The 142214-nt window shown below is 33.7% G+C and overlaps 7 protein-coding genes across 25 annotated transcripts; 1 reads left to right on the top strand and 6 right to left on the bottom strand.

Moving 5' to 3' along the window:
• Window positions 1–6: 6 nt before the first annotated feature.
• On the bottom strand, window positions 7–2324 carry LOC132740270 (uncharacterized). The gene is made up of 2 exons (XM_060728132.1): window positions 1950–2324; window positions 7–1069 (listed from the first exon to the last, which is right to left on the bottom strand). The coding sequence occupies exons 1-2, from the start codon at window positions 2303–2305 to the stop codon at window positions 28–30; spliced, it is 1398 nt and encodes a 465-aa protein (XP_060584115.1). The 5' UTR covers window positions 2306–2324; the 3' UTR covers window positions 7–27.
• A 26476-nt stretch (window positions 2325–28800) lies between these two features.
• LOC132740269 (uncharacterized) lies at window positions 28801–32938 on the bottom strand. The gene is made up of 2 exons (XM_060728131.1): window positions 32576–32938; window positions 28801–30469 (listed from the first exon to the last, which is right to left on the bottom strand). Exons 1-2 carry the CDS (start codon window positions 32929–32931, stop codon window positions 29122–29124), a joined length of 1704 nt encoding a protein of 567 aa, XP_060584114.1. The 5' UTR covers window positions 32932–32938; the 3' UTR covers window positions 28801–29121.
• Window positions 32939–35653: 2715 nt separating this feature from the next.
• Window positions 35654–39207, bottom strand: LOC132740275 (uncharacterized). The gene is made up of 2 exons (XM_060728154.1): window positions 38784–39207; window positions 35654–38090 (listed from the first exon to the last, which is right to left on the bottom strand). Exons 1-2 carry the CDS (start codon window positions 39155–39157, stop codon window positions 37256–37258), a joined length of 1209 nt encoding a protein of 402 aa, XP_060584137.1. The 5' UTR covers window positions 39158–39207; the 3' UTR covers window positions 35654–37255.
• Window positions 39208–40137: 930 nt separating this feature from the next.
• LOC132740276 (uncharacterized) lies at window positions 40138–44148 on the bottom strand. Its single transcript, XM_060728155.1, has 3 exons — window positions 44129–44148; window positions 43128–43484; window positions 40138–42314 (listed from the first exon to the last, which is right to left on the bottom strand). The coding sequence occupies exons 2-3, from the start codon at window positions 43436–43438 to the stop codon at window positions 41471–41473; spliced, it is 1155 nt and encodes a 384-aa protein (XP_060584138.1). The 5' UTR covers window positions 43439–43484; window positions 44129–44148; the 3' UTR covers window positions 40138–41470.
• LOC132740277 (uncharacterized protein RP689-like) lies at window positions 43967–45339 on the top strand. Its single transcript, XM_060728156.1, has one exon. It carries the CDS (start codon window positions 44175–44177, stop codon window positions 45087–45089), a length of 915 nt encoding a protein of 304 aa, XP_060584139.1. The 5' UTR covers window positions 43967–44174; the 3' UTR covers window positions 45090–45339.
• Window positions 45340–51786: 6447 nt separating this feature from the next.
• Window positions 51787–131895, bottom strand: LOC132740274 (inner centromere protein A-like). Of its 19 annotated transcripts, none has more exons than XM_060728138.1 (20): window positions 131781–131895; window positions 109519–110031; window positions 109089–109133; window positions 92466–92707; window positions 91422–91713; window positions 88378–88485; window positions 86340–86489; window positions 82860–83090; window positions 82369–82424; window positions 80210–80476; window positions 79841–79888; window positions 77730–77762; window positions 75004–75193; window positions 73287–73614; window positions 72455–72635; window positions 71960–72064; window positions 71168–71233; window positions 69660–70393; window positions 57295–57617; window positions 51787–56738 (listed from the first exon to the last, which is right to left on the bottom strand). In XM_060728138.1, the coding sequence occupies exons 1-20, from the start codon at window positions 131818–131820 to the stop codon at window positions 56725–56727; spliced, it is 3966 nt and encodes a 1321-aa protein (XP_060584121.1). In that variant the 5' UTR covers window positions 131821–131895; the 3' UTR covers window positions 51787–56724. The 19 variants fall into 19 exon arrangements, with proteins under 19 accessions (XP_060584121.1, XP_060584127.1, XP_060584130.1 ...); XM_060728144.1 differs by lacking the exon at window positions 131781–131895 and adding an exon at window positions 123296–123317; XM_060728147.1 differs by lacking the exon at window positions 131781–131895 and adding an exon at window positions 121911–122047.
• Window positions 131896–134138: 2243 nt separating this feature from the next.
• LOC132740278 (phospholipid scramblase-like) lies at window positions 134139–134945 on the bottom strand. Its single transcript, XM_060728157.1, has one exon. It carries the CDS (start codon window positions 134943–134945, stop codon window positions 134139–134141), a length of 807 nt encoding a protein of 268 aa, XP_060584140.1.
• Between the last annotated feature and the right edge of the window lie 7269 nt (window positions 134946–142214).

Genomic DNA, 142214 nt, shown 5'->3' with positions numbered 1-142214 from the left:
CAGTCCATTGTCACAGTCAGTGACATATTAAGACTTCCCGTCGTAACTGCCAGCTAAAAATCGATTCCATGAAAAGATTTTATTACCAGATATTGTTTTCAAAAGTTTTCCGTTTAAGTCGTACTTAAATATATTTCTATTTCTGCCGTCAGTGACATATAAACAAGACGAAATCATACAAACGCCCAAACACATATGATTCATTCTTAATTTTTGAGCAAGTACAATAAGGTTCTCTTTAGTAGAAACAAATTGTATAACTTGACTGTTTAAACAAACTACTGCCTCATCAATCCGACCTTTACATACTCCTGACGGTTGATCTTGAACCTTTAGCGCGTCTTTCAAGTTATACGATTCACCATCTATCAGTTTTAATGCTTTGTTCTTAAAGTCTGTTACTAGAATATCACCAGAATCAAGTATACACATTGATCGAATCTCACATGATCCCTCGTCTGTTGATAGTTTTATATCAAATGTGTCTGAACTTTTTAATTCATACAATGTTTTCTTTGGCTTGATTTGCTGAGCAGTTTGTTGCACACTCTGATCTAGGGAATGAAATGTATTTATGTCATCGAAAAGTTCTGTGTTTCCATTAAATGGTATAAACATTGACTCATGGATCGTAGATCGTTCTAGAAGACTTTCCGAATTTACAATATCGCCTTTGCATTTTTTATCAACTACAAACTGCTGCGATACATTCGTCACAGATGATTCTAACGACGTTTTACTTCTTTTCAATACATCAAGCATTCTTTGAATATCTGCCATTTCATTTTCGCACGTTAGATCTAAATCTTTATACTGCTTGTTAATATTCTGAATTGATGCTTGCTCTAATCGATCTAAAGTTTTGTTGATTTTTTTTCTGAATTCTTGGATATCTTTCAAGGAAGAAACTCTTTTCGTGTCAAATTCACCCCTTGTATAATTGTACCGTTTCATGAGACCTTCAAGCTTTACAATAGTGGCGTTTACTTGACTTTTTAAACTCGACGTCTGCAAAGATGGCTTCAGTTCCTGGACAAATGTAGGTACGTAATGTACATCTTGACAAATCCTGGAGGAATAAACGACAACACTTATTTTAAATAAAAACGAAAATACTTAGTTCGATGTTTTTATGTTGTTTTCTTTTCTTCTCAAAAGTACAAACTAGAGAAAAATAGTTATATCTGTCTCGTAAATATAGATGTTTTAAACTGTCTGCGCCGCCTTGGTCAAATGAAAGGGACTTTGAGAAACTATTTTGAATTTGTCAGGAGTATAAAATATATTTTGGCCCTAATTTCTAAACAATTGCCAGTTTAATTCGTACATACTTTTCTTAGAATTGCCAAATTTAAAACATCAGTTGTAAGATGTGAATTTACAAAATGGTTAAGGACATAATAAATTATGTTGTTCAAACAAATTGTCAGTAAAGGTGTACGTACAACAGACAAATTATTTTTACCAGAAGCTCACCATGAAATGTTTAGAAACACGCGAATCGAGTTTCAATAACATGTATACAAATTTTAATGTAAGCGGACAACTTTCACATAGCGGTGAATTTATTGGTATTATAAATGGCGACACCAGACGTTAAAATATTTAGCTAGTTTGTCGTGTATCAAGCTGCCCTACTTGCTATATACATGTTAACGGGTTTGATATAATAGGGGTGTTTATATATCCGTGTTAAGTGAAAAATTTCAACCGTTAGGTGGTCACAGTTATCTCATGGAAATTGCAAGTTTTATTTCTAACTATAAAAAAATATGTTGATATTTTTAGACCCATTATAGATAAAAATAGGACAATAAAGTTAGTATCAAGGCATAGAATTATATAAGCATATAAATAAGAAATTCATTGTTACGAACGGGTGGGTGTTGCAAAATACACACTAGTAACAAGTTTACTGGGCCGCTATAAAAACGTTAATTTAAACATACCTGTGGTCGATATTTAAACATATAGAACAGCCAACAGCGTCGTGGTTTGCGCAGTACATGTCCACTAATTTCGTTAAATGCACACTGCATCTCTCTGTCGGCAACGGAGGTGCGTTCGGTGCAGCTGATCCCCCCAGAGATCCAAACTGTGATTTATCTAGTAAGGAGTGTCCTTCTAAAACAGAAAAACTGTTGTGGTTATCCACACATAGAGGACAAAAGAACTCCTGACATTCCACACAAAATTTAACAGCTTCGTTTGTTTTATTTCTCTTCGTACATGGAGAACAAGCGTAGTCAATAACTTCATCGGAAGCATTAATCTTTGAACGGGTTAAACGTCCTCCAGTCGCCATTTTCTTTTCTGTCCTACTTTAGAGATGTACTATTCTCCGGTCTCCTATCGGTAAATCCCGGTCTCTCCCGGTCTATTTTGCCGGGTTTTACTAGAGACCGGCAATTAGTATCACACGTTTATTGTCCGGTCTCTCCTGGTTTAGGAGTAGATATTTTATTTGATATCGTAACAAATAAATAAGTTTTTTTTCTCTCCAAAATTGAATGTTTGTCACTAAGTTTGGTTACAAAAATTGATTAACACAGATCATTTCTCATAAATTTATTTATTAGATCTATTATTATTATAACTATACATAATGATAAACGTTCAATTCTAAAAATAATAATAACATTTTCATTTGATTTATGTATGATACAAACAATAAATACATACAATCATTGAATAAAAAGGTACATTTTTATGGTATTGATGAATCATTTTATTTAATTTGCTATTCGCGTTTAGTTAAGAGATTCTAAGTTAAATTTAAAGTAGATTTTATGAATTATTTAATTGATTGATAGTTTTTTAAAATAATAATAAATAAATGGTTTAAGAATAATGAATAAAATGTATTGAAAGATTAATCATAATTTACTTACTTTTTCCAGTTAATTTTAGACTTCGCTAATAGCGATCACATAATAAGGGACAATAAACAAGTGTGGTGTTGATCATGTGTTACACAAGTAGACTATAAATGATTGTATATGTCCGTTGCCATTGATAATTATACGATATTACATTGATGAACATAGAAAAAACTAACAATTATAAGTATAAATTAAAATGTTATAATTTAAAAGAGAAGACTGTTGCACATATTTTTCTGGCAAAATCGGCATGAAATATCGTCAATCATTTATCATTTTTAAAACAACACAGAATACATCAACATTATGAACAAAAAACAATTGTAAATAATGACATACATATATTATACACATATAACATTATAAATGTATTTTATCATTTACGAAATGTAAAAAAACGCAATGTAACATAAATGATAATGTTTTATTAATATAACGAAATATTTAATTACAAAACAATACAATGCAAAACAACAACAAAAACCAAGAGCATCAAAGTCAATTAATTAATATATAACCATTTAATTGTTTAATTCTTTTATTTGAAATTTTAATCTTTTAAGATATTGCCATCATTTGCTATATACTTTCTATTTACAGGTCGGATTATTTTTTTCTTTGATCTATATTAGTCGTTATAATATTAATGCTGCACTTATTAATTAAATAATGAAAAAAAATACAAACCGCTTTAAAATTTACCAATTAACAGACGCCCCCGTAATAAATATGCCTTTTCATTTATAACATTTATGCTCACATGAAATAATCAATATATTTTCTCGTAATTAATACGCTTTTACATTTACTGATACTATTCGCCGGTCTCTCGTAAATTCCGGTCAAAATAGACCGGGAGAGACCGGAGACCGGAAGCGACCGGACCGGAGAATAGTACATCCCCCTGCTGAAGTGACTTCTCTTTGATAACGTCATACTTCTATAAACACAGCGTATCAAATATCAAGTACATGAAAAGGTAAATGATAATAGATTAAAAACAACTAGTCTATTGGTTGATTTCTACACGAAGATATAATACTATAGTGTGCGTTTTAATGTAAGCAAATACCTTTAAAATAGCGGTGAATATATATGTATATAGCAGCGCTCCTTAGCTTTCCTTCACATGTACATGTATGTCTTGTGTATTGTACGTATGTCTTGATGTTCGTGAAGTTAGCCGGACAGCCGGAACAGCCGGAGCAGCCGGAACTCATTTCGTCTACTCGGGCTACTCCGGCTAGCCGGAATCCGGTTCCGGCTATACAGGCTGGCCGGAAATTATACGGTAAAAACTGTGCAAAAGACCATTGGCTAATTCCATAATGAAATGTCAAATTACTTATCACAACAATCTCCGGCTATTACGGCTAGCCAGAAAAAAAAAACAGAAATCAAGGCTACATAAGATGAAAAAAATTTATCTGACAGCAGATTGAACAATATAATTATGTGTCGTGCATTGTGTGTCCGGGTGTCCGCGGGTATAGGTGTGTCCGTCGGGAATACTCTGGTATTTTGCCGACGGTGAGCCGAAAATCGTTCTAGACAGCTCGTATCTGGCCAATTCCGGCTGGCCCCTGTGGGGACCAGACTCAATTACGCAGAACCGCACATGGTGGGATGGTTAGGGGGTCTGACCGGGTGTCCGCGGGTATAGATGTGTCCGTCGGGAATACTCTGGTATTTTGCCGACGGTGAGCCGAAAATCGTTCTAGACAGCTCGTATCTGGCCAATTCCGGCTGGCCCCTGTGGGGACCAGACTCAATTACGCAGAACCGCACATGGTGGGATGGTTAGGTGGTCTGACCTGGTGTCCGCGGATATAGGTGTGTCCGTCGGGAATACTCTGGTATTTTGCCGACGGTGAGCCGAAAATCGTTCTAGACAGCTCGTATCTGGCCAATTCCGGCTGGCCCCTGTGGGGACCAGACTCAATTACGCAGAACCGCACATGGTGGGATGGTTAGGTGGTCTGACCGGGTGTCCGCGGGTATAGGTGTGTCCGTCGGGAATACTCTGGTATTTTGCCGACGGTGAGCCGAAAATCGTTCTAGACAGCTCGTATCTGGCCAATTCCGGCTGGCCCCTGTGGGACCAGACTCAATTACGCAGAACCGCACATGGTGGGATGGTTAGGTGGTCTGACCGGGTGTCCGCGGGTATAGGTGTGTCCGTCGGGAATACTCTGGTATTTTTGCCGACGGTGAGCCGAAAATCGTTCTAGACAGCTCGTATCTGGCCAATTCCGGCTGGCCCCTGTGGGGACCAGACTCAATTACGCAGAACCGCACATGGTGGGATGGTTAGGTGGTTGACCGGGTGTCCGCGGGTATAGGTGTGTCCGTCGGGAATACTCTGGTATTTTGCCGACGGTGAGCCGAAAATCGTTCTAGACAGCTCGTATCTGGCCAATTCCGGCTGGCCCCTGTGGGGACCAGACTCAATTACGCAGGTCCGCACATGGTGGGATGGTTAGGTGGTCTGACCGGGTGTCCGCGGGTATAGGTGTGTCCGTCGGGAATACTCTGGTATTTTGCCGACGGTGAGCCGAAAATCGTTCTAGACAGCTCGTATCTGGCCAATTCCGGCTGGCCCCTGTGGGGACCAGACTCAATTACGCAGAACCGCACATGGTGGGATGGTTAGGTGGTCTGACCGGGTGTCCGCGGGTATAGGTGTGTCCGTCGGGAATACTCTGGTATTTTGCCGACGGTGAGCCGAAAATCGTTCTAGACCGCTCTTATCGAACTCTTACCCATATTACTGCAAATCGGCTCTTAAAACTTGATATCAGATAAAAATATAGAAAGTGTCACCTCTTTAATTAAGCATAACATTGTTTTTCCCCAGCAGTCACGTACAAACAAGGATGAGATCCAATTACTTAATCTGGCAATTAAAAAAAAGTTCAACAATACCTAGGATTGTGAATGCAATTCATTCCTGTCATATGAAACAAAATAATGTTTTGCTTACTTTTTCTAGAAAATATAAACAGTCAGCAATTAATAATTGACATTTTTCTTAGATAAAAGGATATCAAAAAGTTACTCTGTACTCATTTGTCTCTGCGAGCTGAGCTCCATGTTTATTAGCTATGTAATTAATTGAATGTATCCTCACATTGCTACAGTGTTATCCGCCTTTTTAGAAACACCTGACCTGACTTATTAAGATATGCCAATCACAATTTTCACTATCAGCACTGGCCTCATGGAAAAAGCGGTTACACAGTCCTACGCATAAACCCAAGATTTCCAGTTTTCCCCAAAAATTTCCTATCTCTGACCAGTGATGAGCATTTAATTATAATTACATGGCTTGTCACTGTATTACTGATAGCAGCACCCTTGAATGTTTTATGACCCTATCATGTTTCAAGAATGTAGGGGGATATAGAGAATATTTTAGAAATAAGGAAAACTATTTTCATAGGCTACAATTTTTTATAAGAGTTAAAGACAAAAAAAGATTAGATTACATTTAAAAAAGTTTTTAATCACTTACAACTCGCAATGAAAATACTTGTGTAAATTAATTTCATATTAAAGGCATATCATGCCTCAGTGATTTATATTATTTTCCTTTTTTGAGAGGAGGCAAAATAATGTTTAGAAATACTATTAAATGGATTCAAAGCATTGTTTATGCTTATCATTCAGTTTGTAACAAAGAAAGAAATGTAAAAAAAGGTCGAAAAATATATACAAAGAAGTATTTTAAATTTCAATACAAAATCACTTTAACTATATACCAATTGCCAAAGAACAGAAAAGAAAGATAAATTTGATGACCTTTAAGTTATTTTAAGGAAACCATAACTGGACAAACAACATGCTGGACTATTTAAATGCTGGACACAGGAAAGGAAAAAAAACTGTGACAAAAATCAGTTATGATAAGATACAGATATATTTCTGTATCGGTTAATATAGAATTGTTTGAAATCTGAATTAAATAAGAAAAATTCTGAGTATAAAGGGATGATTCTGAAGATACTGATGCTAGAGTTATGAAGCTTGTTATGTTATTGTTTAAAGTTAGAAGTAAATTCTTTCATAAATAGAGAAGTTAGAGCAAAAAATATCAGTTTTTGTAAACAAAATCAAGTTCAAGGGGAAATAATTCTGGAAATATTCATGCTAGAGTTATGAATCTTGTCACACATGATAAGGAGTTAGAGGTAGATACCTTAAGAAATAAAGAAGTAAGTAAACAAAAATAATTTTTGAGGAAAAAAATGTATGTTCATTCGATTATTCTGGAAAAATTGGTGCTAGATTTATAAACATTGTCACATATGATGTAGTTGATGATGAGAAACACATGTTTGAAGTCCTTAATTTGAAATAAAGACGTTAGAGTAAAAAATATTATTTTAAGCAAAATTATAGGTTCAAGGGGATATTATTCTGGAAATACTAGTTTAAGATTTTGCACCTTATCACATGATGTGGATGATGATAAGGAATATATGTTTGAAATTGATACCTTAAGAAATAAAAAAATACAGATTAAATAGTAACTGCATATAAACATTCATTCAAAGTATGGATGCTGACGCTGACTTAGAAACCGAGGTGAGTAGGACAGCTCTCCATATACTTTATATAGGCGAGCTAATAATGAAAATATCACTTACCTGGTCATTTAATTAAGACTTTACGGTAAAAACATATATCTGTAAAGTTAACAGTAACAATGGTAGGATACTACGTCATCGCGCACCTGCTGAATGCTCCCACTTGGACCATTTTTTCGTCGACTCAAAGGTAAAATACAATTTTATTATAAGAAAACGTAAGAGTATTAAAAAATCATGTAGCGCACCAAAGAATGGCTATAGTACTTGAGATAATTGTAAAAAAAGTTTATAGATTTATTGCCTGGTTTAGGCCTGAAAACGGGATAAGTGTTTTTCTCTGAATGCTCCCACTCGGACTTCTCCCGAAGCATATATGAAATAAGGTTGAAAACCTTCTTTAAAATTATTTTTAACGTATCGGAACATAAACCGAGTCATGTATACTCATTATTCTTTATTAGTTTCAAATATTTCTATTCAAAAGTCAGTCTTTTAAAGGTTTTTTTTATAAAAAAGGAAAATGCTCCCACTCGGACTCAACTTCAGAGATGCTCCCACTCGGACCTAAATATATACAAATTTTGAAAGCACATTGCTGTCTCAAGATATTATTATTTTTTTCAAAATATCTTTATATTCACATTCATATATTCATATAATCAGTAAGAATTCAATGAAACGGCATTTTTAAAATACGATACTAATATTTAAATTGCTAAAAAGTCTCGTAAATATGTCTTCTTAGAGGATTAGTATAAGGGAAAAAAGTTGTGTTGAAACAATTCCTCGTTTAGAAGAGTCGCTTAAATAAGAAACAATTTTTTTATACATTTTAAAAATATAATAACGTTTTGTTTTGCAGAAAGTATTTGTATTTGTGACCAGTATGGGAAAAGGTATAAACCACATTGCGACGTAAGGAAGCACATGGCAGGACATCTTGGCGCGGTCAAGCTGGAGCAAATATTTTAGATACCAACTGTGGATATATATCATTGAGGAGGAATACTCTAGAAAATACAAGAATAATAGTTCTTTGAAGTAATTGTCTTTTGTTCAGTTTTTTGCGTTAAGTTTTGGACAATGTGTCATAAAGGATCAATTGATCTGAAATTTCACCACTGGAGGATAGATTTCAATAAAGTAAAATACCGCAAACAAGAATGACAACTCTCCAGTTTTGGAGTTATTGCTCTTTGTATTCACTATCATTAGTTTGCAAGGACCATACCTCTAAAGGTATTTGAGATATAAACTTAAAACTTTATAATGAACATGTTTAATAGAAGTGAATAGCAGAGCATAAGGACCAGAAGTGTTCACTTAATGCTTCTTTGTTGTTTTACTTTTGTTTTTTTCATGGGAGTGTTATTTTTGTCATGATTTATTATGTCTAGGCTATAACTTTTCATTAATTTTCACGAGTATCATTACTTAGATTTTTTACACGTATGTAAAGGTTACTTCCCCCTTTGAAATGTACTTCCTCCTTATGGCGGGGGATTTTGCTGTCTGTGATTCCTTCTTGTATTATAGTTATAATTATTTTAACGTCATTCAAATATCCTGAAATCATTTTTCTATGATTTTATTCATAAATATAATGCTTAAATGAAGATTTATCAATAGTGTATGTCCCGAAAAGCATTATTTGTAAATATAATACCGAATTTACATTTCATAAAGGGAGGTAATTAGAAATATATTTTCCATTAAGTGTAAGTTGAATCTTTCAAAAGGAAACGAACGCATTATGCATGCATGTATATTTTAATGATTACATATATTTTGGACAAGCATTTGCAGTACGTATTTTACATATTCCTTTATGTTTGAAAATTGTTTAAGTACCATAAATATTAATACATTTAATTTATAGACAATTTCAATTGGTAACAGCCTGAAATATAACTTTCATGATCTTTGATTACCAAAATATGGTAAAGACTGTGATAAAGAAATAACTATGAACTTTGTTTTCTTATTTTTTTTATCTTTTTATTTAGGTAAAAATACGAACACATGATAACTTTCATACTTAAAATTGTCAAAGTTGTTAATAATTGTGACGCCGAAGTATTGCAGTACATTGACTTTTTAACCAGTTCATGACAAAAATGATTTACATGTTGTTCTTTAATAAACTATTCAAATCAACCGATAGATATTGACTTCTTTATGTTCATAAACGTACCATTATGCTGTTTTAAAACCTAAATCACAAGTTTAACAAACACGCAAACCAATGGGTTTTAAGTTATTAACAAGATATTAAAGTCAGCAATTATTGAATAAATGCTGGCCTCTAAAATGTGCACGAGTCCAGCAGAATCTTAATCCGGTATGGTACTAAACAATGAAAAATGACTTCTTTTTAAAACACCACAATTTTTTAACATCTAAACAAAACTTATTCTTGAGATCCAAACTGCCCATTTAAAGTCTTATAGTCCTAGCTTGTTGTTGGCAATAATTTTGAATTATCCCTTCGGATGCAACACAAGCCAAGTGCACCTTTTTGTATAGTGATCCTGTCAGTTGAAACTTTGCCATGGCACCTTGTTCCTGCCCAACGACGTCATTCTACAGAATCAAAGAAGTGATCTCTGTAAAAAAAAGAAAAGTTAATGTTGCCAAACACAGAAGTTATTGACAAAATGGTGTTAAAATTGTGAGAATAATCCATAAAAGCTAACAAAGCAATGTGCTTTCAAAATGTATAAAATTTGGGTCCGAGTGGAGCATCTCTGAAATCGAGTCCGAGTGGGAGCATTTTCCATTTTCATAAAAAAAACCTTTAAAAGACTGACTTTTGAATAGAAATATTTGAAACTAATAATGAATAATGGGTATACATGACTCGGTTTATGTTCCGATACGTTAAAATAATTTTAAAGAAGGTTTTCAACCTTATTTCATATATGCTTCGGGAGAAGTCCGAGTGGGAGCATTCAGAGAAAAAACACTTATCCCGTTTTCAGGCCTAAACCAGGCAATAAATCTATAAACTTTTTTACAATATTATCTCAAGTACTATAGCCATTCTTTGGTGCGCTACATGATTTTTTAATACTCTTACGTTTTCTTATAATAAAATTGTATTTTACCTTCGAGTCGACGAAAAAATGGTCCAAGTGGGAGCATTTAGCAGGTGCGCGATGACGTAGTATCCTACCATTGAGTAAACAGTGTTGTTTTTTTTTTGGGGGGGGGGGAGGAGGGGGGTGGGGGTTGGTGGTTGTATTCAGTAACGTGAGTAACAGTGACACTTAACTATGGAACTTTATTAAATTTTATTAATAAGATGATTTTATTACTTATAAAGTAAAATTCATTTAATAGCTAACAGTGTTATCTTGTGATGTAAAGTATATTTATAAATAATTGCTAAATTTCACAATTCAATTGGGCTGCAGACCAATTCAGAAAAAAACATGGATAAAAATGTGAGTGTATCTTGTGAAAAACTACATCTAAAGAAATTTGATCCTTCAACGTTAGGGCCATTAGATAAGAATACAGAGGACCAATTAATGATGACAAGACTCTTAACTCAGTGGACGTGTTAATGGGAGATATACAGTTAATAGTGATTTACTAGCTGATAAGCCCTTACTGAGATTCAGCAGGCTGGAAGGGTTTATGCGTAGGACTGTACACAAAGTTGTTACTTTTTGGTTACAAAAAGGTGAATTACAAAACATCTGATAGATATTTATATCATAAATGTCATTGATATTGTTTATATGTTATAAAAGATGCAAGATTTTTTTTAAGTTCATGAATTACAAAATTACAGGCCGAATCCGGTAATCATTCCCCGATTCCCCGATTCCGGCAGTAGGACAATAACGCGCTGATCTTAAATCTGTTGCTTAATTAATCGTTTTTTATTTTATTTATAAAAATATTTTTACATCTCATTGATTGTTTATATTTGATAAAAGATGCAAGATTTTTTTTAAAAAGTTCAGGGTTAACAAAATTACAGGCCGATTCCGGTAATGATTCACCGATATCGGCAGTATGGCAGTTACTCGCTGATCTTAGATCTCTTGTTTAATTAATTTATTAACTAACTCGATTCTATTAACCATTGTTTTTTTTACATTTCTTCTATATTGTTCATATTTCATAAAAATGCAAGAACGTTTTTTAATCTTCATTTATAACCAAAAGACAGGCCGATTTCGGTAATCCTTCGCCGATTCCGACAGTATGCCGATTCTTGCCGATATTAAATATCTTGTTTAATAAATTATTAATCAATGTGATTTTATTTACAAAAATCTGATTACATATTATTGATATTGTTTATATTTAACTAAAGATGCAAGAAATATGTTAACAGTTCATAAATAAGCAAATTACAGGCCGATTTCAGTAATTCTTCGCCGATTCCGGAAGTCAGCCCGTTTTCGCTAATCCAGTCCTACGCATAAACCCAAGATTTCCAGTTTTCCCCAAAAATTTCCTATCTCTGACCAGTGATGAGCATTTAATTATAATTACATGGCTTGTCACTGTATTACTGATAGCAGCACCCTTGAATGTTTTATGACCCTATCATGTTTCAAGAATGTAGGGGGATATAGAGAATATTTTTAGAAATAAGGAAAACTATTTCATAGGCTACAATTTTTTATAAGAGTTAAAGACAAAAAAGATTAGATTACATTTAAAAAAGTTTTTAATCACTTACAACTCGCAATGAAAATACTTGTGTAAATTAATTTCATATTAAAGGCATATCATGCCTCAGTGATTTATATTATTTTCCTTTTTGAGAGGAGGCAAAATAATGTTTAGAAATACTATTAATGGATTCAAAGCATTGTTTATGCTTATCATTCAGTTTGTAACAAAGAAAGAAAATGTAAAAAAGGTCTCGAAAAATATATACAAAGAAGTATTTTAATTTCAATACAAAATCACTTTAACTATATACCAATTGCCAAAGAACAGAAAAGAAAGATAAATTTGATGACCTTTAAGTTATTTTAAGGAAACCATAACTGGACAAACAACATGCTGGACTATTTAAATGCTGGACACAGGAAAGGAAAAACAAACTGTGACAAAAATCAGTTATGATAAGATACAGATATATTTCTGTATCGGTTAATATAGAATTGTTTGAAATCTGAATTAAATAAGAAAAATTCTGAGTATAAAGGGATGATTCTGAAGATACTGATGCTAGAGTTATGAAGCTTGTTATGTTATTGTTTAAAGTTAGAAGTAAATTCTTTCATAAATAGAGAAGTTAGAGCAAAAAAATATCAGTTTTTGTAAACAAAATCAAGTTCAAGGGGGAAATAATTCTGGAAATATTCATGCTAGAGTTATGAATCTTGTCACACATGATAAGGAGTTAGAGGTAGATACCTTAAGAAATAAAGAAGTAAGTAAACAAAAATAATTTTTTGAGGAAAAAAATGTATGTTCATTCGATTATTCTGGAAAAAATTGGTGCTAGATTTATAAACATTGTCACATATGATGTAGTTGATGATGAGAAACACATGTTTTGAAGTCCTTAATTTGAAATAAAGACGTTAGAGTAAAAAATATTATTTTAAGCAAAATTATAGGGTTCAAGGGGATATTATTCTGGAAATACTAGTTTAAGATTTTGCACCTTATCACATGATGTGGATGATGATAAGGAATATATGTTTGAAATTGATACCTTAAGAAATAAAAAAATACAGATTAAATAGTAACTGCATATAAACATTCATTCAAAGTATGGATGCTGACGCTGACTTAGAAACCGAGGTGAGTAGGACAGCTCTCCATATACTTTATATAGGCGAGCTAATAATGAAAATATCACTTACCTGGTCATTTAATTAAGACTTTACGGTAAAAACATATATCTGTAAAGTTAACAGTAACAATGGTAGGATACTACGTCATCGCGCACCTGCTGAATGCTCCCACTTGGACCATTTTTTCGTCGACTCAAAGGTAAAATACAATTTTATTATAAGAAAACGTAAGAGTATTAAAAAATCATGTAGCGCACCAAAGAATGGCTATAGTACTTGAGATAATTGTAAAAAAAGTTTTATAGATTTATTGCCTGGTTTAGGCCTGAAAACGGGATAAGTGTTTTTCTCTGAATGCTCCCACTCGGACTTCTCCCGAAGCATATATGAAATAAGGTTGAAAACCTTCTTTAAAATTATTTTTAACGTATCGGAACATAAACCGAGTCATGTATACTCATTATTCTTTATTAGTTTCAAATATTTCTATTCAAAAGTCAGTCTTTTAAAGGTTTTTTTTATAAAAAAGGAAAATGCTCCCACTCGGACTCAACTTCAGAGATGCTCCCACTCGGACCTAAATATATACAAATTTTGAAAGCACATTGCTGTCTCAAGATATTATTATTTTTTTCAAAATATTCTTTATATTCACATTCATAATATTCATATAATCAGTAAGAATTCAATGAAACGGCATTTTTTAAAATACGATACTAATATTTAAATTGCTAAAAAGTCTCGTAAATATGTCTTCTTAGAGGATTAGTATAAGGGAAAAAAGTTGTGTTGAAACAATTCCTCGTTTAGAAGAGTCGCTTAAATAAGAAACAATTTTTTTATACATTTTTTAAAAATTAATAACGTTTTGTTTTGCAGAAAGTATTTGTATTTGTGACCAGTATGGGAAAAGGTATAAACCACATTGCGACGTAAGGAAGCACATGGCAGGACATCTTGGCGCGGTCAAGCTGGAGCAAATATTTTTAGATACCAACTGTGTGATATATATCATTGAGGAGGAATACTCTAGAAAATACAAAGAATAATAGTTCTTTGAAGTAATTGTCTTTTGTTCAGTTTTTTGCGAATTAAGTTTTTGGACAATGTGTCATAAAGGATCAATTGATCTGAAATTTCACCACTGGAGGATAGATTTCAATAAAGTAAAAATACCGCAAACAAGAATGGACAACTCTCCAGTTTTGGAGTTATTGCTCTTTGTATTCACTATCATTAGTTTGCAAGGACCATACCTCTAAAGGTATTTGAGATATAAACTTAAAACTTTATAGATGAACATGTTTAATAGAAGTGAATAGCAGAGCATAAGGACCAGAAGTGTTCACTTAATGCTTCTTTGTTGTTTTTACTTTTGTTTTTTTCATGGGAGTGTTATTTTTGTCATGATTTATTATGTCTAGGCTATAACTTTTCATTTAATTTTCACGAGTATCATTACTTAGATTTTTTACACGTATGTAAAGGTTACTTTCCCCCTTTTTGAAATGTACTTCCTCCTTATGGCGGGGGATTTTGCTGTCTGTGATTCCTTTCTTGTATTATAGTTATAATTATTTTAACGTCATTTCAAATATCCTGAAATCATTTTTCTATGATTTTATTCATAAATATAATGCTTAAATGAAGATTTATCAATAGTGTATGTCCCGAAAAGCATTATTTGTAAATATAATACCGAATTTACATTTCATAAAGGGAGGTAATTAGAAATATATTTTCATTAAGTGTAAGTTGAATCTTTCAAAAGGAAACGAACGGCATTATGCATGCATGTATATTTTAATGATTACATATATTTTGACAAGCATTTGCAGTACGTATTTTACCATATTCCTTTATGTTTGGAAAATTGTTTAAGTACCATAAATATTAATACATTTAATTTATAGACAATTTCAATTGGTAACAGCCTGAAATATAACTTTCATGATCTTTGATTACCAAAATATTTCTAAAGACTGTGATAAAGAAATAACTATTGAACTTTGTTTTTCTTATTTTTTTTATCTTTTTTTATTTTAGGTAAAAATACGAACACATGATTCTTAAAATTTAAAATTGTCAAAGTTGTTAAAATAATTGTTGACGCCGAAGTATTGCAGTAACATTGACTTTTTAACCAGTTCATGACAAAATGATTTACATGTTTGTTCTTTAATAAACTATTTCAAATCAACCGATAGATATTGACTTCTTTATGTTCATAAACGTACCATTTATGCTGTTTTAAAAAACCTAAATCCACAAGTTTAACAAACACGCAAACCCCAATGGGTTTTAAGTTTATTAACAGATATTAAAAGTCAGCAATTATTGAATAAATGCTGGCCTCTAAAATGTGCCACGAGGTCCAGCCCAGAATCTTAATCCGGTATGGTACTAAACAATGAAAAATGACTTCTTTTTAAAACAAACCCCAATTTTTTTTAAAAACTAAAAAAAAATTTATTTTTTTGAGATCCCAAAATGCCCATTTAAGTCCCTTTAGTCCAGCTTTTGTTTGGCTTTAAATTTTTAAAATTTTTCCTTTGGATGAAAAACAAGCCAAATGACCTTTTTTGGTTTTTTAGTGATTTCCCTTTAGTTTTAAACTTTGCCCCTGGCCCCCGTTCCTGGCCCCCCGACGTCATTCACAAATCAAAGAATTTATCTTTTGGGAAAAAGAAGGAAAAGTTAAATTTTTCCCCAAAAACCAAAGTTATTGAACCAAATTGGGGGTTAAAATTGTGAGAAATAATAAAAAGCTAACAAAACAATGTGCTTTCAAAAGATAATTTTGGGGGGTTTCCCCAGTGGGAAGCAAATCTCCTAAAATCAAGTCCTGAAAGTGGGAAAAGCATTTCCATTTTCATTAAAAAAAACCTTTTAAAATGGATCTGACTTTTTGAATAGAAAATTTGAAATTTTGGAACTAATAAATGAATAATGGGTATTCATGGACTCGGTTTAGTTCCCGATACTGTTAAAAATAATTTATAAAAAGGTTTTTCAACCTTATTTCATTTATATGCTTCGGGAAAGTTCCCGAAGTGGGGAAGCATTCAGGAGAAAAACCATCTTATCCCGTTTCAGGCCTTAAAACCAGGCAATAAATCTTATAAACTTTTTTACAATTTATCTCAAGTCTATAGCCATTCTTTTTGGTTGCGCTCATTGATTTTTTTTAAACTCTTACGTTTTTTTCTTATAATTAAAAATTGTATTTTTACCTTCGAGTCGACGAAAAAATTGGTCCAAAGTGGGGCATTTTAAGCAGTGTGCGCGATGAACGTAAGTAATTTCCTACCATTGAGTAAAAAACAGTGTTGTTGTTTTTTAAATTTTTGGGGGGGGGGCGAGGAGGACGGGGGGGGGTTGGTGGTTGTATTCAGTTTAACGTGGCAGAAAAACAAGTGACACTTAACTATGGAACTTTATTAAAATTTTAAATTAATAAGATGATTTTTAATCTATTACTCTAAAAGTAAAATTCAAATTTAATAAGCAAACCAAGTTTTTTTTGTTATCTTGTTGATGTTTAAAGTTAGTTATTTTTAATAAAATAATATTGCTTATAATTTTCACCCAATTTCAATTGGCGTTAAGTGCAGGACCAATTCAGAAAAAAAACATGAGATAAAAAATGTGAGTATATCTTTGGTTGAAAAATACATCTAAAGAAATTTGATCATTTCAATGTTAGGGCCTTAGATTTAAGAATACAGAGGACCAATTAATGATGACAAGACTTCTTAAACTCAGGGACGTGTTTTAATGGGAGATATACAGTTTAATAGTGATTTACTACTGATAAGCCCTTACTGAAGATTTCAGCAGGCTGGAAGGGTTTATGCGTAAAGGACTGAATCTAAAATATCTTTTTTATCATTTAAAAAGCGATTTTTTCAACAATTTTTCCTTGGAGAAAATGAAATTATTTTAAGTAAAAAATACATGCAAAAAGTAAACACTTTTAAAGTTAATAACAGGCCGATTCCGGTTCAATCCCTACGGGCCGGATTCCGGCAAGTATGGCAGTTTGCTCGCATATATCATTTTACAAACAAACAAAATTCATCCAATTATTGATATTGTTTATATTCTATAAAAAATGCCCAAGAAAAACTAAAAAGTTTATCAATAACAAAGGGTTACAGGTTAGATTCGGGTAATTCGCCATCGATTCCGCGTAATTTCGGCCGATACCGGTAAGTCGTGTTGTAACCCTAAAAAAAATAACGTTTACAACAATTTCTATTTCTGCAACTACTGTTAGATCAAATGATATGAATATAGAAGCTAAATACATATACTATAATAAAATATACTTTAAATGTAGTGCGTATGTTTCTATTCCTTATTTATAAGATACCGCTGACTTTGATGAATGATTGTGATAACAAATAACAGTTTATATTGTTCAGTTTATCTATTAGATTATATTATAATCATCAAAGTTCGTCGTTATTTACATTATTTTTTTCGAAGGTTAAAGTATTCAAGTACATTATGGAAAAAGGCGTCGAAATGTCCAGTCAATTTAAAGGATGTATTTGTCTTAGGGCTCTAATTGTCATGAGATCGAGATGTCTTAGGGGTCGAGATGTCAAGGGTTCGAGTCTGTGTCAAGGGGTTCGAGATGTCATAGACTCAAATTTATTTCAAATATTTCTATGACCCAGGAGTCTATACATCTGTACACAGGAAGGCGATAAATAGTCAATGCGATAACGGCGATGGCGATAATACGATAGTGCGATAACGACAGTACAGATGATGTGACAGTGCAATAGTTGCGATAACGACAATGCGATAGTCATGATGGGGACAACGCGAAGATAGTATTATAGCACTATCGTAATTGTCGCCATCGCATTTATCGCCACTGTCGTCCTTCGCCGTTATCGCACTGTCGCCCATGCGCATTCATCTTGCGTCGGATTGTCCACCATCGTCAGTTGACAATATAATCACTGTCGCATCTATCGTAGATGTCGTCATCGCATTAATCAGCACTGTCGCGAACATCGCACTATCAACATTGTAGTCATACTGGGCTTTGTTCCCTCTGGATAATAAAGGAATAAACACGGACGACCCGAAACGCTATTCCTTATTCTTCTGCACTGGATAATTTCGAGACTGTTGCCTCGACAATGAGCAATAGTAGATGTAACAATATACCTACAAAAAGTGTGTGTGATGAAATATTTGTACATCAGTTTAATACGTTATTGTCAACGTACCTAATTTATTTCCGAATCTAACGATATATAATACAATGGGGACCAGTAAATTCTCAATTATATTAGGCAAATCAGAGTTATGCCGCTAATATATGTATATACAAAATAAGACTTCTGCATCCTACATTGACCACCCGCAGTAACTCCGAAAAGTAGGCGCACGGTCAAATGAAAAATTTTTACGTGTCAAAATTACAGTTTGTGTTCACCTAAAGATCACCTCTTTCCCATAAATGTAATATAAATTTATGTGAATCTATCTACCATAGTGCGGTTTCTGCGTATTATTGAGTTCATGTTTGACCTTCTCAGGGGCCAGTCCGGAATTATGACTTGATTTGATATGAGCTGGAGTGACAGTATGATTTCGGACTCGTCAACGTCGGCCAAACCCATTACAAGAATTATTCCCGAGCGGACACACCTTTATACCCGCGGACTTATCTCCGGTTAACAAGAACGCTCCCTAACCATAACACCAGCCCCATCTGTGCTGGCTTCACGGTCAAAAGCCCGTACTTCAGTGCTGGCAAGGAGAACGACTGAATTATTCTTCGTCACCACATCAAATGGAAGACCAACCGGAAATGGTGCCGAGAAAGAAAATGAGCATGTATTAGAACGATTTTCGCTCAACGTTTTGAAAAATCATCAGAGTGACTTCTCGACGGACACACCTATACCCGCGACACCCGGTAAGACCCCCTCACCATCCCGACCATGTGCAGTTCTGCGTAATTGAGTCTGGTCCCCAACAGGGGCCGCCGGAATTGGCCAGAATATGAGCCTGTTAATAGAACGATTTTTCGGCTCAACGTTTGCAAAAATAACCAGAGTATCCCGACGGACACACCAGGTATTACTTCTGCGGACACCCGGTCAGACTCTTACTCCGACATCGCACACATGTAAGCTCGGTTCATGATCGCTAATTGTAGTGCTGGTCACCCACACGAGAAGGCGCAGCGCGGAATCTCCAGGCCGGAGATAATGAGCCTGCTCCTAGAGATGATTTGATCTGGCTCAACCGTCCGGCAAAGCTATACCAAGAATGATTTCCCAAGGACGGAATAGCGACCATGATACCCGGCAGGATCAGACCGCCCAGAAGACGGGATCAAGACCAACCAACTTACACTGTCCCTACCCATGATGCGCGTATCTGTGTTAATTGAGTCTGGCTCCCCACAAGAGGCCAGCCGGATTAAGGACACAGATAATGAGAACATGAAATACCATAGAACGATATTTTCGGATGCCCAGCCATGGTGCGGTGACCAGTCAGGCAAAAAAATAAGCAGCAAAGGATGATTCCGCGACGGAACACAACCCCTCTGAGACCTCCAGGACCACCAAACAGAGTGCAGGCCCCACCTAACAACATCCTCTGACCATGCCTGCAGCAGATATCTGCGTAAGTTTGGAGGTCTGTTCCCACAAAGGGCCAGACCAGAGAGAGGAATTTGGACAGAGATATGGAGACATGTAACAGAAAATATAGCCAAGTTTGTTTGGGGATAAGCTCACTGTCACCGCCGCGAATAAAAGTACCCCACAGAGTAGTTACCCGACAGAGCATCAGCGCGTAGGTACCCTTCTGGAAACTATGCACCGGTCTAAGATTCTTGCCTCACCTTCATCAACCCACCAGTTAGCCGTTCTGCGTTTAATTGATGGCATTGAGGTGTCAGAGACCAGCTAGGGACCCAAGCACTGGAATTGCCAGAGCATCGAGCTGAATCACTCAGATCGATTTCGGCTCGATCTCCTGTCATAGGTGCATAGGAATACACGTCAAGCGTATTCCCGAAACGAGACTGACACCTAGATTATAACCGCAGCGGACGACTCGTCCTGCGATAAACAGAACCGTCACTGACGCGCATCCCAAGCGAACTGCTGACGGTGTCTGTCGAGAGTGAGATATGGTACCCACACGAGGGGCCATGCAATGGCTGAATTGGACAGATATGAGCTGATCTACCATTACAAATAAATTTTTGCAGGAAAAAGCTACACTACAACAATCGTTTCGCAAAATACACAGTTAAAAGTCATTTCAACTGAGCACGTACGAAGGGATTTGTATACCTAGCGGACACGCCGCGGGTCAGGACACCGCCAGCTTAGACCATGTCACCGATGAATGTGCCCGGCTTTTCTGCGACGTAATATTGAGTCTGACCCCACAGGGGCCAGCCGGGAATTGGCAGATATGAGCTGATCTAGAACGATTTTTTGCTCACCGTCGGCAAATACCGCAGTTGCCGATACGACACACCAATACCAACCAGCGGACATTGTGGTTGTTAGACTCCCCCCTAACTCATACCCCACAAGTGCTGCGGTATCCCTCCCGTAAATTGAGTCTTGGTCCCCACGTACGCAACAGCCGAAGAATTTTGAGGAGCCAGATAATGAGCTTGACTCTAGCCCATGCCGAGTAATTCCGCTCAACACGAACCGGTCGAGACCAAATAATCCAGGCGTTATATGCCCGGACAAGACACAGGCCTATACCCGCGGACAACCCGCAGTAACAGACCTGTGCTATAGCCAATTACCCACCAGTAGACATGGGATTACGCGTGCAATTGAGATGGTCCCCACAGGGGACCAGCAGCTAGCATATGGAATCATGACTATCGGCTGTCTACATACGATTGATTGCGGTGGACATCAACCGATAGCGTGCAAGAGTATCAGCCCAGAACCCGAAGTACTTTCAAGAGCGGAGACAACCAACGGGAAGACCATGCGGACACCCGAGACCCACGCTAACCATCCCCACCATAGTGCGGTTCTGCCCGTAAGATTGAGTCATGGACCCCACATGGCCGAACCGAATTGGCCATAATAATGTGCTGTCATAGAACGATTTACGGCTCACCCGTCGGCAAAAAATACCAGAATATTATTCCCGACGGACACACCTATACCCGCGAGTCTGGTCCCCACAGGGGCCAGCCGGAATTGGCCAGATATGAGCTGTCTAGAACGATTTTCGGCTCACCGTTTGCAAAATACCAGAGTATTCCCGACGGACACACCTATACCCGCGGACACCTGGTCAGACCCCTAACCATCCCACCATGTGCAGTTCTGCGTAATTGAGTCTGCGTCCTACCAGGGGCCAGCCGGAATTGGCCAGATATGATCTGTCTAGAACGATTTTCGGCTCACCGTCGGCAAAATACCAGAGTATTCCCGACGTACATACCTATACCCGCGGACAGCCGGTCAGACCCCTAACCATCCCACCATGTGTGCGGTTCTGCGTAATTGAGTCTGGTCCCCACAGGGGCCAGCCGGAATTGGCCAGATATGAGCTGTCTAGAACGATTTTCGGCTCACCGTCGGCAAAATACCAGAGTATTCCCGACGGACACACCTATACCTGCGGACACCCAGTCAGACCCCCTAACCATCCCACCATGTGCAGTTCTGCGTAATTGAGTCTGGTCCCCTACAGGGCCAGCCGGAATTGGCCAGATATGAGCTGTCTAGAACGATTTTCGGCTCACCGTCGGCAAAAATACCAGAGTATTCCCGAAGGACACACCTATACCCGTGGACACCCGGTCAGACCCCCTAACCATCCCACCATGTGCGGTTCTGCGTAATTGAGTCTGGACCCCACAGGGGCCAGCCGGAATTGGCGAGATATGAGCTGTCTAGAACGATTTTTTGCTCACCGTCGGCAAAATACCAGAGTTTTCCCGACGGACACACCAATACCCACGGACATCTGGTTAGACCCCCTAACCATCCCACCATGTGCGGTTCTGCGTAATTGAGTCTGGTCCCCACAGGGGCCAGCCGGAATTGGCCAGATATGAGCTGTCTAGAACGATTTTCGGCTCACCGTTTGCAAAATACCAGAGTATTCCCGACGGACACACCTATACCCGCGGACACCTGGTCAGACCCCCTAACCATCCCACCATGTGCAGTTCTGCGTAATTGAGTCTGGTCCTACCAGGGGCCAGCCGGAATTGGCCAGATATGATCTGTCTAGAACGATTTTCGGCTCACCGTCGGCAAAATACCAGAGTATTCCCGACGGACACACCTATACCCGCGGACAGCCGGTCAGACCCCCTAACCATCCCACCATGTCCGGTTCTGCGTAATTGAGTCTGGTCCCCACAGGGGCCAGCCGGAATTGGCCAAATATGAGCTGTCTAGAACGATTTTTGGCACACCGTCGGCAAAAATACCAGAGTATTCCCGACGGACACACCTATACCGCGGACATCCGGTCAGACCCCTTAACCATCCCACCATGTGCGGTTCTGCGTAATTGAGTCTGGTCCCCACAGGGGCCAGCCGGAATTGGCCAGATATGAGCTGTCTAGAACGATTTTCGGCTCACCGTCGGCAAAATACCAGAGTATTCCCGACGGACACACCTATACCCGCGGACACCCGGTCAGACCCCCTAACCATCCCACCATGTGCAGTTCTGCGTAATTGAGTCTGGTCCCCACAGGGGCCAGCCGGAATTGGCGAGATATGAGCTGTCTAGAACGATTTTTTGGCTCACCGTCGGCAAAATACCAGAGTATTCCCGACAGACACACCTATACCCACGGACACCCGGTCAGACCCCCTAACCATCCCTACATGTGCAGTTCTGCGTAATTGAGTCTGGTCCCCACAGGGACCAGCCGGAATTGGCCAGATATGAGCTGTCTAGAACGATTTTCCGCTCACCGTCGGCAAAATACCAGAGTATTCCCGACGGACACACCTATACCCGCGGACACCCGGTCAGACCCCCTAACCATCCCACCATGTGCGGTTCTGCGCAATTGAGTATGGTCCCCACAGGGGCCAGCCGGAATTGGACAGATATGAGCTGTCTACAACGATTTTCGGCTCACCGTCGGCAAAATACCAGAGTATTTCCAACGGACACACCTATACCTGCGGACACCCGGTCAGACCCCCTAACCATCCCACCATTGTGCGGTTCTGCGTAATTGAGTCTGGACCCCACATGTCCAACCGGAATGGCCATATATGTGCTGTCTAGAACGATTTTCGGCTCACCGTCGGCAAAAATACCAGAGTATTCCCGACGGACACACCTATACCGCGGACATCTGGTTAGACCCCCTAACCATCCCACCATGTGCGGTTCTGCGTAATTGAGTCTGGTCCCCACAGGGGCCAGCCGGAATTGGCCAGATATGAGCTGTCTAGAACGATTTTCGGCTCACCGTTTGCAAAATACCAGAGTATTCCCGACGGACACACCTATACCCGCGGACACCTGGTCAGACCCCCTAACCATCCCACCATGTGCAGTTCTGCGTAATTGAGTCTGGTCCTACCAGGGGCCAGCCGGAATTGGCCAGATATGATCTGTCTAGAACGATTTTTCGGCTCACCGTCGGCAAAATACCAGAGTATTCCCGACGGACACACCTATACCCGCGGACAGCCGGTCAGACCCCTAACCATCCCACCATGTGCGGTTCTGCGTAATTGAGTCTGATCCCCACAGGGGCCAGCCGGAATTGGCCAAATATGAGCTGTCTAGAACGATTTTTTGGCACACCGTCGGCAAAATACCAGAGTATTCCCGACGGACACACCTATACCTGCGGACACCCAGTCAGACCCCCTAACCATCCCACCATGTGCAGTTCTGCGTAATTGAGTCTGGTCCCTACAGGGGCCAGCCGGAATTGGCCAGATATGAGCTGTCTAGAACGATTTTCGGCTCACCGTCGGCAAAATACCAGAGTATTCCCGAAGGACACACCTATACCCGCGGACACCCGGTCAGACCCCCTAACCATCCCACCATGTGCGGTTCTGCGCAATTGAGTATGGTCCCCACAGGGGCCAGCCTGAATTGGACAGATATGAGCTGTCTAGAACGATTTTCGGCTCACCGTCGGCAAAATACCAGAGTATTTCCGACGGACACACCTATACCTGCGGACACCCGGTCAGACCCCCTAACCCATCCCACCATGTGCGGTTCTGCGTAATTGAGTCCTGGACCCCACAGGGGCCAGCCGGAATTGGCCAGATATGAGCTGTCTAAAACGATTTTCGGCTCACCGTCGGCAAAATACCAGATTATTCCCGACGGACACACCTATACCTGCGGACACCCGGTCAGACCCCCTAACCATCCCACCATGTGTGGTTCTGCGTAATTGAGTCTGTTCCCCACAGGGGCCAGCCGGAATTCGCCAGATATGAGCTGTCTAGAACGATTTTCGGCTCACCGTCGGCAAAATACCCGTGTATTCCCGACGGACACACCTATACCCGCGGACACCCGGCCACACAATGCTTGGCATATAATTATATTCATCAATCTGCTGTCGGAATTTTTTTTTTCATCTTATGTAGCCTTGATTTCTGTTTTTCTGGCTAGCCGTAATAGCCGGAGATCGTTGTGATAAGTAATTAGAAGTTACATTATGGAATTAGCCAATGGTCTTTTGCACAGGTTTTACCGTATAATCTCTGGCCAGCCTGTATAGCCGGAACCGGATTCCGGCTAGCCGGAGTAGCCAGAACAGCCGGAGTAGACGAAAATGAGTTCCGGCTGCTCCGGCTGTTCCGGCTGTCCGGCTAACTTCACGCACATTATGTCTTGTGTATTGTTACATGTTTTGAATGTCTGTACGTTTTGTGATGTCCTATCTTGTTAAATTGTCGATAACGGTAAGTATTTTGTCAAGTTCTGTGTCCTGCACCCCACCTGTTTTCCTTACATCCCTGGTCTCATTTCTCTTATTACATGTCGACATGTCACACCCCTCCGTCTTGCCTTGTTGGTCTTTGCTCTAATTTTTTTAATTTACTACAAGGGAGTAATTAAACGTTAAAAATTAATAATAGTGGTCAATCAACATTAACCCAACTAGAGGAAGAGAAAGAAAATGAGTGATCTACTAAATTAATAATAGAATAGCAGAATGCTTAAACAGTTTTGATGAAAAAATATAAAAATTTCTAGAATTGACCAGAAAAGCATCAAATATGAGGTAATTCCATGTGATATACATGTAATAGCTCTTGAAAGAAATAATGTGGAACGGTCAAAATGCTTATTTGTTTTGATTGTAAAAGTTTAGATTGAGCATAACTCTTACGAAATTCACAGATAAATGTAATGACGATTTTTTTGCTACCCTTTGAATTGTTGTACAGTTACGAATGTGTACAAATACTGTAAATTTTCTAGTGAAAACAATTTCAATATGAAAATAAAAAATGCATTTTTTATTTTTATTCTTTTTTTATATTTTTGTTTATCTACTTCTTTCTTTATTTTTTTTTAGAAAATAATGTATGTTCATGTTTAAGGCTGAAGATTTAGTCAATGTCTATTAACAGATAGTATATAAACAGCTACTTCATGTATGAAACGGCTAAAACGGTATGAGCCAAATCAAATTGATATGTAAACAAACAAACTATCTCACTGAAAGTATGACAGGAAATAGACCACAACGTGGCGAACAAAGTGAAATTGAAAACTCAGATAGAAATGTTCCGATCAAAACTGAGTCGAAGAGGCACCAGAAATTAAACGGTTTTCCCTTTTTTTAACTACTTGGAATCTATAAAAGAAGAAAGACAATTTGTTCTTAAATGAAGAATGTATGTAATATCAGAATGGACCATTTATGTGAAATTCTTTTAAATGATTTATGCAATATCCTAATAGACATCGACACATTTGTATATCATATCATCACTCATATCATAAAAGACTAGCTAGATACAAATCAGCTGCTTATATTAAACTAACATATATATTGTTACGAGCCAGGCGTAACTAGAAAGAAAAGCCAGCAACAAACTTGTAACAATATAACAAATTTATTACAGAAAAATTATTAAAGAAAAATAAAATAACAAATTACGTTTACAAATACCTGAAGTCCAAATAAAAGTGAAAATCTTAAATGTCTAGTCTGATCCTGGAATGATCCTTTTTGAATAACACAGTTAAATCCAAGTTAAATCCAAGAACACTTTAGAATAAATTCCCACAATAAAATCCACAAGAATAATTTATTTTAAAATCCAAGCTCCAATAATTCACTTAATATCCAATTTGAATAATACTCCAAATATATTGATGACTTAAAAAGTAACTGATGACTTAAAACATCACTGATGACTTAAAAGGTAAAGGTAATGAAAAATGTCAATTTATATATATTAACTAAGAAAATTCCAGAAAGGTCTATTATGTTCTCAAGTAATCATAATCTAGCAACTTCAACAATAAAGAACATTCCAGAAGTTTCTATCTAAATATAATGCATGAGTTTTCTACAACAGTTAAGAAAGTTCTAGTACATACATGTAGTTAATGTTCTAAAAATAGAACAATGATAATATTGGAAATACCAACTGGTCATATATAAATTATATACATGTAATAAGTTGCATACATAACAATATTGTTGTGGTATTTTACAAAGAATGTTTTTTGTAATAAATTAGAAAATGAAAATCAATCCAATTTATAATTATTTTTATAAATTGTAAAATTGTAAAGTATTAAAATGACTTAAAGGCTAATTAGGTCTTAAAAAACAACTTTTTTTACTTTTAAAATGCTATTTTTGCAAAGAATTACTCATTGACCATAAAGCTTACCCATCAGTTATTTCTTCTGCATTTTGGCATTAAGTACAGTAATTGTTAGTAAGTAATTGCTTTCATTTTACTACTATAAATTATTTCATATTTAGCGTTGTTTTCTTTCTTCAGATGATAAGCAATCTTACATATTCTTATTGTATTTGTCAAACATTATAAAACACATGTTTGCCCCCTTTCAACGGAATGTTGTTTTTTATCATTTCTGAAGGCTTATGTGCCTTAAGACATGATCGTTTATATCATATTTCTCATAAATGCACTCCAACATATTCTAAACTCTGTGGACATACGTAGTTAGCCGGTTTTTGTATAAACAGACTATACATCTTGATGTCAATCAAACCGAGTCAACAACATTTTCAAATTTACAGTTTTCGACTTTCTTTAAGGTTTCCATTTTTGATCATTCTTTCAAATGGTAACCCTGTATGACTCTTCCTCGTCTTGGTGCATTCATGTATGCTTATTTCATATGTTATATACGTGGAATAACGTATTAACGGATGGATTGTTTATTACAGATAATGACTTTAATGGAGGTGTTTGTAAGTTCATAACTTTGGCTTATCTGTTTCGTTATATATTCGCATATGATGTCACCAAATATCAATAACTCGTATGCTCTTTATAAACACTGAAAGCGTTTTCACTTTAAAGACTTATATAGGAACTTGTATGTTTCTACTGCGCATAATCATATTTTGATTCTATATCCTAAACAATTTGGCCACAATTGCATATAATAATTCACCCAGAGACAACACAATACCTTTATAACTTGGTCATTTGGTCTGACAGGCTATTTATGGTGATAAGGTTGATGTGCTTGTTCAGATATTCATACCCATGTATGAAGCAAATCTATTTAAGAGTAAAAAAGTCGTGGCTTAATCTTCTTAATATTGAACCTGTGACACTCAAGAGTGATGCGTTATGTGACTGACCGAGCCGTTAATCGTATGTAAAAAGAAAACGTTGTAGCCATTGAGACCCGAAATAGCTCATCTGTGTTCCATGATCCAATGAAAGTCACAGAATAAAAGGAGTTAGATCAAATTGAGTTTCTCATTTTTCACAGCAGCTGCACGATTTATGAAATATTTCTAAAGGTCTGCTAGAGCTTGGGCAATTTTGGCCGAAAGTGCACGAATTACCTAGCATTTTAAAGAACCTGATGATGATACATTACTAAAATTTGGTTATCGTAGATTTGGAGAAGAAATTACATTTAATATGTTTATCTTTAGTTCAGTTACCAACTAAAGTATCAAACAATTTTTATAACTTTTGTAAAGGGTCTAGATCTCTTGTGACAATTTCTGTAGAATTTGTCAAAATCCACCTTGTGATCTAGGAGGCGACATCGTGGACAATGGCGAAAGACAGACATATTGCCATAGCAAAAGTTTCCTTCGGATTTTGTGCTCAGGTGGGCTAAAATTAATACTTGTTGGCTCAAATTAATACTTTGACACAAAACTTAAAAACAGTATCTATAATAAGTGACAATTTTCACGTATCATCATCCAAATACTATCTCACAAATTTACTTATACGAATAGTTTCTTTTGCATTAAGCATAAAACAATGCGTATAACAAATATATATTGTATTATACAATGTTTGGAGATTAAACATGGATTTTCAAAGTAGACAAAAGATAATTTATAAAATATTATGTTCAATATTATATACCGGTATTTTGCGCCTGCATATATAAGTTTCAAATAGGCACCAACCTGTAATATTCTTAAACTTAAGTTAAATGGATAGTCCTTTACCTTGATAAAAGTATTGATTGAGCAAACGCCTCAGGGAGGCAAAACACTTTTAAGGTTTTTATTTCGACTGTTTCAATTACTCTACAACGTTAATTTAAAAATCCAATTAAACTTAAGATATTTTCACTTGGTCAATAAATTCTAAAAGACATTTGCTTAACACACAAACGTTTTAAGTGTTTCTACTTATTTCATTCTAAAGAGTAGACGTGAATTATTCCTGTATCTTCCCCTGCAACAATAAGCTTTGACTTCAGTCGGTCAAAACAAACTGCCGATGCGTGAATGACACACCTGTTTTTTGAAATCACCTCTCCAAGACACGTACCATCAGAAGCAACTTGAACAACATTATTTGAATTATAGCCAGTAACAAAAACAACATCAAGTCCGTCAGTACATACACCATATGCTGATTCAAAAATATTTGCCGGCTGTTTCCAAATAACATTGCCTTCAAGATCAAGTTTTAACAGTCCATTGTCACGGTCAGTGACATATAGAGACTTCCCATCGTAACTGTCAGCTAAATATCGATTCCATGAAAAGATTGTATCACCAGATATCTTTTTCAAAAGTTTTCCGTTAAAGTCGTACTTAAATATATTTCTATTTTGGCCGTCAGTGACATATAAACAAGACGAAATCATACAAACGCCCAAACAAATATGATTCATACTTAATGTCTGGGTAAGTACAAGTTTCTCTTTAGTAGATACGAATTGTATTCCTGTACGTTCTAAACACACTACTGCCTCATGAATCCGACCTTTACATACTCCTGACGGTCCATTTGGAACCTTAATTGAGTCTTTAACGTTATACGATTCACCATCTATCAGTTTTAATGCTTTGTTACTATTGTCTGTTACTAGAATATCACCAGAATCAAGTATACACATTGATCGAATCTCACATGGTCCCTCATTTGTTGGTAGTCTTATATCAAATGTGTCTGCACTTTTTAATTCATACAATGTTTTCTTTGGCTTGATTTTCTGAGCAGTTTGTTGCACACTCTGATCTAGGGAATGAAATGTATTTATATAAACGAAAAAATCTGTGTTTCCTTTAAATGGAATAAACTTTGATCTATGAATCATGGATCGTTCTAGAAGACTTCCCGAATCTACAACATCACATTTGCATTTTCTATCAACTACAAACTGCTGCGATACATTCGTCACAGATGATTCTAGCGACATTTTACTTCTTTTCAATTCACCAAGCATTCTTTGAATATCTGCCATTTCATTTTCGCACGTTAGATCTAAATCTTTATACTGCTTGTTAATATTCTGTATTGATGCTTGCTCTAATCGATCTAATGTTTTGTTGATTTCTTTTCTGAATTCTTGGATATCTTTCAGGGAAGAAACTCGCTTCGTGTCAAATTCACCCCTGGTATCCTTGTACCGTTTCAGGAGACTTTCCAACTTCACAATAGTGGCATTAACTTGACTTTTTAAACTCGACGTCTGGAAAGATGGCTTCAGTCCCTGTACATATGTAGGTACGTAGTGTACATCTTGACAACTCCTGAAAGAATAGATGACAACACTTATTTTTCATTAAAATAAAAATACTTAATTCAATGTCATTTTCACAAAAGTACAAACTAGAAAAAATAGTCATATCAGTCTCATAAATATAGATAGTTACTGTCTGCGTCACCTTGGTCAAATGAAAGAAACTATTCTAAATTTGGCATGCGTATTATATTTTTGGCCCTAATTTCTTAACAATTGCCAGTATAATTCCTTAGAATTGCCAAATTTAAAGTATCGATGTGAATTCACAAAATGGTTTCGGAACATATGTCGTTCAAACAAATTGTTAGTAGAGGTGTACAACAGACAACATATTTTCACCAGAAGCTCGCCAGAAAATGTTGTTAAGAAACACGCGAATCAAGTTTCAATAATGACTTATATTGTAAGCGGACACCTTTAACATTGCGGTGAATATATTGTTTATATAAATGGCTACATCCGACGTTTAATATTTAGCTAGTTTATCCTTTTTATAGAAAGATAACAGTATAATTTTTTATCATTGTCTGATTTGTAAATGCTTTAGCTAACTTGAATTGGATATTTCTATCGTTTTGAAGCTAACAAAAGACCTGCATATTGATTTAGTACACAGGTGCTAGTATCAGTCTTTATACTAAAAAAAATAAAAGTGAAATATATTTTTTAAAAATCCACTTAACATTGGTTTTTTATGACCAAATTGACGTTTTTGACCAATCTGATACAAGTATCTGTGATTAAGATATTGACATTCAAAACAAACAGGAGAAGTTTGACAAAAGAAATAATTTGATAAATAATCATTCAACAATTTTTTGAAAAAAAGCACAAGCTCATACATTTATATGGAATTAGATGATTGATACATGTCTTGTCCCACGAAAGAACATTTAAGTCAAGTACAGTAGAATCCCTACTTAGACCACCACGGAATTAAGACCGCACCGCTATTAAGACCATTTTTTAAAAGTACGGAATTTTCTTTCTGTACTTTATTTCAATGGTTACATGATCCAGAATTAAGACCACCTCGCTTATCCACTTTTAAGACCACCAGATTCAGTCCCAATTCTTTGTTTTGTTCTTTATTTGACCCCACTATTAAAACCACTGATTTAAAGTCAACACCTACCTAGATCTGCTTGATTGCTATAAGGCATGACACTTGATTTCACAAGGTGTCAAAAAACGCCTTATATCATTGGGATATTGTATGAAATAAGGTAAGAAAGTAACATTTAGAGTGGTTGAATAATGCATTAAGCACATTGATTAGGTGAATAATTGTTTTTTTATTTGATGGATCATATAATAATTAATATTGAAATCAGACCAAATAAAATTTGATTTTAAATTTCTTCCTTCCCATCAAATGTTAAATTATAACATACTTTTTTATTGTATTTGTAGGTTAAGATACATATTGTCTGTTGAAACAAAATGACTAAAAAAGACCATGGTCAAAAGGTGTGTAAGCAATGATAAGAACATTCACAATAAAGACCACCCCGCAATTTATAGACCACTTTGGTCCTGTCCCGATGGTGGCCTTAATTGAGAGTTTTTACTGTATTTGCAATGTTAATTCTGCTGTTATTTTAAACCGCAGCAACGTTTTATTTTGTAAATATTTACTTAAATTTTAAGCACATCCGTTAAATTGTTGCGGGTTATCAATTCCTCTGCCCTTGGTGATATTTTTTATCCTGAAATCCATTGCTGCACAATAGATTATAAAATATTATTTACATGAAAAGAGACAAAAAAGAACATAATCTAGTTTATAACTGAAATTGCTATTCTTCTGGCTATAAACATGTGAACAGGAGTGATAATATGGGTGTTTATATCTGTGTCAAGTGAAACATTAAACCGTTAGGTCACAGTTATCTCATGGAAACTGCAAATTTTATTTCTCACTGTAAACAAATATTTTGATATTTTTAGAATCATTAAAGTTAAAAATAGAGCAATAAAGTTAGAATCAAGGCATATGTAGCATATTAATAACAAATTCATAGTTACGAACGGGTAGATGTATCATTTCGGTGTTGCAAAATGCACATTGATAACAGAGTATTGGGGTATAAAAACTTAAATTTTAACATACCTGTGGTCGATATTTAAACATATAGAACAGCCAACAGCGTCGTGGTTTGCGCAGTACATGTCCACTAATTTCGTTAAATGAACCTTACATCTCTCTGTCGGCAACGGAAGAACGTTCGGTGCAGTTGATCCCCCCAGAGATCCAAACTGTGATTTATCTAGTAAGATGTGTCCTGTAAGAGCAGAAAAACTGTTATGGTTATCCACACATAGAGAACACAAGAATTCCTGGCATTCCACACAAAATCTAACAGCATCATTCGTCTTGTTTCTCTTCGTACATGGAGAACAAGCATAGTCAATAACTTCATCTGAATCATTAATCTTTGAATGGGTTAAACGTCCTCCAGTCGCCATTTTCTTTTCTTTCCTACTTTAGTGACTTCCCTTTAATAACTTCATACTTCCCATTATAAACACGGCGTATCAAGTACACGGTAACTTGGACTAGTTTATTCACTAGTATGCGTTTTAATGTAGGCGGATACCTTCGAAATAGCCATGAATATATACATTTAAATTAATTTATGTCCTTCCCCTCTTTTCACCGCCCTTTTGTTCTCTCGGTGCCTTCTGGGTGCTCTGCTGGTGTGACTGGATTGTGTCGGGGGCTGCGTTCTATGAACGTCGCATTGACTTTTTGGTCTTTGCTCTGATTTCTTAAATTTTCTAAAACGGAGTAAACGTTAAAATTATATAAAGTGGTCAATCAACATCAACCCAACTACAGGGAGAGAAGCAAAATAAATGATCTGCTAAATAAATAGTAGAACACCAAATGCTTAAACAGTTTCGATGAAAAAATATCATACTTTCTATACTAAAAATACTAGAATAGTATCGAATTGGAGGTAATTCCATGTGATATACATATGTAATAGCTCTTGAAAAAAATAATGTGGAACGGTCAAAATGCTTATTTGTTTTCATTCTAAAAATTTAGATTGAGCATAACTCTTACGAAATTTACAGATTAAATGTTATGACGATTTTTGCTACCCTTTGAATTGTTGTACAGTTACGTATGTGTACAAATAATGTAAAATTTCTAGTGAAAACAATTTCAATATAAAAATAAGAAATGCATTTTTTTTATTCTTTTGTTCTTTTTTCATATTTTGTTTATCTACTTCTTTCTTTATTATTTGAGAACTAAACGTATGTTCAAGGCTGAAGATTCAGTCAATGTCTATTTACAGATAGTTGTATTATATAACCAGCTACTTAAATTCATGTTTGAAAACGGCTAAAACGGTATGAGCCCAAACAAACAAAAACTATCTCGACAGGAAATAGACCACAACGTGGCGAACAAGGTGAAATTGAAAACTCAGACAGAAATGTTCCCATCATAACTGAGTCGAAGAGGCACCAGAAATTAAACGTTATTGTAACTACTTAGAATCAATAAATAGAAGAAATACAATTTGTTCTCAAATGTAGACTGTATGTAATATCAGAATGGACCATTTAAGTCAAATTCTTTTAAATGATAAATGTTTGATTGATGCAATATCCTGACATTGACAATTTTGTATATCCTATTTTCACTCATTAAAGACTAGCAAGATACAGATCATCTGCTTAAATAAAACTAACAGATAAACGAGTATTGTTGTGGTGTTGAACAAAAACTGTGATTTCTTTTGTAATAAATTAGAAAATGAAAATCAGTCAAATTTATACTTATTTTTATAAATTGTAAAATTGTCAAGTATTAAAATGTCTTAAAGGCTAATTAGGTCTTAAAATACAACTATTTTTAATTTCTGAAATGCTATTTTTAATTTTTGTGTGTGCGTTCGTGCGTGTGCGCGCACGCGCGCACCTTTATGTGTTTTTGTGTGTGTTACAGTTTCAAAAAGTCACTCATTGATCATAAGTTTAACCCATCAGTTTATTCATCTGTGTTTTTGGCAATTAATTAGTACAACTATTGAAAGTATATTGCTTTCTTTTTACTACTTATAAGTTATTTCATATTAAGCGCTTTTGCCTTCAGATGATAAGCATTAAACATGTTTTCAACCAATTTGCTAAACATTATAAAACAACATATTTGCCCCCTTTCTCCAGAATGATTTTTTAGGTAAATGTGCCTTTAAAAGATGATCGTTTGTATCATATTTCTTCTACACTTCTCTCATAAATGCACATCAAATTATTCTGATTTTTCGTTTTAGAATCTAAGCACATACGTAGTAGATAGCCGGTTTTATAATACAGATTTACATCTTAATGTTCATGGTCAGGCTCAATCAAACCGAGTCTACAACATTTTTCAAATTTTTAGTTTCATTAAGGTTTCCAATATTTACCATTCTATCAAATGATTACCCTGTATGACTTTTCTTTCACTTATACTCCTTGTGTATATTATTGTACATTCCTGTATGCTTACATCTAATTTTTTATTTCATATGTTATATATGTGGAATTAAAGTGATTTTCTCCTTAATATTGAACATCTGACCCTCAAGAGTGATGCCATTTGTGGTCACTGTAAACTGACTGACCGAGTCGTTAATCTTAGGTAAGAAGAAAACGTTGTAGCCATTGAGACCCGAAATTGCTTAGCTGTGATCCATCGCAATAAAAGTCACAATTTTTCGATGCAGGATAAAAGTTAGATCAAATTGAGTGTCTCATTTTTCACAGCAGTTGCATGATTTATGAAATATTTCTGGAGGTCTGCTAAAGCTGGGCCATTTTTTACCCAATGTGCACGATTTACCAAGCTTTTTTTAAAGAACCACAAGGTGGTGATGCTACATAACAAATGTCTAAAATTTGGGTATTGTAGATTTTGAGAAGAAAATACATTTTATATGTTTATCTTAAGTTACCAACTAAGGTATCAAACTATTATATAACTTTTGTATAGGGGCTCTTGTGACCATTCCTGTAGAATTTGTCAAAATCCATCTTGTGATTAGGAGGAGATATGGTTCAAAGAAATCGTGGACAATGACGAAAGACAGACATATTGCCATAGCAAAAGTTTCCTTCGGAGCATTTTATGCTCTGACAGGTGAGCTAAAATTAAACTTTCACACAAAACTTAAAAAACAATATTTATTATTAGTACAAATTTTTCATGTATTAACATCCAAATATTAACTCACAAATTAACTAATACTAATAGCTTATTTTGCATTAAGCATAATACAATGCTGAAAATAAATATAATTAATCGTGGATTTTTACAGCAGACAAAAGATGATTTATGTAATATTCGATGTTCAATACTTTTAGCCTGAATGCCTTAGTTTCAAATAATTAGGCACCAGCCTACAATAATTTAAAAATTGATTCTATCATTTTTTAAATGTAATACAAATACGTAAACAAAATCCTTAAACATTCATCATCTAATATCATCCATTAAGTTACAATTAAGTCACATAACCATTCATGTGTTGTGACTTATATTTGGTAGAGTTACAGTAACGTGTTAACATATATTTCTGCCATTGGTGTTTAAAACTTTAAAACATTCATAACGTATTGTTGCCATTCGTTATGATTTATGAAAGATTATGTCACAAGGTGAGAAAATTGTGCATCAGCCCTAAATAGTGAACAGTTCTGAACCGTGACATACTCCCCTGCTATACCTCGAATTTCACAGAGTTACAGAGTAATGTAAATTAAACTCTGAACTATATCCAGTCATGGCCCCACGTTGTTGGTTGAGAAAATTGTGCAGCCTGACCGGGACTCGAACCCGGGACCCTCGGAACAACGTTCCGCGGCTCTACCGACTGAGCTATCCGGCCGCTTACACATTTTCTCCCCTAAATAGTGAACAGTTCTGAACCGTGACAATTATGAAATTCTAATTACTTACAACAAAATAATACATCTCATATTAAACTTTGGAAAATGAATGATCCCTCGAAAGCAAATAAAACAACGGAAGTATATGAAAGTTAAGACTTGGTTTAATTGAGTCTGTTGATGATGACAATGGAAATTGCAACATCTCTCTCATCCCCAAGGACCGGTTTCACGGTATTCAATCTTCAACACAAACATAGCAATATTCATGTGACTGTCTGTACATATTTGTGCAGGGAATAAGCAAATTTTAGTTTTGCCTAAAAAGAACGTTGGTTTAATTGACGCTTGAATTTTCGAAAACACATTTAAAAATGTTTGATAAGTACCTTTCGCATACCACTTTTATACTGCAATGTTTAAAATGCCAAATTATATATGTTTTCTGGTTGTTTCAAGTTGACATTAAGCGTATCCGTACAAGCAAAAACATATACATGTACACAAAAAATGTAGGAAATAAATCTTATCATCAAATATTGTTTAGATGTTTCATATAAATTTAATCTTCTTTTTTATTCTATCTAGAAAACTGTTAATTTAAATCGACAGAATCTGTCTCGGTGTCAGAAAGATTTTCATTTACTTGTTCAGCTATGATTGTAGAATCAAATCATAATCAATTATTAATAGGACAGTGAAGAAGTGCTTTTTATCTGCCAATGGAAACAGAGACGTTCCTCGAGAGGGTGACAATAATAACATTATTACTCTAGTACAATAGGTGCAATACCACTTCTGAACTGTGCTAATGCACGTTTGTATTTCTTACCAAATTTTGTTAATTTTATATTATTTAACCAAACACGAGCTGTGAAGTTCTTCTACGATTGTCATTTTCCTACCTCACCGAATAAACATGTATCCTGCTCCCATCCATTTCTCCAACAACAAGTTTCGATGTATTTCTGTCGAAACAAATCCCCGTGGCATCAGTCCTAAACTTGTCTTTCACCACCCTTCCTAGACACTCTCCATCATATGTTACTTGAACTACATTACAAGAATCATTACAAGCAACGAAAATATTTTCAAATCCGTCTGTGCATAAGTTGAATGCTTCTCCAAAAGCATTTTCTGGTAGTTTCCAGATGACATTGCCTTCAAGATCCATTTTTACCAATCCTTCGTCCCTATCAGTTACAAACAGAGCTTTTCCATCGTCACTGGCTACTAAAAATTGGTTCCACCCAAATATTGTTTCTCCAGAAATTGTCTTTAGTAGCTTTCCTTCCAAGTCATACTTAAAAATATTTCTGTTTTTACCGTCAGTGACATATATATTCGAAGAAATCATACAAACACCCAAGCAAATATGATCCATCCTTAATATATTGGTAAGAACAAGATTCTTCTTCGTAGATACGAATTGTATGCCTTCATTTTCTAAAGCGACTATTGCCTCATGTGTCCGACCTTTACAAACAGAATTAGGTGTATCAGAAAGCTCAACTTTTTCTTTAATTCGGTATGTTTTGCCATCTAGAAGTTTCAAATTATTGTTATAACGGTCAGCAATAAGTATGTCACAAGAATCAAGTATGCATAATGACCATACCTGACTGATTTCTTTCTTTTTAGGTAGAAATATGTTGTATGTGCCTACATGTTCAAATGTATATAACTTGGTTCTTGGTTCTACTGGCTTATCCCTTTGGCGCTTGTCTGAACGTCTCCTAATTAAAAAGTATATAAAAATCTAATCTACATGCATTATTATTATAAAGAATATTTTATATGTGATATGAACTTAATATTAATATAACTCCTAAAAAGAATAGAATATGACTGTTATTTTGGGACATTTGTGTCTTCATTGCCATAAGTTTTAGAATTTCCCTACTATTTACAGCATCACAGATCTTTAACAATTAATTCAATGAATGGTTTGGTTTAGTTTGGTTTTATGGTGCACCAACACAATGTAGGTCATATGGCGCCGAAACAGGGATGATGATTTGGCTAATATACAAACTTAAAGCAACACCTTGGATCAAAACCACCTCACGTGCTTGGCTAGGACATGCATCTATAGAGTCGAGAAATTTGAACCCATTTAGTCGTCTCTTACGAGCACGCAAGGATAAACAGTGGCATGCGAATATCCTTAGTGGAAGGCTAATATAGACATGATAAATTGTAGTGTTGTACCAACGCCGCCGTCTGTCATTTCATCCTTTTCGTGACCTATTATACTAAAAAGTTGACATTATTTTATATAAATATTGCGTTACTTTTTTTTGTACGATTCTTGAAAAGTACAGGCTTTTTACACCAACAGAAAATGTACGTTTAAATCATCACCAGATACATCTTAAGGAGTGCATATCTTCGTAAATTAATGAACAATAATAGGAACTTAAACATACTTTTGATCTCCGTCCAATACCTTCGTTGAATGTAAATTGTGTCTCTTTGTTCGCAAAGACGCAGTGTGTTCGTCTTTTGATCCGCCTAATGTTCTAAATTTTGACCTATCAAGTAAAGAATGTCCAGCGAAAACAGAAACACTGTTGTGTTTATTCACGCATACAGTACACAAAAACTCTTGGCAGTCCATACAATATTTAACACCTCTATTCGTCTTTCCCCTCTTTATCCTACTCCTACACGGAACACAAGCAATATTTATGTCTGATAAATATTGTTTTGAACGAGTTAATCGCCCATCTGTCGCCATTTTCTCTGACACAGTTACTGTGTTAAAGCAAGATAAAATAAACGATACTGGTTGTTCAGCCATCCGTATTTAAAAAATTTCAGGCGCGTAGCAAGATAGGTAAACCGGTGCCCGATGGTATGGTACTTTCTGACGTGTACAGGCCAATAAATTATGCAAAATGAAGTGGAGTATGAACGGTTTTCTTTTGTTCCCTACAACTCAAAGCTATCATCTGATATGAAAATATAATCGATTATATCTACTGATGGTTTTTCAACTTTGCAAACTTGATAAAGATATAAAGATGATACAGCTATTCTGGACATAGCTGACATTTCAATTGAGACATGAAGGTGAGTAGTAAGGATCAATGCTGGTTTTAAGTACATGTAGTAAGACACTGTAAAATAAATGCATTTTAAAATATTATGGAACTGACGTCGCACGAACTGCACGATCCATACAAAGTTTGATTTTGTCGGATGCCATCGCAATAAAAACCACTATTTTTCAATGTGGGAGTAAGAAGTTCGATCTAATTGAGTTTGTTATTTATCACAGCAGCTGTATGGTTTATAAAATATTTGCAAAGGTCTGCTAGAGCCGGGGCAATGATAACTAAAGGGGCATGAATAACACAATCGTTGTAAAGAACCACAATGCTATAATGCTACATGCTAAATGTATAAAATTTGGGTATTGTAATGTTTGAGAAAAATAACAATTTAAATGTTTTATCTTTAGTTTTTGTGCCAAAGTAATGCATCAACCTTGCACAATTTGTAACTACCGTAGAAGGCCCCTAAGCAGCATACCTCCATAGTTTGGTCAAAATCCACCTTATCATTTAGGAGGGGATATTGTTCAAAGAAATGAACTCGTGGATAACGAAGAACGACAGACATTACCATCACAACGCTTCTCTTTGAGCATATTATTTTCAGGTGAACTAAAAGATATTTTTCCTACAAAATCAGTTTAAAATGATTTTTTTTTTCTATTAAAATATTTTATCATCCAGTTCGTATAAATAAATACATTGCATACATTATACAAATTTACAAACATATTACAGATTATTTTATTGCAAGAATAAACAATGGTTACATATCAGGTATTTTTTTTATAGAGAATAAGTACATTTAAACTAATTATAAAGATTTTAAAAGTGGAAATGTAAGCTAGAGCATGATATATGTTATTTTAATTATTTATTGATATGTTTTCATTTATCAAAAAAGAAACGTTTCATAGTAAGTGTGAAAATGATATTTAGGACGATATTTATTATTAACGACAATTTCCATGAATCAACTTCTAAAGATTAATGGCCTTATGCACAAAATTACTGCTTCAAATATGTTAAAAGCCGTAAACATATTTCATCTGGAACCAACTAATATTTAGTTTGTAAAGTCACATATTTAGTCGTGTGTTCTGATATGTGTATTAAGATATGCTTGTTAGAGAATCAATAAATGAGTAAACTGTTGTGATTAAAACACAAAGTCATTTATAAAATACATAGTCAGTCATTATGATTTATAAAAAGGTTATAAAATTCTAAACAATACTTGCAAAAAAAGCTACATCTAATATTACAGCATATAGCAATATTATTATATGTACATGTTTATACAGTGACTTAGCAAACATAATATATAAATTGTCATTGGTTTCATTGTCGCCTAAATTTTTAAAAACACAAGGTTTGAAAATTACCTTCTATACAAACCATACTATCAAAATTAATACAGTCAATGTCTAATCTGCCAAATGGTGTATGTTTTCTAGATTTTTCCAGATTTTTAATTACCTCTGCACAAGCAAATGTCATACCGACTGGCATTAAAACCATTACAGACACATGTTTACAATGCTTTAAAAGAAGTATTAACTAAATCTTGATAAAGTAAACACGTTCTTATAAAATTAAACAAGTTTCCCTCTGTTTCAAATCTTATTCCCTCTGTTTCAAATCTTATTAAGCATTATTAAGCTTTTTAGCGCTTGGATAAATATAATCCGTAGAAAGCAACATTTACTGTGTCAGAAAAAAATGTTTATTTCTTCATTTACTTGTTGACCTTAACCTATAAAACCAAATAATTATGACTTTTATAATAGTAGTAGTGACTTTCATTTGCTAATGACTTTCTGCAATGAAAACAGAGACGTTCTTCGACAGATTGACAGTGATAGCTTTCTTTCTAGACCAAAAGGCACAGTGCCACTACTGAACATTGCTTATGTACCTCTATACAAATTATTTCTTATCATTTTCTTGTCATTAAAATATATCACAGTTTTTTGTCATTTCATATCACAGTTGTTTTGTCATTTTATATCACCTTCTGTAGAACAAAAACGAGGTGTGTAGTTCTCCTACGAGTGTCATTTTTCTTCCTTCACAGAATAAACATGTATCCTGCTCCCATCCATTTCTCCAACTACAAGTTTTGATGTATTTCTGTCGAAACAAATCCCCGCTATTTTAGTTCCATGCGTACCTTTCACCACCTCACCTAGACACTCCCCATCATATGTTACTTGAACTACATTATTCGAATCATGACAAGCAACGAAAATATTTTCAAATCCGTCTTTGCATAAGTCGAGCGCTCCTCTAAAACCGTTTTCTGGTAGTTTCCAGATGACATTGCCTTCAAGATCCATTTTTACCAATCCTTCGTTCTTATCAGTTACAAACAGAGCTTTTCCATCGTCACTGGCAACTAAAAATCGGTTCCATCCAAATATTGTTTCTCCAGAAATTATCTTTAGTAGTTTTCCTTTTAAGTCATACTTAAAAATATTTCTGTTTATACCGTCAGTGACAAAAATATTCGAAGAAATCATACAGACGCCCAAGCAAATATGATCCATCCTTAATATATTGGTAAGAACAAGATTCTTCTTCGTAGATACGAATTGTATGCCTTCATTTTCTAAAGCGACTATTGCCTCATGTGTCCGACCTTTACATACTGATGTAGGTATATGGGGAATCTTAACTTTGTCTTTAATACAGTATGTTCTGCCATCTAGAAGTTTCAAAATTTTGTAATAACGGTCAGCAAGAAGTATGTCGCCAGAATCGAGTATGCATAACATCCATACCTGAGTGATATCTATGTTTATAGGTAGATTTATGTTGTGTGTGCCTACATGTTCAAATGTATATAACTTGGTTCTTGGTTCTACTAGCTTTTCCCTTTGGCGCTTGTCTGAGCGTCTCCTAATAAAAAAGTATGTAAAAACTTAATCTACATTATTATTATTATTATTATTATTATTATTATTATTAAGAATATCTTCTATGTGATATGAACTTGTTTCCTCCTAAAAAGAATAGAATATCACTGTTATTTTGTATTTTCATAGCCATAATTTTTAGAATTTCTTTTCTATTTACAGCATCACAGATTTTAAAAACATTAAACAATAATGAAATTTTTTTTGTATGTTTTAAGGGCGCACCAACAAAATTTTTAGGTCATATGGCCCGGAAACAGGAAAGATAAAATTGGCTAACAGGGGGGGTTTATAAATAAAAAAAACCAGGGTCAAAACCACTCCCCGGGGATGGACGCCCCTAAGAGCCCAGTGACGAACCCTTTTTAGTGCTTTAATTTCACCATGGATAAAGGGGGGGGATAAAAAAAACCTTTGTGGTAGGTTTTTATGGACATGTAAAAAAAATGAAAAAATTAAAATTTTGTGTACAACCCCGTCTTTTTTGAAAGTTTTAATTGCTCACTATTTTTAGAAAACTAAAAATTTGAAAAATAAAAGGGGAAATTCTATTTTTCTAAAAGTGTCATTATTTTGATACATATTTAAATTTTTATTTTTTTGCTGTACGTTTTTTAAAGTACATGCTTTTTACCCACGAAAGTCTCAAAAAAACATCCCACGAAAAAAATTTTTAAGGCAGGTTTATCAGACATCTGGTTTACTACGGAAAGTAGTATAAAGGGAAGGAACTCCAGATTAATATAAACGAAGATCGATCATAAATTAATAAACAATAATAGGAACTTTAACATACCTTTGACCTGTGTCTAATACTTTCGTGGAATGTAACTTGTGTCTCTTTGTTCGCAAAGACGCAGAATGTCCGTCTTTTGATCCGCCTAATGTTCTAAATTTTGACCTATCAAGTAAAGAATGTCCAGCGAAAACAGAAACACTGTTGTGTTTATTCACGCACACAGTACACAAAAACTCTTGGCAGTCCACACAATATTTAACACCTCTATTCGTCTTCCCCCTCTTATTCCTACTCCTACACGGAACACAAGCAATATTTCGGCCTGATAAATATTGTTTTGAACGAGTTAAACACCCACTTGTCGCCATTTTCTATCCTGATCAAATAAGCGATAATGATTGCAAAACCATTCGGCTGAAATATCGAGCAAAAATATATCGATTAATGTTTGTACTTAATCCCGATCAAATGATTGATGAAATTTTTGAATTTAAATTTAAATTTTAAAAATTTTCAAATATTTATATTAATGTAAAGACGCAAGAAAAAGAAACTTTTATGTTTAAAAATTTTTTTAACATGAAAAGTTTTTTTGCAAATTAAAAATTTAACAAGATAAGAGTTTCTAATTCTCTAATTTAATAAGTCCCTTTTATCAAATAAATTTTGCTATTTTAAAGCTATATTCATACAGCTCTATTTCCTTTTGCGGATAAACATTTTTAAAAATAAAGTTTATATGAACATTAAATTTCAGCATTTTTAAAAAAACCCTTTCCATTTTATAGAAAAGAAAAAAAAATTTTCTGTTGCATAATGTGCCCATATTTGGGATTTTTGCGCAAGTTTTTTTGAAAATTCGCGGTTGTCTAAAATAGAAAGTTGATCAGATTGAACTCAGATTGTATGCACCCACATGAGCAGGACGTCTATAGTGTTTAAATATGTTAAAAAAATCCCATCGTGACACTAACGTGTGTTTCATTGTTATTATTATTGGAGGAATTTTAATTGAATTGTGTTTTCAAACAGTTTAGTAATCTTAAGACTACACTTACTTGATGTGACATTAATCCGGAAGAACTACAAGACAATGACTGAAGAATGAGATACATATTACGAATGTATATCTATATCGTTGTCATCTCAGCGGGTTACTTGATATTACTGCTGACTTGGTTTAATTTCATTAAAACGAACATAACTTTTAATACAAGAGGCTATGTGACAGAAACTGTTGGAAGTGAAGACCTTTTTGAAAGGGCAGGGAAACTACCAAACTGGAATTCAAGAAGCCTATTATCAAATACCACGGACAAATCTCTTATCGTCTTTCGACAGACACTAACACAAAAAGAATTTTCGATTCTCAAAGACACTTTAAAGGTGTTGAAATATGCATGTGAAAGAAACAATTTAACTTATATGTTATATGGTGGTTCATTACTCGGTGCATACAGGCATGCTGGTTTAATTCCATGGGATGATGATGTAGATATATGGATGGATCAGCGGCAGACGACAAAGGCAGACACCATTCTTAGCCAGATTCCAGGATATAGTCTACACCATGTAAAAGGTGATAAAACATTATGGAAATTATACAGTGATTTGACAAGGCAAAATAAATCTGTATCAAAATTAACAGCGCGTGCAATGTTCCCGTATATTCATATTCTCTTTTTCGTGGATAATTCTACACATGTCAAACATTCGGATGGTGTTGTCACTCATAGAACTGCATTTCCGAGAACTGATATTTTTCCGTTACAGAAAATGATGTTTGAAGATGAAGAGTTGTTTGTTCCAAACAAAGTAGATGCCGTCATTAAAAGAAAGTACGGACAGACGAACACGTGTACAGCACGTGACCCAGAAACTCAGAAAGATGGCATCTCAGTTTCATGTGATAGATTACACCCATATTACCCTTTCATAGAGAGAACACACAATGATACCGCGATAACTTTGACTTTTGGCGGGAAAGTTATTTGGCGTAAAGGCTTACAATATTATTAAAGCAGCAAATGGCAGGTTCTAAGTGGATAATAAACAAGTTTAAGTGATTTTTAATACTAGACGTCATTTATGGATTTAGTCATTAAAGGTTTTCATCTTAAATGTATCATAATAATCAGTGTCTTTTATGTTAATTTTGTTTGTTATTTTTGTCATTCTCCATGAGTAATTGTAGTTCCGTACATACCGGTATTTATCAACGTTTATCAGTGATTCATCTGTGGAATTAAACCAAAGGAATTCAGCCTCATCAGAAACAGTTTAATTTTAAATTTGTACATACAGATAGGTATGTAAGACAACCAATGTGGCACATCAGAAAGCATGCATATATGACAACCATGTGGCACATCAAAGAGCAAACCTGCATGACAACCATTGTGACACATGAAACAACAATACCTGTCTGACAACCATTGTGGCACATGAAACAACATACCTGCATGACAAACATGGCACATGAAACAACAATACCTGCATGACAACCATTGTGGCACATGAAACAACAATACCTGCCTGACAACCATTGTGGCACATGAAACAACAATACCTGCCTGACAACCATTGTGGCACATGAAACAACAATACCTGTCTGACAACCATTGTGGCACATGAAACAACATACCTGCATGACAAACAACCTGCATGCCAACTATTGTGGCACATAAAACAACAATACCTACATGACAACCATTGTGACACATGAAACAACATACCTGCATGACAACCAACCTGCATGCCAACCATTGTGGTACATGAAACAACAATACCTACATGACAACCATTGTGACACAAGAAACAAAAATACCTGCATAACTATCATTGTGACACATGAAACAACAATACCTGCATGACAACCATTGTGGCACATGAAACAACAATACCTGCATGACAACCATTGTGGCACATGAAACAACAATACCTGCCTGACAACCATTGTGGCACATGAAACAACAATACCTGCATAACAACCATTGTGGCACATGAAACAACAATACCTGCATGACAACCATTGTGGCACATGAAACAACAATACCTGCATGACAACCATTGTGGCACATGAAACAACAATACCTGCATGACAACCATTGTGGCACATGAAACAACAATACCTACATGACAATCATTGTGGCACATGAAACAACAATACTTGCATGACAACCATTGTGGCACATGAAACAAACAATACCTGCATGACAACCATTGTGGCACATAAAACAACAATACCTGCATGACAACCATTGTGGCACATGAAACAACAATACCTGCATGACAACCATTGTGGCACATGAAACAACAATACCTGCATGACAACCATTGTGGCACATGAAACAACAATACCTACATGACAATCATTGTGGCACATGAAACAACAATACCTGTCTGGCAACCATTGTGGCACATGAAACAACATATCTGCATGACAACCACTATGACACATGAAACAACATATCTGCATGACAACCATTGTGGCACATGAAACAACAATACCTTCATGACAACCACTGTGACACATGAAACAACAATACCTTCATGACAACACTGTGACACATAAAACAACAATACCTGCATGACAACCATTGTGACACATGAAACAACAATACCTTCATGACAACCATTGTGGCACATGAAACAACAATACCTGCATGACAATCATTGTGACATATGAAACAAGAATACCTGCATGACAACCATTGTGGCACATAAAACAACAATACCTGCATGACAACCATTGTGGCACATAAAACAACAATACCTGTCTGACAACCATTGTGGCACATGAAACAACATACCTGCATGACAACCACTGTGACACATGAAAACAACAATACCTGCATGACAACCATTGTGGCACATGAAACAACATACCTGCATGACAACCATTGTGGCACATAAACAACAATACCTGCATGACAACCACTGTGACACATAAAACAACAATACCTGCATGACAACCATTGTGGCACATGAAACAACATACCTGCATGACAACCATTGTGGCACATGAAACAACATACCTACATGACAACCATTGTGGCACATGAAACAACAATACCTGCATGACAACCATTGTGGCACATGAAACAACATACCTGCCTGACAACATTGTGCACATGAAAACAACATACCTGCATGACAACCACTGTGAACATAAAACAACAATACCTGCATGACAACCACTGTGACACATGAAACAACCATACATGCATGACAACCATTGTGGCACATGAAACAACATACCTGCATGACAACCATTGTGAGACATGAAACAACATACCTGGCATGACAACCATTGTGAGACATGAAACAACAATACCTACATGACAACCACTGTGACACATGAAACAACAATACCTGCATGACAACCATTGGTGGCACATGAAACAACAATACCTACATGACAACCACTGTGACACATGAAACAACAATACCTGCCTGACAACCATTGTGGCACATGAAACAACAATACCTGCCTGACAACCATTGTGGCTAATGAAACAACAATACCTGCCTGACAACCATTGTGGCACATGAAACAGCAATACCTGTCCTGACAACCATTGTGGCACATGAAACAACAATTCCTGCCTGACAACCATTGTGGCACATGAAACAACAATACGTGTCTGACAACCATTGTGGCACATGAAACAACAACACCTGCATGACAACCATTGTGGCACATGAAACAACAATACCTGTCTGACAACCATTGTGGCACATGAAACAACAATTCCTGCTGACAACCATTGTGGCTCATGAAACAACAATACCTGCCTGACAACCATTGTGGCTCATGAAACAACAATACCTGTCTGGCAACCATTGTGGCACATGAACAACAATACCTGTCTGACAACCATTGTGGCACATGAAACAACAATACCTGACAACCATTGTGCACATGAAACAACAATACCTGAAACAACAATACCTGTGACAACCATTGTGGCACATGAAACAACCAATACCTGTCTGGCAACCATTGTGGCATCATGAAACACATTGTGGCACAACAATACCTGTCTGACAACCATTGTTGGCACATGAAACAACAGCCATTACCATCCCTGTGTTACAGTCATGTTGACACAGTTTTTTTCTGCCCCGTGTAAATCATGTTGAACAGTATTACCGCCATGTTTACATCATGTTTTCACAGTATAACTGCACTTGTTACAGTCATGTTTTACACAGTAGAACCGCCCTGTTACGTCATGTTGACAAAAGAAAATTTCTGTCCCCCGTGTCAAGTCTTAGACACAGAAGTTACCGTCACTGTGTCAGAGTCATGTAGACACAGAAGTTACCATCCCTTTGTCACAGTCATGTTGACACAGTTGTTACCCTCCCTGTGTCACTGTTAATCATGTAGACACAGTAGTTACCGTGCCTGTGTCACTGTAAATCATGTAGACACAGTAGTTACCATCCCTGTGTCACAGTCATGTTGACAGAGTAGTTACTGTCCTTGGATTACACTCATGTTGACCACAGTTATTACCGTCCCTGTGTCACAATCATGTTGACACAGTAGTTACACCCTCTGTTCACAAGACATGTGATAGAGTAGTTACTCGTCCTTGGGATTACACTCATGTTGACACAGTAATAACCGTCCCATGTGTTCACAGTTCATGTTGACACAGTAGTTACCGTCCCTGTGTCACAGTCATGTTGACACAGTAGTTACCGACCCTGTGTTACAATTCATGTTTGACACATAGTTACCATCCCTGTGTCATCGTCATGTTGACACAGTAGTTCCATCCTGTGTCACAATTATTTGACACAGTAGTTAGTCACTGTGTTACAGTCATGTTGGTACACAGGTAGTTACCGTCCCTGTGTCACAGTCATGTTACACAGTTTGTTACCGACCCTGTGTACAATCATGTTGACACAGTAGTTACTATTCCCTGCTTCATCGTCATGTTGACACAGTAGTTACCGTCCCTGTGTTCACAGTCATGTTGACACAGTAGTTTTCGACCCTGTGTTACAATCATGTTGTGACACCAGTAGTTACATCCTGTGTCATTCGTCATGGTTGACACAGTCAGTTTTCTTTTTTTACATCCCTGTTCACAAATTATTTTGACACAGTAGTTAGGTTCACACAGTATGTTTGAACCCGTTCCCTGCTGTCACAGTCATGTTTGACACAGTAGTTACCGCTCCCTGTGTCCACAGTCATTGTGATACAGGAGTTTACAGGTCACTGTGTTACAGTCATGTTTGAACAGTAGTTACCGACCCTGTTGTCACAGTCATGTTGACACAGTAGTTACAGTCACTGTGTCATCAGTCATGTTGGACACAGTAGTTACCGTCCCTGTGTCACAGTCATGTTGATACAGTTAGTTACCATCCCCGTGTCACAGTCATGTTGACACAGTAGTTACAGTCACTGTGTTACAGTCATGTTGACACAGTAGTTACAGTCACTGTGTTACAGTCATGTTGATACAGTAGTTACCGTCCCTGTGTCACAGTCATGTTGATACAGTAGTAACCGTCCCTGTGTCACAGTCATGTTGACACAGTAGTTACAGTCACTGTGTTACAGTCATGTTGACACAGTAGTTACCGACCCCATTGTTACAAGTCATTTTGACACAGTTGGTTACAGTCAGGTTGACAAGTAGTTACCATTCCTGTATAACAGTATTGTTACAAGCAGTAACCATACATGCATCATAATGAGGCCAGCAATTTCCATTCCTGTGATACAGACAAAAACTAAAAATGGTGAATTGTACATTTTCAATATATTTCAAATCCACCCATGTGTAACAAAGTTTTGCACAGCCATCTATTCACTATCTTGACTTTTGACATACAGATGTGATCTTGACCCCAATCTTGCACACTTAACATTGTCTTAATGACAAAATCATGGGCCAGGCCAGATTTTTTATCCACATTTATATTGTGAGTTTGGAAGACTACTGTGACCTTGACCTTTGAACTGCCAAGTTATTTTATAATCCACCAGTAATTTATCAGACTGAACCATCACTTGTATGAAAAATTCTTTTTAGCTGTACAAGATCAGATTAACCTTAGAACTGCAGATCTTATTCTTCTATGCCACACATCCTTAAAGGCGCATGATGCCTCAGAAAAGATAAAAATTATTTCCTCCATTTGAAATATCTCGAGTTTTATTACGTTTAAATAATGATTTTAGAGCATGTTTGACGCTTATTACCTGAAGAAAGTATTGCTAAATGTGAAATAATTTCTCATAATAGCAGCAAAATGTAAACAAAGTAGTATTTTGACTTCCATACAAATTACTCTGTCACTATAAAATTAATGTATTTATTGTTAAAATGCATCAGAAGAAATAGACAGCCCAGGTAATTGGAGTTATTGTTTGGAAACTATAAAAGCATATCAAAAATAAGAAGATTTGAGAAATAAAAGCATTTCTGGGACATAATGGGCCTTTAATGGGTCTAACATATTTATGCCACATTATTTTAAAATCCATCCAGGAATTGTTGACCAGATACAATCATCAATGCTTTCTTATGTAATCATTTATATCATCCTTATCATGACTTTAGTGTATGTGATCTTTGCCTTTGAGCCAGAGACTTAACATTTTTCACAGGAAATGTTGTCAGCATCCTGTTCAATACAGTTATTTTAAAATCCAGACAGGAATGATAGAATTCTTAATCAAACAGCACCATCAATGCACTTTCATGAAAAATTCTTTACATGTCTAAGTGTGATCTTGAACTTTAACCTACAAACCTGAGTCTTGCATCTATATAGGACATATCGTCTCAATGTTCGATACAATGATGCAAAATTACAGAATTCATCCATGAAAAACAATTCAGCTCTGGTTTAAATATTAGCAATGGACAACAAGTCTGCCTTTGATCATTTACAATGTATTCAGTTATGAATGGAATTAGGGAAAATCCTGAAGACTTTAAGCCATGTGGCTGTCTGAAGACCTTAACCTATTTTCGTTATTTAGCACAAGCAAATATTCTACTGGTATAACTATCGAGTAAGAATAAAAATGTGTTGAAGCACCACACTAAAAACAATATTCCCTTATATATATAAATTAATATTTGGCTACATAAACTTCTTTCATATTTCACTTATAAGCACATACTACCATCCGGAATGCAAGATTACAATTTTCCATAGCACAGTGCAGTTAAATGTAATAAAATGACAATTATTTTAGTTTGGTTGTTTATTTGATTGGGTTTTACGTCACACTAACACATTATAGATCGTATGGCTATTTTCCAGCTTTACTGGTGGAGGAAGACCTTGGGGGGTCTTTCGATAATTTTAGTTCTTTTTTGTTCCCTGATTTTGACTTTTGGAACATGACCCAATATCGATTATCAAAATGGGCCAGAAAAGAATGCTGCAATAAATAGAATTTAACAATATAGATATGGGCACTTTCATCAAACAATGTTGAGCAAATAAGTTTGTTCCTGCACTGTCTTAGTCACTTAAAGAAACAAGAGACGTCTCCTTCTCTAGGTATTTTAACTGGTTGACAGGGATCATATGCCTAGCTTGAGACACTTAATCACAGCCTTCTCATATCAGAACAAGGGATTTCTTTAAGAGACAAGCTTTGCAGTAGGTTTTTTCATAATAATAGTATAATAACATGAGAAAGAAAAAAAACAACTAGAAGACGATACAATATTATTCCACTTTACTGAAACAATACATAGCATAATGTATCAATGTGCAAAAACAAAAAAAAAGAATACAGGAGTCACACTTTACATACAAAGTGTCACTACATCACGAAAATACTCTCAAAACTCTCTCTCTCACATAAAACTTGGTATCGAAACTTCATACAAAACTCTGTTTGTACTAGCGTCATATACGTAACACAACGTGTAGTTTCCCAGCATGCTCTCTATGTAAAAATGAACGTTTACCTAATATATTGTATATATATATATCAGTAAATTATATATCTATCCCTCTCTGATCCAGCAGAATTGTAACATACTGATAAAGTTTTATTCTGCAACAAATTGCAGTTAATTTGATGGTACTCATACTGAGATTTTTACTTTAGTTTTTTAAATTTATTCACTTTTTATGTTATTTTCCTTTCCCAATAAATGTAAAAATATTTTCACAATTTTGCAATAATGTCAAATTTTTCGGAAATATGAAAAAGTGTATTCTTATTGTTATGGTAGGAAATATTATATTTTCATAGCAATTGCAAATATCAATATTTGAGAACAATAAACTAAGACATGTTTCCATAGTGACTGAAAATTTCAATGTCTTTTTTACAATACTTGAGAACAACAAAACTGTAAAATGTAAGTAAGTGCACAAGCATTCTATATTACGGTATGTTGTTTTTTTTACTATACCAAAGGTAACTGCCATTATATAACTTTTTTCATCTACAGTTATCTAATAAATCTGCTGATCTTTCATCAGTTATATCAGGTCAGGTGTCCAGCTTAGATTTCCTCCTTGTGCTGCGAAATAAATAAGTCAACAAAGCGGTTCATAAAACAAACAAAAAAAAGCTTCTTTTTTTTTTTTTTGGGGGGGGGGGGGGGGGTGTAGCAAAGCAGATAAAAAAGCATAATTTAGAAACAGTAAATAGATCAACTCGAGCTATGCCACTACATAGAATTATTTCTATACTTACATCTAGGTAGTACAACAAGTGAGACTATTCTAGATAAAATTGTTATTTCTATAGCAAGTTATGCTTTAAAACAATTTTTTTTCTCCTGTTTTTGTCAATTATCCATTTTTGATTTCAGGCAACTGTTGGTAAAGTGAATATAAGTTTATAATAAAAGAAAAGAAACAAATGCATTAGGAAAGCTGGCATGAATACACTTTGTTTGACACCGAAAGCAGTCTGGTTGCTAAGCAACGTAAATAATTCTACAACCAAACTTAAGGAGGAAATTTATGGACCCTTTTACGCAAAAACAAAATTTCGAAAAAAGGAAATCATAGTAACAGAAGTGACTGAATGTGTTATATGATATAACTATAGCACTTTGTGAATAACATTGATGTAAATAAAAAATTAACAAGAAACAAATAAAATCATCTCAAGAAATCAATGACATAACCTAATAGAGTTGATTGTATCAACATGTTATTACCTGTTAATTAACTGTTGTAATATTGAAGGCAACATACACAGGTACAGGTGACAGATTGAGCAAAACTAAACATGTGTATGCCATCTACATGTACTTGAAAATAGCTAACTTTAAATTTTTTTAGAAATAATTATATAAATGACTTGAAACACAAATCAGAAATATAGGTATTTGAATCATTACAATTATATTTGCAAATCTAAAGTATTTTGTTAGTCACCCAAGATTTCACATCTGATTTAATTAAAGAGTTAATATCAATTAAATATTATTATGTTAAATGAGTGTTATTTAGCAAGAATTCTATGTAAATTTATTTTTCTCAAACCAAATTCTGTTAGAGAAAACCAAAAATATGTTACTGCGTTAGATACATGATTTAATCTATAATAAAAATGTAGAGAAATATAAAATTCTATGAAAAAAGATCTATTATAAAATTATAAACCAGTACATAATCTAAATCATTTTAATAATAATAATCACAAAATGTCTTACAACCTACAGAGATGAAGATAGGAAATTCTTAATGCTATAGTGTAAAAAAAAACATCAACTTTTACAAGTACATTGTATACATATCTTTCTTATAAATAAATAAAAATCTCTCAATACTGTATATTCAGAAATTTTGGGTGGTTTTTACACATTTTTCCAGACATTTAAGCTTTACCAGTGCATGTTTGTTGGGTTTTATTTATCTTCTATCAATTATCAATAATAAAGGTTAATACATATGAAGTGTTAGCCAATTAAAGGGACTCAACTCCCGACTACAATTTGATCAAGTATAGGAGAAAATCAAATTTTGTCAGACAAGTTAAACTAATTAACCCAAAGATATTATAATTACCAGCAAAATAATAAACTGTTGTATCTCTGTATAAAGATAAAATGCCTTACAACTGTTTCTGCTTAGATTGATCCACTGATTACAAATAATTATATGGTCTTAAACACATATTCTAGATTGGGTTGTGTCCCTTTAATTGACAGCTCTATTTCAAGCCTTGTTCAGAATGGCTCAAATATGACAATTATGAAAATAGATCCCATTGTTCTACTTAAATATGCACACATTCATACTTCTGATTGTATGAATATGTTTGTATATGAAATGCTAACATTTATAATGAGAGGCAAAAATTAGTAACATGATGCTAACACCAGCAACATGTTGCCAACACCAGTTACAACATGCTTTTACCAGCAACATGATGCTAACACCAGCAACAGAATGCTAACACAAGCAACATGATGCTAATACCAGCAACATAATGCTAACACTAGCAACATAATGCTAACACTGCAACATGATGCTAACACTAGCAACATAATGCTAACACTGCAACATGATGCTAACACTGCAACATGATGCTTATGCCAGCAACATGATGCTAACACCAGCAACATGATGCTTACATTACAAACATGATTCAGACATCACTTACATCTTACTGGCCAATATATGCCAATTAATTTTTTGAATGACAGTTTACACAATTTAAATGACTAAACTTCTATATCATTCTAACCAATAAATAATGCAAATATGATATATGTGGAGGCGAAAATATGAGATATGATTCGCATGTGGTCCTAAAAATAAAAGACCCTGTTCAAAATTCTGACATATGTCACAAAATTTGCAAACTTTTTCTTATACAAAACAAATTCCTGTCACATTTTGCCAGTAAATTTTGAGAAAAAGTTGAAAACATGATCTAAGTATAAAAAAAGCTTTTTGTAATATAGTAAAACACCTTTGTTAAGCAAGACAAGACAATTGGCTTGAACAGGGCCTTATAAAACATTTGTCCATTATTTGTGAAAATCATGAAGATACATTACATTGAGTAACATCATTATTCCTTATACATACATGGAAATAGTTTAACAATGAGCTTCATCTATTTATATATATAACATCACAAATACTAGACAATTACTGATAGCAGTTTACCATTCAACCAATTAAAACATGTTTCTAATTAATCAATTAATAGCATTACAAATTTATCAAGTTTTATTTAAGATAAAGTCAATAATTGACTTGGAAACACCAAAGCACACATTTAATAGTTACAGCAAGACAGATTTTAACAATAAATATAACATGTAATAATGGCAGATCAGCAATAAAACGTTGTTAGAACAACCATTTACATATATATAAGTTCATATTCTAGTACAAAGATGTGTCAAATATAACGTCAGAAAGATTTATTCATAGAATCCAACAGTATCATCCTTTTAATTAGTCCATCATTTTCATTCCTTTTCTTTTTAATTTCAATATTTATTACCATTCATTATAACAAATGAAAATATTAAACCCATAATCAGCTCAAATAACATTTAAAATTCTTTTAGACATATTTTCTCTTGACTTTTCTAAAATTTCTAAAAATTAATTGATCACATAATTTGTGCATTTATTATCAATGTACATGTATCATAAATTTCACTGTAACTCAATTCTGATTATATTTAAAACACCTTAGCACATGTATACATTATCACCAGTAGGATCACAGATTTTATATATAATATAGAACACAAATAAAATGTGAGGGGGGAGGTAATGCAACCATTCAACACGTTGATGATCAAAGGGAGGTAATAATGATCCAGGATTTGGCACCTACGTCAGTAATGGACGAATAATGTTTAGATTTTCTTGAAATTTATTCTGAATTGATCAAATCAAAGCACCTTCATTATAGGTTTTAAATGCATACAATATTCATTAGTTAAGAAACAAATAAAGAGTTTATTTGAAAATCAAAACAGCAAACTAAATTACATTCTTACTTCCCTTGGTTATTAACAGAAAACACCAATAGTATGAAGTATTATTGCACAAATGTTAATTTTGTTAACAATTTCAACATTCACAAAAGACATTTAACAGAATTTATGTACTTGTCTAAACCAATGATTCAGTTTTAAGAACCCGATTAGTATCTGATTGCGGCAAGAAAGTTATTATTCTGGCATTAATTACGAATATATTAATAATTTACACCTTACGAATATCTCAAATAATATTTAGAGTGTAGGGTGCATCCCCCTGGACCATTCTCCACAATTGCCCCTCCTCTGTCTCACTATCCCCCTCCCCCTCACCTATCCCATACACCTCCAGCACTTTACACGTCTCCGAATATTGACGACCCATAACGTCTTCAACTTCGGACCACAAATTGTCTACACGTTCAATTTCTTCAGGGTCGTCATCAAGTTTCTGGCCTAAATCATTTTTGTGTCTATGACAACCAGAATTATCTCTATAATTAGATTGATTTCCTACAGAGACATATTTGAAATCTGTATTATTAGATTTGCGTGTATTATTGACACTAGGGGAATGCTGGGATGCCCCTATAGCATCATGTTTGTCCATGCTGGATTCTGCGTGCTGATTGGATGAAAGATCTGCAGTTACCATGGATGCATTAACATCAGTTGTGTCTTCATGACAAGAGGTCTGTTAAAAATAGAAAACAAAAATTAGAAAATAATCAAGCTAGTTTAACTTACTCAAGTATATATATATACAGAAAAGGACTTTTAAATAAATTTGCATAATTACCCCTGTAAAAGTTTTATAACTTTAATAATTCTAGTATAAAACTTTTGTCATAGGCTTAAAAAATATAAAACATATGCGGCCTGACTGGGACATGAACCTTGAACACACCTGGCAAGACCATTACACAGCACTGCAGACCAAGCTACCCTGTTCAGCTTGCACACTTCCTCCACATTAAGTGAACAGTTCCATACAGTGACATATTTCCTGACATTATTGAAATTCGTCTTAATATTACTAATGGATACAGAGCACAACATAAACAGTTCATCCAGCATCTATTGTCAGTGTTTTCAAAATCAGTATTTTGAATGTGTAATAAGACAGTTCGAAATTCATTACATTGAAATCCCTTCAATGTTGAATGGACTGTTCCAAATTCAAAATAGGGCATATCCATTACACAATTTTCAACAGATTAAAGGTTAAACTGAGAGGATGGTCTGCTCACCTGTGACATCTTGTCTTCTTGTTGCATTCTCCTCAAATGCTACAATAGGTATACCAACTTGATGTGAGTTCACATCTCCATCTTCACTCAGGTGCCCATTATCAACACCATCTCCGTTGTTTAAATTCAACAAATCCTCACTATGATTAACAAAGCCCTCACCAAACTTTATAGGCTTTGAAGGGACACCTGTTAGGTCTATAATTTCCTCAAACTGTGTTGAGTCGGATATCGGAACAGTTTGAGACTCTGTGATGCTCACACCGAAAGATCCGTTACCAGTCTGGGGGCTCTCTAATGAATCCACTGTTCGAACACTAATACTGAAATATACAAAAAAAAACAATGTTTTATAAGTCACTGGTATAGTGAATGACATATGGTACAATAAGACCTAAGATAGCCGTCTGTGTATTATATTACAATCAGGTAGACCCCTGGATAGAGTCACAGACCTTCCATAAGCCAGATTGACATTTAGCTCACACTTGAGATAGCTCAATATTTTTTTTAACGAACTCTGACCCAAAGAGATAGCATGCAAATGATTCATTGTCAGCATACTGTAACCAGACTTTGCTGTTCAAAAGACTGGTTATTTGTTGTTTTTATTTTCAGTAACTCTTTATACAAGTGACTTTCATGATTAAGTGGTGGATGTAGAAACCGGCTCCTGAGTAGAACCACTGATCTTCCATAAGGTAGCTGGATATTTTTCTCACATGAAAGAATCCAAAGTCCATGTTTCAAATCCACAGTAGAGAGGGGCTAGTTGTTCTTAGTCTGTGGCCTAATAACTACTCTATTGTTACTAACAAATACTGTCTACCCTGTTATCACCTTCTATCTTTGTATCACTTAATATCTGCCTACATTAATTTAATATTACCTTAAGTACAATACATTATATAAATAATATAAAGACTCTATCTGCCACAAGCTAATTTTGAGCACTTAGCATCTACTTAAAAATGCTTTACTTTTGTAAAAAATTTTATCCCCCCCCCCCCCCCCCCCAAGTTTTCATATCACTATCTTTTAAAACCTACTTCATCAATATATATTTTACAGTATATGATGTTAATTTTATAATTTCACCTCTAGCATAATAGTATAACATATACCTTACACTATGATTAATTTGACACTCATTTAGTTGATTCTCTGTAGTATTAAAGAGAAACACATTAAGCTGTATGAATGGTGTGTTTTTTTTCTCCAGGGGTGATGACTTAGGTATAATAATGTCTTTCATTTTTGGCCTCAATTTTGTTCACGAGAATAAAGACTTGAAATTAACGATAGCTATCAAACTGCAATAAAACACGCAAAACTATTGAAAAAACTGAAAACTTTATTCAGTAAAATATACTAGAGTGTAAGTAAGGAATGAAATGTCCCATTTAGAAGTAATGTAAGGTGATCATTTTTACAACAAGAATCTATTGAACTGAATAAGACCAATGTTTCCCCCATTCACTAGACCAAATCAGGTTGAAATCTACACAATACAGGATAGATTAATATACCCTCAACTAAAACGAATTTTTGACCAAATAAAACTACTGAAATTAGCTTCTGGTTCAAAAAATTTGTTACAAAATTTCATTTAAATATCATGTAAAATGTCTCCTTGACAGAAAATTTGAGTTCACCTATATGTATACACTGTATATTCCCTATTACACCCCCAACCCCCACCCAAAAGGGGGTTGGGGTGTTGATTATAGTATAGAAATGTTAAATAGCATCAAAATAGAGAGAATGTTCTGTTTTTCTATTATTTTCTACTAGATTCTATATACCATACTGTAAGTTAAAATTTGTGATAATTTCCCTGGATTTATAATACAAGAGCTGTCAGTAGGACAGCAACGCTCGACTATTCTTAGTGCTTGATAGTAAAAAAAATGCTTGGTACAGTTACCTCCTCCTCTTTACAGGTTGGGGTCATGATGGTGAACAAGTGTGCAAAGTTTCAAAGCCATATGTCAATGGACTTTGAAAATATTTGAACTATTACAAAAACTTTAACATAAATTCTAAGTCGAAAAAGGGGCATAATTCTATCAAAATGCTTGATAGAGTTACCTCCTCCTGTTTACAGGTTGGGGTCATGATTGGTTTTAACAAGTGTTGCAAAGTTTCAAAGCCATATGTCAATGGACTTTGAAAATATTTTGAACTATTACAAAAACTTTAACGTAAATTCTAAGTCGAAAAAGGGGCATAATTCTGTCAAAATGCTTGATAGAGTTACCTCCTCCTGTCTACAGGTTGGGGTCATGATGTTGAACAAGTGTGCAAAGTTTCAAAGCCATATGTCTATGGACTTTGAAAATATTTGAACTATTACAAAAACTTTAACGTAAATTCTAAGTCGAAAAAGGGGCATAATTCTGTCAAAATGCTTGATAGAGTTACCTTCTCCTGTCTACAGGTTGGGGTCATGATGGTGAACAAGTGTGCAAAGTTTCAAAGCCATATGTCAATGGACTTTGAAAATATTTGAACTATTACAAAAACTTTAACATAAGTGGTTACGCCGACGCTCGGGTGACTGCAATAGCTCTACTTATTCTTATCGAATAGTCGAGCTAAAAATGATAATTTATGGGGGTTGGGGGGAGCATTTTATTACGATATTTTTATAGTAAAGTTCTTAAAAATTTCCACTTGTCCGTACAGGCTGCGGGACAACCTGGGCAGTTAACGTACAACAGAATTTGCCACTGATCATTATTTGACAGCGATGTACGTAACCGAGTGTTTAACATGACTTTAAATGGCTGTATATTTAAATTCTTCAATACTAGAAGATTATAAACATATAACAATATACCGTTCTTACACTGCATCACAGCTAGACAATCAACAATTGTTTGTTTATTTCATATTTTTCTGCTTATCTATTCAATCACATTCAACTATACCAGGTCAAAGTTATAAATAATGTATAATACTTATTTCAAAACTATGTATTGACATTAATACAAATACAAACATAAGAGACCTCAATAAAACAAACCTATCAAAATACATTTTATCTGATTTTTGAAGATACTTTATCTCTCAAAACATTGATAAAGTTATTGAAAACAAATACCCCATGGCATTCAGATAATGCTACCATTACACTGAAGATTTTCTAAATTCCTTAAAACCATCGGCTATTTATTTGCAACACTTAAAATGTGCGATCTTATTTCTTTGTAAATTGAGCTTGAAATGACGGTTATTCTATTAAAGGTATGGAACATGTAAAGGGTAATTACACCATATTACAGGGTGTATTCAACATGTTTGAGATGGAACATTGATTTTAATATATTGATGCTATCCAGGGGACGTGCTGTAAATATTTACAAATAAATCAATGTTTTTCTACCGTTTTCTCCCATGATTTCATGCAAATGACACTGACGTTCTAGTTTAGTTCTAAATTTCAAGTTTTACCAGCCCTATAAGAGGTTATAAATATCACATCAAATCAATAGAAAGAATAAGCTATAATCATCATCTGTGTATTATGACTTTACACTTTGCAACTATGGGCTGAGAATTATATATATTTTAATATTGATATCATAAAGTAAGAACACTCCATTATAAAACTGACCAAGACAATGTTTGTAGCCGTCCAGTTAGCTCAGTAGGTAGATATTGGACTAAGAATTGGGTGACCCGGGTTAGATTCCCGGAGGCGGGCGTGCAGATCACTTTTGTTGTGATTGATTATGAAATCATTCTTAGGTCAATTGCACTGTAACTCTGCTCTAGCATGTACAGAAGTAATTAGTTCCTAATGTGAAAGTGAAGACAACTAGTACTGGTAACTGCTTGACAGCCTGCCCAGGAGCGATGCAGTGACTGAACTGTCGTAATCCAGAGTGAAAACTTCCAATTCCACCACCACCAAGACAATGTCTTAAACTAAAACATCTTCAGGTGCATACCATATTTCAACTTTAAATCAGAAAATTTAAGTTCATAAGACTGACAGAACTATAAGCTGCAGCTATACACCATCTATACTTAGTCTGCAAAACCATCAACTGACTAATGTGGTGTTCTTTAGGTTTTGACCATGTCTGTAAAAATTTACATAATTTTTTTGGTTGTCAAAACCACAATAGAAAGGGAAAATCTTCACATCTGTGCAGTCTGCAGACTTAACACTATTTTGTGGGCTGAGAATTATTTACATTTCAATATTGATATCATACAGTAATTCAACATTCCATTATAAAAATTGACCTAGACAATGTTTGAAATTGATACATCTTCAGGTGCAATCAATATGTCAACTTAAAATCCGAAAATTTAAGTTCCTAAGGCCAACAGAACTATAATCTGCAGCTTTACTACATCTACACTTAGTCTACAAAACCATCAATATTGTCAATATAAATACCTAAACTTCTAGGAATTTCATGTATACTATCTATATTAAGCATTTTACATGGTATTGATGAAATTATAGCTAAAATAGGAAGATATAATCGATAGATGTATCAATTAGTAAATTCTACACAGAATTCTCTTGAGAATAAGATAACACTGTTGTTTTCTACAGTTTCTTTAACAAGTACCATTTAATACTCCACAGGGTCTTATACTGTAGTTTCTTCTTTGGCATAATTGCTATCAAGGGAAATCAATTATCTTCTATGTGAAATGCATGATGTTATATAAACCAACTTTCAATTCTTACATTTAATATCTTCAGCTTACAATACATTAAATCTTTTTATTATATGATCTAAATATAGCTGCAATCTCATTGGTCCAAACAGTAGTCAACAGAACTTTTTATAAAATCATATTTACTGGGTGTAGTATCATATTCACTGTCTGAATTGGATTTTCCGAGTCTAAAAATAGATTGAGACGCATATTCAATGATCATACACCGTAGACTGTTAATTACGTGTGTTAATTAAAAAATAATTGTTGCTTTTTGTTCTTTATGGCATATTTCTCGATTAAAATATCAATACTTTACTATTATTCTTAAAGATTACACCGCAATGATGAGTATAAACTTGAATTATTTTTGTATGCGCAGCATTCGCATAGTCGTTGCACGCCTAACACGTGCGTCTTTTTCCCCGCGCTTCAACAAGGCAAAATTTGTACATGTATAATTATAAGGTTGTACTTTTGTGATTTTTTTAAATTTCTTAGCCTATTCATATAATAAAACAATTATTGACTAGTGAACCATTGAATATGATGTGATATTCACCGGCAGAAAGTCATATTGACCTCGGCTATCGCCTCGGTCAATATGTCATCTGCCGGTGAATATCACATCATATTCAATGGCTTACTTAAAAGTCAATAATTGTATAATATTGAATTCTTATATTAAATTCTTATATTGAATTCTTACTATTAAATTCTTATATTAAATTCTTATATTAAAGTCCTTGTAACATTAAATTCTAATAATAAATTCTTAGAATTAAACATTAAGTTCTTATATTAAATTCTTAAATTAAAGTTTTATTTCTAAATATTGTTTTCCTTTTCATTTTTGGTGTTTTGTTAGTTTCAAAAATGGTAGGTATTCACAGGCCTTATATAGCTGAAACATCTGCATAGACTTTCTGGTCATACGTAAAATTTTAAGGATGACAAAATACCAGCATTTATGTTGGTTACTTTTATGACGAATTGTTACACATTAAAGACTGCTTTCATTAAACCATAAAGCACCTTACATTCTCTAAATCTATTATTAAAGCATTATCTAACACAGCAGAGGAAAAATTATATTTCATTTCTGAAGCTTCATGTACCTTTAACGTAAAAATCAGAACACAAAGAAATTAAGGTCAAATCTTTAAAACTGCATATCACTATTACCAAATGTATTCTATTTCATTTCCAACTGAAAATATTTTGAAAAAGTTGCAACCAATCAAAAACAGCTGGGTAACATATAAACATACAAACATCAAAGAAGACAATTTAGTTCAGCAGCATGGTATCAAAAATATACTTCAGATAACATAGTTGACAGTATTAATGTTGAACTGTCGACAGTATTTTATTGTGAAACACCTGAGTATTCTCACCTATCATGTTGACCTGGGTCAGTTATACATAAATAGGTAAGTCTCCAGCCAACTGGACACCGGTCATAAAACGTCTATACTGATATATGATATGCTAAACCTATCACATACTCAACAAATATGATAGGACTAACTCATAATAAAATTCCTATAGATCATTAACATCATTATAATTACAATAATCTTACATAAAACAAATATCTAGCCTTTACCCTGTTTAATTTGTGTGCTGAAGTCATCCTGCATTAAATTTGGAATGTGAATTTACAGAATTTCATTATCAAACAAGAGCCCCGCAATTACGGTGTTAACACTCGTCAGTTAAAATTCTAAGTTAAAAAGAGGCATAACTCTAAAAATATTACGTTCAGAATAATGCCCCTTGTCAAACTACTGTGTAATGTCATGATGAGCAAGCATTCCGAGTTTCATATTAATACCTTTAAAATTGCTCGAGTAATGGGCTACATTAAAATTCTTGCATGACAACAATGAAAATGTCACAGTGATCATAATAGCTTGACTTTTCCTTCAAAACAGATGTATGTATGATATAATTAAAGAAATTAGACTTGCAGCACATTACCCATAGAATGGTCTATTAAAGTAAAGTCATTATACAGTCACTGGGATTTATTAATTGAAACATTAGAATTATTAACAATAATCGTCTGACAGAAAATGTACTTTTTCTATTTCAGTACATGTATTCAGTTGAGCAAAATTGACTTCCTGATTTATTCACATGTCAAAACTTTAATTAAACATTTCAGTTAGCCTTAATGTAAATACAAATACAAAATGTCATGCATTCACTGCTGTAAATATAACATTTGAATAATTTCACAAAGTTAAATCTTACATGATAAAATAGTGTTCTGCTTTCAAACGGGATTTAAAAAGTCACCGTCACTTTATAATATTTAAAAGGGTAAGAAAATTGAAGAAAATTCACAAACCTGTATATTTAATCCCCAAATAAAATTTTCGTTTAAATATCAATTTCATAAAATATAGGAAAAGTTTTCAGTAGAAGATTACACTGACAGATTGTGTTAATAACCTTGTTCTGAATGAGATATAAACGTTAAAACCACATACATTGTATAGTATACTATCGGCAAATATTTCAGGGCACGTCTCAAAACTGCAAAACGTTTTCTACTTGACAGAGTTTTACTACAATCAAGTTTACTAAATGAAAAATTTACTGAACCATTCATATATTTACCAAAAGTTTATAGTATTGATTTAAATCAATTCATAAATTCACTGACCTGAATGGAATACAATGTGTTAATCTAATTATTTTCATAAATCCAATTATGTATTATCACAAGTTTTGTGTGTATGTATTACACTAGAATATAATTATAATTACGCCATTGATAGATCAATAGTGACAATAGTTGAATTATCTTCGTTACTTTTTATTGTCAGTCATGTATAGAGATAACGAGCCTTTTACTTAAACAGGGCAACATATTTATTGAACGTAGATGATCAGTGTACAAACTGTCTGCTCACAAAACAAAATATCGGCAAAAGTTAAATCAAAGTCGATACAAAAATATTTTTCAATATGGCGATAATTTTGACATGTGCCCCAGATTTTATGATTTAAATAGATTATAGATAGGCGTGTCACACCATGTATGTATAAACATGCTAGTTTCTCTCTATATTTGTACACTAAGTTCACCATGTAAGATATGGTAAGGTTGAAGGTTCCGGCATGTTATCGAGAGTCACTCTAATCCTGAAATCAATATTGACATTTGCCGATACATGACTTTTTGTCAATATAACGTCGGTGCACACGCGAATAATACATTTAAAGTATACAGCTTATACCTTTATTCAATTAGCTACAAAACTAACACATTACTTATCCGTACTTCAGGCTTAGTTACTAAAAAATTGTGCAAATTATACACTTGAATGAAAACTTGGTTTTGGTTTTATAATGAGGTTATCTTGTTAATGCTTATTACAAACACTTAAAATACCAAAATCTCTTCATTAACTTAAACCTATGATACAGTAACTCCCATTATAGAAATGAAAAATTTGCAAAAAAAGTTTTAAAAAAAAGCTTTAATCAAATAATGTTAAGTCTGATATTAATTTGGAATGAAGGAAACATTTTAAGAACCCTGGCCAAAACTTTTGTTAAGAACAAACATTTACATGCTTTTTTTTTTCAAACACAGTACATCCTGTAAGTTAGATGTAAAAGGTCTGTGCTCACTCATAATAGTAAAGTGAAATGGTTTATTTAATGACTTAGATCACAAATAAGATATTTGAAAGAAATTCAATTAATTGAATGTTACAGACCAGTGAGCCAAAAAAAAAAATCTCACTTTATAAACCTTTTCAATCATGTACTGCAAAATCATTTTATTTGTGAGGCTCTTATTTTTGTGCTTTTCATGATTAGGTTAATCCAAAAATTTAAGATCCATTGAAATTTTATTTCATTTGCTGTATGGTTATTTTCCATTTGCATTTTACTGTTTTGCAAAAACAGACTATTCTTGAATTAAAGAACGCACAAAACAATGAAATTTCAAGCCCACAAAATTTAGTGAATCTACAGCATATATTTATAAAGAAAACAGCCACCATGTGGTGAAGTAGTAAGCATACTGGACCAGCAATCCAGAGACCAGTGGTGTAAGTCTGGGCTTCCAGAAGCTAGCTGAATAGCTCCCTCATCCACTGGTTGGATATACCACACTGGTAAATGGCCTATAGTAACCAGTATGTACTACAATGCACCCCAGTTTGATGAAGCTACATAATACACTTGGCTTTTCAATTCTGAATTATCAATATAGAAATTGTTTAAAACAATTCTTAATTAAGCAAGGCAAGTTATCATAAAACTTCAACAGTGTCAGTATCAAGCAATAATGTCCATTTAAAGGAGCCGTACAGACTAAAGGTTGTCATTCATGTTCAACTATTAAACTAAAGTCTGCAAATTTCACATTAATTTCAAACTATATACAAAGACCAAACCCTGTAGATACAAGCAGGCACAAAACAGTTTTTAAAAACACTCACTTATTATTGTTATATTTGTACGTTATTTACATCAAATCCTGACTGTTCTTTATAAATCTCTTGACAAGAATGTACAGTAAAAATATCAACAAGAAGAATGTAAACTAGGAGATGAAAGAAAGATGATGTTCTAACCTTGTCCTTTAAAACAATACATTGTCATTATGATACACCTAATATGCTGTAACACTTTATAAATTACCTGTTGTATATCTTTACACTAAACAGGTATTTTAATACCTCCAAGATGTTATATATATGTTGTTTGTTTGTTTGTTTGTTCATTTGTTTGTTTGTTGTTACAATTTTTTTTCAAGATTTTACTTTTCAAGCTTTACTGATAAATATGTTAACTTTGTTAAATTTTTCAAGGTCTTAGATTTAATACTTATAAATATGTTGATTTGTTACCCTTCAGTGTTTAATTTCAGACACCTGCAGGCAAGAGAATGATGGCCACTACTTTCTGTAAAAAGTTTTATTCTGAGCTTCCATACAAGAAAGGAATCAACATGCTTTGAAGATTCAAACTTGAAGCAGTGAGGGGTAAAATATTGAAAGTTAACATTTATTACCACTAAGCTGTCTCCTTAACTCATATTGCTTGGTAAAAATTGTTTACATTTACAATTTATTGTGTCTAAAGTCAAACTGACACAAATTATGGGGAAATGCAAGTATTATTTGGCTGATTTCCCAGCCACTATCAACTCAATATTGCATTGAGACTATTGTTCAAATGGTGGTTATTATTGTAAATTGAGCAACCTGATATGGACAAAGATAAATATTTTCATAAACTAGAACTAATATAAAAGATCAACCCACATGTCAATTCCTAAAAGTGACAAACCTCTATCATCAGTATAAAGCCAGGCCAGCCTAGACTCTATATTTTATGTTTTGTCATTAAAATCCCTTAATTGCCAAATGGACTGGCCCGAATACAAAAACTGGACAAATCTATTATATAAATTCAGCAGGTAAAGGGTAAGATGTGTGAATATTTGTAAAAAGAAGAAAATGAATACAAATTTGTTAGTTTTATCACAAGGTTGTTTATATGCATTTTCATTAGTGCTATGATAATAAACCTATCAGATTTTATATGTAGCCTGAAGGACTGAAGGATAAAGTGTGATGTACTAAAACACATATACTCAAGGTTGGTGTAAGTTATTCAACTAACATGTAATTTACCACAGTACCACAGTTTAGTTATAAAGTCATGTTATATAGTTACATGTACCAGTAACTTATATATAAAATATATAATCGACTAGCTGCAATTTAAGTTATGTCTGAAAAATATTTGAGTGAGTTAAATATCAAAACTTTAATATCTGAAAAATAAGGTTTTATTTTAGTTAAAGAGTGAAAGCTTTCTGCATGAATTTCAGTTATAAATGCACAACTTTAGTTATATTAACATATTTAAAACAGACTGAAGATGATGCAACAATATCCTTAGAAGTATCCTGGTCATGTTAATGTCATTATAGACAATAATTTAAAAGTCTTAGAAATAGATAAATATCCGCCTAATGTCATTCATTTGATTACTTTATTGTTTTAAGTGTGACAGACATGTATGTAGAAACATTAAACTTCAGAATAACAGCAGTCTGGATACCATTCAAGGTTGCTGACAAGATTTAAACTTATAACCTATACCTTGATAACTCAGTCACAGAAGTCCCCAACTTTACATCACCAAACACTGCCTCAATGTCACCACAAGATTACAATGAATGCTTAAACAATTTATGAACAATATGAACAATTTTAAACATTTATGAACAAACATCTACTAGGAGGGTCACCAGGTAAAACAAAACTCTTTACTTAACCTCAACTGTCATTGTATTTATGAAATATGCTAATTTGAACAAGATCCTAAGATCAAGTATGGAAATAAGATGTAAATTTCATTCTTATCTTAAGACAAATGAAATTTTGATGTCTTCTTTCAATGTTTTCCAACTTTTAGAAAAAGTCAAAATCTAATTTTCATAATTAATTTCCATATCAAACAAACAAAATTGTTGTATTAATTAATCACATTTTATTACATGCTTTTCGGTGGTTTATAGAAATATATCAGTGATATAAAACTGGTAATTTCACTGTTTGAAACAGTGAAATTACCACTTTGATAATTTCACAGTTTTGAATATAAGCCCCTTACGTTGTTTCAGTGAAATACCAGCGTGCACAGTACTGGGTACCAACTTAATGACTTTACGTTGTAAATGACGTCACGTTGTATAATTATTTGGCGCGCTTTTCATTCAGTATTAGGTTTAATGTCTTTTTAAAACGTTTCTTTGCATATAATAAAAAGAAAATTTGTTTAGTTTAGTGTAAGATCGAAATATATTTCACCTTGTGAACATCCAAAAGTTCATATTTCACTCGTGGCTGTGCCACTCGTGAAATATACCTTTTGGTGCTCACTCGGTGAAATATATTCCGATCTTACACTGAACTAAACAAATATCCTCTATATGTCTATTAAATTATAAATGTATCAAACATTAGTTACCAGTGAAATATTGCTGAAGGCCCAAATGAGGCAGATGTTCCAAGAACATGCTGTGCATCAATTAAAATAATTATGGAACTGGTAGACAGGCATTATGTTTCATCCATAAAACAAGTTTGTCCTTCAACTTCATAACTATTTATGTGTAGTATATCAATTCAAGGGAGGCAATTCTGAATAAAATATTGACCATTTTATTCTAATAGTAAATCATTGATTACCCCCCCTTATTCAAATATATATGTGTAGTTTACATCACTGTGCACACCCAAGAACTACTAAGTACTAACTTTATCACATTTTTATCACTACTTTTAGTGTTTATGCACCTAAAACTAAAATTTGCATTATACTTTTACTTAAGTACTAAACTTATATAATCTTACCCAACTGTATTTAAATTTCGTTTTAAATCTACCCTACAAGGACCTGGTTAAACAAGATACACAAACTGAGAAAATTTCTAAAGCCAATATGCACTTATGTGCAAAGGGACCAAGCTATATCCCCTTGGCTTCTCATATATAAAATATGATAATTGTAGCCCCTCAACCTCACGATGTTCAATTTTAAATTAAAAGCAAGTTAAATCTATAAACACAAATTCAGCAGGGTGAGAGCGAGTTACAACAGTTTTACATCGAAACATTGAACTATATACTAACCTTGAGTCCACCAAATCTTTAGGATCTATTGGTGTTTTCTGTTCTATATGTAGATCCCCGTTATGAGAAGAGCTCCCAATACCATTAAACGACAACGAAAGAGCACTATCAACATTTGGGTCCATCATAGTTTGAGAATCAGTTTTTGTGTCTGTAGTTTCACTATCACTAACATTATTTTCTACATTTTCTTCATCATTATCTAGTTCTACACTGTCTTCCTTATCTTTAACCTCTATCACAGTTTTGTTACTTCCCATGTCATGAGAATCAACATCTATACGCAATGCTAAATGATCGTCTTCTATCAACTTTTCAGTACTTTCACATTTCACAGAGGCTGTCAAACCATTAGAAATTCCAGAGTCAATAATATCTTTTTCTTTCTCCATATCTTGCTTCTTCTCTTTCTCTGACAGCTCCTCGGAACTTTTAGTCAGACTCTCAGTACTTTTATCCATCTCGTCCAATCTTGTACCCGATAATCTGGCACCCATTTTTGTTTTACCCATAATGCTTTGCAGCAATGGAGATTTGAACTTTGGAGTTCCCGAATCTCCATCTTGGCCCTTGCCTTCTGTCAGTTTTTGTAGAAGTGGAGATTTGAATTTTGGCGTATCGTCAGACTCTGGTTTGAGACTGTCAGTCTTCTCTTCTTTGTCAGTTTCGTCTTCAGAGGAAACCAGACTGGTTCTACTTGATGAAGATGTTACAACACGTGTTGGAGAATCAGTCTGAAAATAAAATGTTCATGTATTAGTACTTTATGAATAAACTAATTTACTATTGGGTGTTTTTAATGCAAGATAAAAGGAGGAATTTCAGCAATATCAATTTTAGAGTTTGTTTGTTTCATTTTACGCCTTTTCCCAACAGTATTTCAGTCATATAGGCGGGTAGTTTCCTAACCATCGTTCGTGGAGAGTTACACCAGTACTAGACTACCTTCCTCTGTGCTAAACTACAAAAGCATCTCACGGGGATCGAAGCCACGCCAGATAGGTAACTGGATTAGAAGTCATCGACCAAGGAGGCGGTCAATAGACAAATGTGCAAAAATAAAAAGTTTACTTTCATATGAATTTGAATATTTGATAATGATACGAATGTTTCATTATTAATCAGACACAGAGCAATTAATAATATAAATCTGTCAGCTGAAGGACATGGAATAATGACTTTCCACAAAATACTTAAAATTATATTTACTAATGTGTTTTATGTTACATACAATATCAATTCATTAAACAATACTAATGAAAAATTTCATCATTTTCCAAAGTGATATCAATGTTTTTATCAAGAGTAAGGTATTCAAGTTCAAAATGAATTTCTACGTTCGAAGTTGTTCACTTATCCTTTTTTTAGGAGGAGATACAAAATGTAAATTCAAAGTCACTCATAGCAAACAACTACTTAGCACATTATCATAATAAGTTTATAAATTAGTTCATACTAAGTTCATAAATTAGTTCACAAATTAGTTCACAATATGATAACAAACATACCCTAGTTTTCTCAGGTGTAGAACTTGGACTGTCTGTTTTAACTCTCTTCATTATCATCTCTAACCTCTGAAAAGAACATCATTAAATTATTAATAATCAATTTATCCTCCAAATATTCATTAAGATAAAGACTTGTCTATAACCCTGGGCTTGAAGATTATTAAACTTTTCTCTCAGATATGTCTCAAATCTCACGATTTTCATTGGTCAGTGCATATTCTATGCTTGTTTCTGACCAATCAAATACCTGAGATCTGAGTTTGAGATTAGGTAATTTTTTATAAGTTTTTTTGACTCGACTTGAACCAGTATCAGCACACAAGGCCTACTTGCACATTCATACAGTCTAATCCAAGTCTGAGGATTTGGCTTAATTTACTATAAAATCTTAATATTGAGTTTGAAACTTAAAAGCAGGGAAAATTAATTGCAGAAAAGAAGCAGGGTAAAATACTTAACATACAATGAGCACCACTGTTTTTAGATAAGCTAGCTGGATAGCTACCTCTCATACAAACATTCTTTCTCTCTGGTAAAAACACTACCTTACAGCTTTGTTTATATAAATATAAACCCTTTGGCCGCTAAGACCAAAGCTACATGTTAGGAGATGCCACTTGTTGACAAAATTAGTAGATAGATATAACTTCATAAAGGTACATTTTAAGTTACCTGTCTGAATAATAAAGCACAGAAGTCTATCCCTTCAACAAGATATAATTTCAATTATCACTTTCAAACAAAACAAATGTACTGTATGTGTATATTACATGTAAGACTTGATAATATTACCTTTTTCCTCTCTATACGTTCTTCTTCCTCTCTACGAGCCCGTTCCTGCATCTCTTTCTCTCTTTTCTCCGCCTCTTCCTTTGCTTTCTTCTCGGCCTCCTCTTTCTGTAACACATTGAAATAATGTCATCAATACATGAATATATCAAGTCAACACTTTGTTAATTAAGTTTTAGAAAGTCTTAAACCCATTGGATATTGACAATGGCAGAAATTTACATCTGTTTTACTTATTATTTCATCATTAATTTATCAACAGAGAGAATTTGTGTCTCGGTCTCAAAGACCTGACATCAGACTGTGTTATCAAATGTCAAACACTGATTTTTCAAAACTTTGATCTTGTTATCTATAAATTTTACAAAATTTCATGCAGGAAAACCCTACTGGAAACTAGGTGACATAATGAACTGATTTAAAACCCATTTTGTATATATTTCTTGCCCTTTAGTACCAATACAGATTGTAACATTATAAAATAAGATATTAACGTACAGCAATCCTATCCTGTTCTTGTCTCTCAGCCTCTTCCCGTTTTCTTTTCTCCTCAGCCTCAATAGCTTTCTGTAGCCTCTCCTCCTCAATCTGTCGAGCCTCAGCTGCAAGCCTCAGAGCCTCCTCCTCTTCCCTCCGCTGTCTCTCCTCCTCCAACCTCTGTCTCTCCTCTTCCTGACGCCTAAAATAAACAGGCAGTTAAAGATGTTTGTTTGTATGTTTGATTGGGTTTTACGTCACACTGACACAGTACAGGTCAACGTTCCAGCTTTACTGATGGAGGTCCTCAGGTGCCCTTCCATGCATTATTTCAGGCACGAACGGGCACCTGAGCTTCGTCACATGAAAGAATCCAAAGTCCCTGCCGGGATTGAACCTATAGTGGTGAGAGGCAAGTGGTTTGAAGTCAACAACATTAACCACTTGGCCACAGACGCCCCAAGGCAGTTATAGATAAAAATGCTTGCAAGATAAAGGTATATTACTTAACAACACTGGTAATATGTTTAAATTTTATACATTCAATATAATCAGTCATCCCAATGCATAACTTTTATTGTTCATTTAATGGAGGTTCATTTACAGTCTTAACACATTCCCTTACAACATCTTCTCTTTCAACAATCCAAGAAAGCTGGAGAATTTACAAGCTGAATTCAATAATACCTTACTTTCATTCTAAATGGAAAATCAGCAAAACAGTCCTTTTGTAAGAAAAATGCTTCTTGAAGATGTAATATAAATCAGAAATAATGCCAGGGGATAATATGTAAACATTTAATGTGATAACTAACTTCCCACATTTAATGAAATGGTAAACAGATGGACTTACTGCAATTCCTCTTGTTTAAGACGTTCGATTTCAGCCTCACGTTCTGCCTTTTCTCTGGCTAGTCTTCTCTTCTCTGCCAACTTAGCTTTATATTCTTCCATCTCACGTTCCTTGTCGGTCTTCGGTTTATCAGCTTTAGGTGCTGCTTTAGGCTCCGGTGTCGACTGTTTCGGTTCCGGTGTTGGCTGCTTGGCCTCGGGTTTAGTTCTCGGAGGAGATCTTGAGATGTCCGGCTCAGTGATTCTGACAACTGGTTCCCTGCGCTCCTCTGGTTCTGGGCTCTCAGATTTCACAGCTGGTTCCTCACCTTCAACAGTGACTGGAACTTCTACAAGGATAAATTTAACTATTTAATATCCTTCACAATGCTTTTATTACAAGCACTCTGAAATAAAACAATACAGTCAAACTTGTATTAAGCGACCGCGCAAGGGAAACACCCAAAATGGTCGCTTAATGAAACGGTCTCTTAAGACAAAGCATGACATAAAAGTCAAAATTTACAAATGACATCTTTCTTATGCGGTGGAAATGTTAAACAACTTCATTTTTATATTTTAAATGTTCACTAATTAGTACGCTCGATAATCTGTAAAAATAACTTTCTGTTATTTGTTTATAAAACAGTTTTGATCCATTACGTACATGTTTGACATTTTTTCCAGATTTTTTAACTTCTCCGTTGCTTTTCCTTGTCTCCAACACGAAAACCCTATTAGTGAGGATGTTTTTTCTGTCGTGCATTTTTCATTCGAAATAAACAAAATACATCTAATTTAATTGCTGATCAAGTTCAAGGTCAATTCAATGCAGTCTAATTGTCAACAAGCGAAGCGTATACACCACATCAGTAGGGGCGGAGCGTTGCATTGTTTAATCGATATTATTGGATAATACACGTCACACGTATACTGCTTACGCTAAAACGGTTTGGGAAATAGAGTTTTTCACACATTTATTTGTTGTGTTTTGATTGTTGACACTTGTGAAATTACGAGGCGGCGTTCTCTAAAAACACAATTACTTGACAGGTAAAAGTGGTCGTTTAATAAAAAAATTGCTCTCAATTAGGTGACTATTTAGCGGTCGCTGGTCGCGTTGAGCAAAAGTCGCTTAATACATTAAAAATATAGAGAGAAAATGATCGGGGGGAATTTGAAGTGGTCGTTTAAGACAAAAGTCGCTTAATACACGTGGTCGCATGGGCAAGTTAGACTGTATATAGAATGTCATTGTGAAAGAACAATATGTGGTTTAATCTATTCACGTTGGATTTTAATTAAAACAGAATGTGATCAATAATGTTATAATTACATTTTCATGTCTGTTTTATTCAAAACAATTTAACAATGTACTTGTTATGCTTTGACTCTGGAAATGTCAATTGTTAGTGCAGTATCAAATTTACAAAAATTTAGCATTTTCGTAGTTTCAGAATCTTGTCAAACTACTCAGGTTGGTATGTCTGTACACTGGTGGCATAGACAATAAATTGAAACTATTTGTGTTCAAAGATTACAATTCTAAGTATTCAAAAATTGAAATTTTTCTCTTGCTATACAATTTATAAGATAATGGTATGATACTATCATATTAAGGAAAACTACTGTAATATCATTTTATGATGCTTCACAAATATCAAGCAGGTACAATTATATTGCAACACGTCTTAGCATTTTATAAATTTAAGAAATATAAAATATGAAGCATGACCAACCTCCAGCTTCCTCAACTTGTATTGTGGGCGTTCCTCTAGCTGGAGGTGTGCCTGAGGGGGCGGGGCTAACAGATTTTGAAGAATCTGATTTGGTATCAGAGGAGTCTTCTTTTGCTGCGCTCTTGAGGGCACTCTTGATAGGTGACTCTTTGGGTGCCTTTGGTGGCTTGTCTTTCACCGGAGTCTTTGCCTGTAATATATATATCAGTAAACTTTATATCATTAAATTATAGAATATTAACAATTCCAAATGCTGTATTTCTATACTTTATCATAATTTGCATCAGGAAAGTCCCTGCCATACTGTTTAACCAGAATGAAGAGTTACTATAGATTTATCTCCCTTCTCACATTTGATAAATTGTCTACATGTTGCCATCTATGTCTGTCTAACTGTGAACAAGGAAGTGTTTCCAGAGGTTTAAAGTTTGGATCAGACAAAAATTTTCTCATAAACGCTACAGCTTTCTTAATTTAATTTACTACAGTATAACCATCATATGTGTTAATTACATCATACAACAGACTTGAAAAAAAATATATATTTCTACCCTACAATTTCATTACGTCTGAGCATCACATTCTCTCTATTAAAACAATAGAAAAGAGAGAATAATTGAATGATATTTTTCCCTGATATATACAGTGTATAGACCTGAGTGTCTCTGTAGTTACATTACATTGATTATGAAGCAGACACCAGGGACTTATCATCTCCAGTAACAGACTACCACATATATATATCTCCATGACTCATCGTTATCTATTCAATACATACAGGCAATTCAATACACCAAATACCTATCACTTTTTTCATTCAATATTCCATTGTCTGAAAATGAGATTGTTTTCCTCTATTTTCACTAGGCTTTTTTAAGCTGTTCAGATTAATATAAATCAAACCTGAGTCAAATATAAGTTGTTTTTTTTAAATCATATTTGTTTCGGTTTTTTTTTTTAAATGGATGAGGGTTTACTCAGATGCATCACAATTTTACCATCCATCAGTAAATCATATACCATTATTTAACCTTTAATTCAATTTAATATCAGATATTAAATTATCAAATGTTGTAAAACAATCGCTTACAAGCACATATTTAAATGTCAGATGTTTTAATTACTATATCATGTTTACATCTTAATTATGATTATTGAACTTAGGGCAAATGTGAGTCACAATAAAATGTATTACTGAAGCTAAACTCAAGGTTGCATTTAAAACAATTGCACAGAATTATCCCCAATAACAGAACAACAAAACAAGAAATGACAAGACAAGTGCAGATCAATATACTGGTGTTTCCTTAAGGCAAGATATACACTAAACTCCGTCTATAATAATAAATATAATAGGAAATTTTCAACAAAAAACTTTATAACAAGAGTAAGGTTCTTTTTTTCCAAATGCTAATTATGCTGACTTAAAAACTATTAGAAGACTGTCCTTATTACCAAATAAACAAATAAAATATGGAAGCCAATTTATTTTATCATTTAGTTTTATACAAATTTATTTAACTAATAGTTTGATTGTGTTGCAAGCTATAAACTTATTGACACACTCTCCAATCCATTCCTGGAACCAACCAGTACTTAGTAAAGTAATGAGTATGAAGTTTCTAGCTCACAGAAACAACTGCTTGCCCCTGACGGGCCTGGGACATTTTTTCCCATTATATTGTTCTTGCACTTGTCTTAAAACAGAAAAAAAGTAATAAATGAAAACAATCAAATTGTGCTGCAAAACACGACGTCGTATATTACATCTCATATCACCAATCACTTCATTAGCCAATATCAATTATACCTGTAAAAGGTAATATTTCTTAACAACTTTATAATCCTTGACATTTACAGCCTGACCTTCACCTTCAAATCTGTAAATCACCTTGAGATCATTTATTTATACAATCAAGCAAACATCAAATGTTCTAGGAAAATGACAAATTTTACTCAATAAAATTTTACAATATCAAACAGAATCACTCTAAACACAGTTGTATAGTGCTTCTTCTTGCAATCTATACCAGGACAAGTCTCAAATATTCTAGAAAAATGAAAGTGGAAAAATATGAAACAGGAATTTCTTATGCCTCTTGCTTTATACAAAGACTAGTTTGTTACTTACAGGTCCAAGTCTGATGTTCAAATTCACAACAAAATGAAGTATGCCGTACATGATAACTAAGCTAAAGAGCCTTGTAGGTACATATTTAGCAGTAGCAAAACTTGATTTAAAACTATATTTGAAAGTCAAATAATTATCAAATCTTTAAACGCAAAAAAGCACACATGACTTGATTATTCTACCACTGTAGATTCAGACAATCCAGTGCACATACATTAAGCATCATGGTAATGCATTAGTAACAAATATTGATCTTTAAAAAATGGGTTTTCTTTAAAGATAAATTAAGGACATTACCTATTTTATATATCACTGTATGAATAGAAGATAAAAATCAAAATAAAACTTTCACTTGTCATTTGATAAAAAGCATGCCTCACTCTGCTTGTTGTAATCTGTGACCTTTACCTTTAATGTGATAATGAGATGAACCAATCCTATTATCATACATTAAGATCCAGTCATTCAGGAACATTCAATATAAGTAAAATAGGGTGGGCAGGTTGAAAATATCAATATAAAGTATTAACAAAGTGTAAAATACCAGCATGCCACAATGACAATATAAAACATGACAAATATGAACACATCTTACAGTGTATTTAGTTGGTCGCTTCCTAATTAGCAGCTTTAAGAGAACACACACACATACAATATTATCATATATACAAATCTCAAAAGCCAATCAAAATCTAATTATGTTTAGCCAATTAAGCTTGTGCCATGTTAACTGTGAACTGACTGCCTGATAGTAAGGTGTTCACTTTTTGCCACCCTAAGAATCACAAATTTGAGCCTGCTGCTTAGTGCGGAAACATCAATATATAAATACCCTACATTGGTAATGATTAGACAAGGCAGCAAACTCTGGAAGGATTACTACATGTATAAGCTTACACCTTTTTTTTTTTTATAAAGCTTAAATAAATATATTTAAACTAACCTTGTGGCTATAATATGTTGTTAGTGTCTATAATAAATATATGTCCTACATAAATATATCTCATCCATTGTGAATTATATTATATATGTACATATACTGTAATTCTCTGAATAAACTCTGTCACTTTCTCTAATATATAAATTCCATCACCAATCGTTACTTTAACATGCATTAATGCATTAATGACATCATGGAAGCATTAAGGTGGAAATCATCATATCAGCATGTGTCATCAACCTTTTTCCTTTAACCGTGTACAGTAATTTACAGAGTATAGAAACATTGATCGTGTCAGGTTATTTCTCTATACAGATACAAATCTTTTGTATTTGCTACTTGATGGTAAAATTACCAATTAAAAGATAAGATGATTCATTACTACATAGTGTGTATTTTTCTAAAGAAACAGAAATTTTAGATCTATTAGGTTGAAACATTATTATCTCTTTCTTGGAGATCCAAATCTTTTTGTCCTAATTTCTGGATGTACTCAGTAAGTTAAGAACTTGTACTGTGCTATAAGTCACTAACAGTAGTGAGTTCATGTATTTATTCTTGTATCATTCTGTCTTCTAATAAAACATGAATAGATAATGAATGTAATATGAAAGAAATGGGAAACATTTTTTCCCATCTAAACTAATTTCTTGGTGACTTAAAGACCTAGTGACCAAAGCTTTTAATGTAAATTAAGTTCTTAAATCTCACTGCAAAAATGATGAGATATGAACAATTTAATTTGACTTGATTAGTAGGCAATGTTAGTTAATTATACAGATATACATGATAGATCAGTATAGTTTAATCAAGGTCATACATGTATATATGTATTTATACAGCCACTGGTTGTGTAACCCTCAATAAATGCCCTAAACAAGAGCCAAACCAGGGTCATGTGAATTCAAACATTGACTTACCTAGTTAATAGTATGTTATATGCTTATTTATTCTATTTGTTTTTACAGGAAACATTTGTAACCTAAATTCAAGGTCCTAGTACCTGCTTCCTTATTTAAACGAGGGAAAAATCGCTTTGGCTGATAAAACATGATTTTTACATCTCATAAAAAGATTAGGTTTGTCGAAATTACACCTTGGCAGATATGTACCCAGTGTATATATTATTATAAACTATATCATGATTGTGTCCTGAATGTGGCATCAATCTATCAGTAACCTCATACAATGTTCCTATCTGATGGCTCTATGATTTATCCTGATTTGTCTTTAGTATGACTGACCTTTCTTCATTCACTACCATCAGATATCCCTTTGTTCTTTAATTTAACATCTCAATCAATATCTGCTTTATCAATAACCCTTTAATTATTGGAGGTGACAGTAACAGACCTTTACCGTTTTCACCAATATAGAGCCAGGCAAACTTGCCCATCAAGCAATCTAACTGGACTCTTAATCCTTGGCTCTTTGATACTGAATATCCCAAAATTAACAGTGGACAGCTCTAAGGTCAAAGCAGAGCAAGTTAAAAATAGAAATTGATTGTAGTAAAGGTCAATAACCTTTGGCTAAACATGGGAATTCATTATTTGCTTGTTTGGATTTTAAGTCACACTTACACTGTAAAAGTAATATGGAGACTTTCCAGCTTTACTGGTAGACAGGAAGACCTTGAGTGCCCTTTATAAAAAAATTAGAACAATTTCACCAACATTAAATATTTTGTATTTTTTAAAATCCTTAAGTCAATGTAATAAGTCACATGACCGTGTAAGCTGTAACCAAGGTAACACATTGTATACCTGTTTAGCAGATACCGGGGCCTCTATTGGGCCACTTCTTCTTGTAACCTGTAACAAATGCACCAGCATGCCTTGCAATGATAGTGACACTTCTCATTCATAATCACAATGTTAATATTTATGATAGGTTAATTATCACAACATTCTTAAACATGTTATTCAAACAAAATCAATTTTCTCTTTTTAAAGAAAAAATCATTAATAACCAAACCATTTCATGCTTGAGCAAAATCCTGTAAGCTGAAGCTACATTGATAATTTCAACATTGGCTTTATATGTCAAACAAAATCACAGGTTGATGTGTCCAGAATCACATATAAAAATTCTTGAAATGCCTGATCAATTAGTAAAGAAACTCGCATACATACCTTGACGGGTGTTGACTCTCGCACTGGTTCCTTCTTATTCTCAGCTGATGGATGTTTGGGAGCCGACATTCTCTCCACGAACGACCTTGACATTCTGGGCGGAGGCTTCTCCTTTTCTTTTGAATCTTGCTGTATTTCTGATTTTGTCATCCTTTCTTTTTCTTTCTCTCGTTCTTTCCTTTCCTCCGTCTTTTTCTTGACTTCCTGTCTACGTTCTTCTATCTTCTTTCTATCATAAGGTCTCGGAAGAGTTGCTGCTTTCCTGTCCTGTAATTGTATGAAATAAAGAAATTATCTACTTATGCTTTTTATGGTAATGGCTGCCCAGCTTTCAGCACAACATCACCAAACGTTTGTATGTTTTACATTCCAAATAAGAATATATGTTTACTCTTTTTGGTGGGTAGTGAGTCACATCAACATACTGGGTAGTAAATGTTCAATTTTTCCAGCTTTACTATCAAGTGGGGAGGGAAAGTTGGGACACAGAGATTTTAACAATCATATGACTTAACACATTCCCTGGTACAGGAAAACCTAATTTGTTGCTGTGTATAAATTAATCAAGCAAAGGCATCCACGTACAACCTTCGGCCATCTTAACTTGATGAAAATCTTCCATCACATATTACAGACATGGTTTGACATAGCTGTGTAACAGATCACAACATCATGTACTTAAAATGTTCAAATACTTTTTATATGCCCGAAAGGGCATATTATGTTATACCCCCTGGCGTCCGTCCGTCCGTCCGTTAGCAATTTGTCCGTTAGCAATTTGGTTTCCGGAGCATAACTTAACTTCCATTTGGCCCCCAATGTTCAAACTTCATAGGATGATTGTCCATATTGGGTAGATGACCCCTATTGATTTTGGGGTCAAAAGGTCAAAGGTCAAGGTCACTATTACTTTGATACTGAAAACAGTTTCCGTCCGTTAGCAATTTGGTTTCCGGAGCATAACTTAAGTTCCATCTGGCCCATAATGTTCAAACTTCATAGGATGATTGTCCATATTGGGTAGAAGACCCCTATTGATTTTGGGGTCAAAAGGTCAAAGGTCAAGGTCACTATTACCTTAAAACTGAAAACAATTTCCGGAGCCTAACTTAAGTTCCATTTGACCCACAATTATCAAACTTCATAGGATGATTGTCCATATTGGGTAGAAGACCCCTATTGATTTTGGGGTCAAAAGGTCAAAGGTCAAGGTCACTATTACCTTGATACTGAAAATAGTTTCCGTCTGTTAGCAATTTGTCCGTTAGCAATTTGGTTTCCGGAGCATAGCTTAAGTTCCATTTGGCCCACAATGTTCAAACTTCATAGGATGATTGTCCATATTGGGTAGAAGACCCCTATTGATTTTTGGGTCACAAGGTCAAAGGTCAAGGTCACTATTACCTTGAAACTGAAAACAGTTTCCGGATCATAACTTAAGTCCATTTGACCCACAATGTTCAAACTTCATAGGATGATTGTTCATATTGGGTAGAAGACCCCTATTGATTTTGGGGTCACAAGGCCAAAGGTCAAGGTCACTATTACCTTGATACAGAAAACAGTTTCCGGAGCATAACTTAAGTTCCATTTGACTCACAATGTTCAAACTTCATAAGTTAATTGTCCATATAAGGTAGAAGACCCCTATTGATTTTGGGGTCAAAAGGTCAAAGGTCAAGTCACTATTACCTTGATACTGAAAACAGTTTCCGGAGCATAACTTAGGTTCCATTTGACCCACATATTCAAACTTCATAGGATGATTGTCCATATAAGGTTGAAGACCCCTATTGATTTTAGGGTCACAAGGTCAAAGGTTAAGGTTAAGGACTTAAGTATTAATCAACCTACATCTGTAAAATTTTATAGGATGAACAGCTAATTCCCATGTCTAATGAATGCTTCATCCTTACTAAAAAAAAACACTTTCGGGCATATAATGCTCCGCCTAGCGGTGCTCTTGTTAAATATATGGGACTCAACAAACAACAGTTCAAGGTTTGTTTTTAGATCATTCTTGTCTATTTACACAGTATTATATAAATCGAAACTAATAGCCAATAAAATCTTGAAACTTGACCTGGTGTTGTATGTGTGTTCCTCACCTTTACTATTTTATTTACACATAAATATGTGTTATCTACATTATTATTTACCTTGCCATCACTTTTATCATCATCGGTCTTTATAGAAACTCTTCCTTTACTACGATCTGTAATAAATATAGGAATGATGATAAAACATGTATCTATACATAACATTTAATGGTAATAAAAGTCAACTTCCTAATTACTTTTGTTTCAAGTTTCTTTGCTATGACAATACATCTATTGATGATATTTGCACCTTTTAGTTAGTTATGCAATTAATGGTTTCCATAAATAGTATATCAAACACAACTTTTAGCATATTATATTTGCTCACATTAATTCAATAGCAGAGATCATGACTGCATTCCCTAAGAATGACACATTGGTTTAAACCGAAACCCATCTTATTTATTTCCCCAGACCACCCAAATTGGCCCAATGTACAACCTTTTTTCAAGGAACAAAATCTATATAATATTTATCATCAAGGGACATCATGAAGAACATCAATCTATTTAAATTTTAATAGCGTCCTATATTTATAGTATATAATATACCTCTTGGACCTCTTTCTGTACTTTTACTTCGTGACTTCGGCGAATCAGTCTCAACTCTTACGAAACTTGGCATAGAGGTCGCTACACTAGATGGTCGTGGTTTCCGTGGTGACGTCTTTGACGGGTCTCTCATCTTCACGCCTGCTAGATTCACTGCGCTTTTATGCTTTGTGGGAGGTGCGGAGGCTACAATAGAGCGGCCAAGTCGGTTTTCGGGAATGGAATGGAGAGCTGTGGATCCAGTAATTGGTGGTCATGTTCGTGTGAGGTGAAAGGTCAAAATGTAACCCCCATGTTGAATGATGGAAATGATGTTGTGGTGGTGGTGAATTGTAAAGGATTGAAAGGTAAGGGGGGAAAAAAGAAAAGAAAAAAATACTTTATTAATATTTTTGTATAAAACGTTTTTTGTATTTTTTCTCAGTATTAATATACATATTTGCCACCACCTTTGGGTATATATAGATATGTCTCCATACTTACTTGAACATGCACAAAATGCACCAGCATGACATGTTAGCATTGACAATGTTACAACATCAAATCATTACAATGATACTAGACACAATGAAAGGGTAAGCAAGCTAGAATAACCTTGCTAAATAAATAAAAAAAAAGCTCTCTTCCATACCCCAAACTCAGATATGCTAATGTATAATCTACACAGTTGTAATAATAAGGTCAAGTTCAAGAATGTTTGTTTGTGACATTAGATGTGACATTAAACTTGTTGGAACAGCCCAACCACATAAATTTAATGAGAATACATAATTGTATCAAGTTTGACCTTGACCCTAGTAAAGCATAATTTAACATCAATATCTAATCCTCGAATAACTTACTTGTAATCCAGTTATCTCATTCAAAAATAAAATTATTCCCTTTTAATTTCTAGTTACTTTTTTTATAGTTTTAAAGACTTAGTGACCTTGACCCCTAAAAGGTGAAATACAGTTTGAATATTTATCAACTATGATTTGTGGAACTTTAAAAACTCATTTACAAAATGGAAGATTACAAGTTTGTGGACAATATAATATGATGCATGTTTTGTAATGTTTATTTTCTTCCATGTCATTGTCATAAACAAACAACCTTGTCATTGACAGCAAAATATAGATTTCTATTTACAATGAATGCATAATATATAAGGTGACCATGCAGATAATAAAGTGATTATACCATGAATAATGTATAGAGTATAACACCATATAGTTATAATGAAGGAAATGAAGGAAATCAATAAGCTTGTATACATGCAATGTCTGTTACAGACAGCAAAACATGTCAGCCTGTAGTCTGTTAACTGTCAGCCTCATACCATATACATCATCTTATAGCTACATTTATTGGTAGTTGTAGCCTAATGGTTCAAGTGTTTGCCAGTAGACACAAGGGGCCACAGGTTGGAATCTTAACTTTCCATGGCAACTGAATGTATTCATGTGATCAGCGCAGACAAAGATCAGTCTCCACATCAGTCAGTGTTTATTATTTTGAATTTTTTCTCGAAAAATGATGAAAGGTTGAAATGGACAAGATTATTTAAGAAATTTAGCACAGTAATGGTTAACTACTATGCTCCTTATATTACTACAGTATTAGGAAGACTTCTGATTAAAATCAACTTCTATTATATTGCTTTCTCAAATAACAAAGAATTAGCTTTACTAAAGTTACACAAAATAGAAATTAATTTTTGTCTCAATATCAAACAAATCTGACCCAATTTCATTGAAATAAAAGCAATAATGGTATTGAGTTACAATAGATGTACATTTTTATTCATTAAGAGGTCTTTATATATGACATTATGGTGTGTATGATACCTATGCCAGGATCATCTAGAGCCATTAATACCTTAGGCAAGCCAAAATTCAACATGTGCTCTCATAAATAAAACATACAAACAACACTCTCTTCAGTGAGTTTGCCATGGCAGACAGTCGTGAAGTAAAGTACCAGATATCCCTCTGGATATATTTTGTTTTCTGATGTTAGTGAATACATGGTACTACTACCATTGCTTTAACTAAACATGTATATATGGCAGGTTCTGAAACTTTAGTAAACTCAATAGACAGCATTTTTTATATATAAATCTAAAGTAAATAGTTATTGTAAGTTTCAGGCCTTTTAGGCTGCTATAAATTTAAAATTTCACACAATTTGCATTTTTTTTTAAATATAAAAATTGTTCAAAAGCATAGGGAGGCAACCTATCCACTCTAACTGCCCCTTGTTACTTATATAAAATGTAGGACTTTTCATTCTTTTTAAAATTATTTATTTTTTTCCTACTATTTGAGGGACAGGGGGAGAAAAAATTAAGCTAATAGACAATGAGGTTTCAGCGGCTGACAGTTAACATTAAACAGCTTGCTGTATATTAAATAAAGTATTATATATGTTACATGCATATGAATAAAATAATATAGTAAAATGTTGTACACTGTCATCAGATCTAACCAATTAATTCCTTCCTTTAAAACCAAGACATAAATACAGGTTGTTAAAATTTAATTCAAATTTTCAAATTATTCAAATTTTCCTGACAAGAGTCTATTTCAGACAAAATTTAATTAGCGATATATAAATTCCAAGAGTACAACATTTTATCATATTATATCATTCAACAAGTATATGATTATAACTGGTCAATTAACCTGTCATGCACATTACTTTATAACAGCAATAAATCTTTAGTTAGAATAGAATATTTAACATTTTCATTACAATAAAATGCTGTTTTGTTTTAAACTAATACGAGGAACATGCTTTACAAGGAGTGAAACAGAAAATTACTTCAAGCAAAAATAAAGAATTAAATTTGTTCAACCTCCTTAAGAACACAAGTTAGCATAGAAAATTTTGCTATTTCACTTCTAACACGGATGAATTTGTGTAATGGACAAAGTCCCGACATAACCCTTACCCTGATGGAACTGGAAGTGAATTGTCTTTTGCCACCAGTATAGAGCTAGGCCAGCTTGCCTTTCTATGTAGTAGGGCCAAACACTATACTGTTGGCTAACCAAATTCAAATTTTCATCTTTTATATCCCTCAAAATTGATAGTGGACAGTTCCAAAAACTGAAGTTGGGCAATTCCATTCAAGAAATTCAGCTGGATTAGGGTTAAATTTCAGAACAGTCTATTGTTAGCTGAGGTGAATTCAGAATATTGAGCAGCCACCAGTATAAAGTTTGGTTACTGTCAGACAGTCCACATGTTCAGGCTGGCCTGGCTATGTACATGGATGCATTTACAAGTCTCTGCTAGCCTAGAGCTGAACATGTAGTCGTAATGGTGCCTTGGTGTAACACTGTTACAACAATTTATTCATCTTCATGCAGTTAAAACAGTTCTGCTCCAAGGCAATTCTATAACATGGTATATTAAATATGCTGAACATTGCATTCATAAGGAGGTTGATACAATAAAAGAAAGTTAAAAGAAAAAGGCAGTTAATTCCCTTACCCATCATGGATTCTGCCCCGTCCTTTTTAAGGTTGCTTGAACCCTTTGTATGCAGGGCACCAGTAGAAGAGAAATCGGGACTGCGTTTATGATACAAGGCACTCATAGACACTGATAATTTTTTGGAGGGTGGGGATTCCCCGGGGTAACCTGTTCACAATAGATATAAGCAATGTCACAACATAATGCACGACCATGCAACAAAATAATGCAACAATATGGTGACTATAAAATCATGCCCTGTGTCAACAAGACATTCAAGTTCATCTCAACATACTAATGATAATAAAGATGCTAAATTTTTTTTAGAATTTTCAAAATAAAAAGGTGCTTTTCCCTTTCCGTCATTTTCCTAGTATCATTATCACATGACATATAAATCTCTTGTTATAAGTACCCTATAAAGCAATCTAAAATCTCAGCTGATATTCTAAATGTCCCCAATTCTGAACCCCACACTTTATTATAAAATACAATAACATCTTATCCCATATGAACTTGATGTCTTAATACACATGGGGAAAAAATCATAATAGAACTGAAGATGCATAAAAATCATGTGCATAATATTATGTGATTAATAAGGATAAAATAAATATTTAGATCAGTACATGACAATCTAATAAGATCTCTTCAAAACTTAATATTAACTAAAAACAAATGTTTACATTATGGATTATTATGCAAGAAAAACGCCTTAAAAATCTTGATAGTTGAAAGTTTATGAGAAAATAAATCAAATTTGCATAAAGCTGTGTGCAATAAGGTAAACAATGCAGTTGAAAGGCTTAAAGCATTGATTTTCATACTTGGGTCAATTTCTAGATCACATTAACTCATTATTTCCATCCAATTAACCCAAAGAGGACACAAACATCACGTTTGTTTTATTTGTTGTTTTTTTATGCCAATGTCAACATATCTGGAGTCAGTAGTCGGTCCACCTAGCAGACTGTCCTGGATAACTAACCAGTTACAACCAATTTCTCTGCAAATGAACGACTACTTACCTCACTGATTTCTGAATCAGTGGCGGGAGACAATTTAATCACCAATGTTCGAGATCATTTAACACAGAAAAATTTCGCCTCATAAAGAATCGAAAATATCAAGTGAGAAACGATTCATGAAATTATAAACTAAATAAAAATTCCATTATCAATTTTGACAGGACAAAAAGTTTTACATCTTATAAACTTTGTGGCTTATATTGGATGGAAATAAAATAAAATCCCAGTATTTATTAGTAGTAAAATAACTGAAATAGTTTTGTTGGGTTAGTAAAGCTGCAAATGGCTACAAGTTATAGTGAAAGCTATTATATATAGCGTAAAGTTTGAGAAAGAAAGACAACATAGAAATAAGAACAGTTAATGGAGTTAATGGAGAACAGTGCTCAATAACACAAAGATTTTTTTCCAAACATACACATCTCTACTTTCCCATAATTTCACTATTTGGTGACCATTTAGACAAGAATTCTAACAAACATAAGCCTACTAAAATTATAACTGAAGTTTGAACACATAAACTTGACTAAGAACATTTGGCACTGCTGTCAAACCGAACATTAAACTACTACAACAAGCCATTCTGTACTCTTGATCGGCTAAACATTTATTTCATACAGACTTTGTGTATTACTTTTTACATCTTATATTTTCTCAGTCCAATCTTAAAGACTTTAAACAGTGAACAATATTAGTTATACAAATAAAATCATATCTAAGTAAAAAAACTTATAAAATCATATATACTCAATGACAACCAAACTCCATGTTTAAAGACAAATTAAAAAGTAACATAAAAGGTAAATTAAACATTTTGATAACTGAAGTAACAAATTAAACATGTTTATATAACTGAAGTAACAATGTAACCTCCAAAGATAAACAAGTCCCCAATTGTACCCTAGCCCACACACTATCAAAAAGCATGCCTACACATTGAATTAAAACCCCTGACAATACCTAGAGATGAGATTAAAAGCAAAGAAAGACCATAAGAAAGACGAAAGCAACTTTAAATGCCTACTAACGACGACAAATCCGTGCTTTAAAGCCATTCAGCTGAGAAGAGGATTTCATACTTATAAAATAGGTACTGAAATATCGGTACAAAGTTCCGCCATATGGATCTTGTCGAGCTGTATGAAGGAGAGAGAAAAAATAAAAAAAGGAACAAAAACTAGAGAAATCATTTGAGCCGCATCACGACAAAACCAACGTAATGGGTTTGCGACCAGCATGGATCCAGACCAGCCTGCGCAGCCGCGCAGTCTGATCAGGATCCATGCTGTTCGCTTACAAACCCTATTACAAATAAAGAAACTGATGGCGATGAGCATGGATTCTGATCAGACTGTGCGGATGCGCAGGCTGGTCTAGATCCATGCTGGTCACAAACGCATAACATTGGTTTTGTTGTGAAGTGGCTCATTTAGGGAAGAAAACAAACAAACCATCAGTGCAGAGTGTAGAGAAAAAAAAATTTCATATATTGTTTCATCACACTTAACGCGCACACACTCACTACAAATATCTAGCGTTATTTTATATTGTATAATATGTGTTAGCAAAACACTACAAACATGTGATTATTGAAAATATACTGATCATGTTCTCAGATAAATGTAAAAATAGAAAACATTGTCATTTGTATCAACACCTTCAATATCATTTCCATGTACACCAAAAAATGTGTCCGTGATAACTTGGTAATAATTTTGACCTCAGGTTCCCTTCTGTACATTATTTCAGACACAAAAAGGCATCTGAATGGAACAACCAACATTCCATAAGCTAGCTGGATAGCTTCCTCACATGAAAGAATCCTAAGTCCCTGTGGGGATTTGAATCTACAGTGGTGAGGGGCAAGTGGTGTATTTCTCTTTTTAATCATTTAAAAGTTGGATGAAATTTGTTTTCCTTATTTATCTTATATATAAAATTTTAAAAAAAAATACGTTGGTTTAAAATAAATCGTATTTCAGGACAAGAGATAGTGCACTTCCCCTAATCTTAACCCAAGTTCTTATCTTATTAATAACTATGACAGCTACATTTATCTGAAAACATGACGTGGAATTGCTCACCCAAATTAGTTTTTTTTTTGGTGATATATAAATGTCAATGAAAAACAAAAAGATAGAAATAAGAATATTCAAACAACATGTCAAAAATGATAAAAAAAATGTTTTCACATTTAATAAAACATGCTATAGTACAGTACAACAGTCATTAGAATCAATCAAGATGCTTGATATTTCACTATAGAGACATATTATTGTTGTTTTTTTTCTTAATTGATATTGACAATAATTAATGTTGACATTTTTTGATATCTTAATATCAACATTTGCCTGTTATTCATGAATCTATAGATAAAAAGGTAAGTTATTTCCTTGACACAGAATTTGGAATGAACTTAAAAAAAAAATTGTGGGTAAAAAAAATAAAAGAATAAAGAAAACTGAAGACAAGAAACATGGCAATGCCATGAAACCAGGTTTTCAATTATCACCATTGTAGATAAATATGTTGTATTTGAAATACAAATACAAGCAACAAACAATGTAACTATGTGCAATGTAAAACATGAATAATGTAGGAGGAATTGCCACTGAAGAAGTGTTCACTATAATATTATGTATAAGGAAAAAAACAAAGGGCCATAATTAGGTCAAAAACTATCCAATCACAAAACCCCGACAATATGTGCCAGGGTGCTTGATGACAAAGCTTCTGTGAAAGTTTGAACAAAATCCGTTGAGAAATGTAGGACGAGTTCAGCACAGAAGAATTTGTTCACTATAATTATATTGATAATTCTGTATAATGAAAAACAAGTTACAAAGTAGACATGAAATAATATATCATATCTTTTTTAAATTACCTCCAAAGATGATATGACCTTTGACTGCCAAATCAAGTTAAAATCATGTAAACAGGATTTTCAATGTTAATGTCACTGTGACCTTGACCTTGGAGCCAGCCATGCTGAACATGCGTTCTGCACGTCATCTTGATGTGGTAAACATTTGTCTGAAGTTTCATCAAAATTCTTCAAAGGGTTGAAGAGTTACAGAGCGGACAGGATTTTCAATGTTAATGTCACTGTGACCTTGACCTTGGAGCCAGCCATGCGGAACATGCGTTCTGCACGTCATCTTGATGTGGTAAACATTTGTCTGAAGTTTCATCAAAATTCTTCAAAGGGTTGAAGAGTTACAGAGCGGACAGGATTTTCAATGTTAATGTCACTGTGACCTTGACCTTGGAGCCAGCCATGCGGAACATGCGTTCTGCACGTCATCTTGATGTGGTAAACATTTGTCTGAAGTTTCATCAAAATTCTTCAAAGGGTTGAAGAGTTACAGAGCGGACAGGATTTTCAATGTTAACGTTACAGAGCGGACAGGATTTTCAATGTTAATGTCACTGTGACCTTGACCTTGGAGCCAGCCATGCGGAACATGCGTTCTGCACGTCATCTTGATGTGGTAAACATTTGTCTGAAGTTTCATCAAAATTCTTCAAAGGGTTGAAAAGTTACAGAGCGGACAGGATTTTCAATGTTAAAGTCACTGTGACCTTGACCTTGGAGCCAGCCATGCGGAACATGCGTTCTGCACGTCATCTTGATGTGGTAAACATTTGTCTGAAGTTTCATCAAAATTCTTCAAAGGGTTGAAGAGTTACAGAGCGGACACAATTTCGTTTGACGCCCGCCCATCCGCCCATCCGCCCAGCCGCCCATCCGCCCATCCGCCCGCCATACCCCAATCTAATAACCAGGATTTTCAAAATTGAAAACCTGGTTAAAAAACGGGTGAAACTGGGTCCAAAGCTCCGCAACCAAAGGGAGATAATTACATGATCATCATAGTGATTACTTTCGTAATTAAAGTACAAAATGTGTAAATTATTGTGAAAATTAACCTACAAATTGAAATATCTCTTTATATAAATATCAGCTTATTAAAATCTTTTATCTTAAAAAGTAATATATTGATATTTTTAAAATATTCGAAAAAATTTAATTTGGATTGACATGTTGTAACAGATAGAAGACAGAACGTACCCGTCCCCTGAGTGAGTTTGTTAATATCTATGCAACAGTGCCGGCGTACTACACTGCTAGCCGACACTGCACGCCGATTAAAGTATGAGTCATAATCGGAGCTGTTAGGGGAGCGTCTAAGCGTGCTTTGAGACGAAGAACGTCTTGCATCTAGCGTAAAGCACACTTCACGCGGTGTCCGGCTTCCGAAGCCGAGAACATGTCTGCGCCCACCTTTACGACCATGTGCTTTCCACTGCTCGTATCGTGTCAATCTTTCCTTCGCTTTGCTTAAAATGGCTTCCTTTTTCGCCTGGAAGAAAGAAACATCATGCAAGTTAATAATCAATATGTCATGTATATGGTGAATGTCTTACAAACTGCTTTTAAACTTTGTCTGAGGCACATCTCTAAGATTCCCTTCATTTTACAGCTATTATGGCTAAACCTACTTTTATTGAGCTTCACGGAAATAAGAAGTAAATGAACTCCTTAATTTGCACATACATTAAATCTTATTAAAAATAAGGTTTCTTTAAAAATATTATCATGCCATTATAACTGTTCATTTCACTGTTGATAATAATAATCAATATCATCATCATCATCAAGCATTATCATTATCTAGAAGATTATATAGAAGATATGCCTTTCTTAATTTAAAATTAAAGATTCCTTATTTATTAACTTCTGATGCCTGGAAATATTAAGCACTTTTTCACTAAGAAAGTTGATATACTGACAGAAGATAATACTTATATTGTATGTATAATGTTTGTTTGTTTGATTGAGTTTTACCTCACACCAACACAGTGTAGGTCATTTGGGGACATTCCAGCTTTACTGGTGGAGGAAGACTCAGGTGCCCTTCGGTGCATTATTTCAGGCATGAACCTGAGTAGAACCACAGATATCTGTGAGCTAGCTGGATAGCTCCCGCACATGAAAGAATCCAAAGTCCCTGTCTGTGAAGGGCAAGTGGTTTGAAGTCAACCTTAACCACTCGGCCACGGATCCTTGTATGTATAATAATATATAAATGTAATAATAGAGATGATAACTAACTCGATCTGTCTCTTCTTGTAAACGTCTTCTCTCTTCAACCTGTTTACGTCTTTCTTCTTCTCTCTTCTTCAAGTCCTCGATCTTTCTCCTGCGGGCTTCTAGCTGTTTTTCTCGGTTTTCCTGCGCTAAACGTTGCTGCTCCCGCATCTCCTCTATCTTACGTTGACGTTCCTCATTCAGTTTCAGCTGTGCGTGTTTAATTCTCTCCTCACGCTCCCGTTCTTTCTCCCTCTTTATAGGATCTGAAAATATTAAATTTATTATCATGTTTTACACATCTGCAGGTGTTTCTGAATTCAGAATTTTATCATTTTCATGTTTATATGTTGAATTCTGCTTAAGATGGCATTCCAAAAATTAGCTGCTTATACAATATTTAAGTTGAACTTTAAGCAATTGATATGTCACTTTAATTTTTTTTTCTATTTGAGTAAATTTACAACCAGTACAAATTAAATGTAATATAGTAATAATATATTACTGTATGTTAAGTATTTTAAAGAATAAATCATAATAATGATGTTGCCATGACCTACACTGTTACGTGACTGAGTTAAAAAAGAAAAGAACAACTATTACATGTATATTTAAATGACTAATCTTCTTTATTTTTTAAGTTAATTGGATTCACTAATTGGTGATAATCAAACAATTAGCTGTAAATAGTGTTTATCAACCATTGATAAATCCTTACATAAATAGTTATCATAATAAAAGTACTTGAAACATTATACTTCCTAACCTTAATATATACACCAAACATTATATGAAAAATAAATCATGCAAACACACATCCTGTAACATAAAATGATTTTAGTATGAACATTTCTTACTTTATCTATGCTGAAATGTAACTCTTCCACAAATTGAATGTTTTCTTTAAAAACAGATTATATACAGTATCAATTTAAAACAAAGAGCACTTTATCATCCATTTATTCCATATTTTTTATCTTTGACACAATATGATTTCTTGTAACACATGCCAGAGCTTCTAATTACCACTTATATATATATATGTATTAAAAGTTAATATATCACACACATTTCTGTATGATTAATTCTGCACTTAGAATAAGTAACTTCATGTGACCTTAACATAAACTTTCCCTTTATTTGACATTTTCTAAGCGCTAATATCACTTAGAATAAGTCTCATTCTATATATTATAATATTCCTCACAAATGACCTTACATTTAAATGCTGTCACTTTTTTTGGACATGACAAACCAGTATATAACTGCTTGTCCCTGCAGATATCTGTATCAAAGTATTAAAATGTAGTCCTTCAAAATCAATGAAAACATTTTCTATACACCTTTTATAATGTTAACATTTGCATGAGAATCATCACGTTCTAAAAACGTCTTATCAGTGGCATTTTTAAATGTACAAAACAAGTTTTTCTCTTCTTTTTTACTTATTTTTCTAAAGGTTTTTGTAATATATTATTATAAAGTAAGCAGTTTTTATACATGTATATAAGTTATATGCATATAAATATTAAACAACTATAGTATTTATTGCATAAAGCAATTATCTCTAGATAACTTTATTATATATATTAGTTGTAACTTGTAAACAAATAAAACACAGTAAAAATCATTGTCTTGTTTTCTTCATATTGACAATACATGAAAGTGATTCTTGCACTAAGGGGAGATAATAAGAGCTGTTAGACAGAGGGTATGCTTGAATATTTCAAACAAGGACAATCAATTTAACAAAAGGGAATAATTCAGTGAGGTTCCATCCTTGATACAGAGATAACAAGCAATTATCATAGTATTGCAAGCAATCCATAAGTCCCCTACCGGTAAGAGCCCAAGCAACATTCTGAAGGGCCATTGGCCATTCACTTAGGTTCCTATTTTAAGTAAATTTGTTGAAAAAGTTCTTTAAAAGTGATCATAGGAAACAGTTTTTATGTACAGACAGACGGACTGAAGGACACTCTAAAGTTATTTTTTAAACATCCCTGTTATCAAAATATAACATTTTTAAAATCCTATCATGATTGAAAAAGTTGGAGTAAAAATTACCAATTTCTCAAAAAAAAGTCTAAGTTCAAAAGGGGCATAATTCTGGAAATAGTCTTGCTAGAGTATTGAACACTCACAAATGTTGAGTGACAATAAGAAACATTTATATGAAGTTTGAAGTAGATACATTCAGAAAAAGAAGTTATTAAAAAACAATGTTTTTTTCATGAACATTTTTAAAGTTCAAGGGAGGTAATTCTGATAAATTTTGTGCTAGAGTTGTAAACCTTGTCACATATGATGTGGTTGATGACAAGCAACTTATATTTAAAGTTTGAAGAAAATACCTTAAGAAATAAAGAACTTATAATGAAAAAAACTTAAAAACTAGAATCAGAAATCTTGAAATTCAGTCTATTTGTTGCCATAGCAACCAGAATTTTCAACATAGGAAGATAAAAAAGGATGTGCATAATTTCCATACTGCCATCTACCCATATGTCAAGTTTCATAAACATATTTTCAGTACTTTTTGTGTTATCACTGGATCCAGGTTATGTGTAAAATTTGCCATATTTTCAGTCTATTTGTTGCCATAGCAACCAGAATTTTCAACATAGGAAGAAAAGAAAAAGACGTGCATAATCTCCATACTGCCATCTATCCAAATATCAAGTTTCATAAAAATATTTTCAGTACTTTTTGCGTTATTGCGGGATCCAGGTTATGTGTAAAATTTGCCATATTTTCAGTCTATTTGTTGCCATAGCAACCAGAATTTTCAACATAGGAAGAAAAGAAAAAGTCGTGCATAATCTCCATACTGCCATCTATCCATATATCAAGTTTCATTAAAATATTTTCAGTACTTTTTGCGTTATCGCGGGATCCAGTTTTGTGGACGGACGGACTGACGGACGGACTGACGGACAGACGGACGGAGGGTAAACCTAAAGTCCCCTCCAGTAAACCGGTAGGGGACTAATTATGGTACTTCAGGTCAGTGACCTTATACAAGTTATGACTGAAGTTTATAGTGAATACCAAATTAGCAGTGTGCTAGCAAGATAGCCCCACTGTTCACCTAAAACATTCTTATAAAGGAGGACTACTTCACTTAAACCTGAATCAGAAACCCCATTACCAACCCTTGTAAAACTGTGTTACACCTCCCGTCTTCTTCCCAGAGAGGCCTGAAATGGGTTACATCTAAAATGGCATCCTAATACACCTAGGATAGGGTACTATAATATTATTCAACAAATTTCCATTTTTCTCCCCTTTAACATTTAATATGATTTAACTTTTAATATGTTTAACTAAAATTTATTTATGTCAGAATGTGAAGAAAACATAAAAGCCCCTTTTTCCATTTAAATGTGTGACAATGTTTAATTTATAAAATTTCTTTTTTTCACATTTATTTTTAAAACTCATTTCCTAAAATATCATCTATTTTCTTAAGTTAATCAATTGCATAAATTCATTTTGCAGTCAAACGCTCAAGCTGCATTTACAAATGTGAAAATTATTCCATCAATAATTCAAACACTGCACTGTAAGGTTATAAGCAACATCCTTGCAAAACAAGTTTCTCGTAATTTCCCAAGAAGAAGAACGATGTTAATTTTTTTCCTACTCGTGTTCCATACCAGAGATTCCTGCAGGTATATATATAATATTGTGAGATTCTGCAACTGTTTGTGATTTATTCTGTCTGTTATATTCCTGTCTGTTTTCCTACTCACATAAAAACTCCCCATTCTGGCAAATACATTTCTACCATCATTCCTATATATATATATCTATACATATAAAATGTATGATTAACTATCAGTTCAAAGAGATTTTTTATATTTTAGTCTTATGAAAGTTGGTCTTAATGTTTTATTGTATCTATCATCTTGGTTTTTGGATAACTTTAAGCTGTCAAGATTTGCATGTAAGTTACTATAGAAATTGCCAGTATTTTCGCAAACAGTGAAATCTTAACATACTTTAAACTTCTGGATACTCAATTTTGGTATTTCATTATCATAATTAACATATTTAATAATTTAAATTAGTAAAATCAGCAAAACCAACATTGCATCAAATTTTTTAATATATATTTAACAGCAAAAATAAACAAATTTCACAATTATGTCTTTCAGTTTTTGTCTGAATTAATACTTTAATGAACTGGCACCAAATGACATTGCATAATATTAAAAGTAATAGCAATGGACTAAAATAATCAAAATTTCATGAAAATCATCTGCACTTTTAATTCATTACCCAATGCTACAATACCCAAGTTGCAATTAATGTGACAAGTATCAATTATATGGCATGAATAATGTAACAACCTGTTGCAACAACTCATTTCTACTTCCGTATCTAAGATTGTTAGATCGATGGATCATTAATAGAATGCATGGATTTTATTATTTTGAACTTTTATTCAGTTTTGGTTCAGTAAACAGTACAGGGATACCTAGCCGTAACATATTTTAATCTTATTTAATTACTTTTCCTTGTACCTTTTATCTGGTAAGATTTCTAGGTATGGTTGCCTGCAATTGCCAAACCACAAACTAAGAAATTCCCTTGTCCTTTATCAGACATCTTATCTTCTAGAAGACAAAACATAATACAAACATAGTACATCTGCTGCAGGAAATAACCATTGCCAATAAACCAATGTCTATATCAACACATTGACAAGTATCTTAACCATCAACCATATAGCACATATAGTACTATAATTATCAGTATATTCTTTATCTCACAAAACTGTTATTCTGTTCTATATGATTGAGTAATTGGAATGGTTGACTGTCCCCAGAGTTAGTTGATGGAAATTCAAATATTTCATAGAATTCAGTAAAATAATCAGACAAGCCACACAAACACGAACATTTAGTAATTTAATTTAATTGCAAACGTTTCGGCTATATGCCTTCATCAGTGCAAAACATCAATTTTTTTTTTTTTTTTTTTTTTTTTTTTTTTATAGAATTCAGTAGGTATTTTGGGCCTGAGCGGTCAGGCAGTATCAGTAGGCCACTGTCTAGCTGGCTCTTTATTGCTGGCATACATGTAGGCCTTAAAAATGTTCAAAATTACACCCAGCTTGAATGCTGCAAATACAACCTCCGACATCTAGCTGTGTCTTAAATGGTTTGGTGATCTACAGCAATGTGTTATTTTGTTGGTCAACCTACAAGTAGCTGAACTTAATCTTAGTTTGCATGAATTAGCATTCCAAGGATTACTTACTTAATTAACATTTAAATTACCAGCAAAACACTAAATCCTTTTAAGGCAAAATTTCAAAATTTGAACAGATTAGCAAACAGTTCAGACCATGATCAGACAGCATGGGTCTTCTGACTGACCTTGGTCTGCAGGTCACATGAGTAAAATATGTTGTCACAAACAAGCCAAGGGTAATACAATTATTTCTGTTAATTTTTCCTACCAAATCTTTTTTACAAAGTTGCAACTGAACAACAAAACCGTAGGAGCAATTGATCAATTCTTTGAGCAGTAGCTTGTTAATGATGACTGGTTTATATGCCAATACAGCCTGGACAGATGCTATATCCATCCAGCCTATCCACACTCTACCATAATGGTATTAAACTCCAAGTACTTTGACATGGACATCCCTTAAAATAATCTTTTGACAGTTCAAAAGACAAAGCAGGAAAAGCCAACAACACAAATTAAGAATTTTAGTTAATATTATTATAAAGACACTAACTTTTATTATAGAATTTAGTAGGGTATAGTAATACATTAGAAAACATTTCTTGACATTTCCAAATTATCAAGTCAATTTCTCTTGAGTCTGCAATCTTGTATTCCTTTATTGGACAATTTTCATGCAAAAGTTCTGACAAAAATATAAACCACTATGCCTGCATGTCTGTGTTTTTTGTTGTTCATTAGATCGATAGATGACGGAAATTTCCAAATATAGAAGACAGGGGAATCTTATGTGCATATTAGATAATATTGAACAATATATAATATAGTACAGGGGGGGAAACGCTGAGTCAATTCTCCAAAATAGTACCATGAAATTAGAGCAAAATCCAATCAGAAAAAGTGTTATATCAGACCTAGAGAGCACATATAAAAACACAAGATTAATGATTTCTGTAGAACTGTGATTGATCAGAAATTACTGAACTTCATGCCAATATCCAGGATTCTCTTTCATTATAGAAAAAGACAGAATGTTTCATTTTTATCGTTAAAGAGATCAGTCAATAATATCTTTCTCATTCTGTTCACTTCAAAGTTATTAATAATCTCAATGACTGAACCTAGCTTTTTTACTTTTTCACTGCATGGATTGATTTTATTCTTTTATCTTTTTTCATTGTTTTTTTTTTTTTTTTTTCTTTTTTTTTTTTGGTTGGGTTTTTAATTGCACCAACACAGTAGAGGTCATATGGCTTTACTAGTGAAGACATTAGGTGTGCCTCTGCATTATTCAAGGCTAAAGTGAGAACCTGAGTAGAACTACCTATGTTCTATTATTAAAACTAGCTGGATTAAGCATCCTCTCAAGAAAGAATCCCTCTCGGGACTCAAACCCCACATCAGTGAGGCGAAAGTTTTTTGAAGTCAATGAACCACTCAGCCATGGATGCCCCAATAGTCTGTGTTAATTTGCTCATCAATGCTTTTTGCTTAAGGTATTAGCACCCTAATGCATTACCTCCGCTTTGAAGAGTATTCAAATAGGCTAGAATTACTGTTAACTACATTGGAAATGAGGGTCATGGGTTCAATCCCCAGAAGGGTCAACTTTTTTTTTCTTTCTTTTTTTCTTTGAACATTATTTATGTATCTCTCATGTCCCATATGGAAAGAAAATAGTGTTTAATTTTGAATTTTTAATTTATATAGGTATTTATTGGCTAACTTATGCTAAATCTAATAATAAATATGGTACCTGATATTTTCAAAGTGTAATATAATCAAAACTAGACGGTAAAAGTATTTCATAGTTTACAAGATCAACCAATATACTTTTTAAAAAATTTAGGGAAACTTTGAAAACAGGCACTCATTTGGGTAAATTTTAAGATTTTTTTGAATTAGGCTACCTAAGTAGAAGAATGGTCAGACATGTGGTAAAAATGGGTGGGGTAGGGTAACATTTTTATACAGATTTCATAAATTTTAAGTAGAAACCATAATTTTGCTTATGTGGATTATTAGCTGAATGGTACTATTTGTTTCTTACCAAAAATTCATGGGAAAACATTTTTCATTAGAATGTTATTGCAGATTATTTAAAGGTTCCTCTTTTCTAAAAAAGGGCCCTCATAGCATCCTAGCTTGAGTTCAGAAAAGTGGCCATAACTTGATTTCCGTACGGTAAACTTTGTTTAAATTTTGCATACAGGTGTACTTTAAGGTATACATCTGACCTATGATGTCAATTCTTTAGTTCCTGATAGTGTCCATTAGGGTCCTAATACCTTAAGTTACAACAAATCTTTTAATCTACCTGGTATATCAGTGCATAGATGACACAATCTAAGACTATTGTCTTAAACATTGAAGTCATATTCACCTTATATTAAACTACACACTTTTAGTAAGTGGATGGGGTACTCAGAGAGTCATTTAAAATTGTAACAATTTAAGGTTACCTAACTTTTCATAAAATTATTGGATTGAGCCTTATCTGCTTCATAACTTCCCCAAAACCAAGTGGCCCTGTACATAATAATGCTGTATAAAAACATTTTACAAATTTTCACACTTTCAATTCTTAGTTTTTCCACAATAATCACTAGATTGATTATGTAATTCCTGAATAATTTCAAGTAGCGACACGATACTTAAAAGTGCAAGCTTTGACTCAAACTTGCGACCTTAACACGATTATATAAAAGGAACTCTTGACACTTTACACACTGACCAAAGTAGCCGACATAAATCTCAAAGCAACTGATCCAGAGCTATTAAATTTTGTTCACTGTCATTATTCCAACATCAACAAAATGATTTTTTCAGAAAATATTAAACTTTTTTAAGTTGCTAGGAAAAATTATTAAAGTTAACCCTTAACCTGCTGGAACCAGAAGTCTGACCAGACTCTATACTGTAGGTAGTTCAGTTTTTGTATTTATTGATATCTCATAAACTTTGAATGGACTTTTCTATATTTAAATCCATTATAGAAAATCAGCATGTTAAGAGTTAAAGTTAATGAAACACATTAATTATACCTGTACTAAGATAACTGTACCAGCTACTCTCGCTGTCGCATTCACTGACCGCCTTCTCAAACCGTACATGATGCTGTTCCATCTTTACCTGCGTAACAAGCACCTGCCAAACTAGGCCCTCTTCTACGTCAGATTCCTTAATACTTTCTAACTCTGACGCCAGATTCAAACTTTTTCAGTGAACCCACAGGAGTTCAAGTTATAACGATGCATTAGCATTTTGCCCTCCATTTCTAAACTTATATCTAGTACACACTATGCTTTGACAGATGATCTGCATAGATCACCATTTTTTTTTTTGATGACTCAGTAAATTCAATTATGATAATCTAAGAAAAAATATCCGACAATATGCACAGTCTAAAATGTAACCTATATAACTTATATATTATTGCGTGTATATTCAAATATTCCTTATCTCCGACATTCCAATGCTAAAAGTATATAGCATTGTGTCCTTATCAATAATAAACACTTCCCATCCACCAATATTCTAAACTATCCAAACATGGTAAAAGTCCAAGAGTATTCCAAATGTTGTCTCAGTGATCAATAAAGCTACAATATGGAACAATACTCAATGACTTTCCTGTAACTGTCCACTCTGTGTAATGATGAATATCTACATATCCGTTTTAAAAAACTTACATGCCACAGTTCAACACATAATAGATATTTCCTTAAAGCAGACCTCCCAATAAACAATTCAACTGCCAAAAAAAATCAATATTTAAATCATGCCAGTTCTGCAAACACAGGGAAAAAAAATGTTCATAATTTAAATGTAACACAAAAATCCACTGTCCCGTTTACATGGCAACATTTCCAGAGTCCACAATCAAATCTGGATTCCAAAGTGAAAAGACGTAATTTTGTACACATATATACATGTACAACTAGAAAAGACCAATAAAAACAGTTATCTAAGAAAATCGTCATTTATTTTCTGCCAGACAGGAAAGTGAAAAATTCTGAATCATCTAGCCATCAACGATCAATATTAATATGAATATGCCAAAAGTTCGCAGAAATTACGTCGTCGTTATTTGTTACATCATTTGCTGTATAAGACCGTCCTTATCCCATAGAAACTTGCTCCGAAAATATCGACTTTGTCTGTAAATTTGGAAATGTTCTGTATTTATCTATTGATCGTGGCGACCAGACTGTATTTCTAGGAAAATCTTTGCATTTTGTTTTAACAACCATTCCAACTTCACAGAACATAAAATATAAATTAATGCAATGAGCAAACAAGTTTTCAAGATGAAAAACGTGATTTTGATATTGTCCCAATGGTTTAATTCAACAACATATTGGAAATCATTTACAAAGGCGAATGGAATTACATGAAATTAGACACAGGGCATTGACGTGGAATAACAAAGATGTTTCGAAACTCCGTCAACATGTTGTTAATGAAAGAGCTTTGAGGTAAGAATATATGACATTTATAACAGCTTCAAAGTGACCTATCCTGTACTAGTGCTTCTATACTTATAACCATTGTGCTCATTTAAACAAAAATTTCTTAGTAAATTACAGAATCAATATTTTCCTGACCATTTCATATTAAGTGCTTACTCAGCTGTTTTCTCCGGTCAATAATAAATTGTTGTGTTTTAATATGTATCATTTACATTTCTTATCAAACGACCATCCATACCACAAGTAACCCCTCGGCCCTCACATTAATAGCCTTGTCTAAAGTTTTGTTTTATTCAGCCTAAAAAAATTCAAGGGCTGTCAAACCTGAAATATCACTATATGAACACTTTCACAAGAGTTACTTCCCTTTATTTTTCCTTTTTCAAAAATTATAATTTGCATGCATGTAAGCCATTAAGATGAAAATAAAAACATATTATGTGGAAGAAATTAATAATGGTACAATCAAAAATCAATATTAGGAATAGCCTGTAAGGAGCTAGAGTGAGAATGGGGTGTTTTGTTTGAAGTGAGATTGGTTGGGGACATTCAATTGACAGCTGGCATTACTAAATGAGTTACTTCACAGTTACAGCTGATGCAGCTATAGTGTGACAAGCTCCGTGACTGTTGATGCTGTCATATAATACAAAATGTTGAAATCAATTTCTATGAACTGAATGAGCTAGTTAATTGTGTTAGCTCTTAATTAGGTTTCCTCAAGCAATGTGGGTGGTGTTGCGGGTATAGAATAACTAATGGGTTCAAGACTCACTATTTTTTTTAATTGTATATTAATTTGTACCCAGAATTGGTTATCAATTGAAAATGTAATAAAGTCAATGTCAATATATCATATTAATAATTGTATGTTTTGTTGATTTAACTTGTTAGAAGCTTTTAATTTCTGTTACTTTCATTTACGTCCAACTGACAGACCTAAACTGACAAATCATCTGGATCATTAATATATACTTTGAAACTTGTATATTCTCTTAAGAAACCATTTTAACAGCCACAATCAATTGCTAACCAATAAAATAAATATAACTAAATCACCCACCTTTAAAATATTAATAATGTGGGCAGCTGTTTCTGCCACCATAAAAGTGAAATTTGTTTCTAGTTGTCACATGGCATATTTAATTAATCATTATCCAATTACATTGATTTTCTTGACACTATAAAAAGAATCTTGTTTCTCACTGATCACACTCAATAAATCCAATGTCAATGATTTGGTTTCAACTTTGTAATAAATATCACAATTATACCAATTTTACCTTTGAAGGCTTCTTTGTTTTAGTGCGAGTTTCTTTTATAGTTTTTTTGTGGTGGCTGTTTTTTGTAGTTGTTTTTTAATGATTAATCTTAAAGTCAATCAATAATAATATCCCTTATTTAATTTCATAATCCCAATCAAAAAGCAACAATAAAACAGCTAAACTTTAAAATGATATTCATCTTCTACACTTTCCTTACAAACATTACAAAAAACTGATCTTCACTAAATGCCACACAACAAAACAGTTTTCAGACAAATATTTCCTCTTGTAAGACTCTCAAACTAATCTTTTATGAGATAGGGAGATAATTCTTTCCAACAATTAAGATTCTGACTGCTTAATGGTCGTTGTACAAGATTTAATGTGTGCCAGCAGATGCAGGTTTGTACAGTATCATCACTGAACCAAGGGGGATTACCTGTACCTGTAATTATCACAGACAAACATAAACAAACAGTGTCACAGATAATTATCTATTTGTCATTTCCTTTCTTTGTTCAAGATTACAGAAATAAAACTGTCCAACAGTTTAAGTGGTGATTGGCACAGCATGCATGTTTTCTCCTAAATCTCCCTGTACTTATACATCATAATCTTAATGGCTCTAAAATTTACAATAATGGTAAATCTCAACAAAACATACTTCTTGACTTGTAAGGGAATCATTGCATTATACACCTGTAGGCAAAAAATGAAAGAAATTAATTTAAATTTGTACAATGGCATATTGAATATGGTTATATTACTTGTTTTGACAAACTTTTATATTGCAATAAAACTTACCATATAAACTACTTCAACTGTCCTTTAAACTTCACTCTCAACAAGCTTAAAAGCACAATTAACACATCTACAATACTTCACAATCTTTAGAAAGAACATCCTCAATTCATATCAAATTTATTTTTTTATTAAGTTAACTTTAAGTTCCACTCATGCAGTTAAACACACACTGTTTTTAACAAAAAAGTACCGGTACTTGTACCAATATTGCCATGGTTAACAACAAAACATATGGCATTCAATACTGAGTCAAGAGTCAAGATCGGCAGTTTATAATGGTTGAGGGAGGTCCTTAAAACAATATATCCCCCACGGGCAAGATGTCACCAGTGTGGCATTATCTGTAACTTCGAAAGAATCAAAGCATATCTAAAGGGGCGGTGTTAAATGGGTACTGGGGACATTATTGATTTTGTTCAATACTAAGCATGGATCAGAATAATTCTAGGTAATAAAAGTTATTAAAAGATATTTGTTTGCCATGGTAACATTTTGTAAAAGGCTTATGTAACAGAAGTGCATGAGAATTCATAGGCAATTATATCCTAAGATCAACTATAGAGAATTCTCATTTTTCCTACCGTGCAATAAATAATCAACTTCATTTATGAATATTGTATGACAACTTGCATCTGTGACATTGTAGCATTATTGTTAAGTGAGAGTAAGTACATAATCTCTGAGATTAGATAGTTCTATAAGAAAGAGATTTTTTACATGAAATTAATGCAAATATCTAAAACTTCTTCATCCTAAGTGACTCAGTCTCAGTGTTCAATTCTCCTGTTGTAAAAGAAAAAGTAGTATAAGGAGGGATAAAATTACAAAAGAACAGAAAAATACATTCATTTCCTCCCATAGGATATTATGCCCTTTTTTATAATTGTATCACTTTTGTTTTGCCATTCACACAATCATGTAACTACGGCTTTAATATACAGACATATATAAGCTACCTACATTAATAGAAACTGGATTTAAAGAGGCAATAATCTTTTCTCAAATTATGACTCAATGGAATAATTAGACAGTGACAATGACTTGACTAACATGTCATTATTATAGAGGCCCAGGCCTGAACCTGCTGGGTTAATCTGTATACTTTGTGCAGTCTAACCAGCTTCATATATTGATACCCTAGTTCATTCAATAAAAGCAATTAACAAACTTCGCAGCAAGTGTGTTATACAAACTTAACTTGTATCCTATTTTAGAGACCTTTCTATTGGATATGTGTCAGAGTTAAGGCCCCTACTTGTACAAATCAGATTGCCTAGTGTTTTGATGCTCTTTCTATTACAATTACGTACTACACTGGCTACTTCTAACAGGAAATGCAGTTAACATAAGAGAAAGAAAAACACAACTTGTCAACACCATTACAGGATTATTATAGAGTATATAAAGATTGACAGCCTTTAATGTTGTAGATGAGTCTGCATAAATGTTGACCAAGGTTAAACATGATAATACAGGTGATAAATTATTGTAATAAACACTCATTATGACTAAATCTTTACTATACTGGACCAAAGTCACCTATATATAGTATGTTTATATATATCACAAGTTTACACTTTTGACCTCAGGCTACATGCACTTATTAGCACAGGACAGGTAAAAGTTTGCCAGCAGTCAGCGGGGAGGGGGCGGGGACTCAATTTAACACTTTTATCAACATCTCAACGTGAATTTTATAACTCGATCATTACATCATTACATAAATATGACATGACAGACTTGTGTTGAATATTAACTGCCATGTTTATTTTCATTTAATAATTTATTACCCTTAATTGAAAATTTCAAATCTTTTTTTTAATTATAATCTGCATGCACGACTAATCAAACTGACTTTAATTAAAGAATCAATAATACTGTACATGTATAATATAATAGGTTACAAATTCCCTTCAAAATCTCTTGTTTCAACTTGCACAATCTGTATTTAAATTCATTCACAAAACCACAATCTTAAGAATTGTAACAAAGGCTTTTATTTTCTTCCTTGACAAAGAAGCAGGTCAGTAATGTATTCAACTAATTATACTCCTCATGTACTCAAGGTACTCTAGTTTAATGGACAAAACCTGCATAATATTAATAGCCGACTACAAAAGCCTTGAGCTGGATGGGTTTAAAGACTAATTAACGATTCATTTTGTTTCATTAAAATCCCTATTCCTGACTTTTGTACCCTAGAGATTCCCTCATGTGTTATGGACATTATTAAAACCTAGCTAAACCTCTAATTAACAACTCCCAACACAATCATGAAATCATAGAAAATTACCTGACAAAGTAGGTTCAGCATTAACACAAATCTTAACTAATGACAGGATATTAATAGGAACCATAATGATGGCTAAAATGTACTCAAAAACAGAAACAGGAAATAAATGTAAAAGCTGTAATTAATAGAAATGACAGTCTCTATTTATCCAATCAGGTAAAGATTTACCATTCACAAATATAATCTTAATTAAGTTAACACCGTAAATAATAACAAAATATATTAAGAAATTCAAATTACAAAAAAGTTCAAATCTAATTATATGAAAGTATTTCAAGGTACAGTAGTATTGCAGACTGCTGTAAACTATTTTTCAAGCAATTTAAGGGATATGATCCTCATATCTCTGAACATTAATGGAAACATAAAAGAGTCAGCCAGAACTAAAATTTCTAATCAAACAAAAATTTAATATTTCCATATGTTACAATTTTGTGTCTTTAGAGATGAAACAAAATTCTTTGATTTTTTAAGACAACCTTCATTTACAAAACAACTTGAAATCAAGCTGTACTCGGTGAAACAAACAAAATGATCTTTTTATAAGCAGTGTGTCACTTAATTGCTATTAAGATCAATATAAAGTTGGAATAACTGATTGGCTAATGACTGGATTGTTTTATCTTTAAAGTAACAATCTAAGGTAACAGTATGCCAAGACTTTTGATCTTTTATAAAAGTAAAGTACAAAATATGTTGAATTCTTTGAAGATATAATGAAAAAAAAATATAGCCACATCTTGAACTGCTCTTGATTGTCAACATCATGTAAAAAATTTCTGACCTGAAAAAAGTAGTTATCTAATAATGACAAGTTTAATAAGTTATTTTTAAGTATTTGTCTTAAAATGTTTAAAAAACAATAAATCATTTTAAAGGTCCTTCTCTATCTAACCACCAGATTTCATGTAAAAAGTCTAAGTGATAACAAGTTCCAATTGGTTTTAAAATCTGTAAAATCTAGGTTGGCAAGGAAACATTGTCGCTATAGAAACATAATTTGAAAAAGAGACACCCTATATATAAACACCTGAAAGCAATGCATGCAATTATAACCCTCATCCACAACCCTTCATGTATATAATACAAATTGAAGCTATTTCCCTAATACCTGTAACATAAATATATGTCAACTAGTTGCCCATGGTTACAGAAGCTAAGCTGATACTAAAGTCAAGGTCATCACATTATTTTATATTGAATTTAAAATTCTTTTACATGTCTTAATCTTTGTTCATTGAAGAATGTTTATAACATTTATAAAATGAATTTCCTATTTATGATACAACTGTACAGTTTTCAGTTATCTTATTTCTACAAACTGTTGGCTATTTGGTATGAAAACTTACCATTCTTATTTCTAATTTATTAAAACTGTTGCAGATATTTTAACCTTTAACTTGATGGAACCAACTGATTTAGCCTTTGCCACCAGTATAAAGCCAGGCCAGACAGAATACCTATTTAATGGCAGCTCAATTTTTGTCTTTAGATATTAAAATCCCTTTAATTTTGAATGGACTGTTCCAAATTAAAAACTGGACAAGTCCATTGAAAAATTCAAAGGGTTAAAGGTTAATAATATGCAATATTTCTGCCAAACATCATGCTTGTATGTCATGTATCTTTTTAACTTATTGAAAATATGTTATATAGTTACTATCACTTAAAATTAATATATTTTTGTGGTAATTTAAACATTTCAGGTTAACAGCTGCAAATTCAATATGTGCACTTGGGATCAATAGGGTGTGCAGTTGAAACAAATAAACAATTTAATATCATGAACATATTATTCATAAAAATCAATTATGAACATACATGTATTCTTCATTAATGGGATTTAAGTACAGAGGTTATTTTTCACTAAAAAAATTAAAAAATTCATTCTTACACTCAATCATACCTATTTTCTCAAGAACATTAAGGTAATATTTATTTGTTTTATGAAGGAATAAATATACACATTGAACTAAAACATGAACGTCCATGAAAACTAAAACAATGGTTTTGCAGCTCTAGATTATATATATAATTATGTTGTGTAAGCAAGCAAGCAACTTTTTCCTCAACACTGGCATGTATAATATACATATGTATACAACAAACACTTATGTTCACATCATCAGATCTTTATTTTAATTCAAAATTTAAGATAACTTTTGTCTTTGCATTTCTTCTTTTCTTTGGATGGTTTAAATAATAACTAGTTAGTTGCTCTTTTTTGGCACATGGACCAAGTTAAGACAGTTAAGATCATATAATAACTTTCAAGCCAATCCTTGTAAAGCCAGAGTGAATAGATAAATTTGATTGTGTTGGAAACTATAAGCATATTTAAACACTCTCGAATCTGTTCCTGGAACCAACCAATACTAAGCAATGAATGTAAAGTTTCTTCCTCGAGGAAGACTTATCGAAAGTAACTGTAGAGAACGTTTTGTTTCTTTGTATACATATGGATAATGCAATCTAAAAAGTGATATTAGCAAACACAAGTCAACTACTAGCTAAGGTTACAGCAAGCATATAACTGAACACTGACACAAGACAAACACATGACAGAAATGATAATGACATTCCGGCTAAGTTATATCCTCCAGATACTTGCCTACTCTTCCACTCCATATCATGTATAATTTTTTGGCGTCCTCGCCTATATAAAACATGGCAACAATAATACAGGTTATGAAATTGAAAAATAAATATATGCAAGGGTGGCTATATACAGAAGTATTACATGTATATATTATGATTTTTTTTATAAATTTCATTCTATCATGGGGGATAGTTGCATTCAGGTTAGTAATGAAAAGAAAAATATTTTGTCCTGCATCATTTTTTGTTTAAAATCATGTCCATAGTCCAATATATTATACGTATTTTGCAAACTTCACTTCACACGCAAAAGAAAACATCAGCAAAAAGTAAAATATAAAGCCTAGAAGATCAAACTTTGTGAATAATATAGGACAGAAAGAAACAAAAATTCAAGCTCACTCAAAAATTACAAAAATCATACAATAGCTCTATACAATTACCTTTTTCTTTTCCTGGTGTTCCACTTTTTCCCGAACTTGCTGCAGAACTTGGTCTACTACCGAGACTTTCATTTAATCTACTACTACCATCACTTGAATGTTTCTCTAGTAAAACACTATCTGTTAACCTCCTATCAGATTTTAATTTCTTCGTAATTGGCTCTTGAAGATCTATAAACATTGCTTGACTTTTACCATCACTACTAACATTACCACTTATATCAATATCACCATTTTCATTACCATTTGTTACATCTATTCTAATATTATCAGCATTAACCTCTGGATTAACATCGTAACTTCCATTCTTGCCTGATTCCATAGATTCATTGTCACTAGTATTTCCACTTTGTAATTTTTCCAATTCTGATGAAGGACTTTCACTTTCCATTCTTAGTTCTGTAGAGTTATCCATCCTAAATTCCGAAGAGTTATCCATTCTTAGTTCTGTGGCGTTATCAATTGTTCCGTCAACATCAGTCCCAACATTTTCATCAGGTTCTTCTTTGGAACCTGAAAATAAATAATGGTAATATTATAAATCTGTTTAGAAATTTTCAGTAAAAGTCTCAAATGAAATCAACACTAAAGCTAATGGCAACACAAACTACAAATCCAGGCGTTCATCCTCCTTTATCTGTATTAATAATATACTATTTTAATTTAATCAAGGAAATGTTAAAAGATCTTTTATATCTAATCACACTTTTGCATTGGAAAATCCTGGCATCTCATAACATGGTACTCATCCACACATACAATACACAAAAGGATATTACCAATCTTCTAGGAGTACCTAGAATTGGTTAGTTAACAATATAAACATTAAGACCTAACAAGACTGACATTTTTACACCCTTCTAGCCTTTACCCTGCTGAACCAACTGTAGTGGACATGTCTTGCTTTGAATCGGGATGTCCATTTCTTTATGAGGCTTGCACATTTGTTTCCCCCACGTTTTATGTGGACTTCATGTAAGGGATAATCCTTAGAATATAGGCATAGAAATTTCAATCTTGATAATGTATATTATACAAAAATATTGATCTGATATTGAGGAAAAAGCCGAAAGAAGTTATATAAGAAGTATAATCCATTGATATTGTTATCCTTTTTCAAAAGAATGACACAATAATCCTGTTTGTTCTTCCCTCATTTTTCACCATTCACTTTCACAGTATCATCAAAAGCTCTCATATACTCAAGTTTATCATTTCAGTGAATGAACACTAACAACATATAGACTGAACAGGTGCATATTTACTAAAACACCTGAAAATACATTTGCTTATAAAAGCAATTATCAAGTATATAAATAAACATTATATATACCTGTGAAAATATATATCTATATCTGATCATATATAAGAGTTAGCAATGTAACCTGTGGAGTACACTTGATAGATAACTCTTGTATAACATATTATCTGTGAATGAGTTTTCAAGAACTTTAATTGTGTTGTCAAGATATTCATATGCAATATATAGTTTAATACTGTTAATACTATTTTCATTGTATATTTTGAAGCTTATTTACTGTATTACCCCAGACCTTTACTGACATTACATCATATAATATGCAGTAAAGTGCCGTTTTGTTGAAGAGGCCAAACAAATATTACAAATCAAATTAATTATTTATTTTACATCTATAGTTTAAAGTCCAAGAGAAAAATTCTTATAGTGATTACCTCCCTTGAGTTAGTATCTTACCAATAACAGGGGAGGCAATTTTATTTTACTGAAATAAAAAACACACACCAACTTTTTATTTCTAGTAAAGTCATAAATCACCATTTTGAAATAGTCAAACATTTATAAATCATTGACACACCAATAAATATTGTGTTACTAATAAAAAAGAAATTTTGCTTTAAGCTCACTTGGTAATTAAATTTATTCAAATGGGACATTAGACTATCAATAAAGTTCAATACAGAAGGAAAAACTAATTGAGCCGCGTCATGACAAAACCAACATAATGCATTTGCTACCAGCATGGATCCAGACCAGCCTGCGCATCCGCCCAGTCTGATCAGGATCCATGCTGTTCGCTGACCAACTCTATTACAAGTAGAGATCGAAACTGATAGCGAACAGCATGGATCCTGATCAGACTGCGGTCATGTTGGTTTTGTCATGACGCGGCTCAATTGATTATTCTACAGATTATATCACACATGTTACCACGTTTACTGTGAAGAATCAATCCAACTACAACAACACAGGGGGAAACACTAAAGCAACAAAAGCTTCACAAATAATATCCAATATAATGTCTTTCAAGGACAATAAGCTTCAGGTGATGAATTCTTTTCTTGCGCTGTGGGACCAAGTTGCGTCACACAAAGTTGATTAAAACTGAGATGTGTTGTGAAATCACATTGTCGCAAATTAAACACTAAAGGCATAAATTGAATGATATAAAGAAGAGAAGCTTCAATTTTGTATCTCATGTGACATTTATGTACAGGACATTTTCCCCTTTTAAACACCTTATTTCTTGATTGCATGAATATGTGTTTCCCCATTTTACACTTTTTCTCAAGATTAACCCTGAATATCCCTCTAAATATCCAAATTGGATGCGTCCGCTTTTCAATCTAGACAAACCATTCATCACTTTTAGGAAAATTACACAATAAGAACATTAAATTTTACTGACTGAACTGCAAATAGTGCAAACAATGATCAGTCTGCACATCCAGAGGGTACAGCTGCTGGGCCAGCTGATCATGGTCTGCACTGGTTAAGCATGGGCAAATTATGTAGCAGCTAGCTTAAAGGATATTATTATCAACAAGACATTTCTTCTGGTCCCTGTAAACATTACATTAATGTTCCATTTTTATCTTTTCAACTTTATCAAATGTCTTAGGTAGATAATCTCTTTCAATTATTTAGGAAAATATCTTTAAAGTAACCTATATAGCTGCTATGACCTCAAAAGCATGACTAAATGAAACATGAGCGCACAGTCACTGTTTGTTATTATTTTGGTTTAAAGCTGGAAAGTTGCCATTCTAACGCTGGACACTGTCCCAATGTCACAATGACTTGAAACCCATTAACTTAATATATATGTAAACATATATGAGCCGCGTCACGACAAAACCAACGTTATGCGTTTGCGACAAGCATGGATCCAGACCAGGATCAGGATCCATGCTGTTCGCTATCAGTTTCTTTACTTGTAATAGGGTCTGTAAGCGAACAGCATGGAACCTGATCAGACTCAATATATATATTGAACAGTGTAGTGCTTTCTTCCCATTAAAACAGTAAAGTATAGAGACACATGTGTTCCACATAAAAACAATAGAATCAATGTTCTAGGGCTCTCTGTAAATACAGGCAACAGATGGTCTCACTTTCATACAACTTTTACAGTCTACTTTATCAAATATATATATATAAACTCTTGACTGCTTCCCTAAAATATATTTATATATAACTTTAACATACAACCAAAATATAAAGGAATAGAACAGAACAGAACTTTTTTCAATCATGTCAAACGATTCCCTATCAAAAAGCACAGTATATGATTATGACCTTAAATTGCACATTTCAACATAAAGTTTTGCTATACACAGTAATATTATAGTACAATATACTAGTACACAATAATTTTCAATTTTTTTTTAAAAGATGTTAAAAGTCAATTTAAAAGTACAAGAAAAGTGACAAAATACCAGAATAAAAAGCTTTTATGTAACAATACTATACAACCTTGTTAATGGCATTCCATATTGTGACTTTTAAACTGCCTGTTTATCAATGTTGACCTGTTATTAAAGAATGTTATAATACACATACCAAAGGTATTGTTCTACCCAGACTATCACAAAATCCATCATGCTATAGTAAATCAACAGCACTGAACTTGAAAAACTATAGAGTCATCAGATAGGTTTGAATCAGTTCATCATAAATATTTAAACATCTCATACACTCGTAAATCAACAGCTCAACACAATAATGTTCTAACTCCTAGAGTGAATGCCCAAAAGTTAGGGCAGTATTACGGTAAACATATGAAGTGTGATGAAGGCTTGGAATAATTAGATCAAAGAGTACTGTAACCAAAAGACCTTCATATTTACAGGTGCTAATTTATATCTGGGCCTAGATTTACTCTAATTTCATTAGTGCCAGTACAAAAATGCCATATTTGGTCAAGTTTTCTTTTCCTCAGTAAGGCACTTTACAAAATCATGGTAATTGGTAATATACAAACAATATACATAAAGTTACATTACTTGAAGAGAACAAGTTTAAATGTCATGTCATGGAACCATAAAATTGAGATTTTTCAAGGAAGATAATCAGGGAAGAAAATTAAGATTCAATAATCTTAGTATGAGTCAAGGAAAATAATTTACCATACACAAACATAGGGACTGTGTATGTGGTATAAAGTCTAAGGTCACAAACTGACTTTTTCATAGGCTTGTTTGTGATAAATATGTTAATTAGAATAATGTCAACCACTTCAGTACATAAGATACCACTTCTTAGTACTATGTTCACATAAATATCAGGTTTTCATCAAGGTGATAGACTGTTGGAAAATAAAATGCTTAGAAAAATGGAACTACATCAAACTTGTATCCAGAGTTTCCAATACCACCTTGTAAAATAGCTGTGTTGTGTTGTAAATTACAAAACGATTATACTGTTGCCATGTCAACCATTTTCCACATTTCAAAATAACAGAAACTTAAAGGTTATTTAGCTATCATCATTATACAATGGCAGTATTCAACACAAATACAAAGGACTCACAATCCAATCTCACAAGTCATAGGGTGACAAGTTTTATGTTCTATGATCTGATAAAAACTTAAAAGACAAACCAAGGAAAATTAATGAATTATGCAACATACATTTTTTTAATTCAATGCATCTAAACAAAATTCATTTCAAAAAGAAAAGGTCTTAGGATCCAACACAGAACTATATTGTCACATCTGACAAAGACAAGAACATTTAAAAAAAAATCCCCACCTGATGTATAAATATGGCATAATGCGCCAATATCAAAGTAAATCATAGTTTCCATTATACATACAATAGTATGAATAGACATTGTTATAACTAAAAGCAATATTCAGAAAACCAAGATAAATTGAAAACAGTAAAATAATAACAATTTTCACGTCCTCACCACTGTCAAAGGATGCCATATCCCCGGAGAACTCCGCAGAACTGTCCGCGTCATCAGAATCCCACCACCTGACTCGTGACATTTTTACCGAACGTCTTCACAAAGTTCGTAATCATTAAATAGATCAAGTAACAGTCCAGGTAACCTTGATTCCGCATCATAGAAAAACTAGACTGGTTTTCCTGATTATTTTAATCCGGGTTACATAGAAGCTCAACAGTAACAGAATTATCTGAGTCCATCTGTTCCAATCATTTCCATAAATAGTTAAAGAGCCAGTCCCTTTGAAGGAAAACAGATCAACTATAATGAAATAAATAGTCCATTTTTACATTTACTGCCTTTACTGGTTCTCACATGTTTACGTTTTCTATCCAAAAAAAACAAACACACGCACACCTAGAGCTGTGTTTGTGACATGACAATATTGAGGATTAAAGGCGTTATTTCATTAATTTCTGTTTTCATCGGAGTGAGGTAATCAATACATGTACTATATACATTTACTGTAACAGCAGACTGTGTCGCATCATTTATTGACTGGTTTAATGCCTTATTATAATACAGGTGGATATAGACTGTGCTTCATATACACAACAGAGCTGTCAACAGCTCTCTCTAACAGCTTCACAAATTATTCATAATCAATTTACAGTCAGAAAATGAGTTAATTACGTTTTTAGAATGTCTCAAATGACTGGAAATGTAATAAAAGATGGTTCAATACACAAAGCAACAGGACTTTCACAGTAAATATAAAATATGATATTTGATTTCTGAAGTGTCATCAGACCTTTCATTGCTCTACTATTACAAGTCTTGTAGACCATAATGGCTGGAATAAACCTTGGAATGCTTAGAAACATGCCATTTTCAGCAGCCATATCTTTGAGATCTCTGACATATTGTTTAATTATTAAGCAATATCATCTACTGACACTGAGCAGATACCATATTTTATTTTAGACTATTAAATATATAGATACTATATGGTCTGTTTATAGACTCGACATCTCAGTATTCAAAATGTCAGGGTCTCATCTTGTAATAATAATAAATTGAAATAATATCATGATTATAAAAATCTTATCTTCAACATTCTCATTATGTGACTTTTGACCCCTCAGTGATCACTTGCATTCAAATCTTTTACAATGATTGCTGTTGTCGCTTGTTTTGCTTGAAAACAAAATATAACCACCTAAGAATTTAACATTTATCATGCAGGAAATAAACAATTTGATGGCAAACAGCCTGCAATATTTACATCAGGTATCAGATGTAATCATACAATATATATATATCATATATGATATGTGAAATAATGCACTGGAAAACACACTATATTATTAGTAAAGAGGGAGCAATATATTACATGTAACAAGTGTTGGTATATATATATATATACATACAACACATTATGTAACAGTTATATGATCATGTCTGCAGAACTCATTATATCTACAACAATATCCCAGCATGCTACAAGGCACGAACACCTATAGTATGGATTGGTGATTTTTAATCATTGGTTACATTCATAATTACTTTGAGTCTATATAAATTATTGCGATAAAATCTTGGGTGTCAATCCAAATTAATTAAATTGTACCCATCTCCAGCTCTGAATTTGGAAATGTCTATGATTTCAATACAACTACAATTACTGTAGTTGCGTACAATAAATTATATGATGTTCTTGCCTCTGGCTAAACAGGAACCAGGAGTAGTCTGGTCACTATCAGTCATGGCATAATGTTGTACCACCTTCGTGGTCGAGGGGTTAGAGTCGATGACTTCTAATCCAGTTACCTCTCTGGCATGGGTTCGATCCCCGGTAGATGCTTTGGTAGTTTAGCGCGAAGGAAGGTAGTCTAGTACTGGTGTAACTCTCCAGGAACGATGTTTAGGAAACTACCTGCCTATATGACTGAAATACTGTTGGGAAAAGGCGTAAAATGAAACAAACATGGGAAAAGGCGTAAAATGAAACAAACAAAACAAACAAACAATGTTTAACCTTGCATCGGTTAAACAATGGTACAAGTAAGTCATGGTCAGACTCATGGGGCAGCTATGTCCTTTAACCTGCTGAAGTTCTATAATGGAACACACACACAATTCAAGTGATTTCTATAATGAAAATATACAAAAGTTGATCTACCAACAGTATAGAGCCTGGTCAGACTGCATGGATGTGCATGCTGGCCTGGATCTATACAGGTGGCTTAGGTTATTTATGGTACAGGGTTAAGAAACATCAAACCAAGTTTAATATTTTGTATGTTATTTTTCTATCATGAAACAATTTATTAATATTGCCCCTTGACTTATAATCAACTATTTCTTATTAATCAGAATTATAATTGGTTTGGACATTCTGACTTTAGTGTAATATAAACTTGCAGCTTTATACCTTAGAAGCAAATATCTATTATGTTTACATCACTTTTAATTTCATTGACTTGCCAGTACCTTTGCATTCCATGTACTTATAATGTTATTAATATACCCTTGAACCCACTACCTTTTAAAAGTTAAATTTGACATTAGTCAAACTGCTGACTATTTACATAGTCATATATTTGTGCTTCCTGTTGGCAAGTTGGAAGTCCTGACCTACAACCTGGATTCTGTTGACATTAGCAATCTTGTTTACATACCTATTACCACAGGTACAAAGTTATATTATTTGGAATAAAATAGCACTGTATCTAAGATCATGAAAACTCAAGGTCTCCTTGCAGGCAGAACATAGTAACAGTAAACAAGAAGTATGATTCTGATATTGTTGTGTTTTCTATCTATATCATATAATTATATTTGCAAGACTGAGAAACAAAATTTTTCTATTTAAAATATGATAGAAAGTAAGATTTATCAAGATACAAAGAACACGATAGGCATATCAATATAATTATGTTGTTGTTTTGGGTTTTTTTTTTGTTGTTGTTTCAAAAGCTACAATAATAATCATACACAAATTTGATAAAAAAACTTTCCAAGCAAATTGGTCATAATATTAAATAATTACATAAACATTATTAAAAATTTTGTTCTGAAAAAGAGTAGCATTAATCTAAGATTAGCTTAAAATACTGATCTATGAAGTGCCCAAAAGATTAACAATACGAGGGCTGTTCAAAAAGTTCGTGGACTGCGGCTCTACTGTTCACATCTTTTCATTTGCGTAAATGATTTTACAAGAGACATAATGAAAATATGTCCTAAATAAACAGTGAAAAAATCAATACAATATGTTTACAAATAACAAATCTGTGACAGTTACAAATCACAAGGGGTGCACAATTCCGGCGCACGCTGATGATGAAACAAAATGACGTTCGTGACGTCGCAATATAAATCAAACATTTTACCAGCGTCATTGTTTCTGAAAGTACTCTTTTTAGTGTTCAATATCTGCGGATCATATACCAAAACCATTTTTCTGTTTGTGATGATGACCCGAGATATAAAGTGGTCATCTATTCGCTCCATTCTCCGTATAAAGGTCCGAGTGCCCTAGCATTCATTATCAAACGGTCCACCAAGGTAAATACACGTAATACAAATAATAACAACAATTATTTATTGTAAATACGCATATATCCTGATGAATGAAATAAAATATTATTTTAATTAAATTAAATTGTTTTGTCGGATTTGAATGCAGAAATAAAACATGTCGGACATTTCGCAAAACTTTCATAATGTCTGGACTTCTGTAGATCTTTTCCATTGACGTTTTAAACGTCCCAACAATTTGCCGCTAAAATTATCCGTCGCTCTTTCTGTCTGCGAGCATGTACTTGCCGTATTTGAATCGGTTGCACGACCTGAAACCAAGAGACTTGCTCGCCAACTCATTGTTCTTCGTTAATTTAATCACCTCATAAAAATATAAAGGGGTATCCCACATTTATTGGTAAAAATTTCGGAAAGAGCGAATTTCTAGTTTTTAAACGGGCTTTATACTTACCAACTTACCCGTCTGTCTACTGCTGCTCAAAACCTGTTTGTTCAGCTATTCAACGTCCAAACGACGTCAAATTTCAGATTTATGTCATTTAAATTTCAGATTTATGTCATTTAAATATTAATAGATGATTACTTGTATTTTACTTCATAAAATAATCATTCAGTTTGTTTCAACATTTGTTTATATTTAAACATTATATGAAAATTTCGGCGTGCGCCGATGTAACGTTGCCATGGTTATTAAAGTGCACATAACTCGTAAAGGAAATAAAAGTTTACAATAAAAGTAAATCTTACTTTTAGAAATAATAACACTCCTTCGATTCATATCCACTAAGGGTGTTTTTATGAACCAAGTAAAAAATGATAGCAAAAATCCACGAACTTTTTTAACATACCTCGTATGTAAGTGTTATAAGCCTGGGACCATAAAGGTAAACTTTGGAATTTAAAAGGTTAATTTCGACCACACAATTTCAAATGACTTATAAATATTATTATAAATGCAATGTCCAATTTAAGCTTTTTATCAAAAATGAACCTTAAAGCACCTTAAAGTCTTCATGTGGCTGTTTTTTGTTGTTGTTTTTTTTTAAATGACTCGGTGGCTTCTTCCAAATATCTCAGCACAGTCTGACAATGACTATGTTGCCTGTAAAATTCAAGCATTTTGATAGAGAAATTTGCACTTAAAAGACAATGCATGACTCAGAGAGCAGTGCAAATGCCCAATCAAAATGCTTATCAAATTATTTTATTTATTAACCCTTATACCACACTTAATATCTCAAATGGACTTGTCCAAATATCAATCTGGACAAAACCATTTCATCACTTTTAGGGATATTTTCAAAAACATGTACTTAATGAAAAGGAAATAATAAGTGCAGACCATGCATGATCAGCCGACTGACCTTGAACTGCACTGGTCGCATGGGTAGATTAAGCTGCAGCCAGCAGGCTAAAGGATCGAACTTTGCTGATAAGTAACTTAATTATTCAACAAGCAAACTGTTTTTAAAGAACACAGTCCTTCTGACATTGAAAACAGTTGTAATATACTTACTACCAATACAATCAATACTAGTACCTTTCAATTCTAACATCATCTGTAAAGATGGCTGAATAAATTATCCAACTTCATAAATCCAACTAACAATTATATATCCAAAATATCACATAAAATCATACAGTACATTACAACATCACAATAATGTTGGGAAAATTCCACTAAACCAGACATTTTGAACACTTGTGAAAGAATCTCTTGATTTTTTTTGTTTTTTCAAAATACGTGAGGAAGTAAATTGGTACAGTCCCAAATATTTCTGACAGCTAGAAATGATTACAGCAAATGCCTCAGTATACACACATGCAGGAGGAAATGATTGTTAGATAATATAACATGATTACTGTAGGCTATACCTTCTAGATTACAACCAACTGTCAATCATATCATATATTATCTTCAAGGTCAAATCATAAAAGGGTCTTGGGGTCCTATTATTACCTAATTTACACTTATTTAGACAGTAGTTCTAAGTAATGTTACAGTAAATCCTTGACTTGCCTAATGCTTAGAATCGGGGAAACAACATAAAATCTTTAAAAACTTTCTAATATTGTTTAACTATATAATACAATCATGTTTTATGGATATCAAATTCAATTCAAATAACAATAATATTTGTTCTACTACTAGAGTAATTAATGCATGTTTACAACTCCTAGTTAATTTGTTACACAATTAAGCCCATTTTTTCACCAAAGCTTAATTTGAATTTAAATATCCTCAACATAAATTAATGTCAACTTTTTTAACATGAATTATTGAATTACATTTGTAACTTGTGATTGCGACAGTAAAATAATTTGATACAATTGCACTCTGTTGAATGGTGGACTTCAGAAATACCGTAATTATTTTACTTTTAGTTTTCACAATGCTTATATAATAATGAGCTTGCTTTCTTATATAAATCACTAAACTATTTGTCTGATCAAAACCCCTGATTACTGATGTGCCAGATTATGCTTTTTTAAAAACAAAATGCCTACACCCAACAAAATAACACATTAAAATGTACTTGACATTTTGGCAATTTGTATTATGACATGTACATCATCGAGGGATATATATAGCCCGCCTATCAGATACATGTATTTAAGTTAAAAGGTTGGTATAAATTATATCATTGTTTCAACATAATAAAATATCATCAAGACACCATTAAACTTGTCTTCACCATACATGATTACATGATTTAATATTCAGGAAATGATAATTTACATCTTTACATATCATATGTACATGACAATGATGATGGGATTTTAATATTAAAGAGTATTCTTAATTGAGAATTTTAAAATATTAAATATTTAAGTCTCATCTCAAAATGCTTTTCTGGCTTAATGATCAACATTATTTTTTGTCCAATCACATTGTAGTATTTTTCAAATTTCTGCTAAGTCTAACTTAATTGACCAATTATTTTTGTTAATATGTATTATAACACACTAACCTATACTTAGTACTCTTGATTGTTCATACTTGTTTAAACATTAAATCAAACTTTTCCTACCTCTTTAGATCACCTCAAAGATCAATTCATGAGTCATTTTAAGGACAAGATGCACACAGTCATAACAAAATAGTACTATATACATGTAGCTAGCAGCAGCTAGTCAGCCTTAGCCTGCTAGTGGTGACTTGAATATATTCATGCATCAGTACATACTATGATCTGTTGTCACATCTGTACATCTGATCATGCTCTGCTATGTTCACAGTCCAGTCACTTATTATGAAATTTTCCCCTAAAATTGATAAATTGTTTGGATATTCAGTTTGTGACACCTGATTTATCCATTTAATGTTCAAACACTTACAGAAGAAAAGGGCACTGTGTTTAAGGTTTCTGCCAACCAAGGATTGTGGGTTTACATGGGTTCGAGCCCTACATAGCCATACTATGATACCAGTACTGGTTAGTTTCAGGAAATAGGGTTGAGCATGGGTTTAAATATGCTCACAATAGGGGAAAAACAGGTATGTGTAAACACAGAATACAAAACCCTCCATATTCAGTGTCACAATCAAGCACACCAGGGTTGAAGAGAGACAGATAAGTTCAAACTCTGAGATATCAGTATTCTGACTGATCTGACAAAGGCATAGAATCTTTACTGACCAATGAAAATTTTGAGATTCGAGTTGTATCAAAACAAAACTTTAAAACAAACCTTTATGTGTTTAAAATTCCAATGCCAGTATCTGATATCCATCCATTAACAAGATTATCCAAGTCTAAATACCACAATAAATATATCCATATATTTTGTTCACATAAAACTGTAGTTTTATATGAATTTAATGCTAGTTGTTGGGGATAATATTTCAACAATGTAGGGCAATGTATAGATGTATATAGATCTCAATACATCTCAATACATGAAATGCAAATATCTATATATATATACAAATATACATACAAAATGTTTAACCTTTCAAAATAGACTACCGGATCATGACACTGTGTATTTATATACAATCTATTTACACTGTACCTTGGGTAGTAAAATATCACTACTATCCTGTTGAAATTTTATCTATTCAGCAAATACCAAAGTAAGTAAATTGCCTGTCAAACAATAGATTATAATCATAGCTCAGCACACACACCTATAATTACAAAATCATTAATGATTTACATAGTTGGAGATTGAACTACATGTACAAGTACAAATGAACTACCCAATTGAATTGCATGACAATATTATGAAGGGATGTACATGTAGGCACAGTAATAGTCTGTATCCTAGAGCTTGTCTGTCAAATTTGTCAGCAAAGCCATTGGCCACAATGTGATAAGAAATCAAAGCAAAAAACAATCCAACACAATGCTGTTCATTGCTTGAAAAAGTTTAATGTCAAATATATTGTAAGTTAAAGACTAGCATAATAAACAATTTATTAGTTAAAATGTCAGCCTTCCTGTAGTTTAACAAGGTTTATTATGACTCACAAACACAAATCATGTGATGTCACGTAATCATGTAACTGCAAAATCAAACATAAAACTGCAGTTGTTCAAACAATATTGTTCAATTTTCTTCCCTTTCAATACAAACTAAAATCTGTCCAATGATTAATTAAACAACCTTTACTAGCGAAAACTATCCTATGGCAAGGGCTATAACTCTGCCAAAATAAGTTGTAAACAAATCTTGCTCAAATTACCACAGTAACAGTAAAATACCAACTTTCTATGTTGTAATTCTAAAAAAAACATTAATTATAAATGTAAAACAAGGAAACTGACACCATAGAAAAAACCTAAACAATTTTTTAATGAAAACCTTAACGTATCAATTGGCAATACTCATTAATTTGAAATATATTTCTGAACATGATGAATACCCTAATACTCTATAAAGTTTTGTCTTTTTTATAGTATCTTAAACAAATACCACAACTAAGGTATATCAATTAAAACAGTACAAAGAACTTTTAACACCATTTCTGAATCAGTTTAACATACATGTACGCGAACCTACAATAAAATAGCGATAAAACATGAATAAACTGATCTAAAACTTTCAAGTTTTGATAAAACACCAAACAATACCTGTCATATCTATACAATTTTTATTGAATTTTCATCCCATTTGAATGTATTATTAAAGATATACACATTCCAACTTCGGTACTGAATCAGTAATGACAGCCACTCCGTATATCAAACCTACAGGCTTGAGGATAACGTAAGGTATTTTCACGGTGATTTTCCTCCGCAATGAGACCGTGACCAAGGTTTGGAGGTATCTTTTTAATCAGTAGCCACACAATATAAACACCACAAATATGTATTTTACTATGTTTTGCTAAATACTATTGTCAGTGTACTATGTCATAACCATGTGACAATTTCTACATCTACGACAAATAGAATGATTACTATCATGAAGAGAAAACAATCATGTGTGACTACAGTTTCACCTTAAAACACTTAACTTATCAATACCTACATCAATTTTTTTTCCTATCAATACCTACATCTATGTAATTAATACATCACATTAGATCACTTACATCAGAATATGGGTGAAAGTCATATCCTTTTAATTCTGGTTAAAAAGTTTAATGCAGAAAAAAGATACCACATTCTTCACTATAGTAAGAAAATAACAGGGGTATACACCAAGCCAGTATATAAGCAGTAAAATAGTCATTACATAGTTACCATACCAGGTCTATCATTACAGTATACTGGTAACCATACACCCTGTAAAAATGTTCATATAAATGATACTAAACAGGTAATTGTACACCTGGATACAAGACTCAAATTGTCCTCTTTGTCAGATCACAACAGGAAAGTTTATATTAAATGTTTATAGGACATTTATCTGCAAACCCTTCATAATGTCAATGTCCTTATATGTTCAAAAGGACCTATACCCAAAGGAATGTTTGGTGGTATATAAACAGAGGATGAATGAATCAAATTAACTGTAAAGGCATGTCTACCATACAGCAGTCATGTTTATTGTGCAGTAGACAAGTCCATGGCACCAAGGAGCAGTCATGTCCACTGTCCACCATACAACAGTCATGTCCACTCTGTGCAGCAGTCATGTCCAAACTTCAAAAGTCAGGTCTACGGCAGTCACATTCACCTTGCCACAGTCATGTCAACTATGCAGCAGTCAGTCAGCAGTGATGTCCAATTACAGCAGTCACATCCACGCAGTTGCAGTCAAGTCCACCGTGTAGCAGTCACCTCAACTGTACAGCAGTGATGTCTATTGAGCAGCAGTCAAGCCCAACATTCAGTAGTCACATCTACCGTGCATCATTTCCACTGTGCAGTTGTCATGTTAACTGTGCTGTACATCACGATGTAACAAAAGCTTTCGATTTCTTTAAAATATACAGTCATTTTTGTGTAATACAAAACAATTTCTTGAACAGTTTCAGCAGGTATTCAAGTCCCAGCACAATTGTCACTTTGATCTCACAAAACAATGACATTTATAGAAAACATAATGTTGTTTATTACCAAATTGAGAGAAATATAAGTAGTCAACCCTGGACATGGAAACCTATAGAGACTTTCAAACCCTAATAAGCCAGTCTGTGCTTGTTATAATACTGCAATAAACATCACAACGTACAATACAGTATCAATCACATCGATATTTCTATAAATGTAATGATATATAAATGTAGGCGATATAATAAACCAGTTGAATATGTCACTTTATGTAAATAAAACACTTTTCCTGTCCAAATTGGCCATCAAATAACAAAACTGATCAATAAACATAATGATAAAAACAATGACAATCAGAAATTGTTTTTTCTTTTAACCTTCTGAATTAATGTATTGGACTTACCTAGCTTAATCTATTTTTGGAACTGTCCATTATCAATTTTGGGGGATATCAACTTATTATAAAGATGATTATAAGTTGGTCAGTAAACAGAATAGAGCCTGCATGGTCAGAGCACATGGATGTGCAGGCTCTGAGGCCTGGCATTGAATATACTTGTGGCAAAAGGCTTACCACTTTCATTTCCAGCAAGTTATGGGTTTAACGAATGCCACAATTACAAATCTTTACCAAATAACAGTTCTGGTGAACTTTCTTAAAAATTGAATGACTTCATTAGCCTTTCAGGTGTTATAACTCAGGTGTCATGATTCAAATAAGTCAAAAATTAAACTTTCTTGCATATGATGTTTTACTCCAAGAATTAAGGCTCTAACTTATAGATAGTCCAGAAGATGTGAAATGCTATATTGCTGATGTTAAAAGTTGTCTATAGACAAACTAATGAGGCAAAAACAATATTTCAGTTGATCCCGAGATACTGCTGCTTAGAAATATACAGATTTAGTCATTTTAAAACGTAAAAATTTATATAGGTAACAAGTAAAAATACTTCTGTATACACCCTGACTGTGGCAATATGTGAAACCAAAGCAATGCATTCACCTTTAAGTATGGCAACTAGCTGTAACCTAACTTGGTTGTCAGTCTGTCTGTATGAGTGACACTCCAAAGCCATAATTTTTTTTAATTTTAACACCATAATGAGGTGATAACAATGTTTCCTTGTAAAACATTGTTAATGTATACCAGTTCAAAACATTGTTAATGTATACCAGTTCAAAACATTGTTAATGTATACCAGTTAAAAACATTGTTAATGTAATACCAGTTCAAAACATTGTTAATGTATACCAGTTCATAAATGATTCAATTTCTAAAGATAGAGAGACAACTAGAGGTCAGAGTTATGGTAGGTGCACAGGCAAAAGTATCGGACCTGGGAAGAAAAAATATGACCAGATTGATAAAAAAAAACCTGTGTTCATCTTAAAAGTGTCAAAAAACCAAAACAAAAATGTATATAATGACCCCCTTTAAAATATACTATAAGTTAAGAGAAGGCCGGAAACTCCAGATTCGAGCCTACGAGCAAGGGATTCATTTCCCGGGCCGTTGTGAAAACAATTGGCCAGACAATTAAAAAAAACTTTATCACTATTTCACGTTTATATAAAGCTTCAAAATGAGACCAACCCCAAGTCTCTAGCCCTTCCCGTTCATGAAATATCTATCAGGAAACGAGCGACTTCGTGCTAAAAATCCTTGGTAGACATAATTGCGGCACAACAATTCGGTACGTAAACATAGACTAATACATGTATGTCAGCTGACTACGGGTCAAAATTACTTGAATTTACAAAATAATATTACTAAATACATTAAGTTGGACCACTCACAACCGTCAGTAGCATCTGATACACGCAAAATTCGAATTTTAAACCTTTCCACGGTCTTTAGATTACTTTCTACGCCATTGTCAATCAGCTGTTCGATATTTTGTAACGAGTCTTCTGATTGGCCAATAGCAACGAAAACCGCAACGTTTCACACAAGATGCCTAATGGCGTAGAAAGCGATTGAAAGTGGGTAGGTGTGGCACAAACTGAACTGTTTATTGTACATGTCTTGTGTTTTATCATTCACAATGTATGTTTCAATTTCATGAAACCAGGAAGTTGAAAAATACTGCTTTACTGCTTAAATTTGATTTATGTAACAGAGATGATCTAGACAAAGAAACAAACACAAACAAAGTGAAAACAACATCATCAATAACCTGCCATGCTTATAACCACAACTCTGTTTATCAATATAAAAACTTTATTCTAATATTTTATGCGTCTTTGGGCAAAATTAAACATCTTTGAAATCTATGCTTTAAGCAGCAATAAACATGTGTACCAGGACGCCAGATCATGCGACACCCTGATATTAATTTATGAAGTTATCACCACCAGTTTAATCATTATGACAAATGATAGAAGTATCATAATACAAAAGTATGAGAACTTCAAAGCCAGCTAATAGGTCATGTAAGTCATACATCGTGCTACAATGTTAACATGTTATATAAAATGACTCAAACCACAACAGTTCAATTAATCAATTAATTAAAATAAGGCTGTCACAAAGAGATCTATCCAAGTCAAATATTACTTTTATAATTTTCACCGCCTGAATAAACGTTACATTTATAAAGGTAACATGTTACAATCATAGGTAATGTCATAATTATATAGGTAATAATGTTACATTTAGATAAATAATATGATTTCACTTAAACAAGATTTTTTGAATAACATAATTATCTGACCAATACATGTCCAAAATGAGAAGTATTTCTATAACTAATGTGGCCAAAGGGCTTAAACCTGACAAAATATTAAATCAGTTGAAATTTATGTCAACAAGAAAAGTTCATCGATTTGAGAGATAAAATCTAGTAATGTCTCCAAATATGTTAATAAATTAATGTACCATGACATAGAAAAAATGAGGCAACATTCCTTATACTAACAGTGTTGATTTAAAAAAAAACATCAAACTTTCAATCTTAAACAGTTACAAAAAGCTCATTTTTCAAGTGTACTTTTGCAGACAAGTTTTAAATATTTAGAGTATATTTTGATGTTAGAAGGAAAACTTTGGTGTAATACATACATGTACATTATCTTATTTTCTGCAAATCAGAAGACATAATTAGTAAAATCTTGCTAAATAATGTCTTGATCATTAAAGGATCCAGAATCATAGTTACATCTAGAAAATAAATATTCATATAACACATCAATTAAGAAATGACATCTATATTAACTCATAATTCGGCATCGCCCAAACCAGTGTGAGGTCTGTCAGGCCTTTTCCTAGCCATTTTGCGAAAAAGTACAGTACTTAGCCCAGTTTGGGAAATTTTGCGTCGTTAAATTGCTTAATTGGGAAAAATATTTACTTATGTAATACCTTTTGAAACCTCCTCATGCTCTTTTGGCATAGTATTTTAAATTGTGCAAAGTTGTTTATTCCAACCAATGCAAACATCATTCGAAGCATAAAAAAGTACATTAAAATTTGACAATGAAATCATATGTTTGGAAACATCATGATCTATATGATACCATACTGGGATGACCTGCAGCAAATTTTGTCAGTTTTTGATAGCATGAATTTCAATTTGATTGGGATTTTTTTAAAGACCATTTTGAATATACAAGAAACTTCATGCTTCTCTTAAATCTAAAAAATACTGATTTTCCTACTGTAGTGCAAACATTCAATTCACAAACATGACTTCAACTGAACTTGGAATTCTCATGTCTATATATAATTCACAATAGATATATATGTATATAATTTAATTTATTACTAATCTATTAAACATTTAGAACAGAATCTTACCAGAATGTACATTGACACCAATATTTATAGACACATCTTTCATGCTTGAAATAACAAACACTGTATATCACAAATATTCTATCCCAAAATTTGAAATCCAAAGGCTTATAATCAAATCACTGTGGTCAAAGCCAATCACATTAGCATAAGAAGGTCCTTCAAACCACGCTATAATCTTCAAGTGTCCAGCAATAAAATTCTTAACATCAGTAATTGATCATATTTCATATATAGACTATACAGGTAACATGTAGATGACACATTAAATCATGTACTAGGTATGGCTAACTGGTGGACTGTCAAACAAGAGCTGTCAGTTAACACGTTCACCTGTCTTTACCTGTCATAGTATCATCATCAAAAAATAATACACTAAAAAACAATTTTCTTTTCATGTCAAACTTTCTAAAAAGCATCCTCCCAATAATAATGCTACATAAATTTACATCTAACAATTTGATTTTATTTAATAAACTTTTCAATAGTTAAATAATATGGAGTATTTCATATATCAAATATTGCAGTGCTTGGGTGCATTTCCTTCCAACCAGAGATACATTTTTTTTTAAAAGGGATACAGTAATACACAAGCAACAACCAAAAATTTTCACAACTATTTTGTAATCTTTTGATACCCGAAGTGATTTACTGTTTACTTTATCCAAGATGATTTTCCTTTTGGTTTTGTGACTTTTGTCACAACAACACAGTAGAGACTAGATGTCATATAGCCTGCCACTTTTCAATTTTACTGGTGGAGGAAGATCTCAGGTCCCTTCCATTCTGAGTCTTAGTAGAACCACAAACATCCCATAAGGTAGCTTTATAGCTTAATCACTGAATAAATTTTAAACAGTTTTGAGACTTTTATGAATTTATTACTTAAAATAACAAAAACCTCAAAATGGTTTTCATATAAATAAATATACCTTTAAATATATAAAATAACTCAGTTTTTATGTTAATACTTGTTCTGAGGAAAATTTTTACTTGTCCCACATTATAATCTGTGATCTAATCAAGTTAAGACAATGCAATTCTATTTGGTAATTCCTTGGTAACATGAATAATGAGGTAATGATCAATGTTGTCATTAATTGATTATTGTATCTCTTTAAATAGTATCAATCATCCTTTATTGTAATAAAATAATGGAAATTACTTCTGCAGATGCATTCCCATGTCTCATTATGATATTAATATAAAACTTTAAAGGCCCACACAACAGTAACAACTCTCTAATCAACTCATATACTCACAGTAATACAACATATATTAATCTAAATTTACAGCTTTCCTTACATAATCAGTCAATCACTGTACTTTTACAATATTTTTACTAATTAAGTTACTATAAATTTCTAGATAATCAAATAAGCATAATTATGGAGATGATCATCATTTAAAAAGAAAGGTATTTTAAAATATCCAAATTTGTGTCAACAAACTCGGTGATTGTTTCCCCTTTAATTTACAGACTGTTTCCCCTAGCCAATATAGATATATATTTTCCCTTTAATATGGTTTATTTCCCCCTGAAATGTCCTGTGCACATTCTTTACCAGAACCATGACTGAACAGCAGCCTATGATTTTTTGCCCTATACTTTAATAGAACTAAATAATGGCTGTTTCCCCTTTTATTAAAAGCAATGCAGTAAAGGAGAAATTATGAAAATGCCAAAGTTATGAAGCCTTGTATTATCTTACAAGATAGTTCTGATCAGCATTTCTGAAGAAAACAGGACAAAAGCTCCACACCCTTTTCATCAATGCAGACATTTAACCTCAAATTCATTTTTGAAGGACGGACATTTGCCACATAAAAAATTTCTGAGGGCATTCCTGCGTTATTTAAGTTTGCAATTTATTAATATACTTATAGGATTATATTCAAGCAAAAACAAAGCGTGACACTATAATTTATCTCTTTTATCACAGTACACTTTACTTCTATATTATTCTTTTTCTGTAATAAAAAATGTTTCAATTGAATAGTAGTGACAATGTTAAAACATAGGACAGGGGTTTGGGCAAGAATCTGCCCTTAACATTTATATTGGGTGAGAAAGGTGAGACTGATAAAGGGGAAGAATAAATGTCGGCACTTTCAAAACATATACGAGACGGCACATACAGTATGCACCACTGCATAGTGCTTAACATTTATACTGGTTGAGCAGGGTCAGATTCAAAACATATACAAGAGGGCAAATATCCATCACTGCTAAGTAAGGGGGGAAACATGTCCTGGATCTTTTCTTAAATTTGAACAGAGGCAATCAACATACATGTAGCAATTTTGATGAATCTTTAGTAATAGCTTACTAAATTGTACCTTTCTATCTTTCATTAATGTCAAACCCCTCGCTGGGATGTAGACATGACTATAGACTAGTCACTTCAGAGAAAGCTATGAGAAACAAGGGAATCCGGGAACCAGTCCCTAGCTCTTATTGAAAAGACCCCTTGGTTCTTTTACATGCCCAGTGTATAGCACTGATACATGCGAAAATTACCTGGATTTCTTACCAGTACACCTCTAGTTAAGTGGGAAACACTGAAAGTGTCTTTGAAAATCCCAAGGGTGTTACCCAGGATCAAACCCGGGACCGCAGGAGTGACTGCCAGTAGTCTAACCAACTGAGCTATCGCGCCACCTTATGTAAAGTATGGCTACTCCCAACAGCTTCAACAGTGTGTATAGGCTAGTGATATGTGACTCACATACAGCTAGAACTTTTGGCTAGCAATGTGGGCCCCGTACGACTAGCCACTGCCTTTAGATAAATAGCTTTAATAGTTTGTTGCAACATATCAAGTTAAATTAGATTTTTCTCTTTTTCAGGCATATATATCTTCTCCAGGACGCCTCTGTGATGTCACCGATTTCTGAGACATTATGGCATGTATGGCAAATTATGATATAAATATATCTCATGAGCAAATCAAATCTAGTTTTAAGTTTGAACCAACTCACTTCAGTAGCCTACTAGGTGTTGAATTAAAATTAGATGGCATCGTGAAAAAAGGTAAATCTTTTGAAAATTTATAAAAGTTAAATTACTTCAATTAGCATGTGTTTCCTTGTTTGTTTTATAATCTTTAAGAACCGATTATCATTTTTCGCAACATCGCCCAAAAATTAAACAAACAAAGTTGGCCAGATCAACCGCAAAAAGGGAACCGCTTTTCATTTTTGTGGATAAAGTACGCAGTATATATTAGTATAACATTGTATTTCTGTAAAAGCTGCAAATTAGACAGTGATCAAGTTTATTTTATTTTATATAAAGGGTCATAGAAACGATTTTTTTACCATCCGGTCCAAGATTCACCTTCGTTTCTTCGTCCGCCATATTGCAAATGACGTCATGGTATGAATTACTCCCCTTTGCGGAAAATGGAACGGCACCCGTAACCTTGTAGCTTGTAGGCCCAAACACAGTAACTAAATGTCTTAACAAATTAAATCTATGAATTAAAACGCTTGTCATAAAGTGAAACAATCTTAGCACCAATTAATTGCCATTGCTCATAATGTTTTAATCAGTTAATAAATTTAACATGTAGATATTTATTTTATCTGTGATTCTATTCAGAGAAGTCTCAGTTCTATTATTTAACGTCTACATCATACTGCTTAACAATCAATTCTGATTATGACTAGCTGGCATTTTTTCGTCAAATTGCGCCATCAACAATCAGATATATCCTGTCGTTTACACGAGTCAATAAAATTTAATTTTCGGGCATTTATTAACAAAAATTATAACTACGTACAGTAGATCTAGCAGATCTAGTAGGTCTACTGATTACTGTTAGGCCTATACACCTAGTACTAGAGATATTGTTGATTGGCATTTTGTGTACGAATTCGAAATATGTAAGACATCAAACACAACGCAGTTTCATGCTAGGCTATTGAGTATACAGTCAAGAAAGTTTTAGAAGGGAGGCTACCTAAACTTAACTTCAAACAGTCTAGTATTGATTGCACCCCTTCTTAGAGTTAGTTCATCTGTATTAGAACTGGTTGCTTCATTGCGGAAGAGATAGCTAAATAAGAAGAGAAACACATGAACTATCATGAATTGAGAAAAATATAGCGATACATCAGAATACGTTTTAGGTGTTGAACTTTTTTTCCGTATTATTATCCGTATACCAGGTTTTTTACAATAGTAAAGACCTGCACAAGAACTACGTACGCGTCTTCAACATTCAATTCAAATCAAGTATCTTAAGTGACGATCCTTTTATTTAAATAAAGTATCTTAAATGTCGATGCTTTTATATAAACAAAGTATTTTAATGACGATGTATTTATATAAACAAAGTAATGATGGTGCTTTTATTTAAATGAAGTCTCTCTCAGTAACATATAAGGTGTCTTACGCAGCCTCTATCAACATAAGATGTCTTAACGCAGCCTCTATCAAAAATAAGGTGTCTTAACGCAGCCTCTATCAACATAAGGTGTCTTAACGCAGCCTCTATCAACATAAGGTGTCTTAACGCAGCCTCTATCAACATAAGGTGTCTTAACGCAGCCTCTATCAACATAAGATGTCTTAACGCAGCCTCTATCAACATAAGGTGTCTTAACGCAGCCTCTATCAACATAAGATGTCTTAACGCAGCCTCTATCAACATAAGGTGTCTTAACGCAGCCTCTATCAACATAAGATGTCTTAACGCAGCCTCTATCAACATAAGATGTCTTAACGCAGCCTCTATCAACATAAGATGTCTTAACGCAGCCTCTATCAACATAAGGTGTCTTAACGCAGCCTCTATCAACATAAGATGTCTTAACGCAGCCTCTATCAAAATAAGGTGTCTTAACGCAGCCTCTATCAACATAAGGTGTCTTAACGCAGCCTCTATCAACATAAGATGTCTTAACGAAGCCTCTATCAACATAAGATGTCTTAACGCAGATTTCATCAACATGAGGTGACTTAATGCAGCTTTCATCAACATTAGGTGACTTAATGCAGCTTTCATCAACATAAGGTATCTTAACGCTGCTTTCATCAACATTAGGTATCTTAACGCGGCTTACATCAACATTAGGTGTCTTTTCGCTGGTTTCATCATCATAAGGTGACTTAACGCTGCTTTCATCAACATTATGTGTCTTAACACTGCTTTTATCATTATTAGGTGACCTAATGCTGCTTTTATCATTATTAGTTGACTTAACGCTGCTTTCATCAGCATTATGTGTCTTAACGCTGATTTTATCATTATTTGGTGACTTAATGCTGCTTTTATCATTATTAGTTGACTTAACGCTGCTTTCATCAACATTATGTGTCTTAACGCTGCTTTTATCATTATTAGGTGACTTAATGCTGCTTTTATCATTATTAGTTGACTTAACGCTGCTTTCATCAACATTATGTGTCTTAACGCTGCTTTTATCATTATTAGGTGACTTAATGCTGCTTTTATCATTATTAGTTGACTTAACGCTGCTTTCATCAACATTATGTGTCTTAACGCTGCTTTTATCATTATTAGGTGACTTAATGCTGCTTTTATCATTATTAGGTGACTTTACGCTGCTTTAGTCAACATAAGGTGTCTTGACGCTGCTTTCATCAACATTAGGTATCTTTACGCTGCTTTCATCAACATTAGATGTCTTAACGCGGCTTTCATCAACATTTTATGTCTTAACGCTGATTTCATCTACATAAGGTATCTTAACGCTGCTTTCACCAACATTAGGTGTCTTAAGGCTGCTTCCATCAACATTAGATGTCTTAACGCGGCTTTCATCAACATTATGTGTCTTAACGCTGATTTCATCTACATCAGGTATCTTAACGCTGCTTTCACCAATATTAGGTGTCTTAAGGCTGCTTCCATCAACATTAGGTGACTTAACGCTGCTTTCATCAACATTAGGTATCGTAACGCTGCTTACATCAACATTAGATGTCTTAACGCGGCTTTCATCAACATAAAGTGTCTTAACGCTGATTTCATCTACATAAGGTATCTTAACGCTGCTTTCACCAACATTAGGTGTCTTAAGGCTGCTTCCATCAACATTACGTGTCTTTTCGCTTGATTCATCATCATAAGGTGGCTGAACGCTGCTTTCATCAACATTATGTGTCTTTTCGCTGGTTTCATCATCATAAGGTATCTTAACGCTGCTTTCATCAACATTAGGTATCTTAACGCTGCTTTCATCAACGTAAGTTGTCTTAACGCTGCTTTCATCAACATTAAATGCCTTTCCGCTGCTTACATCAACATTAGGTGCCTTAACGCTGCTTTCATCAACATTAAATGTCTTTACGCTGCTTTCATCAACATAAGGTGTCTTAACGCTGCTTTCATCAACATAAGGTATATTAACGCTGCTTTCACCAACAATAGGTGTCTTCACGCTGCTTTCATCAACATAAGGTATCTTAACGCTTCTTTCATCAACATTAATGTGTCTTAACGCTGCTTTTATCATTATTAGGTGACTTAAATGCTACTTTTATCATATATAGGTGACTTAACGCTGCTTCATCAACACATTAGGTGCCTAACGCTGCTGTCATCAACATTAGGTGACTTAACGCTGCTTTCATCAACATTATGTGACTTTACGCTGCTTTCATCAACATTAGGTGTCTTAACGCTGCTTTTATCATTATTAGATGACTTAATGCTGCTTTTATCATTATAAGGTGACTTAACGCTGCTTTCATCAACATTAGGTGACTTAACGCTGCTTTTATCATTATTATGTGTTTTAATGCTGCTTTCATCATTATAAGGTGACTCATCGCTGCTTTCATCAACATTAGGTGACTTAACGCTGCTTTCATCAACATTAGGTGCCTTAACGCTGCTTTCATCAACATTTAATGTCTAAACGCGGCTTTCATCAACATTAGGTGTCTTAACGCTGCTGTCATCAACATTAGGTGACTTAACGCTGCTTTCATCAACATTATGTGACTTAACGCTGCTTTCATCAACATTAGGTGTCTTAACGCTGCTTTTATCATTATTAGGTGACTTAACGCTGCTTTTATCATTATTATGTGTTTTAATGCTGCTTTCATCATTATAAGGTGACTTATCGCTGCTTTCATCAACATTAGGTGACTTATCGCTGCTTTCATCAACATTAGGTGACTTAACGCTGCTTTCATCAACATTAGGTGCCTTAACGCTGCTTTCATCAACATTTAATGTCTAAACGCGGCTTTCATCAACATTAGGTGCATTAACGCGACTTTCATCAACATTAGATGTCTTTACGCTGGTTACATCAACATTAGATGTCTTACCGCGGCTTTCATCAATATAAGGTGCCTTTACGCGGCTTTCATCAACACAAGGTGCCTTAACGCTGCTTTAATCAACATTAGGTGACCTAACGCTGCTTTCATCAACATAAGATATTAGGTATCTTAACGCTGTTTTCATCAATATTATGGATCTTAACGCTGCTTTCATCAACATTAGGTATCTTAACGCTGCTTTCATCAATATTAGGTATCTTAACGCTGCTTTCTTCAACATTAGGTATCTTTACGCTGCTTTCACCAACATTAGGTGTCTTAACGCGGCTTTCATCATCATAAGATGTCTTAACGCTGCTTTCATAAACATTAGGTATCTTAACGCTGCTTTCATCATTATTAGGTATCTTAGCGCTGCTTTCATCAACATTAGGTATCTTAACGCTGCTTTCATCAATATTAGGTATCTTAACGCTGCTTTCTTCAACATTAGGTATGTTTACGCTGCTTTCACCAACATTAGGTGTCTTAACGCGGCTTTAATCATCATAAGATGTCTTAACGCTGCTTTCATCAACATAAGGTGCCTTAACGCAGATTTCATCAACATTAAATGTCTTAACGCTGCTTTCTTCAACATTAGGTATCTTTACGCTGCTTTCACCAACATTAGGTGTCTTAACGCGGCTTTCATCATTATTAGGTATCTTAGCGCTGCTTTCATTAACATAATGTATCTAAACGCTGCTTTCATCATTATTAGGTATCTTAGCGCTGCTTTCATCAACATTAGGTGCCTTAACGCAGATTTCATCAACATAAGATGTCTTAACGCTGCTTTCATCAACATAAGATGTCTTAACGCTGCTTTCATCAACATAAGATGTCTTAACGCTGCTTTCATCAACATAAGGTGCCTTAACGCTGCTTTCATCAACATTAGGTGTCTTAACGCTGCTTTCATCAACATTAGGTATCTTAACGCTGCTTTCATCAACATTAGATGTCTTAACGCGGCTTTCATCAACATTATGTGTCTTAACGCTGATTTCATCTACATCAGGTATCTTAACGCTGCCTTCACCAATATTAGGTGTCTTAAGGCTGCTTCCATCAACATTAGGTGACTTAACGCTGCTTTCATCAACATTAGGTATCGTAACGCTGCTTTCATCAACATTAGATGTCTTAACGCGGCTTTCATCAACATTATGTGTCTTAACGCTGATTTCATCTACATAAGGTATCTTAACGCTGCTTTCACCAACATTAGGTGTCTTAAGGCTGCTTCCATCAACATTACGTGTCTTTTCGCTTGATTCATCATCATAAGGTGGCTGAACGCTGCTTTCATCAACATTATGTGTCTTTTCGCTGGTTTCATCATCATAAGGTATCTTAACGCTGCTTTCATCAACATTATGTGTCTTAACGCTGCTTTTATCATTATAAGGTGACTTAATGCTGCTTTTATCATTATAAGGTGACTTAACGCTGCTTTCATCAACATTAGGTGTCTTAACGCTGCTTTCATCAACATTAGGCACCTTAATGCTGCTTTCATCAACATTAAATGTCTTTACGCTGCTTTCATCAACATTAGGTGTCTTAACGCATCTTACATCAACATTAGGTGCCTTAACGCTGCTTTCATCAACATTAGGTGTATTAATGCGGCTTTCATCAACATAAGGTATCTTAACGCTTCTTTCATCAACATTATGTGTCTTAACGCTGCTTTTATCATTATTAGGTGACTTAATGCTGCTTTTATCATTATAAGGTGACTTAACGCTGCTTTCATCAACATTAGGTGCCTAACGCTGCTGTCATCAACATTAGGTGACTTAACGCTGCTTTCATCAACATTATGTGACTTTACGCTGCTTTCATCAACATTAGGTGTCTTAACGCTGCTTTTATCATTATTAGATGACTTAATGCTGCTTTTATCATTATAAGGTGACTTAACGCTGCTTTCATCAACATTAGGTGACTTAACGCTGCTTTTAATCATTATTAATGTGTTTTAATGCTGCTTTCATCATTATAAAGGTGACTCATCGCTGCTTTCATCAACATTAGGTGACTTAACGCTGCTTTCATCAACATTAGGGTGCCTTAACGCTGCTTTCATCAACATTTTAATGTCTAAACGCGGCTTTCATCAACATTAGGTGTCCTTAACGCTGCTGTCCCATCAACATTAGGTGACTTAACGCTGCTTTCATCAACATTATGTGACTTAACGCTGCTTTCATCAACATTAGGTGTCTTAACGCTGCTTTTATCATTATTAGGTGACTTAACGCTGCTTTTATCATTTATTATGTGTTTTAATGCTGCTTTCATCATTATAAGGTGACTTATCGCTGCTTTCATCAACATTAGGTGATTATCGCTGCTTTCATCAACATTAGGTGACTTAACGCTGCTTTCATCAACATTAGGTGCCTTAAACGCTGCTTTCATCAACATTTAATGTCTAAACGCGGCTTTCATCAACATTAGGTGCATTAACGCGACTTTCATCAACATTAGATGTCTTTACGCTGGTTACATCAACATTAGATGTCTTTACCCCGCGGCTTTCCCATCAATATAAGGTGCCTTTACGCGGCTTTCATCAACACAAGGTGCCTTAACGCTGGCTTTAAATCAAACATTAGGTGACCTAACGCCTGCTTTCATCAACATAAGATATTAGGTATCTTAAGCTGTTTTTCATCAATATTATGGATCTTAACGCTGCTTTCATCAACATTAGGTATCTTAACGCTTGCTTTTCATCAATATTAGGTATTCTTAACGCTGCTTTCTTTAACATTAGTTTATCTTTACGCTGCTTTCACCCAACATTGGTGTTTAACCGCGGCTTTCTATGGCATCATAAGATGTCTTAGACGCTGCTTTTCATAAAACATTAGGTATCTTAACCCTGCTGCTTTCATCATTATTAGGTATCTTAAGCGCTGCTTTCATCAACATTAGGTATCTTAACGGCTGCTTTCATCCAATATTAGGTATCTTAAGCTGCCTTTCTTCAACATTTAGGTAAAATGTTTACGCTGCTTTTCACCGAACATTTTTAGGTGTCTTAACGCGGCTTTAATCATCATAAGATGTCTTAACGCTGCTTTCATCAACATAAGGTGCCTTAACGCAGATTCATCACATTAAATGTCTTAACGCTGCTTTCTTCAAACATTAGGTATCTTTAACGGCTGCTTTCACCAACATTAGGTGTTTAAACGCGGCTTTCATCATTATTAGGGTATCTTAGCGCTGCTTTCATTAACATAATGTATCCTAAAACGCTGCTTTCATCCATTATTAGGTATCTTAGCGTGCTGGCTTTCATCAACATTAGGTGCCTTAACGCAGATTTCATCAACATAAGATGTCTTAACGCTGCTTTCATCAACATAAGAATGTCTTAACTCTGTTTCAAATCATAAAGATGTCTTAACGCTGCTTTTTCATCACACATAAGATGTCTTAACGCTGCTTTCATCAAGATAAGATTCTTAACGCTGCTTTCATCAACATAAGATGTCTTAACGCTGCTTTCATCAACATAAGATGTCTTAACGCTGCTTTCATCAACATAAGATGTTCTTAAAACGCTGCTTTCATCAACATTAAGATGTCTTTAACGCTTGCTTTTTTCATCAACATAAGATGTCTTTATAACGGCTGTTTTCTCAACATTTAAGATGTCTTAACGCTGTTTTCAATCAACATAAGATGTCTTAACGCTGCTTTCATCAACATAAAGATGTTCTCAACCGCTGCTTTCATCAAACATAGAGATGTCTTAACGGCTGTTTCATCAACATAAGATGTCTTAACGCTGCTTTCATCAACATAAGATGTCTTAACGCTGCCTTTTTTCATCAACATAAGATGTCTTAAAACGCTGCTTTCATCAAACAATAAGATGTCTTAAACGGCTGCTTTTCCAACATTAGGTGCCCGTAACGCCAGATTTCATCAACATAAGAAATTGTTTAAAAGCCCTGCTTTTCCAAGATAAAGATTGTCTTAACGCTGCTTTCCATCAACATAAGATGTCTTAACGCTGCTTTCATCAACATTTAAGATGTCTTGCGCGCTGCTTTCATCAAACATAAGATTTGTCTTAACGCGGATGCTGCTTTTTCATCAACATAAGATGTCTTAACGCTGCTTTCATCAACATTTAGGGTGACCTTATCGCTTGCTTTTCCATCAACATTAGGGTATCTTTAACGGGCTGCTTTCATCAATATTAGGTATTTTAACGCTGCTTTCTTCAACATTAGGTATGTTGTTGCTGCCTTTCAAACGATTAGGGTGTCTTAACTGCGCGGGCTTATAATTTCATAAAGATGTCTTAAAGCTGCTTTTCAATCAATACATAAGGTGCCTTAAAAGCAGAATTTCATCAACATTAAATGTCCTTAACGCTGCTTTCTTCAACATTAGGGTATCTTTACGCTTGCTTTCACCAACATTAGGTGTCTTAACGGCGGCCTTTTCATCCATTATTAGGTTTTATCTTAGCGGCTGCTTTCCATTAAACATTAATGTATCTAAACCGCTTTTTCATCAATTATTAGGTATCTTAGCGTGCTTTTCATCAACACATTAGGTGCCTTAACGCAGATTTCAACATAAGATGTCTTAACCAGGCTGCTTTCTTATCAACATAAGTGCTTAAGCTGCTTTCATCAACAAATAAGATGTACTTAACCCGCTGTTTTTCTTAACATAAGATGTCTTAAACGCTGCTTTCATCACATAAGATGTCTTAACCGCTGTTTCTAAACATAAGATTTCCCTTTAACGTCCATAGCTTTCATCAATAAGATGTCTTAACGCTGCTCTTTCCATTAACCCATAAGATGGTTCTTAAACGCTTGCTTTCTTCCAACATAAGATATCTTAAAACGCTGAGCTTTTCCATCAACATAAGATTTGTCTTAACGCTGCTTTCATCAACATAAGATGGTTTTCTCGGGGGCTGCTTTTCTCAAAATAAGGATGTCTTAACGCTGTTTCATTAAAGATGTGTCTATCAACGTGTTTTTCATCAACATAAGATGTTCTTAAACGCTTCTTTTCAACATAAGATGTTTACGCTTGGCCTTATTTCATAACATAAATGTCTTAAGTTGCTTTTTCTCACACACAATAAAGATTTTTAAACGTGCTTTCATAAACATTAAAGATTTCTTAACGTTGCTTTCATCAACATTAGGTGCCGTAACGCAGATTTCATTCAACATTAAGATGTCTTAACCCCTGCTTTCTCAACATAAGATGTCTTAACGCTGCGTTCATCAACATTAAGAATGTCAAAACGCTGCTTTCATCAACATAAGATGTCTTAGCGCTGCTTTTTCATTCAACATAAGATGTCTTAACGCTGCTTTTCATCAACATAAGATGTCTTAACGCTGCTTTTTCATCCAACATAAGATGTTTAACGCTGCTTTCCATCAACATAAGGTGCCTTAACGCGGTCTATCTTGTTGGCACCAATTTTAACAATGATAATGATTATTCTAGGAAAACAGGATGAAAGAATAATCTGAAAATTTGCACATTAGTTACTGGTCCAGCCATACGACAAAAAGGTACAACTGTCATGTAATAAAACATAGTGGAATCCTTTTTAAATGGCAGTCTATTAATGAAAGGTGCTTTAAACGACACTGGCTTTATCTGAATATCATGGCATTTAATGAATTAACCGCAGGTAATGAAAACCGTATTTTCTTTGGTGTCAATTTTTTGTTTGCATATTTTTTATTTATTGGGGTGTTTTTTTGGGTTTGTTTTCAGGGTTTTTTAGAATAAGTGTTAGGTTTGAAAAAAGGTTTTAAACTTACGAAAAACGGAGTTCTGATGCAGACAGATAAAGGCATTATTTTACGAATTAAAAAGACATTGCCTTCTTCTAAAAAAAAAGCATTCGTTTTTTTTTCTTTAAAAAATGACAGAAAATTTTAGGAATACCTTTTTTTTATTTTATGTTTTCCCTTTCCCCCTTCTTTTTTCACTCAAAAGGAATTCTTTTCAATATTTTTAATTTTGGGACCTGTTAATTTTTACTTGCAAAACATTTTTTCTCATATTAAAATTTAATGTAGTGCATTTATAAAAATTTGTTTGGCTTTTAATTTTCAATAATAAGTTTTTAATTTAATTTTCTTTTTTAAAATTTGATATTTTTGGTTCCTTTTCTTCCCCTTTCCTTTTTTTTTTTCTTTTCTTTTTTTTCTTCCTTTCTCTTTTTTTCCCCTCCTTTCCCCCCCTTTTTCTCTTTCTTTTTCTCCCCGCCGTGCCCTAAAATGGTTTTTTTTTTTTGGTTTAAACCTTGTACGCGTTGCAGACTGGAAATGCTAGCTTGTTTTCTTTTTAAAGGGCCCCTTTATTACAAGAAATGTTTTTAATTTTTATTTCTCAAAAATGTTTTTTTTGGGTACTTTACTGATCAAAAA

This window comes from Ruditapes philippinarum, unplaced genomic scaffold (assembly GCF_026571515.1).
Source record: "Ruditapes philippinarum isolate M1 unplaced genomic scaffold, ASM2657151v2 ctg2450_1_1_1_1, whole genome shotgun sequence".
In the NCBI taxonomy this organism is placed as follows: Eukaryota; Metazoa; Mollusca; class Bivalvia; order Venerida; family Veneridae; genus Ruditapes; species Ruditapes philippinarum.
The sequence above is the reverse complement of the archived record's forward strand: the minus strand, read 5'-3'. Positions and strand labels throughout refer to the sequence as shown.

Bases quoted from the DNA above. Each gene is read 5' to 3' on its own strand.
- LOC132740275 (XM_060728154.1), bottom strand. From the start codon at position 39,157: ATGGCTGAACAACCAGTATCGTTTATTTTATCTTGCTTTAACACAGTA. The intron at 38,091-38,783 runs GTATGTTTAAGT...CTTTTTAATTAG, and splicing joins GTATTGGACGGAGATCAAAA to GAGACGTTCAGACAAGCGCC.
- LOC132740276 (XM_060728155.1), bottom strand. From the start codon at position 43,438: ATGGCGACAAGTGGGTGTTTAACTCGTTCAAAACAATATTTATCAGGC. The intron at 42,315-43,127 runs GTATGTTAAAGT...CTTTTTTATTAG, and splicing joins GTATTAGACACAGGTCAAAG to GAGACGCTCAGACAAGCGCC.
- LOC132740270 (XM_060728132.1), bottom strand. From the start codon at position 2,305: ATGGCGACTGGAGGACGTTTAACCCGTTCAAAGATTAATGCTTCCGAT. The intron at 1,070-1,949 runs GTATGTTTAAAT...TTATTCCTCCAG, and splicing joins TGTTTAAATATCGACCACAG to GATTTGTCAAGATGTACATT.
- LOC132740277 (XM_060728156.1), top strand. From the start codon at position 44,175: ATGAGATACATATTACGAATGTATATCTATATCGTTGTCATCTCAGCG.
- LOC132740278 (XM_060728157.1), bottom strand. From the start codon at position 134,945: ATGATAAAAGCAGCGTTAAGACACATTAATGTTGATGAAAGAAGCGTT.
- LOC132740274 (XM_060728135.1), bottom strand. From the start codon at position 114,771: ATGTCACGAGTCAGGTGGTGGGATTCTGATGACGCGGACAGTTCTGCG. The intron at 88,486-91,421 runs GTACGTTCTGTC...TCCTTCATACAG, and splicing joins CAAACTCACTCAGGGGACGG to CTCGACAAGATCCATATGGC. The intron at 57,618-69,659 runs GTTAGTATATAG...TGTATATTTCAG, and splicing joins AAAGATTTGGTGGACTCAAG to TATTAGTGTTCGAACAGTGG.
- LOC132740269 (XM_060728131.1), bottom strand. From the start codon at position 32,931: ATGGCGACTGGAGGACGTTTAACCCATTCAAAGATTAATGATTCAGAT. The intron at 30,470-32,575 runs GTATGTTAAAAT...CTATTCTTTCAG, and splicing joins TGTTTAAATATCGACCACAG to GAGTTGTCAAGATGTACACT.